Below are 144,179 nucleotides of genomic sequence, written 5' to 3' on the forward strand. Positions count from 1 at the left end.
AAAAAAAAGGTAGCTGCAACACCAGCCCATTAAAGAAGCCCAATTGATAAATGCACCAAATTGTAAACGCGACCCCAACTCAAACGCAGCCCACCCACACAAATTTTACGGAAAATTTGTCACTTCCCAACAGCCATATATTTTTTAAAATATGATTTTTTTTTTTTTTTTAAAAAAAAAAAAAAAAAAAAAAAAAAAAAAAAAAAAAAAACCTTAAATATGTAGTATAATCTTTTTAAATAAACCGTTTAGTCATTTCAAAATTAAATTTCTGAATTTAATTTCTTATCCTTGTGATTTTCTCAACCTAACAATCAAACAAAATCCATTCTCTCTCCTCTATATGATTTGGATACGTTATGTTCATAGAATGTTTTGAAATTTTACAGAAAAATCGTTACTTCCCAACCACCATATTTTTTTTAACTAGGGTGCCCTCCGCGCGAATCACTAGCTTTTGCGGAGAAGTTGTATTGGTATGTATTTACACATTTAGTTTGGGTGGTAGACCTGTTAATTTTAATACGTATTATTTGGTTTATGTGCCTATGTGGTGAATTTGTAGAAGTATAAGAAAGTCACAAAAACCCTTATTAACAATTATTTTTTAAAACCCTCAAAAGTTTAACAGTGTTATATCAAAACTATTATTAAATTATATTTAATTGATTTGCATCCCTTCATATTTTTAGCGGCAATTGTTAGTTTAAAACTCTTAATTGATGTACATGTTTCAATTATAATTAGTATAATATTTCTAGCGTGTATTTTTTCAAAGGAATTTTTTGTGAGCTTTGGTCATACGAAGTAATAATATGTAAAATGTTGTAGCTAAAAACTTTATAATGTAAAATCTTTAATGTTCTACGACGACCATTTAATATCTATATCAATACTAAAGGAGGAAATTCAAGTTACTCATTTTGAGTAACATGATTTGTTACTCAAAAGGCATGCTGGTAATTTGCACTGGTAATTAGTAAGGGCATAATTGTCTGGGCTCACTCATACAGTCATACTAAAGCTATAACCAATTAGTTATATTTTTCCTCTTAAATTCTCTCCATAACTAATACCAACTTTTTTTTCCTAACATCCATTTCCCTAAATTTTAGGATTTTTAAGTTCTTTATACCTCTTGATAATATACATCTGCTGAAATATCACTGTACTATTTAATATGAATCTCATTCAAATTCTATAACGTTATATATATGTACATTTCAAAAGCTGATAAACCTTAATAATAGTGCAATTAAAGGATGATAAGATAGTAAATAAGAAGAGCAACTATGAAAGAGTAAAAATAAATAGTCTCTTGGTAATAAACCATCTCTTCATACGTATACAATTTTTTTTAAATAATAATAATATCATATGAAGTGTAAAGCATTAGAATTTTTTTTATTTAAAAAAAAAAGCATTACATGTTTTTTGTTAAAAAAAATCGAATTAATTGATAATTTATGTTTAATGAAAAAAAAACATTAAATGTATTAATGATAGTAAACATATTATTGAGGGCAAAAAAGTAAATACACATTTTTTACACAATTTTGTACACATTTTTTAGGGTATAGTTGGTAGCACACTATTCCTAAGAGTTATTTATGAAAAAAAAGCATTAAATGTATTAATGATAGTAAACATATTATTGAGGGTAAAAAAGTAAATACATAATTTTTACAATTTTTTAGGGTATAATTGGTAGCACACTACTCCTAAGAGTTATCTTCTACTTTTTATAAGGTAGGGAAATACAAGTTTTTTTAAAAAAAATCTTTTAGCCTATATTAGTGCATGTTTATTATTTGGATAGGTTATGTTCGTAGATTGTTTTGAAATAGTCTTAATGTTCATAAAATATATTCATATTTTGAATGCTTATGTTCACTTTTTGAAATGCATATGTTCATATTTTTATGCATATGTTCATTTTTTGAAATACATATATTCACTTTCAGAGAACCACTGCATATGTTGCATATGTTCATATTTTGAATGCGTATGTTCATTTTCTACAATGCATATATTCACATTTTTAATGCATATGTTAATATCTATACTATATATTAAAAGGCGATCCTAAAGAAGTTTAGATGCCACGTGACGCTCTCCTCAAGGCGTTCCTAAAGAAGTTTAGGTGTCACACGCTCTCCTTATTTAATCCAATTTTCACTCCATGTCTAAAAATATGGTTCTTATAAGATTTGAACCCACAACCTCAAGTTTAAATTCCAACGTGTTAGCCACTAAGTTATTACCATATTACATGTCATTCAATAAAAATTAAATATTAATAAAGATTTTTTTCATGGAAATAATGCAATAACTCGGAGCATCATGATAAGTGGTTTATTTGACCACTTATTGTGTTGATTTAAACCTGATTTTGCAATATTTTCCCCTTTTTCTAACCCGTTTTGTATATAAATGTTGTGCCTCGACCTTGCCTCTGTTGAATAATTTAGAGTATTTAAGACAAATTCCATGTTGTTTGATTAATTACTTAGGATATGGTGTTGTAATTAATTAAACAAGGATTAGAGCATGAACATTACCCAAGTAGCAGCAACATAGCTCATTAAATTGAGCCATGAAAGTTCAATTGAACACAAATGCAAAGAAGAAGAAAGCCATTAACGCAACCCGATCGAGTGGTGGTAGCCCAATCGGGCGCGTGAGCGTTGCTATTTCTTGCTGTTTCACCGCCCGATCGGGCCACCACCATTCGATCGGGTGCGCAAGGATGATTGATTAAACGCTGGTGTTAGCCCGATTGAGCGGTGGCTGCCCGATCGGGCCCGTACATGATATTTTAGTGACGCTGCTTTACATTCGATCGGGCTTTCATCGCCCGATCGGGCCCGATCAGTTTTGGGAATTTAATGCCAACATTTTTTACGGTTATTTGGTGGTTCTTGATGAAGGAATTGTGTCTTCGATAAGTGCAATTACTAGATATATCAAGGATCACTGTTATGGAGATAATAAGTTCATTCTATTGGGGCGTCATCCTCTGTTGCTAGACTATGAGAGATGATCTTTGGGCTAGTCAAATAGCCCAAAGCCCTTTAGAATGGATCCTATGTTGGTCACACACAAGGGTATTGGGTTAAGCAAGTTAGAGGCCCATTTATGGGCCTCATGAGCAATCAATTAGTCATAAGCATGAGTAGGCTAAATATAGTTTGAGTAGGATTAGGAAGTGGGCTTGGATTTGGACTTGGGCTATTATTTAGAGATATGATCTATAAATAATAGCCTTGCCTAGGGTTGAAGTAAAAAAAAAGTCACAATTGACATTACAGTGAATTGTGAAACAAGCAACCACCATCCAAAAGACCCTCTTCCTCCCTCTCTCACACGCCACCTCTCTCCTCACCTCACACCCACGGCCGCCACCCCTAGTGGCCCTCGTGGTGTTGTGCGGTGTCTCTTGCCTAGTTGATCGTTCTTCCATCTCCATAGAAGGTCGAAAGAAGTGTTCTCTCACGACTAACTAGCATTAGTGGAGGCCTTAATCCGTGCCCGTGGACTGAATAGAGGAATCGCATTTGAGGTTCTTTATCTCCCATTGTTATTGCTCGATCATCGTGGAATCACGCTTCAAAGGTATAATTCTTACTTCTTTATGTGTTATGCATGAGATCCTTGGTTTGGTGCTATATGAATATGATTCATGTTAATTCCGCATTTAGTACCTATAATCTCCTACAGTGGTATCAGTTAGCCTCTTGCATCTACATATATTGAGTAATAATTCTTTGATAATCCACAATTTTAATTCAATTAGGAGGGAGAATATTTAATTATGAGTCAATTGTTATATTAAATGTGATTTAACAATATAGAATCATTAAAGGTGTTTAATTTGCTCCATATTAACCATAAATTTGATCCGAATTTGCCCTAATAAAAATCGAAATTCGAACCCCTAAAACCCTAATTTCGAAATTTTCGAAATTTAAACCCTAATTTGTGAAATTTGTGTTTAAATTTTGATTTAATTCGATGGTAATATGTTTAAGGAATTTAATCTATTTGATTACATGTTAAAATTATGATTTTTTCATGGTCAAATTATTTAATTTAAGTGTTAAATTAAATTGGGGATTAATTTCATCAAGAACCCTAATTTCAAAATTGAATATGATTTAATTTTGGAATTAAATGGACCACATTAAGTTTTAATTAATTTTTACAAGAGTTGTTTTGATTAATTAAAATATTTTATTAAAAAAAAATAAATAAATAAAAAAAAAAAGGGGAAACAGCAGCAGCACCGCGGCTGGGTGGCGCTGCCACGGTGGTGCCGCTGCTGGTGGTCCAGGAGGGAGGGGGCGGGGCTGGGTCAGGCAGCAAGGAGCAGCGCAGCAGTGCCGCAGCCTTGCGTGTGCTGCTGCTGCTGCTGTTCCTGCGTTACTGCAGGGGCAGCAGCCACCGTGGCCGGCTCCGGCTGGCCACACCACGGTGGCTGACGTGGTTCTTCATAAAAAAAAAAATTTTATTTTTTATTTTATTTTAGATAAAATCAGATTTCAAAATTTTAAAAGATAAGTTTAAATTTTGAAAAGATAATTAACAAAATTAAAGTTGTTATTTTTGTTAAGTTTGGATAATTATGGAGCAAAAGATTCTATAAGGATAATAATTGATTAAATAATGTGATTATCTCATAATTATTTATGGATAATAATTGATTTAAAATATGTGATTGGCAAGTAATTAGGATAGAATTCCTAAATTAGTTAGGATAATCATGGAAATTAAATATGATTTATATTCCATAATTTCAAATAAGATTTGATTCTATCTCATACCTAAATTAAAATATATGATATTTTATAATTGGTTATGATTAATATATAATATCATCTAATTACAGTAATTAATTAAAATATGAGATATTTATAGCCATGTTTCCTTTATTATAGACATTCGATGTTGTAGTTTAGGAAAGCATGATGAGTGATTTATTATATGGCACTTTATAATATATGATATTGTTTATTGCTATATATAGACTAGTATGGCCCATAGATTCTAAAATACGATCTGCGCATCGTGAAGTATTTTTGTAATCTAAATACGGTCTGCGTACCGTTGAGTATTTTTGTAATTTATTTTATTTTATTTAAGTAGTAGATAGAATAGAATAAATTTACAGGTTGCAGTTGATCCAAAAGCCAATGAAGTGAAGGCCCAATGGAGCAAGATGGATGAGATCCATGAAGATCCAAGTGGGAGCATTCTACTTTATTAGTTTTCTTAGGATTAAGGGGCCATACTATGTCATGTTTTATTGCATTAGTAGATCATGCATGTTTAGGTTTATTTATGTTGCTTGATGATGCGTTAGAGTTCACTATAAAATCACAACATAATAAATCTAGATCCCAGAAATATTGATGCAGCTTTTCCAATTAAAAACCCGATGAAAACCTTGATCGTTTGTGGTGGGTCAGCACTCAGCAGAGCATCATAATATATCTTGGGGAAGTGGGGGTAGAACTGCATAACTACACTTTTAATTGGTTATATTCAACAAGGTTACCTAAATCGTTTAGAACCTTGAAGCTAAGAGTAATAATTAAACATGTGATGGATTAATTATTCAACCAAGAATTACAAAGAGTTGTAATCAGTAAAGAGTTTACTCACCTTGAAAATGTAATGGTTGATGCGGAGCTTCACTCTGGTTAATTATTGCACAAATAAAGGATCTTGGAATCATTTTATTCAATAGGGGTCAATTTAAAATTGAATAAAATGCTTTAAAGTTACCAATAAATTCTAAATTACTTATGGTACTTTAAATTTATTAAACATAATTATTGAATTTTGCCTCGTTTTGTTTTTGTTTGTAGATGAATAACTTATATGACAACACAGATTTACCAATGAAACTCAATTTAAGGCTTAATCTCAGAAACTACAGGCAATGGGAGGGCGAATTGAGAAATGTTCTCACAAGCTTCAAGCTTGATGCTCGCCTATATGTACCTGTTGAGAACAAGTGTGCTCCTGGTCAGGACCCTGAAATGCATGCAAAATTAGTTTTGGATGCAATAAAGGTCAAGAACCTAATACTGGAATCTATTCCAAACTGTTGGTACAATAGGTTCAGACGGTATGAGGTGACCAACTTATATCAATGTCTTCGTGCTATCTGTAGGGGTGGCATGGGGGCATTGGGTAGTGGAGGTGTCAACGATCCAAATGTAAGAGAGATCGTTAACTCGATCCCTCAGATTTACTATTCCTGGGCTGACAGTTTAAGGTATGAGACTTACCGGATTCATGGTAAGATAATGGCAAAGAAACTCTTGCCTGGTCAGTCTGTGAGGAACCATGCTAATGAATTGGTTGATATGATCAACCAAATGGATGTCCTCGGGAAACCGATCGATGATGATTATGCACGTGACATTATTTTGTTCTCGCTCCATGCTGGTTTTGACATTGTGAGACTTTCTCATAATGATGAGGGATCATCAGCGAATTTGATCAACATCTTACTTAACCATGCTGAGGAGTACCTGGTTAGGAGAGATTGCCAGTGCTTCTATTGTGGTGGATGGCAAGTCCATACACCAGGGTGTCCCCATTATGCACCAGTGAAAACAGAAGGTAAGGTGTTACTTGATGTTTTTGTTGTAGAAATTAATCTTACTTCATCTTCCACTTGGGTATTCGATACCGGTTGTGGTGCTCATATCGTCAATGACGTGCAGGGCTTGAAAGGAAGTAGGAAGCTGGATCCAGGAGAAGTGACACTTCGAGTAGGAAATGGAGCAAAAGTTGCTGCACTTGCTATTGGGAGTTATCATTTGAGACTACCTTCTGGATTAATTTTAGTACTTAATAACTGTTATTTCGTTCCCAGCATTACTAAAAACATTATTTCAGTTCCAGTTTTAGATACTGAAGGTTTTTCATTTGAAATAAGAGACAAACGTTGTTTTATTTCGAAAGAAAACATGTTATATGCTAATGCTAAGTTAATTAATGGTCTGTATGTTTTAGAATATACAACTCATGTCTACAACATTGATCATAAAAAGCAGAAAACAGATGGTTCAAACCCAACTTACCTATGGCATTGTAGGCTTGGACATATTAACCAAAAGCGCATCCAGAAATTACATAAGGATGGACTCCTTTCTTCTTTTGATTATGAATCATTTGAAAACTGTGAGTCATGCTTGCTTGGGAAAATGACTAAGTCACCCTTTACGGGTATAGGTGAAAGAGCTAGTGACCTCTTGGGGCTCATACATACAGATGTGTGTGGACCAATGAGTTCAAAAGCTAGGGGTGGATTTAGCTACTTCATTACTTTTACTGATGATTTAAGTAGATATGGTTACATTTACTTAATGAAGCACAAGTCGGAAGCCTTTGAAAAGTTCAAAGAATTCCAGAATGAAGTACAAAACCAGCTTGGGAAGACAATTAAGGCACTACGATCTGATCGTGGTGGCGAATATTTAACCCAAGAATTTGATGAACATCTAATTAATTGTGGAATACTTTCACAATTAACTCCTCCAGGGACACCTCAATTAAATGGAGTGTCAGAAAGGAGAAATAGGACTCTACTAGATATGGTTAGGTCCATGATGAGCTTTACTGATCTTCCCATATCTTTTTGGGGATATGCATTAGGAGCAGCTTCCAGAGTACTAAACAGAAGCCCATCCAAAGCAGTTGAGAAGACACCATATGAGTTATGGAAAGGAAAAGTTCCAAATTTGTCTTATCTCAAGATTTGGGGTTGTGAAGCCTATGTAAAACGTTTACAAAGCGATAAACTACACCCTAAATCAGACAAGTGTTTCTTTGTGGGCTATCCTAAAGAAACACAAGGGTATTACTTCTACAATAGCGAAGACAACAAAGTGTTTGTTGCTCGCAATGGTGTCTTTCTAGAAAAGGAATTTCTATCTAGAAAGCCAAGTGGGAGTAAAGTGGTTCTCGAAGAAATTCGAGACGAGCAACAAATGGATGTGGATAACACCACATCAGAGGCGAGGGCGCATGAAACGATTAATCATGCGTCGGAGCAAGCTAATTCCACCAGCGAGACTCCTATCGCCCCACTTGAATCTAATTCATGCGAAAATCTTCAAGGAGTTGGAGAGAAAATTTCTACTGTTGCTCCTACCCCACGTAGGTCTGACAGAATCAGAAACAAACAGTTTGTCGATGTTCTGTTAACTGAGGATTCTGAAATCTTCTTATTGGAGAATGAGGAACCCACAACCTACAAGCAAGCTTTGGTGAGCCCCAACTCAGATAAATGGCTTGAGGCCATGAAATCCGAAATGGAGTCAATGTCTGAAAATAAAGTGTGGACCCTAGTTGACTTGCCTAATGGGGTAAAACCCATTGGTTGCAAATGGGTCTACAAGATTAAAACAGACAAGGATGGAAATGCCTACATCCATAAAGCAAGACTAGTTGCAAAAGGGTTCAGACAGATTCATGGTATTGACTATGATGAAACTTTTTCCCCAGTAGCAATGCTTAAGTCCATTCGGATTCTTCTAGCGATTGCCGCATTCTTCGATTACGAGATATGGCAGATGGATGTCAAAACCGCCTTCTTGAATGGGTTCTTGAAGGAGGAAGTGTATATGACACAACCTGAGGGTTTTGAAGATCCAGAAAATCCTAGTAAGGTATGCAAGCTTGAGAAATCCATTTATGGATTGAAGCAGGCATCCAGGAGTTGGAATCTTCGTTTTGATGAAGCGATCAAAAGGTTTGATTTTGTCAAAAGTGAAGAGGAACCTTGTGTATACAAGAAGTTTAGTGGGAGCAGCATAGTTTTCTTAGTCTTGTATGTAGATGACATACTTCTCATGGGAAATGACATACCAATGCTTGAGTCAGTCAAGGAATGGTTGAAGAGTTGTTTTTCCATGAAAGACTTAGGTGAAGCTGAGTACATTTTGGGAATCAAAATCCATAGAGACAGGTCTCGAAGGATGATTGGACTAAGTCAAGAGACTTATATTGATAAGGTTCTTGACAGGTTCGAGATGACAAACTCCAAGAGAGGTTTTCTCCCCATGTCCCATGGCATTACGCTCAGTAAATCTCAATGCCCGGTTATGCCAGATGAGATGAGACGTATGGCTATCATTCCTTATGCTTCTGCAATAGGATCGATAATGTATGCCATGATTTGTACAAGGCCGGATGTTGCATATGCTCTAAGCATGTGCAGCAGGTTTCAGGCAAATCCAGGTGAAGCACACTGGACAGCTGCCAAGAACATCCTTAAGTACTTGAGAAGGACGAAAGGAATGTTTCTAGTGTATGGTGGCGAAGATGAGTTGGTTGTCAAAGGTTATACGGATGCGAGTTTCCAAACAGACAGGGATGACTTCAGATCTCAATCTGGATACATTTTCTGTCTGAATGGAGGAGCAGTGAGCTGGAAGAGTTCGAAGCAAAGCACTGTCGCAGACTCTACAACAGAATCAGAGTATTTGGCTGCTGTTGAAGCAGCTAAGGAAGCTGTTTGGATAAAGAAGTTCCTGACTGAGCTGGATATTGTACCAAGTTCTCAAAAGGGTATCGAGATATATTGTGACAATAATGGAGCTATTGCTCAATCTAAGGAAGCTAGGTCACACTTCAAATCCAAACATGTAGAGAGGAAGTTTCACCTCATTCGAGAGATCGTTGACAGAGGAGATGTCAAGATGAGCAAAATTCACACGGATGAGAACATCTCTGATCCGCTTACTAAACCCCTTCCAATGCACAAGCATGAGAAGCATACTAGTGCAACTGGATTGAAGCGAATGGTGTAATTAGAAGTTGTTTTTGTTTTGAGAAAACAAATTACATATGTAATACATTTATTTGCAGAATTATGTTTAATTTGAAATTATTTTCTTTTCTTATTTAATTATGGTTTCAAAATTAAATGAAATGTCCAAAATAATTATGGATTGATGGGCTCATCAGGTTATCTATTCGATAGAGACCTGGTGTATGAAACCCCACAGGTGAACAAATCCACATATTATTTAAGTTCCTAGTTCGAAATCATTAAAGTGGACATAAATGATTTCAATGAATGGACTAGCATGTAAGATTGATTGGATAGCTCGGTTTCATGGGCTATAGGAGCATAGTGATGAGGCTCGGTCAATCACATGGATATGCATGAATGATGCAGGATCGAACTATAGACCAAACTTTGAAGTTAAAGTATAGAACTTCCGGATATATTAGTGGATTCCTTTGACATGAGTGGAACATTGATTTCATTCAATGGATGATATAACTGTGGTACATTCAAACGTCTACCCGTAACTGGAGATTATAAAGGGTGTTTCCTGGTTATTTCAGAAATTGAGTGGGAGCTTTGGTTGCCACAAGATTGGATAGATTCTACCTATTGAATTAGGAATGTGTCATGTTTTGGCCTCTTGAAGAGGGAGAATTCAGAAAATGCATGGCCGTGCTCAAATGTGTTACATAGTAACCATTTGTTTTGTAATTCTAACTCGGATTTCAAGAAACGATTTGTAGATTAATATAGATCGCATAAGATGCAATCATATTATCAAATCGACACAAAATGACTTAAGGAATTTGAATATTGCGCACTTGTCTCAGACAAGTGGGAGATTGAAGGAATTGTGTCTTCGATAAGTGCAATTACTAGATATATCAAGGATCACTGTTATGGAGATAATAAGTTCATTCTATTGGGGCGTCATCCTCTGTTGCTAGACTATGAGAGATGATCTTTGGGCTAGTCAAATAGCCCAAAGCCCTTTAGAATGGATCCTATGTTGGTCACACACAAGGGTATTGGGTTAAGCAAGTTAGAGGCCCATTTATGGGCCTCATGAGCAATCAATTAGTCATAAGCATGAGTGGGCTAAATATAGTTTGAGTAGGATTAGGAAGTGGGCTTGGATTTGGACTTGGGCTATTATTTAGAGATATGATCTATAAATAATAGCCTTGCCTAGGGTTGAAGTAAAAAAAAAGTCACAATTGACATTACAGTGAATTGTGAAACAAGCAACCACCATCCAAAAGACCCTCTTCCTCCCTCTCTCACACGCCACCTCTCTCCTCACCTCACACCCACGGCCGCCACCCCTAGTGGCCCTCGTGGTGTTGTGCGGTGTCTCTTGCCTAGTTGATCGTTCTTCCATCTCCATAGAAGGTCGAAAGAAGTGTTCTCTCGCGACTAACTAGCATTAGTGGAGGCCTTAATCCGTGCCCGTGGACTGAATAGAGGAATCGCATTTGAGGTTCTTTATCTCCCATTGTTATTGCTCGATCATCGTGGAATCACGCTTCAAAGGTATAATTCTTACTTCTTTATGTGTTATGCATGAGATCCTTGGTTTGGTGCTATATGAATATGATTCATGTTAATTCCGCATTTAGTACCTATAATCTCCTACACTTGATTCTATAATTCAATTGATATATATATATGTTTGAGGTTGGGAATGAAAAGTTACGAAGAGTAACTCCATTTTTCATTCTCATAATTTTGCAAAAGTATTTAATTAATTATCATCATAATTCCAAAGGCTTTTATACATTGTTTTGTAATCATCCTACTAGTGATTACAATTGTTCTTCGTTGTATCTCCTTAGTAAATTTCCGTGATACCCGGTTGTAGTATAGGGTCGGAATTATACTTTTGGGAAAGTGATGCCGTTCACGCCTCGAAGATTTTTCCGTTCTCATTTGTTTGCTATTTTTGTGACCCTTGTTCATACAATATCTTCTACAATCCAAAAGTATAATTCACAAAGATGGCAAATGTTAAGGAATTGATGACCAACATTCAAAAGTTGGACAAATTCGAGGGAGTTGATTTCCAAAGGTGGCAGAAGAAGATGCATTTCTTCTTGACTACAATTGGAGTGGCTTATGTTCTTGCTACACCGATGCCCGAGGAGAAGGAGGAGGGAACTTTGGATGAAACAAGGAAACGCAACAAGTGGGAGAATGACAATTACATTTGTTGTGGCCATATACTCAATGGTATGTCTAATGAACTCTTTGATATCTATCAGTTTAATGATTCTGCTAAGTCTTTATGGGATGAATTAGAGGCTAAATATATGGCTGAAGATGCTTCTAGCAAGAAATTTCTTGTTAATAAATTTAACAATTATAAGTTTATTGAAAGTAAGCCAATTATGGAACAATTTCATGAGATACAAAGAGTATTAGGAAGTCTTAGACAGCATAACATAGTTCTTGATGAGACCTTTGTAGTGTCATCTATTATAGACAAATTGCCTTTTTCTTGGAAAGACTTTAAAAGTGGTTTAAAGCATAGGAAGGATGATGTTAACCTTGAGAGTTTGGCTTCTCACATCCGGATTGAGGAAGAAATCCGGGTGCAAGAGGGAAATAAGGATGCAAATCCTAGTTCTACTACGGTAAATGTAGTGGAGGATGCCAAACAAAATATGAGAAAAAAGGGTAATGACTCAAACAAAAATAAGGGCAAGAAGCCTAAGTTAAGCGGTGATGGTTCAAAGTCACGTGCTTGTTGGGTTTGTGGAAAACCCGGTCACTTCAAGAAAGATTGCACAATCTGGAAGAAAAAAATGAGCAAGAAGAAGGCTCAAGATGGGAATGGCAATGCTAGCCAATCCCAAGACAAACAAGGTAAATCTTGTGCACAAATTTCATTTAATTCATTTATGAATTATATGTGTATCATTTCTGAAATCAATTGTGTACAGGCTGATTGTTCGTGGTATATCGATTCGAGAGCATCGAGGCACGTGTGCAAGGATAAATCATTGTTCAAGACCTTCTTGGAGGTTGATGATGGAGAAATTCTCTATATGGGCAATGACTCTACAGCTAAGGTGCTTGGTAAAAGACAAGTGGATCTAGTCTTTAGTTCGGGAAAGTCTCTTATTTTAAGAGATGTGTTGTATTCTCCTGAACTTAGGAGGAATCTTGTATCCGGTGCGATCTTGAATCGATTAGGTTTTAAGATGGTGTTTGAGTCAGATAAATTTATTTTGTCTAAAGGAGGTCAATTTGTAGGACTTGGTTATTTGTGTCATGGTATGTTTAAGTTAAGTATTTCAAATACTTTGAATGATGTTGTGTATGTTATTAATGATAACTCTTCTCTATGGCATTTGCGACTTGGTCATGTTAATTATAAAAAGTTATATTTTATGTCTAAGCATGATTTGATACCCATGTTTGATCAAAGAATAGAGAAGTGTAAGACATGCATGTTAACCAAAATCACAAGGAAACCATTTCCTAAAGTTGTTGAGAAAAATACTTCATTGCTTGATTTAGTGCATAGTGACTTGTGTGATTTTCACAACACACCTTCTTTAGGGAATAAAAAATATTTGGTAACTTTTATTGATGACTATTCAAGGTTTTGTTACATTTATTTGTTATTCTCTAAAGATGAAGCCCTTGACAAATTTAAAATCTACAAAAATGAAGTAGAATTGCAAATCAATGGAAAAATTAAAAAGCTAAGAACTGATAAAGGAGGTGAATACTATGACCCAAGTTATTTCCAATCTTTAGGTTTAGTACATGAAACTACCACGGCATATACACCACAACAAAATGGTGTAGCGGAAAGGAAGAATAGGACACTAGAAGAAATGGTTAATTCTATGTTGTCATATTCAGGTTTAAGTGATGGATTTTGGGGTGAAGCCGTTTTAACGGCTTGTTACGTGTTAAATCGTGTTCCCATGAAAGGGAAAGATGTAACCCCATATGAGCTATGGTATAAAAGGAAACCAAACTTGAGTCATCTCAAAGTTTGGGGTTGTAGGGCAATTGTAAAAGTGCCGGAACCTAAACGTAAAAAGTTAGGTGAAAGAGGAGTTGAATGCATTTTTATAGGATATGCTGATCATAGCAAATCCTATAGGTTCTATGTAATAGAACAAAATGGCTTTTGGTCGGTTCACACCACCATTGAGTCAAGGGATGCATTGTTTGATGAAAATCGATTTTCTTCAATTCCTAGACCAAAGGACATAACTCTAAATGCCAATGCTCAAAGTCTTGATCAAATTGTCATTGATCAAGAGGTGGATGACCAAACTCATTTAGAGGAGGCATCTACATCATCATCACAACCTAGGAGAAGTGAGAGGGCAAGGAAAGAAAAATCTTTTGGCCCGGACTTTCATGTGTACTTAGTTGAAGGATCAAGGGAATCTGTTTCAACACAATTTCCATACATTTTTAATATAGAAGATGATCCTTTGACCTATGATGAGGCTATGAGGTCTCGTGATGCTCCATTTTGGAAAGAAGCTATTAATGATGAGAGGAATCCATCATGGGAAACAATACTTGGGTTTTAGCTACTTTACCACCAAAATGTAAACCAATTGGATGCAAATGGATCTTCAAAAGGAAATTAAGGATTGATGGAACAGTTGAAAAGTTCAAAGCCCGGTTAGTGGCACAAGGTTTTACACAAAAGCCTAGTATCGATTATTTTGATACATATGCACCAGTTGCTAGAATCTCAACTATAAGGTTGTTGATAGCACTTGCGGCTATCCATAAGCTTGTGATCCATCAAATGGATGTCAAGACAACATTCTTGAAGGGAGATCTAGAGGAAGAGGTTTACATGCGACAACCGGAAGGGTTTGTTGTGGAAGGTCAGGAAGGAAAGGTTTGTAAGTTGATTAAATCTTTGTATGGGCTAAAGAAAGCACCTAAGCAATGGCATCAAAAATTTGATGAGGTTGTGTTATCTAATGGTTTTAAGTTGAACAATTCAGACAAGTGTATTAATAGAAAATTTGATGACAATGGTAAAGGTGTCATAATTTGTCTATATGTAGATGACATGTTGATCTTTGGAACTAATTTGTCACAAGTTGAAAAGACAAAGTCGTTCCTTAGTTCAAAGTTTTCCATGAAAGACATGGGAGAAGCGGATGTCATCTTGGGCATAAGGATAAAGAGGGAAAAAGGAAATTTGATCTTGTCACAATCTCATTACATTGAGAAAGTGCTCAAGAAATTCAATGTGAGTGAAGACACTACTTCTCTTTATTCAACACCTATGGATCCTAGCATAAAGTTGATATCTAACGAAGGTAATGCGGTTTCACAACTTGAATATGCTAAAGTAATAGGTTGTTTGATGTATGCCATGACAAGTACTAGACCGGATATTGCTTATGCAGTTGGTCAACTGAGTAGGTACACTAGCAAGCCTAGTATGCTACATTGGCAAGCGGTCCGACGCTTGTTGAAGTACTTGAAGAAAACCAAGGAGTTTGGTTTGTCTTATAGCGGATATCCTTCAGTTGTAGAAGGGTATTCGGATGCAAGTTGGATCTCTAACAAACATCATTCCTCCACAAGTGGATGGGTTTTCTAATATGGGGGAGGTGCCATTTCATGGGCTTCAAAGAAGCAAACTTGCATTGCGGACTCCACAATGACATCAAAGTTCATTGCTTTGCATTCGGCTGGTAAAGAAGCCAAATGGTTGAAGGATCTCATGTTTGAGATTCCTTTGTTGCCAAAACCGATATCACCAATAGTGATACATTGTGATAACAATGCTACCTTGGCAAGGGCTTATAGCCAAGTTTATAATGGTAAGTCAAGGCACATTGGAGTACAGCATAGTTACATCCAAGGGCTTATCAAGGATAGTGTGATCACTATTGATTATGTTCGAACGGATCTAAATCTCGCCGATTGTTTTATAAAGGCATTGGCTAGAGATGTTAACAATAGGATGGCAATCGGTTTAGGATTGGAGCCCTAAATAATCACAATTAGGAGAATCTCAACTTAACGCCCAATAAGACGTTGGGTCTTAAGTTCAATGAGATCAATTCTCCTATTTGATGATTGGGAACTTGTTTATTCATCCAAGGTAAAGTTCCGGTTTACTGTGATGTAAAGAGGTTGTTTTAAACTTAATAGAATTCCTGATAAAGTGCTTTGGTCACAGGAGCATGTTGGAAGTCTACCTATGTAAGTACGAGGTTTAGCCGCTTCAAGAAGCTATTAGGGACATAGCTTTGATGTACTTATGAATAGATATGGACACATGGCTTATAGTGTCAAGCTAATATGTATTTAAGTAACTAACTTGTCTATGTAATGTCTTCAAGTTTTCAATATGTGTTGCTTTTGGTACAAATGTTTTACGATACCAAATGGATACGGATTCTTGAATTGTATGTTACACTAAGTGGAAGTTCAAGTCTTTGTACACTTTCATTTATGCATAAGATTGTTTTGTGATGATAATGCTATTTGCAATGAGTCTTGTTTAATACTCTAAATGGGGGAGGATTGTTGAATAATTTAGAGTATTTAAGACAAATTCCATGTTGTTTGATTAATTACTTAGGATATGGTGTTGTAATTAATTAAACAAGGATTAGAGCATGAACATTACCCAAGTAGCAGCAACATAGCTCATTAAATTGAGCCATGGAAGTTCAATTGAACACAAATGCAAAGAAGAAGAAAGCCACTAACGCAACCCGATCGAGTGGTGGTAGCCCGATCGGGCGCGTAAGCGTTGCTATTTCTTGCTGTTTCACCGCCCGATCGGGCCACCACCATTCGATCGGGCGCGCAAGGATGATTGATTAAACGCTGGTGTTAGCTCGATTGAGCGGTGGCTGCCCGAGGGCGGGCCCGTACATGATATTTTGGTGACGCTGCTTTCCATTCGATCGGGCTTTCATCGCCCGATCGGGCCCGATCAGTTTTGGGAATTTAATGCCAACATTTTTGAAGGTTATTTGGTGGTTCTTGATTCTATAATTCAATTGATATATATATGTTGGAGGTTGGGAATGAAAAGTTACGAAGAGTAACTCCATTTTTCATTCTCATAATTTTGCAAAAGTATTTAATTAATTATCATCACAATTCCAAAGGCTTTTATACATTGTTTTGTAATCATCCTACTTGTGATTACAATTGTTCTTCGTTGTATCTCCTTAGTAAATTTCCATGATACCCGGTTGTAGTATAGGGTCGGAATTATACTTTTGGGAAAGTGATTCCGTTCACGCCTTGAAGATTTTTCCGTTCTCATTTGTTTGCTATTTTTGTGACCCTTGTTCATACAATTTCTTCTATAGCCTCCTCTTTGTATGTGTTTGTCCATGATTTGCAGGTGTTATGACTCACTTTGACAAGCAATCAAAGCTCGGAATGGAGTTTAAGGCAAGATAACAAAGAAAGGAGAGCCCGCTCCTAGTAGAGCGGGCGTGCACCTCTCTAGGAGCGGGCGCTCCATCGAAATTACAACATTCTGCCCAACTCCAAGCCTGTGAGGAGCGGGCGCTCCTAGCTGCTCCGATACATTCTGCCTTAAGGTGAAGCAGGGAGGAGCGGGCGCTCCTCCCCTTGAAGATTGAATATGACTTTATCTGAAGAATAGGGGAGCGGGCGTGCAGAGCCCTTGGAGCGTGCGCTACTCCCCGAAGTTTTGAATTCTACCTTCTTCTGTTGATGTTAGGAGCGGGCGCTCCTCACTCTGGAGCGGGCGCTCCTCGCTGGAAATCCGTCTTATTTTGACGGATTAACCTATGTAATTCGAGGAGTATAAATACTTCCCCTTTAGTTCATTTGAGAGTTAAACAGTAGTAGTATAGTTTTCAGCATTGCCTCTTAGTTTGAAACAATCCAATTTGATAATTTAGCTTAGTTTTCCTCAAATTAATCATTATAATAGTGAGTTTCAAGGATTATTCTCAAGGTTCAACACATTGTACTCAACATTTAAAGCTTTAATTAGTAACTTTCTTCTACTTTTCTATACTTAATTTCTGATTTTATTTTGTCATTTCATGTTAATTTAGTCTCTTTAGATTTTGATAATTTGTTGTTGGATGATAGTTTATTCATTAGTTAATCACTTTTCCCCAATTATTGAAGTAGTTAGAACCCTAATCTTTGTTTGCATGTCACCTAGAATGAACTGTGAGTAGTCCTCCTTGCTAAGGGTTAGGTGAAGCTCAACCAAATGGTTAGTTAAGCAATCTTGGGAGAAGTATTGATGTTTGATTTATGATTAAATTGATTGTATGAGGTTGCTTGTTAGTTCTTCATGATAGGATTAGCTACCCTTGATTTAGGAGCTTGATAGCATATTATGCTTAGTTTGACATGGAAATGTAAATTGAGTATGTCATTACTTATTGCAATTTGATTATGTATCTTCTATTGCTACACTAATGAGGGATCTAAGTTTAGTAGTGTGAGTTGTTTTCTAATTGCATGAGGTTGATCTTACATATAGTCTTTGCTATCTCTTATCTATTTTACTCCCTATTTGCCTAATTGCCATGGTTGAGTGGATCCCATTCCCTAATGTCTTTAATCACTTGAATTAGAACTATAGTTTGTTTGTCTACTTGACGAACCTCAATTCACTAAAGACTTCGAATTAGCTTAAGTGTTAAGATCCTTAGCAATCATATCCCGTTCTTTGTGGACCGAACTCTTACTTATTATTGTGCTTGGTTTGTGGGATGTTTGTTTATAAATGTGTTTGATTAAGTGTGGAATGTGCGACCGTTCTTACGCCCATCACATCGCCCGGGCCTAACACTAGTTTTTAATACTTATAATGCGTATGTTTCATAATCATTTTATTTAAATTTCTTCAATTTTCTTGTGCTCATAATTAAATACCTTATGTTCATAATATTTGTAATGTATGTTCATTCTGTAGGAGGAATTTAAAAAAAAATTTGAAGAATCCTTCAAATTCACAAAATCAAACAAAAATCATCACAAATCGACAAAATTCATTTTTTTTTACAGAAATTATCTTGATCGAATTGGCACAACTATTGTAATTATTAAAACTCTAAAAATTGAATAATTATCTAATTAATTTTGATTAATCATAAAGAAAATGATTATTGATTCATCATAGAGAAAATAATTATTAAATTGTAACATGATTGAGAATCTAAATACTACAAAAAAAACCAAAAGAGAGAGAGAGAGAGAGAGAGAGAGGAAAGAGAAAATGATTAAAAATTAAGCAATTCAATTAATATTCACATTACCAAATTATAAATTTAGAAACAATTACAAACTCAAACACAAAAACTAATTTTCATTGATGATCTCATTAGGATTAACAACCAAATCCATAATGATACAAAGAACTTAGGAGAGAGAAAATGTCAAATGAAAGAGAAGAAAGAGGAGAGAGAAAATATTAAATGAAAGAGGAGAGAGAAAATTGTGATCAAAATTATAATATGAAATTATAGTAAGAGAATCATAGAAAAGGAAAGAAAAAATTAAGAAAAAAGAAGGTTGTTGCAAGAAGAAGGTTAAGGAATTTTTAGGAAGAAGGGTGCAGTTGTGTTTCATCAAGTATGTGCTGTGTTTGAGGAGGTGATGCAGCTAGCTTAGCTGCATAAGCGTGCAACTAAAATATGCCTTTTGAACTAAAAGTGCGTTTTAATGTTTGCCCAAACCCATACTTTTTCAAGCCTTTTAAGAAAAAGTCAAACCAACACATAAAAAGTCAAAATCAAAGCAAATTTAACTTCAAAGTAAATTACAACATATATTCATACAAGTTAAACAATTAAATAGCCCTTTCAAAACTAGGGATGACAAATCAATCCAAGTTCAATTCAAATCATACTTGGACCTTCCGCCAAACCTGTTGGGTTTCGAAAAGTCCGACTTTCCGCGGAACAAAACCCGACCCTAAGACCCGCTCACAATTAATATAACTAAAAAGAATAATTAACAAGATAAAGAGAAAAGACAACATTACCCTTGATGCGCACTTCGCTCGCTTGACGAGCTCTTACTTTGAAAGCTTCAAGTCTCGTACATGCATAGACCTCCAACGGAAATCCACCCGCAACTCGACCCGTCCGATCTCTACTCGGAGTTTAGCCAAGCTAGACCAAAAATAAACTTACTCGAGTTTTAATGAACTTAAAGGTTTTCTCTCTTTGCTTATTGAGTTCAACTCAAGTGGGTTTCTCAAATCCCAATACATGAGTATTTATAGAGAATTGCCACAAACATTCCTCTCTCCCATCAATGTGGGAGAGTTGGTAAATATCATTTTTCCATTTTATTTTTAATTCAAAAACAAAAGAAAAAGGAAAGCAATAATTAATCAACAAGTGGCAAGCAAGGAAGGAGAGAGCAGGTGAGGACCACAAAGGGGGGGGGGCGACTAAAGCCTTGCCCCCCAAGGATCCCCAACCACCTCACACATGCCCCAAACCGGAGCCACTAAACGCCCGCCAGTTGGCGTTGCCAGCCTTGGGCACTAAGGCTGCCTAGCTGGCTGCCTGGCCCCTTGGCTGGGCCTGCCAGCTAGTCGCATGGGCCAGCAGCACTCGCCAACAAGCCTCCAATAATGCGGGCTGTTGGGCGCTGCTGCCAGAATCTCTCGCGCGCCATGGCTAGCTGGCCAGTGCACCAGCCCGCACATGCGCGCAGCAAGCCACGCATGCAATGTGGGCTGCTGATGCGCTTGTGTACGGCTAGTGCTGCTAGCATTGCTAGCGATGTGTGCACTAGATGCCTGCTAGCCATACGTACCCAGCACCCTTGGCTTGGTGCGGTATGCATGCTAGCTTCTGTGCTAGCACCATTGCCCCTAGCACTCGGTTTGCTCGGGGTATTCCGATTCTAGGGGTATTTTGGTTCTTTGTTGATTAATCGATTTTTACCGTCTCGTCGTCTTATTAATTTGACTCGACTTCTAACACTCGGTCTTGACGCTCCTCGCTCGATATCCGTCGTCTATGTTCATAATACTCGAGCGACTCATTAATTCCTTTCGGATTAATTTGTCGTGACGGATCGTTAGTTACTTGGGTGTGACCTGAAGGGTTCAGTCAAGATTAAGCTGTAATATTAATTATACATTAATATTACTGATCGGAAGCGGCCTCCAACTAGGCACTCCGATCACTTGACCTCTCTGAATAATTAGCTTTCTAATAATTCCGATCCCTCTATCTGAATAATGCACTTGTTCGAAGGACATCATTCCTATCAATCTCCCACTTGTCCTTCCGGACAAGTGCGCTTTTGTGTATAGCCTGTTTCCTATGTCACTTAATGTCTCTTTATGAACTATAAGTTAAGATTATTCGTCATCCTTATTACGTCCAGAAGTGTTTCTCGAAATCTGAGTTCGACTATCAATAAACAGATGATTTCTTAAAATCCATCTTAGTACAACCATGCATTTTCACAGTCTCGCTCGTCGAGAGGCCTTGTAAACAACAAATACATGTTCCCTATGGTTAATAGGGGGACATTCCCAGTCTTGTACTGTAATACCCCGTATTTTTATACGTATTTTATTTTAAATAAGTGTTTTGTGAGGTATTTAAATAATTTGAAATGAATTATTAATGGAATTTTAATTATTTATTTTAAATAAGTTTGGAAATATTTTATAAAAGGAAAGTTATATTTAATTAATTATTATATTAAGTTGGGATTTATTTTAGGAAAGTTTTATTTTAGTTAAGTTTTATTAGGAAAGGGATTAGTAAAGATTAAAAAAGGAAATTTTAGGTAAGAAGGGTTTCTAGAGAAAGGGGTATAAATATTCAACAATTGGGAAAATTAAACTTTGCTTAGAGTGGAGAATACCCAAGGTAAACTTTCTCTCCCTTCTCCTTTATTTCTTTTTCTTTTTCTTTCTTTTCCCCTTCCCTTTTGCACGCACCACCGCCGGCCACCACCACACTATCGATGGGCCGCCGGCCACCATTAGCAGCTGCCGATAGCAGCGGCGAGGCCACCAACAGCACGGCAGCAGCCGGCTGTGGTGCCGTGGCTGCTGTCCGGCCACCATTTGAAAAAAAAATTATTCCTTTTTTATTTTCTTTTGTTTAATCCTAGATCTAATTATTGATTATGAGTTTTATGATGATTTTATGATGATTGATTTTAAGTATGATGCAAATTAATTTTCAGATTTTAATTTTAATTAAAAAGCCCCAAATTTGAAACCCTAGATTTATAAATAATTGATTATTGGAAGAATATGATTTAGGGTGTTTTAAACCTTTAATTTGAGGATTTTAAAGCATAATTACAGCAAGTTTTCATGAATTAATATTGCTGGAAATTTTGTTAGAAAGCTAAAAATTATGTTTCTTGAAGGAATTTTGACTACCCATTAATTGGGATTAAAGTAAGAGGTTTTAAATTAATTTTCAGTTTGTTTTAATTAAATTATGAGTGGTTTAATAAGAGTATATATTGCTGGAAATTTGTGTGGAGTAGATTTTAATGCCATATTATGATTTTTGATTGTAGGAGACTTCCAAGTGAGTGATTTCTATTAGACGTGGCGATTTTAAGATCGTATTCAAGGTACGCTCGCGTACTTGGTATTTATTTGGTGATGTAGGAACATGCTAGGCTTCGAATAATTGATTCCAAATAGTATCCTGATAGATTTTGATTGAAATTTATTATTTGGTTGAATAATGAAGCATGGATTATTTGTGATAGATTAGTAATTGAAAATAATTATTTGGCATGTTGTATATGAACCACACTTTTATTATTGGCATGATAGAGAGCATGTTTAATTAAACTAAATGTTTAATTTGGTTTGGAATATTAAAAAGGAATTTTATTATGGTTCATATAATTTTTATTGATGCTATAAGCATGAGGAAAGAGCTATTTAAGTGTCTATGTACACGAGGAATAAATTATGTATTAGTGCCGAAGTGCACTTAAGGTGTTTTTAACACCGAGGGATAGGTGTCTTTGACACCGAGGTAGAATAAAAAGGGTTCAACATTAAATATTATGTGGTCACTAAATATTAAAGAATTAAATTGGCATGACGTAATGTTTGAATAATTATGATGATTGAATTGTGTTATGGTTTGAGAGTCATCACCAAGTCTAATAATATGTAAATAACGTAAAGTGAAAGAGATTACGCACCAAAACTCTTGGAACGTATATACCTTGAGTATGAACATATGGGGGAAGTTATGGGGTTTTATATTTAACCATAACTTCTACTAGGAGTACAAGACGCTGTATTTTCCTTTTATTATTATGCGTATGAATTCCGCCACTTATGAGTGGTTATTTTATAATGGCACGGTTAGCTCCCGTGTTAGTACCCCTTTATTGGGGCAGGTTAGGGGGGGAAAGCCGTTTGATGCGTAATCAATGCTAAATGAATCATTTAGTTATTTAATTGAGAAGTCTTATTGTATGTTGTGTGTTTGTAAACAGGTGCAACGAGGTAGGTTGTGTGTTGATAGGTGAAAGCATGTTAGTGTGTTTAATTACGCTTATGTACTCAGCTTTGCTGATTGTGTGTTTGTTGGCCTTGTCTTTACCTTGGCCCTATGATGACCCATTTTTAATGGAGAGTAGTGGAAACAACTAGAGATAAGCTTTTCAGGTGATGAAGCATATTCATGATAGGCATGTGTGAAGAGCGAATCATGCTAGTTTTCATAAGTTTATGACATGTTTATTGCTTTAATTATTTTATTATATTATGCCTGTGAGACTAACGCAAGAATTTTTAAAGTTGGTTTGGTTTGTTAAGGGCCTACAATGGTTCCAAGTTGTAGGTTGACTTTGTTTTACTTTGGTTTGACTTTACTTTCCTTGGTTGACTTTTTAAATTGAGTCGTTTTGAATGTTTTTAAAGATAGTCTTCCGCTGTGTGTCTTTGATAGTTGCCTTAGCCATTTTCACAGTGGCGGTAATGTCTTAGATTTTCCTATTTTGAGTTTTTAACAAGAGCAAAACAGGTATTTTAAAAGAAAGGAATTTCTAGGGTGTTACATGTATTGTCAGCTTCTCTTACTTAGAGGACCAGGCTGCCCAAGTGTTGCCGTTATAATCCCCATGTACGACAGACGTTTGAAGAACATCAAAATGGACTAGTACTTAAACAAGAGAACTCACAATACTCATGGTCGAGGAAAGTGGTTCTGATAGCCATAATGAGAGGTGTACTTATGACGATTTTTAAACCTCTTAAAGTATTCTCATAGGTCAATCGAGTATGGTTCCAAACCAATACCCGTGCAAATGATTTACGACAATCATATCCTTGTAGCACAAGAAACGGTGCTATAAATCAAACTACACACTAATCTCAAGTGGTCATTAATCGTCCATCTTTTAAATGACCTCGATTAGGGATAATTTTCAATTACAATATTCAATGTTCATTTAATAGGTGTTTCTCTATCCAAGACTGGTCGTGATATCCTATTTTGAATATTCTCATAATCGAATGGACTCAATATTTAATCCTAAACCACAATTAAATAGAAACACAATGATAAAATTGCATGAAATTAAATTACTCCAAAATTTGAATGGTTCATCATAGTGTTTTACATTAAAATGTTCAAAAATTAATTAAAACACCTAACAAGGAAATCAAAGCCAATCACCAACGTGCCTGATTCCCATAGCCTCAACGTGCTAGTTGTGTTTCACTTGAGGCAAAGGTTTAGTAAGTGGATCGGCTACATTGTCGTCTGTTCCAACTTTACAAATTCTGATTTCACCTTCTGACTTCCATTCCCTTATCATGTGAAATCGCCACTTGACATGTTTGACCTTCTGATGTTCCCTTGGCTCTCTGGCCTGAGCAATAGCTCCATTGTTGTCACAATAGAGGGATATTGGACCCTTGATGGAGGGTACAACATCAAGTTCAGCAACGAACTTACGAATCTAAACTCCCTCCTTAGCTGCTTTAGCAGTTGCCAAGTATTCGGCTTCAGTTGTAGAATCTGCTGTTGTGCTTTGCTTAGCACTCTTCTAACTAAACGCTCCTCTATTTAGACAAAATAAGTATCCTAACTGCGATTTAAAATCGTCTCTGTCTGTTTGGAAGCTTGCGTCGGTGTAACCTTCAACAACTAATTCATCTGAGCCACCATATACCAGAAATTTATCCTTGTTCCTTTTCAGGTACTTTAGGATATTCTTGGCTGCAATCCAATGGGCCTCTCCTGGGTCTGAATGGTATCAGCTTGTAGCAATCAAGGCATACGATACATCTGGCCCAATACATGTCATGGCATACATGATCGATCCAATAAGCGAAGCATATGGAATCTGATTCATCCTTTCTCGCTCATCAGGTGTCTTTGGACACTGCTTCTTGCTTAGGGTTATGCCATGTGACATGGGTAGGTGACCTCTCTTGGCCTCCTCCATGTTGAATCGTGCCAGTACCTTATCAATGTAAGTACTTTGGCTCAATCCAATCATCCTTTTAGATCTATCCCTGTAGATCTTGATGCCTAATATGCACTGTGCCTCTCCCAAGTCTTTCATTGAAAAACAATTTCCAAGCCAGGCCTTTACGGACTCTAGCATTGGAATGCTATTTCCAATGAGCAATATGTCATCGACATATAAGACTAGGAAGGCGATGTCACTCCCACTGACCTTCTTGTAAACACAAGATTCATCTAGATTCTTGATAAAACCAAACTTACTAATGGCTTCATCAAATCGCAGATTCCAACTTCTGCTTTCTTGCTTTAACCCATAAATGGACTTTTTAAGCTTGCATACCTTCTGAGCATTGTTTTGGTTGACAAAACCTTTAGGTTGTGTCATATACACAGTTTCTTCCAAAATTCCATTGAGGAAGCAGTTTTGACGTCCATTTGCCATATTTCATAGTTGTAATATGCAGCAATCGCTAGGATGATCCGAATGGACTTAAGCATTGTGACAGGAGAAAAGGTTTCATCATAATCAACACCGTGAATTTGCCTGTAATCTTTTGCTACCAGTTTAGCTTTGTAAATGAATACATTTCCATCTTTATCGGTTTTAATTTGAAAATCCATTTTACATCCGATAAGTGTGTAACCTTCGGGTAAATCAACCAAGTCCCGTACTTGATTTTCAAACATGGAGTCCATTTCAGATCTCATGGCTTCTTGCCATTTAGCAGATTCGGAGCTCGCCATAGCTTGATTGTAGGTTGCCAATTCGTCTCCATCCACTACTGTGATGTCTTGATTCTCGGTTAATACGACACTAAGATATCTATCAGGTTGAGACTTTGGCCTTCGTGACCTACGTAGGGTAATGGACTGAGCATTTGCATTGTCGGTTTGACTTTGCACATTTTGACCAACATCAACAGATGTTGTTTGAGCACTTTGACTGTCAATTTGACTTTGTTTCTCGTCCTCTCGAACTTCATCGAGTTTGATTTCTCTCCCATTTGTCATTTTGAAAAGGTGTTCTTTCTCCAAAAAGACAATATTGCAAGCAACAAACACTTTGTTCTCGGATTTGTTGTAGAAGTAATACCCTTTAGTTTCTTTTGGGTAGCCCACAAAGAAAACCTTGTCAGATTTAGGGTGAAGTTTGTCAGAAATTAATCTTTTGACATATGCTTCGCAACCCCAGATCTTGAGAAAAGACAACCTAAGAGGTTTCTTCATCCATAATTCATATGGAGTCTTTTCTACAGCTTTTGACGGAGCACGGTTCAATGTTAGTGCCGCGGTTAGAAGTGCGTGTCCTCAGAAAGAGATAGGAAGATCACTAAGACCCATTGTTGATCGTACCATGTCTAGCAAGGTTCGATTTCTCCTTTCGGATACTTCGTTCCATTGAGGAGTTTCCGGAGGTTTCAATTCTGAAAGTATACTATGTTCTTTCAGATGGTCATCGAATTCTTGGCTTAAGTATTCACCACCTCAATCTGATCGAAGGGATGTAATTTTCTTGCCAAGCTGATTTTCAACTTCACTCTGAAATTCTTTGAATTTCTCAAATTCTTTGAATTTCTCAAATGATTTACATATGTTTGACATAAGGTGTAACACCCCCAAATCTCCCTCTACGGAAATACTAGTATAATACGTATAATTATACCGTAGAGATAGTGTAATACCCCGTATTTTTGAAATTTATTTTCTAATTAGTATTCTCTTAAAAAGGGTATTTTAGTAATTTATTTTACTATTTGAATTTTGGAGCCAAAATGATATTTGAATTTCGGCGCCTAAAGTATTTTAAAACTTAATTATTATTTTTTGATTTTAGATAAGATTTATTATCCATTTATTTTATTTTAAAAACTGCATTATTTATATATATATTTCGGATATTTTAATTAAACAAAATTATATTTTATTATTTATTTAAAGGGCCGAAAATTCCTAAATTATTAACTATGATTTTCGGATTTTCTATGTGTAGAAAATCTGATTTTCTTAGTTATTTTATTTAGTGAATAATTGGAATTTTATTAATTAATTATTTTATACAATAAATATTATTTACACAATTATTTTTAATTCCTTAAAACTATCAAATTAATTCCCTAAATATCTAAAGCCACCATGATAGATTTTTGGGTGACTTATTTTGGTAAATTATATTTTTAATTATCTCCTCAAAATCTCTTATTTACCTTAATTCTATTTCTCCATCTTTTTAATATCTAATCATCATATTTTCTTGCCATTCATTCTTCTTAATTATTCCCCAAGTAATTCCAATGTCCTTATTATTTTTCATGACATACATACATTCCATATTCAATTATACACAATCACCTTAATATCCAAACTTTCCTTAATTCTTTTACTCACTTCTCCAAGTAATCTCTTAAACCCTACTTGCCATAATTCTTCCCACATTCTCTTGCTATAATTCTTGCATGAGTTAGCCTATAAATACCCCTTCATACCTCTCATATTCTTCACACCAAAAACCCAATTCTCTTCTTCTTCTTTTCCCTAAACCTTTTCATACTTTTCTTCTCATCTTTTCATACAAATATTATCCCGTATACCTTTGAAGCCAGTTTTCAGGCACTTCTAGTCAGTTTTTGGGGTATTTGATGTTTCACAGAAGATTGTTCCTCTCGAAAAATCCTTGAGATTAGGCTCAAGAATCACCCAATTCGGAGTTATATTGAAGGAGTTATGACCTCTGCAAGTTCTGCCTATTCTTTCCTACGAAAATTCAATTCTCTTTAATCCTATTCCTTTATCTACTTCATGGTTAGTTTTCTAAAATATAAATACCTATTTCAAAGCTATAATTTTATATTAAAGTATTATTTTAAAAGAACTTTATAGTCCATGCACATTAGATTTGAGTTTATGTTGTGATAACCTTGGTTATGTTATTTGCAAGGTGTATTCGTGATTGAACTTTGAAAGTGCGAAGTATTGATTGATATTCGGAATCAAGATTCTTGAGGTTCTTTTTGTGTGGTTTTTCTAGCAAGGATCAAGGTACGTTTAGGTGGCTAGATACCTTTGAAAGTGATTAGTTTGAATAACATGTTTTACATGATTTGATTGGTGATTGAATTAAATTGATTTGAATTATGATTTTGAAATAAATTATGTTTGAAGGTATTGATTTTAATAAAAGTATTTTGAATGATTGATTTTTAAATCATGTTTTGAATGGTTTGGATTACTTATCATGTTTAAATAAAGGAATTGATTTTAAAAGGTTTGTTGAATTAAATAAAAGGTTTTTCAAAGAAGAGTTATTGATTTTGAAAAGTTATTAATATGAGATTTTATTCTCAAGTATCTATTTAAAAGGTTTTGATTTTCAAAGTATGTGGAATTATTAAAAAGGAGTTTGAATTATATTGGAATTTACTGGATATTAAAAGGATTTTATTGAACCATTAAATTATTATTATTAATGCTTTATAAGCATGTCGGTAATCCCACTATGCGGATTTGGTTTATTGATAAGGCCTTGGACTTTGTATGACCGGGTCTTTCCTCAAGAATAGCCTTGTAATATAAGGAGACTAGCTTGGAGGGTGTCCACACTTGGGTGAGGAATTGGATTAAAAGAAATTGGTTCTTAATAAAGGAATTGGTTTTATTAACTATTATTTTGAATATTGAATCATTGGAATCGGTTTTGGAATCATGAGTTTTGAATTTATTGGATTAATTATTGGAATTGATTTTAAAAGCATGTTTGCAAATAAATTGAGTTTACATTATCTTGCACTTATCGTACTTAACATATTTTGTTAATCCGTATTTCTTATTTGTTTTGGTTCACCCTGTTTACCGTAATGGTAAGCAGTGTTGACTATTTTCAGGCGGAGTCATGAATGAGCATATGGGAGTCCTGGGGTTTGCTTCACCTAGTTTAGGAATGTTAGTCTCGTCTTTATTTTGAGTACTCATAACAATGTTACTATTTTTTATAAGTATTAATAAAAGAAAGTTGAGTTTCCGTTGCAAGTTTTGTTATTGAGTTAAGTATTTTGAGTAGCCTTGCGTAATCACGCGGCGGTAATACGCCCAAGTCTATCTCTACGGTATAATTATACGTATTATACTGGTATTTCCGTAGAGGGAGATTTGGGGGTGTTACAGATAGACTTAGGCGTATTACCGCCGCGTGATTACGCAAGGCTACTCAAACTTACTAAACAAAACCAATACTTTGCAGCGGAAAACTTCAATACTCTTCTTTTATAAATAATAGACTATAAATAGTAACCATTATCATGAGTACTCAAAATAAAACACAAGACCAACACTTCCTAATCTAGGTGAAACCATTCCCGGGACTCCATATGCTCAATTATTGACTCCACCTGAAATTAGTCAACACTGCTTGCCATTAAGGTAAACAGGGCGAACCAAAACAAAATAAGAAATACGGATTAGCAAATTATGCTAAGTACGATAAGTGCAAGATAATTAAACTCAATTTATTAGCAAACATGTTTTTGAAATCAATTCCATCCTTTCCAATGATTTGACCAATAATTCTAACTTAAAATTCCCAAACCAATTTCAATAATCAATATCAATAGTCAGTTTAATAAACCTATTCCTCTTTAAAACCAATTCCTCACCTAAGTGTGTACACCCCCCAAGCTAGTCTCCTTATATTACAAGGCTATTCTTGAGGAAAGACCCGGTCATACAAAGTCCAAGGCCTTATCAATAAACCAAATCCGCATAGTGGGATTACCAACATGCTTGCAAATCATTAATAATAATAATTCAATAAATCCTCTTTAAATCCAATAATTCCAACTTTTAATAATAATAATTCAAACTCCTTTTTATTTAATTCCACATGCTTTCAAAATCAAACCTTTTAAACATGAACAATACTTTTAATTATTTAAGACATGATATAAAATCAATACTCAAATTTAATTATTAAAATCAATTATTCAAACATACTTTTATTTCATAAATCATAATTCAATTCAATTTAATTTAATCATCATAAAATCATTCAAACATGCTTATTCAAACCAATCACTTTCAAGGTATCTAGCCACCTAATGTACCTTGATCCTTACTTAGCAAAATCACACAAAAAGAACCTCAAGAATCTTGATCGAACACACCCTATAAATAAATATAACCTTAATCAATATAAGGTTAACAAATAATCACAATAATTAAATTAAAAACCCCCAATTATATGTACATGAACCTTTTAAATTAATTTTCATAAACATCATTAAAAATCAGATTTTATATAATTAAAACTACTCATAATAATTTTTATAAATCCCCCATAATAATAATAATAATAATTGAATAAGAGAAGAGAAGAAGAAAATATAAGAAACCATGAAAAAGAGAAGAATTGGATTTGTGTTGGAAAGAATAGGCAGAACTTGCAGAAGCTATAACTCCTTTGATATGACTTCGAATTGGGTGATTCTTGAGCCTAACCTCAAGGATTTTTTGAGAGGAACAATCTTCTGTGAAACGTCAATACCCCAAAAACTGACTAGAAGTGCCCGAAAATTGGCTTCAAAGATAAACGGGACGATTTGTGTAAAAAGAGGAGAAGAAAAGAAAAGAATTGGTGTGAAAAATGTGAGAGGTATGGAGAGGTATTTATAGGCTAGCTCATACAAGAATTATAGCAAGAGAATGTGGGAAGAATTATAACAAGTAGGGTTTATGAAATTACTTGGAGAAGTGAATAAAAGAAATATGGAAAGTTTTGATATTAAGGTGATTGTGTATAATTAAATATAGAAGGTATGTTTGTCATGAAAAATAATATGGCAAGGAAGATTACTTGGGGAATAATCAAGAGGAATAAAGGTAAGAAAATATGATGATCAAATATTAAGAAGATGGAAAAATAGAATTAAGGAAAATAATATATTTTAGGGAGATAATTAAAAATACAATTTACCAAAATAATTTCCCCCAAAATAATACAAGAGGGCCGAAAATCTTGAGCTTTCCATAGCTCAGATTTTCGGATTCCCTTAGTAGTATTTAGGAAGATTTTTGGTCGGTTTAAGGAATAAAAATAATTGTTTAAATAATATAGAATAATTAATTAAATAATTAATTAATTAAATACCAATTATTCACCAATAAATAACTAAGAAAATCAGATTTTCTATACATAGAAAATCCGAATTTCCTAGCTAAATAAATGGGAATTTTCGGCCATTTAATATAATTAATAAAATATAATTTTTCTTTAATTAAAATATCCGAAATATATAAATAATTCGATTTTTAAAATAAGATAAATGGATAATAAATCTTATCCAAAATAATAATTAGATTTCAAAATACTTTTAGCGCCAAAATTCAAATATCATTTTGGCTCCAAATAATAAATTTACTAAAATACACTTTTTATAAAATAATTCCTAATTAATTAATTAGAAAATACGTATGAAAACACGGGGTATTACATAAGGTAGACATATCCATATCTACTATAGTCGTCCGTGAAGGTGATAAAATATCGATGATCGTTCCTTATGGTTGTGCTCATTGGACCACATACATCAGTGTGTATTAGGCCCAATAAGTCACCTGCCTTTTCTCCCAACTTGGAGAATGGTTGCTTTATCATCTTGCCTAATAGACATCATTCGCAATTTTCAAACGATTGTAAATCGAATGAGTCAAGAATACCTTCTTGCAGAAGTTTCTTAATGCGTTTGATGTTAATGTGGCCAAGACGACAATGCCACAAGTAAGTCTCATTTGACTCAACGGTCTTAGCCTTTTTATTGGTATTATTTACATTATAAAATTCTTTGTCTAACGAAAGTACATAAAGGCTATTTTCAGAATGTGTTGTACTATATAAAACATTATCGAGATAAAACGAACATTCATTGTCTTTTACTCGAAACTCAAATCCTTTGGCGTCCAACGCCGAAATTGAAATGATGTTTTTGGTAACATTAGGAACATGATAACAGTTTTTAAGTTCTAATACAAGCCTGGAGGACAAAGACAAACTGAGAGTTCCCACGGATATAGCTACAATTCTAGCTCCATTACCGACCTAGAGTTCAACCTCTCCCTTCTCTAGCCTTCTAGTTTTCCTTAGTCCCTGAGAATTGGAACAGAGGTGTGAGCCACATCTGGTATCTTATACCCATGATGTTGCGCTAGTGAGTTTAAGTTTATAACGTAAATACCTGATGTAGAACCAACGATGTCGTTTTTCTTATCTTCCTTGAATTTGAGGCAATCTCTCTTCCAATGTCCCTTCTTCATGCAGTAAAAACATTCGGAATCAGATTTAGAAGAGGCTACCTTCTTCTCCTTGTTATCTTTGGTAGCTTTTGACTTAGGCGGAAATGTCTTCTTACCTTTCCCCTTAAAGCCTTTCTTCTTCTTGCCTGAGCGCTTGAATGGCTTGCCCTTCTTGACCATAAGCATGTCATGCTTTCCCTCATCCTTGAGCGTTTGCTCGGCTTGCTTCAACATACCATGAAGCTCGGTGAGGGTTTTCTCCATGCTGTGCATGTTATAGTTCATCTTGAACTGGTCATAGCCTTTGTGCAGTAAATGGAGAATAATGTCAATTGCCATCTCGGTCGAATACCCCGCATCAAGCCTTTCCATGTTCTCAAATAAACCAATCATTTTGAGTACATGGGGGCTAACTGGTTCTCCTTTCTTGAGCTTGCTCTCAAGGATCTGCCTGTGGGTTTCGAACCTTTCAGTTCGGGCCTGCTCTTGGAACATGTTTTGAAATGTTCTGAAGTTCAAAAATGAACTCAAAAGCCGTCTCCTTTTCAAAGAAAGTCTTTTGAAGGTCGGGAGACATAGTGGCTAACATGATGCATTTGACATCCCGATTGGCAGTTTGCCATCGATTTAGGGTAACATGAGTCACTTCCTCATTGGGAGTCTCGGGCATTTCCTCATCAAGGACGTATTCCTTTTGCTCTTGCACGAGAACTATATGCAAGTTTCTTTGCTAATCAAGAAAATTTCTGTTTGGTTTCAATGAGTCTGACTCATCGCGGAAGAAAAACCCGAGCCAAGACCACACTCACAATAATTATAACCATAAAGCATAATTAACTTAAACAACAAGATTAAGAAAGAGAATAATACCTTTGGTGAGTGCTTCGCTCACTAAAAGAGCTCTTGCTTCGAAAGCTCTAAGCCTCGCTCACACGAGGACCTCCAACGAAGTCCACTCGCAACTCGACCCCCAAAAATGGTCCAATGCTTAGGGGTTAGCTAAGCCCGACCTAAACTCGAGTAATTATATGTGTTCAAAGGTTTTCTCAATGGAGATGCCTTTTTCAACACCTTACTCAAGTGATTTTCCCAATACCCCAACTTGGGTATTTATAAGGAAAGGCAAGAGTGAAATTTGCTCTTCCATCAATGTGGGAGAATTGATTTTTCCATTTTATTTTTAAATCAAAAAAAAAAAATAATTATCAAGCTACTAATAAATCAACAAGTGGCACATTTAGGAGAAGAATTAGGTGAGGACCACAAGGAAGGGAGGGGACCAAACTTGATCCCCAAGGAGCACACTATGGCCAGCCACCTTGCATCTCCCATACCCAACCACCGGCTGCCACGTGGCACCCCAAGAGGAGCACCAAGGCAACCGGTTTTGGGCTTGCTACCACGGCCCAACTGCTGCGGCCAAGGCGCGGCTTGCGGTTGCAGCCTCGGCTCAGCTAGTTGGCCTTGGCGCGGCTGCTGCCCCCTTGGCCGGCTGCCATGGATGGTACTTGCTAGCCGTGGTGTGCTAGCATGCACCAGCCAGCCTAGGCTCGGCTTGGTGCATTTGCTAGCCACCTCGGCTTTTACCAAATTCCCCTAGGCATCGGTTTGCTCGGGGCATTCCAATCCTAAGGGTATTTCGGTAATTGTTGATTTATTAGTAATTTTACCGTCTCGTCCTTTATTATTTCGACTCGACTTCCGACGCTCGGTTTCGACGCTCCAAGCTTGAATTTCCGACGTCTAAATATTAATTACTCGGGCGACTCAATAATTCCTTCCGAATTAATTCGTCGCGTCGGTTCGTTAGTTGCTTGGGTGTGACCCGAAGGGTTCAGTCAAGGTTAAGCTGTAATACTAATTATACGTTAATATACTGATCGGAAACGGCCTTCACCCAAGCATTCCGATCACTTGACCTCACTGAATAATTAGCTTTCTAATAATTCCGAACCCTCTATCGGAATAATACACTTGTTCGAAGGACACCATTCCTTTCAATCTCCCACTTGTCCTTCCGGACAAGTGCGCTTTCAGTGTATAGCCTTTTTCCTATGTCACTTAATGTCTTTTGATGAACTATAAGGTAAGATTTATTCGTCATCCTTATTATGTCCAGAAGTCTTTCTCGATCCCGAGTCCGACTGTCAATAAACAAATGATTTCTAAAATCCATCCGAGCACGACCATGCATTTTACAGTCTCGCTCTTCGAGAGGCCTTGTAAACAACAAAGACATCTTTCCTATTTTAGTAGGGGGACATTCCCAGTCTTGTAATGTAGCTTCTCTTACTGAGAGGACCTAGCCACCCGAGTGTTGCCGTTATAATCCCCTTTTACAGCAGACGTTTGACAACATCAAAGCGGACTAGCACTAAAACAAGAGAACTCACAATACTCATGGTCAAGGAAATAGGTTCCGATAGCCATAATGAGAAGTATACTTATGACGATTTTTAATCTCTTAAAGTATTCTCATAGGTCGATCCAGTATGGTTCTAAACCAATACCTGTGCAAATGATTTATGACAATCATGTCCTTGTAGCACAAGAAACGGTGCTATAAATCAAACTACACACTAATCTCAAGTGGTCATTAATCGTCCATTGTTTAAATGACCTTGATTAGGGATAATTCTCGATTATAATATTCAATGTTCACTTAATAGGTGTTTCCTTACCAAGACTGGTCTTGATACCCTATTTTGAATATTCTCAAAATCGAATGGACTCATTAATTAATCCTAAACCACAATTAAATAGCAAACGGAGTGATAAAATTGCATGAAATTTAAATTACTCCAAAAAACTTGAATGGTTTTTCTTAGTGTCTTACATTAAAATGTTCAATAATTAACTAAAACACTAAAAAAGGAAATCAAAGCCAGTCTCCAACGTGCCTGATTCCCATTGCCTCAACGTGCTTGTTGTGCTTCACTTGAGGCAAAGGTTTAGTAAGTAGATCGGCTACATTGTCATCCGTTCCAACTTTGTAAATTCTGATTTCACCTTCTAATTTCCATTCTCGAATCATGTGAAACCGCCGCTTAACATGTTTGACCTTCTGATGTTCCCTTGGCTCTCTGGCCTGAGAAATAGCTCCATTGTTGTCACAACAGAAGGCTATTGGATCCTTGATAGAGGGTACAACGTCAAGTTCACCAATGAACTTACGAATCCAAACAGCCTCTTTAGCCGCTTCAGCAGCTGCCAAGTATTCGGCTTTAGTTGTAGAATCTGCAGTTGTGCTCTCCTTGGCACTCTTCCAACTAAACACTCCTCCATTAAGATGGAACACATATCCAGACTGCGATTTGAAATCGTCTCTGTCTATCTGGAAGCTTGCGTCTGTATAACCTTCAACAACTAATTCCTTTAAACCACCATACACCAGGAATTTATCCTTGTTCCTTTTCAGGTACTTTAGGATATTCTTGGCCGCAGTCCAATAGGCCTCTCCTGGGTCCGATTGGTAACGGCTCGTAGCACTCAAGGCATACGATATATCAGGCCTAGTACATATCATGGCATACATGATCGATCCAATTAGCGAAGTATATGGTATCTGATTCATCCTTTCCCATTGATCATTAGGTGTCTGTGGACACTGTTTCTTGCTTAGGGTTATGCCATGTGACATGGGTAGGTGACTTCTCTTAGCCTCCTCCATGCCGAATCGAGCAAGTACCTTATCAATATAAGTACTTTGGCTCAATCCAATCATCCTTTTCAATCTATCCCTATAGATCTTGATGCCTAATATGTACTGGGCCTCTCCCAAGTCTTTCATTGAAAAACACTTTCCGAGCTAGGCCTTTACAGACTCTAACAACGGAATGATGTTTCCAATGAGGAATATGTCATCGACATATAAGACTAGGAAGGCGATGTCATTCCCACTGACCTTCTTGTAAAAATAAGATTCATCTGGATTTTTGATAAAACCAAACTTACTGATGGCTTTATCGAATCGCAGATTCCAACTCCTGCTAGCTTGCTTCAGCCCATAAATGGACTTTTTAAGCTTACAAACCTTCCCAGCATTGTTTTGGTCGACAAAACCTTCAGGTTGTGTCATATACACAGTTTCTTCCAAAATACCATTGAGAAAGGCGGTTTTGACGTCCATCTGCCATATTTCATAATTGTAATATGCAGCAATTGCTAGGAGGATCCGAACGGATTTAAGCATTGCAACTAGAGAAAAGGTTTCGTCGTAATCAATACCATGAACTTGTCTGTAACCTTTTGCTACCAATCTAGCTTTGTAAATGAATAAATTTCCATCTTTGTTGGTTTTCAACTTGAAAATCCACTTACATCCGATGGGTGTGTCACCCTCGGGTAATTTAACCAAGTCCCAAACTTGATTTTCAAACACAGAATCCATTTCAAATCTCATAGCCTCTTGCCATTTAGTAGAGTCGGTGCTTGCCATCACTTGCTTGTAGGTTGCCAGTTCATCTCCATCCATAATCAGGATTTCTTGATTCTCGGTTAATACTATACCAAGAAATCTATTAGGTTGAGATCTCGGCCTTTGAGACCTACGTAGGGTAACGGACTGAGCATTTGCATTATCGGTTCGACTTTGCACATTTTGACCAACTTCAACAGATGTTGTTTGAGCACTTTGACCGTCAATCTGATTTTGTTGCTCGTCCTCTCGAACTTCATCGAGTTCGATTTTCCTTCCACTTGTCATTTTGGAAAGGTGCTCCTCCTCCCAAAGGACACCATCGCGAGCAACAAACACTTTGTTCTCGGATTTATTGTAGAAGTAATACCCTTTGGTTTCTTTTGGGTAGCCCACAAAGTAAACCTTGACCGATATGGGATGAAGTCTGTCAGAAATCAATTCCTTGACATATGCTTCGTATCCCCATATCTTTAGAAAAGACAATCTAGGAGGTTTCTTCGTCCATAACTCGTATGGAGTCTTTTCTACAGCTTTTGATGGAGCACGGTTCAGTGTTAGTGTCGCAGTTAGAAGTGCATGTCCCCAGAAAGAGATAGGAAGATCACTAAGACCCATTGTAGATCGTACCATGTCTAACAAGGTTCGATTTCTTCGTTTAGATTCTCCGTTCCATTGTGGAGTAGCTAGAGGTGTCAATTCTGAAAGTATACCCTTTTCTTTCAGATGGTCATCGAATTCTTAGCTCAAGTATTCACCACCTCGATCCGATCAAAGGACTTTGATTTTCTTGCCAAGTTAATTTTCAACTTCACTCTGAAATTCTTTGAATTTTTTCAAATGATTCAGATTTGTGCGACATGAGGTAGACATAACCATATCTACTATAGTCGTCTGTAAAGGTGATAAAATATCAATGTCCATTCCTTGTGGAGGAGGTCATTGGTCCACATACATCTGTGTGTATTAGACCTAAAAAGTCTTCTGCCCTTTCTCCCAACTTGGAGAATGGTTGCTTAATCATCTTGCCTAATAAACATCCTTCGCAATTCTCAAACGATTCTAAATCGAAAGAGTTAGGAACACCTTCTTGTAGAAGTTTCTTGATGCGTTTGATGTTAATGTGGCCAAGACGACAATGCCACAAGTACGATTGACCCTTAGCTTTGGTATCATTATAAACATGTTTGTCTAAACACACATAAACGTGTCATTCCATAAATATAAGCAAGACATAAAATATATGTCTTGTGATCAAAGTCAAAATGACGTCCAACGCTAAGAGATCAAAATATGGTTGATAAAACTAAACAAGTTTTAATTCTAGACAAGACATGAGATTACAAGCTTTCTTTGGACAGATTATCTTCATCTTCCACTTGTGTACTTATATCCACTTAAAAAGCATCGCTCACTTTGTTCCTGAAATAGGAGTATATAGTGAGCTAATTTTCCGGTATCTAATACCTTATAAATTGCTTATATTCAAGTTTAAAGATGATACCTGAGATCGAGGCTCTTTTTCCTCTCGCCTCATCTTCCAGGTACATGCTACATTATCTCTTGTAGTGTCCTTGCTTACTACAATAGAAGCAGCGCATCTTAGCATTGTTCTTGAACTCCTTCATCTTAGGCCTCAGAGCAAATTTAGCCCCCTTGCAAGAATAGGTTTTCTGAAGCTCTTGGATAACTTCCTCTAAGGACAGTGTGTTCCGTTTGGCGATAAGTCGCATCTTTAATGCAACATAGCCCGAGTGGAGTGAGCCTAGAAGCATGTGATCCGCTTGCTCATCCTCCACCGGTTTGCCAATTAGCTCCAAGTGGGTGAATAACCTTGTCATCTTAAGCACATGGGCTTGAAGTGGCATCCCGGGTCTAAGTCTTGCACTATAGACCCTAGCCCATACTTCTTGCCTCTCTTTCATGAGACACCCATATTACGGTGGCTTGATCCTCATGTTAGAGAGTGACCTAGTCACTTCCTCCATATGACCATCATAGTTGCCTCTTATGCTCTTCCTGACCCTCAAATTGACTACATCCTCTAGAGCTTTGAGGAGCATATCCGAAAAATAGTTGGAGAATTTCCCCTTCCATTGTTCCGGAATGGAGTTTGCCATGAGTCGCGAGACTCTCTTGCAATCATAACTCCACTCCTCATGAGCCTCATCGCTCATAACCCCTTTTGAGTAAAAACTCGGGATGGGCGTATCCAGAATATGCTCTAGGTAGAAATTTCGGAGGGTCTTTCGGAGTTCTTCTTCCCATTCCTTAAAGTTCACCAAATTCAAGCAAAATGGTAACTTTTCGGGAAGTTCCGGGCATATTAGATTGTTGTTGATAGTTGAAGACATGATTCTACAATTGAAAGAATTTGAAATGAAAAAACCATTCATAATACTTAAATAAGATTGAAATCATGCATTTTAATCAAACTTATTTAAACGTCTTATTCACACATTAAAATTGTCCCCATTTTGGTGAGAATAAGTCGATTCCAAGATCCAAAGAAACAAAGAGTGGTTAAACATACTTTGGCTTGTCTTAACACTCAATCTCCTAAGGTAAGCAACGCTTTGCTAATGGCTCCAAGCCATTCTTGGTTGGATAAATCGTCGCATCTAATGCTCTCTCAACAACTTATCCACTTTGCCACGACATGTTAGGACTCCATCACTCATATCGTTGAGTACAACCAAAACCAAATTGCATACCCGGTATGCCTTATGTATCCTAGGGAGTAATAGTGATGCCTCGCTTTGGCATAGCCCATCACTACTCTCAATAGGTCGATAAGTGTTGTTTTGGAATGATAATTTCAGTCAATATTTTATGGACCTAGGGTTTCTATGTTGGTTAATTTAAGTGAACTTAATTAATCATCACAACATTCGAAATCCTAAACATGCATTTAACATGTAATTCATATACAAATATTCATAAATATATATATATATCGAAAACATAAATAAAGATGCATTTGGCAAATAGCATGACCCCTTGAGTCTTCAAGTCTCCAAGGGACGGCTTTTGCAACTTCATGGCTTCGTCTTTCAAGAACCTCCGTTTTCAAGACATGACCATAATTATGCAAATACTAGTATCTACGATTAGGACTAATCTAAATATTAAGGTACAAAAATATCCAACGGTTCGCATACCGTATTTAGATTTACAAAAATACATCACGGATCGCAGTCTGTATTTTCTATCCTAATCGGGCCCCACTAGTTGCCATTTTATAAAACTTATGAGAGAATATACATTCTATTCATCCATTCACTATTTGTGAATGGCCCATGCATTTTACAACGATAAAACAAGTAACAATGCATAATACACGTGTAAACTAGTAAATAATTTAGGTCGTTAATCCAATTAACACGCCTAATTAAAACTAGTCAAAGTTGTTTAATTGATTATGTAATTTAGTGCAATTAATAATTGAAGCTCCCACTAAATTCCGCATCCTTCTTAATTAATCAAATTAATTAAGCCGGTAAACCCAAATATTTGCCAAAATTAAATTTTGCAAATGCCGCTCAAAAACCGAGGCCTAGCCTCAAAATTTAATTCAAATTAATTAAAACCAAAATAATTAATTAAAATAATTAAAACGGCAAAATAAGAAAACATGAAGCCAACCGCATTTAAGTGGCTCATGCACTAAGTACATGCCATATGCAAGCCAAGGTCGTCTATCAACCCCGGACTATACGGCTTGGTGCATGTGCCTCCACCACCCCCACATAGCACTAGCTAGGCCGAGCCTAGTAGCGTTTGCTACGGGTTACTTGGTACTAGGCACACACACTAAGGCTGCTTGCCCCCTCGCATCAAGCACCAAGCAACGCAAACCACCCGCTCAAGCTTGCACCAGCCACACAGCAGCACGCACGGTGCGAGCGTACAGCACCATGCTGCTGCTCGTGGCTCCTTGGCGCGCCATGATGTCGGCAGCAAGCAGCAGGCACGCACATGTGGCCGCATGCAAGCTCAGGGCAGCCCACTTGGCAGCCACATGCAGGCTACTATACAGCCCGGCTAGCTAAGTGAGGCTCTTGCCTCGATTTGCGTGCCATAGCCTCGGGTTTCCAACCCGAATTTTGCATGACATATAATTAATTCTAAATTAATTTTAGAACTACTTCAATGAGTGTAGGGAATATTTCAAGCATCCCACACTTGAGCCCCACTGAGATCATACACTTAAGCATGGTGGCATCCAAAGGGAAGGAAGCTAGAGTAAAAGAGTCGCAAACAAGTTTTAGGAACTTGTAAAGCGTTCATAGGGTGAAGGTTACACCCCTTCACGATCCATGAGATCGCTAACTCCATAGTGGTCTTGAACCATGACTGGATATTCGGTGATGAAGGTACAAATCCAACCTAAAAGAGATTGAACCTGCCCTAATAATAGGCCTCTGCTTTATTCTTCTCATATTCATATGCGCTTTCTAACTAACATACAATCAATATGTTAACCCTAAACCTGTTTAATCTATGTTGGTTGAATATTAATGCACAAACAAACCTATTATTGACGATCACTTGAATTATAATCATATTATCCTAAACAAGATTATTAATTATCTTATTAAGCGTGATTACAAGTACAAATTCCCTTTAAACCTGCAAGAGAGGGCTTGACCAAGCAATAACAATAATAATATATCAAGCAACATAAAATAATCATCATCTTAATATTCTCAATAATGCATAATATTAATAGCAAGATCCTAGGCATGATACTAACAAGATTAATAACAAATCCTAGCATGTCACTAAACAAATAAAGATCAAAGCTTGATTCCTAGCATGATACTAACATGATTAATAATAACTCCTAGCATGTCACTAAACAAATAAAGATCAAAGCTTTATTCCTAGCATGATACTAACATGATATAAGAAAGAATAGGAAACATCATAGAAACATGCAAGATATTAGAAATCTTAGTTATTACCCTAAACATGATACTAGGAAGCAATAAAACATCCTAACATGACACTAATAATCAAAGCATGACTTCTATATCAAAATAATAACATGGATGCCTCGTATCTCTTTTTAATAACAAAATACACGCGTAAGTTCAAGGAAAATAATATCAATTAATTAAATCAAATAATTGAAATAGAGATTTGGGACCAAACCCTCAGAAATTATCAACCTTTCACGTCTAGGGAGAAGACAACCTCGAACTTGGCTAGGTGTGTCTAGAACTTGTGAATGTGGAATTTTGTAAGAGGGAAGGTTTAGAAAAAGAATAGAGAGAGAAAGTTTCTAGCTTTAGAGAGAGAATAGAGAGTGATGATTGGTGATTGTAGATGATCAAAAGCAGGGAGATACGACCCCTATTTATAGAAAAATAGTCCGAAAATAAATCAAGTCCTATTTGGAATAAAACTGGCATCTGTCGCGAGGTGACAGGATTAGCGCCAGGCGACAGATGTTATCGCCAAGCGACAGACTCTGTCGTTTGGCGCTAATTAAAAGATAAAACGCGTTTGCACGCGGAATCCTCGCCTTAATATGATTAAGCAGCAAATTCCGTGTTTATCAAATTAAAATCAGGTTAATCATAAAACAGTTATTTTATTCCCAATAAAACTCTTTAAAATATAATTATCAATCCTAATACTATTAGAATTTAAATGAACCTTCTAAATATTCTAGAAGATTAAAATCAATCCTAATAACTTTAGAAATAATAATTAATAGGCCCCCTCTAGATCATTGGGCCGCATGTAAAAATCATTTCGGGCCAAATCTAGTATTTAGGCCATGACTTTCTCATTATTCATCGGAATTGGACTTATAATATATCGCTGGAAAGCTCTTTTCGAGCCCAATCCAACTACACTATTATTGGACCCTTATCATGGACCAAACTAAATTGGACTGACTATTTTCATAAATAGAGCACATTTTCAAAAACAAAAAGAGAGACATTTTAATAAAAACAACCACATCACTAGACTTTTCACACTTTCACTTCGTTCGATAATCAAATGACGTGAAAGTATTCATCACTGGGTTTGGTTTTGGGGAGACACATTTGGGTGTTTACAATGAGCAAAATGAAAAATTAAACAAGTCCAACTTAAATTAAAAAATTCATTAAGGTGCATATAACCAAAATTATTTCCAAGAATCATTCTTTAATAAAATTGGTTTAACTTGGTGCAATAAAATAAATAAGGGCAATAACTCACTATTAATTTAATCAATTTAAATTAATCATGAGATTTTGACAAAAATAAAAGGGAGTTGGAAATATGAACACAAAGGTTCAAATAAAGATTTCAACTTTTACACTTGTGAATCCTTGAAAAATTATATCTTCCAATATGAAGATAAATGAAATTTCTATCACAAGATTCAAACTTTATGATTCCAATCAGCTTAATACATGATTAAATCAAAAGTTCAACCAAAAATTCATGGAATTTAGTAACTAAAAGTTTCAATCACTTAAAACAATTAAAGATTGAATCTTTAGTACTTAGAAGCAACAAAGAACAAATTTTTTACGCTTTAATGCAATGGATTTGCAATTATGTGAAAATAAAAACCAAACTTTCAAGCACCAATTACTACCAAGTAACCATGCTTAAAGAGGTTTAAAATTTCATATAAATTAAGGAAAATCCAAATACATAACCACCATAATATGCCATTAAGATTCAAGGTTAGAAAGACTTAAAATTTTTCGTCAAAACGAAAAATCCCTCGAAAAATGCATTTTTGGTCGTTTTTTTTGGCTAAAAACACAATCCTAAAAGGGCAAAACCATTCCCAGAACACCTTTTCCACCCAAAATTCACTATTTTTGGGTGAAAATCTGGGTTCTGGGCTGAAGACAGCTATAATACGAGCTTAAGATTAATTAAACTGAGCTACTAATCTAATTAGCAACATAAAACCAGAAAATTTAAGCCATAAAAACACCTTGAAAAATATGATTATAAAATTAAATGAGCAAGGCTCCGATACCGCTGTTAGGTTTGGATGAGTCCGACTCACCGCGGAAGACAACCCGAGCCAAGACCACACTCACAATAATTATAACCATAAAGCATAATTAACTTAAACAACAAGATTAAGAAAGAGATTAATACCTTTGACGCGTGCTTCGCTCACTAAAAGAGCTCTTACTTTGAAAACTCTAAGCCCCACTCACACGAGGACCTCCAACGAAGTCCACCTTCAACTCGACCCCCGAAAATGGTCCAATTCTTAGGGGTTAGCTAAGCCCAACCTAAACCCGAGTAATTATATTGGTCAAAGGTTTTCTCAGTGGAGATGCCTTTTTCAATACCTTACTCAAGTGATTTTCCCAATACCCCAACTTGGGTATTTATAAGGAAAGGCAAGAGTGAGATTTGCTCCTCCATCAATGTGGGAGAATTGATTTTTCCATTTTATTTTTAAATAAAAAAAAAATTAATTATCAAGCTACTAATAAATCAACAAGTGGCACATTTAGGAGAAGAATTAGGTGAGGACCACAAGGAAGGGAGGGGACCAAACTTGATCCCCAAGGAGCACACTATGGCCAGCCACCTTGCATCTCCCATACCCAACCACCGGCTGCCACGTGGTACCCCAAGAGGAGCACCAAGGCAACCGGTTTTGGGCTTGCTGCCACGGCCAGCTTCTGGGGCCAAGGCGCGGCTTGCGGCTGCAGCCTCGGCCCAGCTAGTTGGCCTTGGCGCGGCTGCTGCCCCCTTGGCCGACTGCCGTGGCTGGTACTTGCTAGTCGTGGTGTGCCAGCATGCACCAGCCGGCCTAAGCTCGTCTTGGTGCATTTGCTAGCCACCTCGACTTTTACCAAATTCCCCTAGGCATCGGTTTGCTTGGGGCATTCCGATCATAGGGGTATTTTGATAATTGTTGATTTATTAATAATTTTACCGTCTCGTCCTTTATTATTTCAACTCGACTTCAGACGCTCGGTTTCGATGCTCCAAGCTCGAATTTCCGACGTTTAAATATTAAGTACTCGGGCGACTCATTAATTCCTTCCGAATTAATTCGTCGCGTCGGTTCGTTAGTTGCTGGGTGTGACCCGAAGGGTTCGGTCAAGATTAAGATGTAATACTAATTATACGTTAATATTACTAATCGGAAGCGGCCTCCACCCAGGCATTCAGATCACTTGACCTCACTGAATAATTAGCTTTCTAATAATTCCGAACCCTCTATCGGAATAATACACTTATTCGAAGGACACCATTCCTTTCAATTTGGCCTACTCAGTTTCTCCTTGTCAAGAATTGAGCGTAACGAGAATTGGTTGTTTGAGTTATTCGCAAACATGGTTCTACAATTGAAAGAATTTGAAATGAAAAACCATTCATAATACTAAATAAGATTGAATTCATGCATATATATATCAAACTTATTTGAACGTCTTATTATTCACACATTAAATTTGTCCTTATTTGGTGAGAATTAGTCGATTCCAAGATCCAAATCATCAATGAGTGATTAAGCATGCTTTGGCTTGTCTTAACACTTATTACTCTAAGGTAAGCAACTCTTTGCTAATGGCTCCAAGCCACTCTTGGTTTGATAAATCGTCGCATCTAATGCTCTCGTGACAATTTATCTCTTTTGCCATGACATGTTAGGACTCCATCACTCATATTATTGAGTCTAACCAAAACCAACATGTATTATGATGTCTTGCTTTGGCAAACCCATCAACATACCTTACGTTCCTATGAAAGTAGTGATGCCTCGCTTTGGCGTAGCCCATCACTATTCTCAATAGTTCGGTAAGTGTTGTTTTGGAATGACAAGTTTTACTCGATATTTTAGGGACCTAGGGTTTCTATGTTGGTTGATTTAAGTGAACTTAATTAATCATCGCAACATTCGAAATCCTAAACATGCATCTAACATATCATTCATATATATATAAGCATAAATATATAACGAAAAGATAAGTAAATGATGCATTTGGCAACTAGCATGACCCCTTGAGTCTTCAAGTCTTCAAGGGTCTTGATTTGCAATTTCATGGCTTCGTCTTCCAAGAAACTCCGTCTTCAAGACATAACCAAAATTATGCAACTACTAGTATCTACGATTAGGACTAATCTAAATATTAAGGTACAAAAATACGCAACGGTTCGCAGACCGTATTTAGATTTACAAAAATACATGACGGAACGCAATCCGTATTTTCTATCCTAATCAGGTCCCACTAATTGCCATTTCACAAAACCTGTAAGAGAATATACATTCCATTCATCCATTCATCACTATATGTGAATTTCCCATGTATTTTACAATGATATACAAGTAACAATGCACAGATACGCGTAAACTAGTAACTAACTTAGGTGGTTAATCCGATTAACGCGCCTAATTAAAACTAGTCAAAGTTGTTTACCGATTATGTAATTAAGCGTAATTAAAATAGCTCAAATAAATAATGAAGCTCCCACTAAATTCCGCATCCAATTTTAATTAATTCGATTAATTAAGCCGGTAAACCCAAAATTTTGCCAAATTAAAATTTGCAAGTGCCGCTCAAAACCGAGGCTTAGCCTCTAAAAAATTTAATTAAATTAAATAAATATAAATAAAATAATTAAAACGGCAATAAAGTGCAAAATACATAGTCGACCGCACGCAAGTGGCACGCGCACCTAGACTAGCTAAGCACGCACCATTGCTAGCCACAGCTGCCTAGCAGCTCGGGCAATGCGGCATAGTGCGTGCGCCCGCACCACACCAATGCAGCACTGCTAGGTGCGCCCGAGGGCATCCTAGCAGCGTTTGCTGCAGGCTGCAAGGTGCGAGGCAGCATGCAGCCCGGCTGGCCGAGAGATGCTTGCGCTATTGTGCCTCGGTTTATGTGCAAGTGCCTCGGGATTCCCGATTTTTTCGTGTGACATTTTTAATCAATTCTAAATTAATTTTAGAATCAATATTTTGAGTAAAAATGAAAATTAAAACAAGTCCAACTTAATAAATTCATTCAAGTGCAATAACCAAATTAATTCCAAGAACTATTCTTTAATAGAATTTGGTTCATCTTGATGCAACAAAATGAAGGGCAACTCTCACTATTAATTTAACCATCATAAATTAATCATGAGATTTGACAAAATTAAAAGGGATTTGGAATAATGAACATAAATATTCAATGAAAAATTCCAACTTTAACTTGTGAATCTTTGAAAAATTACATCTTCTAATATGAAGATTAATTAAAATTTAATCACAAGTTTGAAACTTTATGATTCCAATCAACTTAATAAATGATTAAATCAAGAAAGTTCAATAAACAATCATGGAATTTAGTAACACAAAGTTCCAATCGACTAAAATAATTAAAGGTTAGATCTTTAGTACTTAAGAGCCTCAAAACACAAACTTTTCACACTTAAAGCAATTTGTTTGCAATTATGTGAAAATTTGAGCCAACCATTAAGCACCAATTACTACATGGTAATCATGCTCAAAAGTGGTCTAAAATTGTAGAAGCATAATGGAAAGAACCAAACACATAATCACAATTAATATGCCATTAAGATTGAAGGTTTAAAAGATTTAAAAATTTTCGTGAAAACGAAAAATCCCTCAAAACAGGCATCTCTGGGCAGAATTTGGCTTTTTCACAATCCTAAAAGTGTCAAATTGTTTCCAGAACATCGATTCCACCCAAAATTCACTAGTCTTAGGTGAAAATCTGGGGTTTGGAGCCAAAATTCTAATTAAAACGGGATTAAAATTAATAAAATCGAGCTACTAATCTAATTAGCAACAACAACCAGAAATTAAATCCATTTTAAACACCTTGAAAATATTAGTTACAAAAATAAATGAGCAAGGCTCCGATACCGCTGTTGGGTTTCGGAAAGTCCGACTTTCCGCGGAACAAAACCCGACCCCAAGACCCGCTCACAATTAATATAACTAAAAAGCATAATGAACAAGATAAAGAGATTAGACAATAGTACCCTTGATGCGCGCTTTGCTCGCTTGACGAGCTCTTACTTGGAAAGCTTCGAGTCCCACACGTACGTAGACATCCAATAGAAATCCACCCGCAACTCGACCCTTCCGGTCCCTACTCGAAGTTTAGCCGAGCTAGACCAAAAATAAACTTACTCGAGTTTTAATGAACTTAAAGGTTTTCTCTCTTTGGAGATGCCTTATTGAGTTCAACTCAAGTGGGTTTCTCAAATCCCAATACATGGGTATTTATAGAGAATTCCCACCAACATTCCTCTTTCCCATCAATGTGGGAGAGTTGGTAAAAATCATTTTTCCATTTTATTTTTAATTCAAAAACAAAAGAAAAAGGCAAAGCAATAATTAATCAACAAGTGGCAAGCAAGGAGGGGGAGAGTAGGTGAGGACCACAAGGGGGGGGGGGGACCAAAGCCTTGCCCACCAAGGATCCCCAATCGCCTCACACATGCCCCGAACCGGAGCCACTAAATGCGTGCCAGCTGGCGTTGCCAGCCTTGGGCGCCAAGGCTGCCCAGCTGCCTGCCTGGCCCCTTGGCTGGGCCTGCGAGCTGGTTGCACGGGCCAGCAGCACGCGCCAGCAAGCCTCCAATAATGCGAGCTTCTGGGCGCTACTGCCAATATCTCTCGCGCGTCATGGCTTGCTGGCCAGTGCACCAGCCCGCACATGCGCGCAGCAAGCCACGCACGCAATGCGGGCTGCTGGTGCGCTTGTGTGCGACTGGTGCTACTAGCATTGCTAGCGATGCGCGCGCCAGCTGCCTGCTAGCCATGCGCACCCAACACCCTTGGCTTGGTGCGGTATGCATGCTAGCTTCTATGCTAGCACCATTACCCTTAGCACTCGGTTTGCTCGGGCCATTCCGATGTTAGGGCTATATTGGTTATTTGTTGATTAATTGATTTTTACCGTCTTGTCGTCTTATTAATTCGACTCGACTTCCGACGCTCGGTCTCGACGCTCCTAGCTCGATATCCGCCGTCTATGTTCATAATTCTCGAACGACTCATTAATTCCTTTCGGATTAATTCTTCGTGACGGATCGTTAGTTGCTTGGGTATGACCCGAAGAATTCAATCAAGATTAAGCTGTAATATTAATTATATATTAATATTACTGATCGGAAGCGGCCTCCAACTACACATTTCGATTACTTAACCTCACTGAATAATTAGCTTTCTAATAATTCTGAACCCTCTATCGGAATAATACACTTGTTCAAAGGAAATCATTCCTATCAAAACCCATTTTTGTTTCCAAGTAAACCAGTAATATGATGTAAGAAATGAATTATAATAAAAACAACACAAGCAATTATAAGTATAGCACGCAAATAAAGCGGATTTTTCGAATTAACGGACAGGATTCAATTACTAAAAAGATGACTTGGTTTGGACTCAGTCTCAAACCAAACGAATTTGAATTCAAATGTGAGTCCAAGGTTTGATTATTAAGCAAATCGAATATGGATTTAGCCTTATCTAATCCGAATCCGATTTGTTGTCATTCCTATTTAAAATTTAAAAATTCAAATAAAAAATATTCAAAACTCCAAAACAAGTGTTACTATTATATAATCAAACAAGTGTGACAACGATCCACATAAATGAGAAGTAATGGAACAAGTTGGTTAATCATGTTCTTTTAGTTTTTAAGGCGTCTTCTACTATTTGTGAACGGATTGACTCCTTACATACGAGATTTTAATGGAAATCTGGGGAGTCATCATTTAAGGGTGTAGCTTTGTCTTCTTTGGTTGCCATTCATTTGCCCAAAGGTTTAGGGAGTCTTGGTTTACACTGTCTTTTCAACAATTTTAACCTCGCTTTATTGGCTTAGCAAATTTGACGTCTCATTCATTACCCCAACTTTTAATGTCTAGAGTTTTTAAGGCAAGATACCCTTCATTGCTTTCGATGTCTCCGGCCATTTTTGGTACTCGGCCTTCTTGGGGAAGTCGTAGATTGTTAGAAGGCAAGAAAGTTTTATCTCGAGGTTTTGTTTGGAAGGTTGGGTCAGGTGTGCGGGTTAATATTCTTTGGTGATGATTGGTTACCTAGAGTCAATGTTGCCTTTAAGGACTCGACTTTTGTGCGGGAGAAGCCATCTTTTGTTTCTGAATTATTGGATGCTAATTCTAGTAATTGGAATTCATCCCTAGTTAGAGTCTTATTTCTGGATTCTACTGCAAAGATTATTTTGGGTTTGGGAAGCAAGGCTGAAGTAGAATATTGACGATTTTGTTTATTGGAAATTCACTAGGGATGGTTCCTTTTCCACTAAGTCTACTTATTGTCGGTTGGTTTCCCAATTTTTATGGGATCCGGGCAGTCCGGGGGGGGACCACTACGGCTTGTCAAATACTACTTGATTGCTTCTTCTTCTTTAGTGCCTTCCTCGTCCTGGTGAAAGCGTCTTTAGGGTTTTTCGATTCTTCCTAAATGGAAGATTTTTGCCTGGAAACTTGTCCACAATGCGTTGGCTACAGCTGCCTTACTTGGTTTATGAGGGATCCCTGTTCATCTAGGTTGTGTATTTTGTAATCAGTCTGTGGAAACAACAGTGCATTTATTTTGGGATTGCGGATTCACGAAACTGATATGGTCCTCTAATGGGCCCTTGTGGTTGATACCTCATCTACGTTTTCGTAGGAAGTTTGGTTTGTTGACCTTATATCGCGATTTTCGAGTTATAGGGACTGGGAAGGGTTAGACTTTATCTTTAGTTTATGTTGGGTTATTTGGTCAACTCGGAATAACTTCCTCTTTTGGTCGGAGGTTTATTCTCCTTATTCTATCTTTGCCCTAGTCGAGAGTAGGTGGAACGAAGTCGGAATTGAATGCTCGTCTTTTGGTTGCTTCAATTCTTTGCTGTCGTTTGCTCCTCCAGGGTTTCCCTGTCTTTGGGGGTTCATTGTCTTCAAGGGGACTTGGATTCTGTTTGTGATATTTGCCTACTTTTTTTTATGGTGCTTGGGAACGGAATACTCATAGGGCAGGTGTAGGTTGGATGTTTAGGGACATGTGTTCCTCTTAGTGTATTGGTGGGGGTGCGCAGGCTTTTGTTGTGAACTCTGCTCTTCAGTCGAAATTGAAGGCTTGTTTATTTGGGATTCGTCATGTTCAGCAACAGGGTTTTGCTCGTGTGTTGCTAGTGATTGATTGTGCTATTATTCCTACTCTTCTGTTTGGGCAAGCTCACTAAGGTATCTCTGTTATTTGGTTGATTCAGGAGATTAGGGATACTATATCTTCTTTTCAGTTATGTCAGATCAATCTATAAGGTTCCTCGTTTGATGGTCTCCTCGACACACGCCTTTGCGGGAGCGGCTCGTGATTTACTTAGTTTTTGCTTTTAATTTGTTTGTTTGTGTCAAAAAAAAAAAAACCAACGAGTAAATAAAAATTCTTCTAATAACCACAGAAAACCCTAATATTTATAACACCCCTCGAAGTCCATAACCACAAGATCCAAATTTCTCCATCAACCTCATTTCAAATTAGGGTTTTAGATTTGTAGGGTTATATCATTTCCGCCTCTTTCTCTCTCACTCTCTCTCTTTCTCTCTCCTCGGAGATCCTGCAACCATGGCGACCCAGATGAGCAAGAAGCGAAAGTTCGTCGCTGATGGTGTCTTCTACGCTGAACTCAACGAAGTTTTCACTCGTGAGCTTGCTGAAGATGGTTACTCTGGTGTCGAAGTTAGGGTTACTCCTATGCGCACTGAGATCATCATTAGGGCTACTCGTACCCAAAATGTTCTTGGTAATTCTAATTTCCCCCCATGTTTTAGGGTTTTTCATTTCATTTGATTCATTTTTTTGCGATTTTGATTTGGGTTTTTGATTGGGTTAGGTGAGAAGGGAAGAAGGATTAGGGAGCTGACCTCGGTTGTTCAGAAGAGGTTCAAGTTTCCAGAAAATACTGTTGAATTGTATGCTGAGAAGGTTAACAACAGGGGTCTTTGCGCTATTGCTCAGTGCGAGTCTCTTCGTTACAAGCTTCTCGGTGGTCTTGCTGTCAGAAGGTATATAAAATGTTTCAACCTTTTTTTTTTTCAATTGAATTTTAGTTTTGATTCGTTTAAGTTATCGTCCAAATTCTAAAGTTATCAACTTTAGTGTTTCTTATACATTGGAGCATTGATTAATAATGTATTGTTTGATTGTTATTTAGGGAAAAATGAATAATTATGTAACTTGTTTCATGCTGAGATCCTGCAAAATGTGCTTATGAAATGGAATTTGATTTATCTTGAATTTTCCCGATTTTAAATTGTTGTATAGAAGTTTTGTAATGAATTTATTTGTTAATGGGTTGGTTAACATATTTGCTAAATATATGTAACCTTGAATGTTTTTATCAGAATTATGTAATTATTATGCTTTCTTTTTTTGTTGAGTTTCTGTTTGTTTAATGACAATGTCGCTGCCAAATCTGATTAGTTTGCATTGAGGCTCTGTTTGTTTAATGACAATATCGCTGCCAAATTTGGTTAGTTTGCCTTTGTTTGAATGTGCAGTTTTAGATGTTAATCTGGTTAATTGTTTTGCTTTGTGTGATATGTGCATTGGTTATGTTGTCTTCTTGTAGCTTGTTGTATGTTGTATTTTCCATTTTAATATCATTCATTGAACATTAATTATTGTCATCCATAAAGCAGATTGGTTCCTCTGTACCTGTTCTGTGTCGGAAGGTGACTAGATTAAAACCATCCTCCATGCTTTATCCTCGTGAAATAAGTTGATTATTCACGTAAAACCTGCTAGAGGGCACATCTATTAAGCCAGCCTTAATAACCTGTTTTTTTGCTTTAATTTTGTATGAATAATTCATAAATAGTGAGCTATTTTTTGTTTTAAATAATAGTGATTTGTTGTTAAGATGATAGATTTCTAATGTTCTGTATAAGGTCATGTTGTACAATAAGTGTTTATACCCTTCAATAAAGGAATTAAAAACCGAAATCAACAGAAAGTACTCCGTATCTTAGAAGAACGATGTTTTGGCTCAATATTTGTATTTCAATATTGTGATAGACTATCTTTGATATTGCTTGTTTATCTTGTTGCCAGTAATATGTATAGGGTTATGTGCTTAGTAACTTTTGAATGTGTGCTTAAAGGATATGTCTAACTTTCATGTTTTGTTAATTGCTTGTGTGTGGAAATGATGTTTTTTTATCTCATGTCTTCTACAAAGTTGGTCTTTCTGTACCAATCTTGTGTCGGAAGTTGACTATATTGAAGCCCTTCTCTTTCATTCTCCTACTGAGATATGTTAGTTTTCGTGTAGTATTGTTAGTGAGGGCACAAGATATGGTTATTATTTCCTTGATTTCGTTCGTTTTTTTTAACTCTAAAAAGATTTATTCTTTGGAAGTGTCGCAGTGGTGTGCTTTATTGATCATGTGATTGATGTCTAAACAATTGGCGTGAACCCATCTGATCTAGTCTTTTTTGGTTCCTAGAATTGTTTGTTGTGTACTCTCCATGAAATAAAATTTCATCTTATGAATAATTCTCTCCTTAAACATGCAACAGTTTCTGGCTCTTTGATTTTTCCTAATTCTAACTTTTCTGGTGGGTGTATGATTGTCTCTTTCAGGGCATGTTATGGTGTTTTGAGATTTGTCATGGAAAGTGGTGCCAAGGGTTGTGAGGTCTGTTAATAGTCTCCTAGATTTACCCTGTATAGTTTGCATTTGGCTGTTCCTTATAATTTACCTTTTGTGTTTGAATAGGTCATTGTTAGTGGAAAATTGAGGGCACAGCGTGCTAAGTCCATGAAGTTCAAGGATGGATATATGATTTCCTCTGGTCAACCAGTTGTTGAGTACATTGACTCAGCTATCCGACACGTGCTTCTTAGACAGGTAATCTGAACGTGCAAAATATGAATTTTGTATGGGTTATCTTTTGTAATTGTGGTGTCTTTTGTTGATATCTAATTTGGTAATGTATTGGCTCAAAACAGGGAGTGCTTGGAATTAAGGTTAAGATCATGCTTGACTGGGATCCCAAGGGAAAGATTGGACCTCAAAAGCCAATCCCTGATGTTGTTGTTATCCTCCCACCAAAGGAAGATGAGGTTTATGCTAGGGTTCCAGTTTTGGCGCCAGAAGTTGATCTTGTAGATTCCAGTGGACCAGTACCTGTTGCCGTTGCATAAGCAGATTCACTTAGTTTACATTACCTGTAGTCCTCATTTTAGGTTTTCTTTCGTTTCATGTCAGCTTAATGTTAATCTGTTGCTGAATTTCAGCAAAGATTGTACAAAGGCGTCATGGAGCTATTGCATGCTGTAATTTCAATACCCCATTTTGAAAAAAGTTCTTTGTTGGCTTTAAGTTTGGGAGGACACTTGATCTTATTAGAAGGATATTTAGCCTGATGAAGGACTCTCCCTGATTTTGTGCCTTCATCAGGTTTTTATTTTTTAAAATTCTTATTCAAGTCAAATACAGACCATGAAAAGTCTTAACAGCAGCATATATGAAAATTTTGTCATAGCAAATTAGCAACCAAGAGATACCAGAATCTAGTCATAGCACTAAAGTAGTCAATTAATGTAATCTGATTAACGTTTTTTTTTTATTTTTTTATTTTGTTGCTTCATTGTCTTAAAATTGGAGTTGTATGAAATGATGCATATGTAGTGAATAAAGTTTTATAAATTTGGCTAGGATTTGGAAAATTTGCAAATTGCAGTCATTTAAAGTTAGTATTTTGCAAATTGCAACTATTTGCTAAAAAAAATTGCAAATTTTAGCTTAAAAGTTGTTCTAAATTGTAAATTGCAAATTGCAATCCAATTTAATTTTTTCATCGGTTCGCGTGTCGAAAAATATTCGGTTAAGGTTTTAATTGAGTTTGAAATTGGCAACAAATTAACGTAAGTGCAATTTAGAATTTATAAGAACTTTTGGGATATAATTTGCAATTTTTTTTTTAAATGAATGCAATTTTGATTGAGGCTCGAACTCGAGACTTTAAGTGATATCAAGCTGCTTACCACTTGAGTCAACTCTTGATTGCGTGTTAAAATGCATATTTGTTTTGAAAATCTGGTACATATTATTTCCTGAAAGCAATTAAGTAAACTCTGACTCTAAATTCTTTTCATAGCTTTGGTTAAAGTAGAGAGTCTAAGCCGTAAATTAACATTCTAGTGAGTCTTTGGTCGGGATTCACCGGAATCAACACCCAATGATTTTCTCATAGTCACCACAGTTGATTTAGATTTCAGGAGTGCTAAAGCAGTAGAATCATTTAGGATTGTAAGTAAGAAGTGTTTGATATTTGTTTTTAGTTGGATATGATGCTGTCATTACCGTCCTCTTTTATTTGATTGATAGCATGGTGAAGCTTGCTACTATGCTGTCAAGTGTTTGAGAAGACGCGGAAATGGTGTGAGTGTGTGATCAGCATGTCTTCATTAGGATTCATACTTTCAGGGGATAATTGGACATATCCATGCCCTGGCTGCTTGTATGTACAGTATGGAGAAGCTGCAGTGAAGGTACATGTCAACTATACCCCAACAGTTTAAATAATAGTCGAGATTGTTAAGTTTTACGTGGTCTGAAAGTGTTATTATATTAATAGACATTCGTAATTCCTCGATATCTTCATTAGCAATCCCTTCGATTCATTAGGAAAAAGTTAATTGTTTATCAGTAAGCTCATTATGCAATGTTGATAGTTCCATCAGTTATCCCATATGTGCCTTTGTCTGTTCCCTCATATGAACCATTAACCTCATTGCTTATCAGCTTATTGGTCAGTAATGCAACTCTAAAAGCATATCGTAGTAACCCTATTTAAATCCATCGTATTATTAAATAATGGTGAGGCGTGCCAATCATCACATATAAGAATTTGTGATCATTTGTATTTTGGAAATTAGGAATCATTTTTCTTAATTATCATTTTTTTATCTATAGAAATCACTCTCATTGGGGGGAATTATTAGTCGAAGTTAAACAGGGGGTTCAACAGCGTTTAAAATAATGTTGTGGACAAAACAAAGTTGGGACGCTCTAAAATCCAGTAAAATTGAACAAAATTTTTAAGAAAAAGGCCATGCTTTCCTTGTGAGTTGTAACATGGAAGATTTAGTTGACTGTGGTATATTATTCTCAACAACAATCAGTAAACAATAAGATGGATCACTAGGAATATAAATCAAGGCCTAAGGCTACCCTAGCTGAATTCTAGTATTCCTTGCTAGGCTTCGTGGTTAATCCGAATCCGAATGGGAAAAGTGGGTCATAGTGAGGATCACCCACATTCATAGGGAGTTGATCAACACTCTTGAACCATGTTCTAGGGCTCTTCCCTGTGAAACCATAATCACCAAACAGAACATCAGCAACACCCTGACCCTCAGTTCCTGGTAGCCAAGCAGCTACAAGGGCATTCATCTTGGAAACATATGGCTCGATAACAACAGGCCTGCCTGAGATGACAATGACAACACACTTCACCGCCCCACATACATTTTTAATGGTGCTGTAGCCGGGGTCAGCTATCGTTAGATTCATGCTGTCTCCGAATGTCTCAGCATAAGGGGGTTCGCCCACCACGACTATAGCATAGGAGAATTTATTGGACTTGACAAAGTTGCTATCAGGGTTCTCTTGGTACACTACTTTTGTCTTGGGATCAACTGTGCTCTTAATTGCTGTAAGGATCGTGGTCCCTGATTATTTCAGTAAAGTTGCGATTAGTCGCATGTCAAAAAAAGCTCATCAAACTACAAAGAAACAAGGAGTAATACAGTACACTCAAATGCACAAAAACGCGCAAGTGAAAGCATAAGTTAACTACTATACCGTCCAAGATACTGTAATCGACTGCCTGATCAATTTTTACCCTATAGAGTGCACTGATTGATCAATGATAAATTTAAAACTTGGTGTGATTAATACTTCTTCAATGCTGAAACAGCTTAGATTTGTTTTAGCTCAAAAAAATTATATCTATTTATAAATATTTTTATACTTTATTAATTAAAAAAAAAAATTAAATATAAGCAAGGGATCTTTCTATGGAGTGAAGGTCAAAGTCTCCCATCAAAGTCATCACCTCAAAATATTAAGTCAAAAGCATAGGGTACCTGAATCTGGCTAAATTTAGTAAAAATATACCGAAAATAAGGAACATGGAGAAAATTATTACATCCACATGGTTGAACTATTATAAAACTTGGTCTAAAATCGAAGCACATGTTATGGCTGTAGAGTTGCAGGAATGTGATTAAAGAAATCGGCAGTGAAGTGCAGAAGATATTACCTTCAGTGAGGTTGTTTCCACTGAGTCCTTGCCACTCAATAGTCCATCCACCACATTGGTTACCCAGATTGTCAGCATGGCTTCCAGCAACAAGTATCTTCTGCGCTTTCTTAGGAAGAGGTAGCATTGGCTTATCACCTTCCTGCCCGTTCTTCAATAGCACCAGTGATTTCCTCACAGCTTCCCTTGCTATTTCTCGGTGTGCCTGTTTTATTCAGTAATGAGCATATAAATTGATGTTTCATTGTACAGAGGACTAAACAAATGAATGAAAACTTATTAGAACACAAACCTGACTTCCCAGCTGGTGGACTTGGCTGTTATCAGCCAATGGGTACTCGAATAAACCCATCTGAAACTTGACTCTTAGAATTCTATGTACTGCATCATCAATTCTGCTCATTGGGATTTGATTATCCTTTACTAGGGAGGTTAGGTTACTAATGAATTCTGTGTAATTGTAAGGAACCATGATCTGCAATGTTTACGTACGAAATGTTGTCTTAGAGTATGGTAAATGAAGATAACAGACAGGTTTTATGCCGTAAAATGCCAGAGTATATAGCAGAATTGATTTGAAAGCTGGAGTTATAATAACCATATCAATGCCGGCGTGAATGCCCTCTAGTACAGACTTTGGATAGTCAGCATGTGGTGGTGAAGTAATCCTGTCGAGGCCTTGCCAGTCGGATATAACAAATCCCTGCCATTGTTTGTGTTTAAGAATCAAGAGTAAGTAACTAGTTAAAATCTGAACAGAAATATGCATGGAAGAAGTTTTTGTTTGATTGGTTAGCTAGAGAAAAGAAAACATACCCTGAATTTCAGTGTGTTTTTAAGGAAACCAGTAATGAGATTATAATTAGAATGCATCTTAACACCATTCCAGCTGGAGTAAGAAACCATGACTGTAGATACACCACTGATAATTGCGTTGTAGTAGCCTGGCATGTGAGTGCTGAGCAACCCATGAAAGTCTATAACCGTGTTGTTTTCGTTGATCCCATCTGTAGTGCCACCATCACCCACATAGTGCTTAGCACAAGCAGCAACCTTGTTCCTGAATATAAACAGATCATCAAGCCATGTATTATAGCATGACAAACTCAAAATACATAATCCAAACTCAAGCTATTTTCTTAAAATTTGAGTGATTAAATTATGTCTGATTGATTTCTTTGCTTGGTCTTCGTAATTGGAGGTAACAATACATATGATGTTATCCATCCATCACAATGCCTATACAAAGGCAATATCATAACCTGAAACTGTGGTATGTATCATTCATACTCTGATCAAATTATTTAGCTCTTATGTTATTTATAGGATCAACGAATCACAGATACAGTCATAAGAGATACACAGTCTAGGAAAAAGATTATGCCGCGGTTGTTTCAGATTATCTATGTCCCTTCAGCCCTTCCAATTCAGTCACTACCTCACTGGCATAGCCCAGAATTCAACCATGACTTTTTTTAAGCCATATGACATTTAGTGAGTTGATTGTGTTAATTATTCAAATAAACACTCTGTCAACCATGTTTCAGGATTTTGGTTCCCCGGACTTTAATCAACTTGAGAAATTATATATTTGCAAATTGAGCTCATATATATCAAGTGGTTTTATTCAACACATATAATCAAGTCATTAATGGAATTGTGGTCCAGATCACTCCTGTCATGCCATCAATATAGGCTTCATCATTTGACCAATAAACCATAGTTTATTGTATCTGACATACTTGTTCAATCCACGTTTTCTAAACAATCAGAAAAGAATGCTAGCGGATCCAATCTAGATTAGCCATCATACTAGACTATGAGTACATTCCAAAATTTTGTTTCAACAAAGTGCTATTGTCTTCGTCCTATTTTATTTGCCTCATTTTCTTTTTAGAGCGTCCCAATTTACTTGCTCCATTTCGTTTATAAATGTACTTAATTTTTTCTCTCTTAACTTTTTCACTTAAATAAAATCATGTGCAATTGGTTATTGAGCAAATAAATTGAGACAGACAAAGTAAACGTCTCATTTACTAATTGCAAGAATCTAGAAAATTATTACTACTTTTTCTTTAAAAAAAAAAAAATTCAGCCATAATTTAAATATACACTATCAAGAAGAAATGTAATTAAAGGCACAACTTAAGATAAGGTTGTTACTTGTTAGTAATAGATAAGGCATTTGGGAAAAGAGTAATGTTGCAGATAAGTCAAGATAGTAGAGAAAATTCATCTTCTAAAGTCAGTGAACCAAAAATTCAGTAACAGAAATATGAAAAGGACAAAGTTGCAGAAAAGAACTTACTGTCCACCAACAAAGGGTACACCCTTTCTTGAGTTGTGTGGGATTTCACCCTGTAAACCTGGTATAATCTCAGTCATTTTTTGGACTATTTTTGGATCTTCACTATAACTCTCATAACATCTACCCCATCTTGGATCTCTGCATACCTGTTAAAAAATGTATAATGTATAGTTATATAACTGAATATCTGAAAATTATTGCTAATTTGAATTTGCCTATTACTCTGAAATTATCAGTTTATTACTGTATTAGCTGTTAATGATCAAACATACTGCGATACAAGGTGCAAAAACATAAGGAATTCCGGTAGCTCTAACTTCCAATGCAGTTGCAGCACCAATTCTCTTAACAAGTTCAGGGTCCCTGATTCATACATACATAGAGAGTTCATCGCAGTGTATTAGAATATTTTATATCTCACAAATAACACCCAAAACTTGCACATAATATGTAACAGAGGTATTTTAGATGTTCCAAACTTCCAGGCATAAGTGAACTATTTCTTTTTTAATAAAAATAATGATCATTCTCTATTGCTTTCCTTAAAGCTGAGCCCCAATAACCACCAATCCACTTTTCAATCACATGAATTTTGTGCAAAAAGTAAAAGTTAACTATGGAACGGAGGGAGTAAACATTAAGGCTAGCTAATAAGTACTCCATAACAATTTAAATTACCTAGTAGCACCCAATCCAACATTGTGAGGGAAAACAGTGGCCTTGTAGACATTGTTGTGACCATGAACTGCATCAATCCCATAAATCATAGGAATACCGAGGCGAGTAGAGAGAGATCCTTGTTGGAACTCATTCACCATTTTGATCCAAGTCTCAGCAGAGGCCTGTGGAGCAGGAACACTCCCTCCTCCACTTAGTACACTCCCTGCAATATCGAACCACACCAAAATTCAACGTTCTTTAGACATCGAAAAAATAACAAACATTCTAAAACACAATAGAAATTAGCTACTTCATGTCAAATGTTATGTAATTTACCAATGAAGTACTTGCTCATGACATCGCCGGAGGCAACACTCCTTTCAATCTGAGTCATTTGGCCAATCTTTTCCTCAAGTGTCATACGACCCATAAGATCACGAATTCGAGCATTGATTGGTTGCTTTGGATCTTTGTATTTCACATACTCTGCATTTGCCAAAGTTGTGCAGCAACATATAGACAGCAAAATTGCCACCCAATAAATGGGATGCATTGCCATTTTGCTAATTTAAAGAAGCCTTCTTTTTCTAGTTCCCTTCAAATAAACAATGTAACAAACATTTGAGCTAAAATCATATGTAAAATGACGCTTAAAAATACATGAACTTGGATTTCTATATGATATTTATTTTCAAGATCTCATTTGATAATTTAATGTTCCCACGATTTCCCATCCCACATTGTCTGCATAAACCAACAAAATATCTTGAAAAATACCTTACAATAATGATATGGGACCATACACTATAATGATTATGTTACGCGGCTTATGCCCACAAAAAATCATGCATTAAATCAAAGCAACTAAGGAAATAAAAATTATGAGAGAAATTAGGTACCACCTTTCCATTATGGAACCTCGAACGCTATTATAACTCTGTTTTGGAGTATATAGGTCTATAAAAAAAAAATTAAAAACTCGTGTTATAGACATAATTCCATCTCAGGTCTTAAGTACCACCTCACTAATCCAACTAATGGGATATCATGGACACTAAACTATTATACTCCGTAAAACTAGTAAATCATCCTAACATACTATATCATATATATGCAATAAATTCAGCAGCTAGCAATGCAAATTAGTACTTGTATGAGACAAAAGAACCAAGTATAATAATTAGCATTAAAAACATGTACGATACTGTACATTCTACTTAAAACTTTGAGTAATGCTTGATTGAAAATTGAAGTTATCAAGAACTTACAAAAGAGAGAACTTTCAGGCTTACAACATACAAAGGAAGTAGATGAGAGAAAGAGAGAGGAGTTGAATGAGAAGTGAATAATAGTGAGTTGGAATGACATATATGTATTTATAGAAAGTCAGATTTTCTTACGTGCTTCCTCGTCTGATTTGATTACTGTTGAAAGGTCCAAAATGAGGAATTATATTATCTTTAGTGACACCTACATAAATGTGACTTAGATTAATTATATCCAAATTATTTTATCATAAATATGTTCTACAATTCTAATATTTTATTGTCGTCAACATTTTCTAATAATTGGTCATTCTTATCCTTATATAAATTATTTTGCTTGCTCGTTAATTATGGATCTTGATCGCCTTTTATGGTGAGTATAATAAATACGAAGTGTCATACTTCATTTTTTATAATGCTAGCAGTCTAGCACTATATATGATTTTTGCTTTACACGGAGTACTAATTTTTATCATATATGACGGTCGACCTCTTTATGTCAAATTACTTGCAATATTTTATCTATTTGCATTATCCACACAACTCTTTTTTTATTGGATAATATTTGAAAGCAAATTTTTGTATGTAAGTTGATAAATTTTTTTTATTTTTATCTTTATTTTTATTTTATTTTATTTTATTTTTGACAGAATGTAAGATGATAATTTTACAATCAGTGAATTCAACATAGCAATCCCATAATCAATCAAATCACAATTTTCCCAATTATCATAAGATTTTATTCTTCATTATCAATCTTCCCATCAGCAAATCAACAATAAGGAGTACCTAATTAATTTATAAAAATATTCCCTTTTTTACAAGATTTATAAAAATATTCCTTTGAATTTCATTGTTCACTCATGTATTGTATACAAATATTCAAGAGATTGTTAATTTTGTTATATACACCCGGGTATACGATACAACTAAAGATATTTGTGTTGCTCATTTGATGATGATTAAAAAAAGCAATAATCATCGAAATGAGCAAATAAGACCTTTGGGTGCACCGTACACCCGGGTACATATAACAATTTCTACAATATTCACCTTCTCTTCTTTTTACATCTCACGATTTTTTTTATCCTTTCCTTTTTTTTTATTTTTTATTTTTTTATAAGCATAAGTCATTTTATTTAATAACGAATTGATCGAAAATTAACGTAGGTTGTATTAATTGAATAGATACTAAAACTACATATTATGTGTGATATACTTTTATCCATTGATTTAGATTTAAATTTTCGACATATTGGACATCTTTATTCTTAACTCATAAGATTTAAATATTTAATGATGTAAATTATTTTAATTAATGCATAACTCACGCATCATGTGATAGAAAAAATTTATACTCTATACTTATGACTTGTTCATATTTACTGAATTGAGCTGAACTGAACTGAAGTGAACTGATTGGAGCTGAATTGAACTGAACTGAACTGAACTGAACTGAACTGAACTGATTGGAGCTGAAATGAACTGAACTGAGTTGAAATGAATATTTTATGAGAGAGGGAAATTAAGAGTTGAACTGAACTGAACTGATTGGAGCTGAACTGAACTGAACTGAACTGATTGGAGCTGAACTGAACTGAATTGAAATTAAGTAAATGTGAACAGGCCCTTAGTATTTAAAAACAAAAACCAAAGTTGTCAGATGTCCTTCTCCCCCTTTACTTTTCTCTAGAATCCCTCTATTTTCTTAGGTTTACATAAAACTTTTCCATCTCCCCCACTTTATTTCTAATTTTCTCAATAGCTCTTTATATTCTATAACCTCTACTTGTTCAACAATTGATTTTATTAACCTTCTCCTCTTCTCCCTCTATCTTTCAATTCCATTTAATCACATTAGTCATTTAATTCATTAACCTTTTATGTTCCCCAATATCTAATATAAATACAAAATTTCAATGAAATTTTTTTTCCCATCACAACCTAAGTTCCAAAATTTAAAAAAAAAAAAGCAAAGTATAAATCTCTCTAAATTCTATGTAGAATATTACTATAGCGAGCTGAGGAATGTAGGATAATACATTTTAGTGGTAGCCAATTAAATATGAGATTATTAGTTTCTTTTAGAGTTAAATAATTTAAATGACACGCAAGCAAAATTGGCGAATGAGATTTCCTTGTTTAAATTAATTAAATATAAAAATACTATCTTTTGATATCAGGAATTTTATTTAAATATATAACAAATTTTAGCACATAAATATATATATATAAAAATTATTTTAAAATATTCAAACAAACCTATGCATCGCATGGGCTTCATCTAGTCAATATTAATTTTGTAGACATAAATATACATAATTTTTTTTTTGTTGAACTACTTGATTTATAGAAATTATAATATTACAAATTGATCTTTTGGGATATTCTTGCCGTAAAACAATTTATATCATTCTTATTTAGTTAACTAATTGAATGGATTTATCTTAGTGTAATCATAATGATAGCAATATCAATTATTAGCAGATACAATATTTGATTCTAGAATATATAAGATGCATATAGTACGTATTTTTTGATAAAAGATGCATATATTTTTATTATATAAACTATGCATATAATTTTATTCTCAAATAATAGGATGTATCTCAATATTAAACCACGTTTGGCAGCAACATTATTGTAATTTTTAGGGAAATTCTTTTTGGTAACACTATAGTTTTCATTTTTCTCAATGGTAAATTGCAAAAAAAACTTATTATCTCCGATAAACTTTAATTAGTTATAATTTTTCAGTGGTAAAGTTAATGAAATAATTTAGTTAATTCTTAACCATGGTTAAGATTTTTTTTAAATTAAAATATTGAAATTCCTAAAATATCCCTACTTTACACTAAAATGCCTAAAATGCCCCCACTTAAACCCAACCTATCATCATCTTCATCCTCTCTTTTTTCATCCTTACCTTTCGTTTTCTGAACAAGTTCCAGTGTTCCACCCAATCACCACCGACCAACCACCTTTCCCCTTCCTCCACCCATGTCGGCACCCGCACCTAGCCATTCCCCCGCCGGTGTGCCAACCACCCCTACCCCTGCCGCATCTCTTCTTCCCCTTGAACCACCACCACCCTCTCCCCAAATTTTTGTAATTGATCTTCAAATTGCAGAAATCAAATTGTTAGTCTACCCCACTGATCTTCTTGTTGTTGCTATTGTTGTTGTATTTAGGGTTGAATTTAGGGTAAACTACTGAAGAATTGTCCTACAAAATAATCAGAAAATCAAACCTTGCAATTAAATTTGGGGAAATTAGGTTGATAATCAATTGAATTGGGGATTTCTATGCTCAAATTGACGGGTTGCTGCTATCTTAATTGAAGTGGGCTAGTGACGATTTGTGTATGGTGCTGTCGTGAGGAGCTTTTGTTGGTGGCGAATGGTGGCAAGTACGACTTTGATTTTTGTTGGCTGCCACCAATTGCTATCGCTGTAGTGGGTGTTTGCGATTGTGGAGCGGCTGATATGTGGGTAAAATCGGAGCAACACCACTGATTGCGGTGGGTTATGGACTGAGGTTGGTGGTTGAATGGCGAGGTAGAATTGGTGAAGGTGGATGTTGACTGTAGATTGGTGGAGCAGGGGATATGTGGTGAGTTGGTTGTTATTGTGATGCGTGGACTAGAGGGATGAGATTGGTGATGTGGGGTGAAACAGGGGGTGACGGTAGGTTGTGGTCAGGTGGGTAGCAAGGTTGAGTGGAGGTTGGAGATGGTGGGTGACAGTGGTTGTGGTCAGTTGGTGCGGCAATAGTTGAGACTGTGTAATGGTGGAATGGGCTGGTTTGAAGGGGAAGGTTCTGGGCGATGGCGGTGGCAGTGGCAGCTAGGTGGTAGCTATGGTTGTTGGGTGGTGGTTCTGGTTGCTGGGTAGTAGTTTTTGGGTTGAATGATTTTGGATGAAAAGCTGGAATAAGATTAGGGTTAAATTAGTCATTAAGACTTTAGTTAACTAAGGTTAAGCTTATAATTTCATTAAGTTTACCATTGAAAAATTATAACTAGTTAAAGTTTACCAAGGAAAATAAATTTTTTTGCAATTTACCACTGAGAAAAATAAAAACTATAGTGTTACCAAAGAGAATTTCCCTAATTTTTAAGAAACTTGATTGATTATCAAAAATAATCTCGGAATGTATGTAGTTTACCTTTGGAATAATAATAATATAATATATATATATATATATATATATATATATATTTTTTTTTTTTTTTGACAAGAAGTAAATAATATTAATAAAAACTCTAATATGATCAAAAGTTATCCAAAACAAATAAAAAGTTACCCTGCTATGAAAAAAAAGTTACCCCAATGTAATGAACGTGATCTATGTTTAATGATAAAGTTAATTTTTTAAAAATGTGTAAAAATCAAATGTTGGTGAGTGAAAGTAACTACATTACCTTTATAAAACATATATCAATGTTTATTTAAATTAAAATCATATCATCATTAGAGTTACCATACAAAAGTTAAAAGTTATTAATTACCCTAAAAATGTGGTTCGATGTACACTAACAATATTAATGTAAATCGGGTGTACATAAAAGTTTTTGTACTTTGTTGTGATTTTTTTTGTCTCTACACGGTCCATGCTAGACATTTGGGGAATACAACGCGCTTTGTGTACGATTGACCACACCATCTGGCCGCTTGTACATCGAACAAAGTAACCCTATAACACTGACTGAGTAAATCCTATTGTAATACTGACTAAATAACCCCTATAACACTAACGAAGTAACCCCTGCAATCACATATGAAAGTTGGTGTGGTCTCTATGTATTAAATAGACAATTTTATTTACACTAGGTTAATTTTTGTTTATGTTCATGTAGCTTTTGATTATTTTAAAGTAAATTTACAGCTGATAGTAAACATTTATTGTAAACCTAATATTTTAAAAAGTTTGTGTCTACATTATGAGATGAAGAGAGTATGATTCATTGTGTTGATCAAGATAATAGTACACATGAAGGGTAATGTACTTAGTATTAGTCTATTGGATATGTGAATCGGCTTGATTCATTCTGATCCAAAAGGGAAAATATAATCAAGATATTAGAGGTGATCATTTACGGGCTTGGGCGGGAAACGGACCGGGCTTATAGTTCATACTTTGTCCAACGGGCTTAAGCTAGCAAACTCAATCCCTTTTATGCCGGCTTGACAATTTGTCCATACCCGCCCTATTAACCGGGACGGGCTTGTCCGCTGGCTAACGGGCTTAAAATCATAGTTCTTATTTTATTGTTTTTAGGACTTTGTTTTAATTATTATAAACACTTAGTAAAATTTTTATTATTTATTTATGTTACGATTGCTTTGATTAAGTTGTCTGATATGTCTACTTTATATAGTGGTTTACCCCCATCCCTTGGTCATAATTAGTAGTGGCTCTTTAAGAGCCACTTTTATTACTAATTTGTGTTTTCTAGTGTTTTCGTAGTTTTGATTGAGTTTTGTAGGAAATTATTGGAGCATTTTTCCGAGATTATTTGGAGCAACTACGAGCATTGGAAGAGCGCAGCCATCTTTCGTAGCCCAAGATCGGTTGGATTCATCAAACCGGTGATTAAGGGCTCGACATATGAGAAGCCGAGGCATTGGACACCAAGTATTCAAGCCCCTTAGAGGAAATTCGGATTGGGTTGAGTATCAAGGCCCAATCGAAGTCCAAAGAAGTGCCCAAGTGGCCTTGCCCGGTCAGGCATCCTCGCCTTGAGGCGCGCCCGACCGGGCGGGGCGGAAGAAGGAACAACCAGTCCTTCGCCCGAGCTCGCGCCCGACCGGGCGCGAGAAAAGTGTCCTTGATGAAAAAGGCGGGCCCGATCGGGCGGTGCTTCGCCCGACCGAGCACGTGTCTTGAAGTTAATTCCGGCGATTTTTACTTAGATTTTAATTAGGATTTTGATGTTTTGTATAAATACGTTTTAGTTGCTTTTGATACAATTACCTCTCTTTCATTAGTTGAATCTTCTCTTAAGCTTAAACTTCTCTCTCGTTTCTCTCTCCACAACTTTGTTCTTTAATTCATAATTTCCGTTAACTTTGATAATGCTTTCTTCTCTATTATTTTCAGTAATTTAATTTCTTTAATTCATCATGTCTTGTTTATTTGCTTTGATTAGTTTAGATTTAATTATGTGTGAGTAGTTTCCTTTCTAGGGTTTGTGGGGATCCATAAATAATATGAAGGGGTAATTTATTATTGTTAATTGTCAATGCTTGATTAATTTCTTATTGATTGATTTAATGCTATGCAATTAGATTAGGCCTGGTTTAATTGTATGAGTTTTGCAATATTGATTCGAGATTCGAGAGATGAGAATTGATGTTTAGGCTTAGTTTCAATAGGCGGATTAATTTATAAATGGTTAAGTCAAGATTCGAGAGATGTGATTTAATACCGGTAGATTAATTCTGTGATTGTAATACGTAGCGAAAGCCCTTTATGATCTGGTTAATTGATGCATTGATGATTGATTTTTATGTTTTACCCTGGAATATTATTTATCGGTGAACTTATACCCTAGGTCTTTATTAATTGATTTCTCCTTACTTTAATCTTCTTAGTTTAATTCTTTTTACAACAACAATTTGGTTACTTAATAATTTAGATTATTTTATTTAATTAGGAATAAATTGACTTGTTTCCCTGTGGTTCGACCCTACTTCCCTATCTACTTTAGTTAGAGGACTCGGGTAATTTTTTTTTAATTAGGAGATACAACTTTATCCTGTTAAAATTTGGCGCCGTTGCCGGGGAAACGGTTTTATTTTTATTTCTGATTGTTTTTGTAGTCTGAATAATTTTCTCCCGTCTCAGAGAACGCAAGTTCTTTGAGAAAAAATTCTCATATTTGTTTGTTCAGTTCTGTGTTTATGCCCAGGAGTTCTAGATTAGGTTACGTACCATTCGATCCTGAAATCGAACGATCTTTTCATAGACAGAAGAATCTTTTCAGATTAGTACGAGACACTTCTGAAGGTATTCCACCTTTGGAACCCCCATCTGATTCTAGCGATTCGGAAGTTTCTTTAGAACCTGAATCAGAGATGAGGGCACCACCACCTGCTCCATCTCGCAAGCTTAGCGATTATTCGCAGCCGTCACTTACGGATTTTCCGCACCTAACTCCTACTCCGGCTCTTGATGGAGTGCAATTCGAGATCAAGCCCTAATTTATCATGATGATTGAAAGAAAGCAATTCAGTGGAGCTAAGGGTGAAGATCCTAATCTTCACATTGCAGATTTCTGTCAGTATTGCAATACCATCAGGCAAGCTAGGGTAACGCAAGACTAAATCAGGGAAATTCTTTTTCCCTTTTCTTTATGTGGAAAAGCTAAACTGTGGTTTAATGGTTTGAATAGAACTGCACTTGGTATTATTGACTGGGAAACTCTTGATTTAAATTCTTATAATAAATATTACCCTGTAGAAAGAACAACTTTACTAAGGAGTGCAATTCAAAACTTTGCCCAAGAGCCAGATGAAACTCTATATGAGGCTTGGGAAAGGTTCAAGGATCTGTAGAGAGGATGTCCCCACCATAATTTAACATAATGACAGTTAATTCAAGCTTTTTACAATGGGCTTGGAAATACATCTAGAACAATTCTAGATTCTGCAGCTAGTGGGAGGTTTATGAATCTCAATGTTGATAATGCAGGTTAAGTTATCGAAGATACGTCAATTCATAATTCCCAATATGGGAATCCTAGAGGGTTTGATAACAAATGAAAACATAATGTTGATTCCGTATCCTTTTTGTAGGCTCAGTTATGATCTATTTGCCAAAAACTAGATAATCTTACTACTATTCCTAATTCTGTAGCTAATATTTCTGCTGTCAATAATACTAATGAAGCTTTTTATGAAAATTGTGGAATTGTAGGACATTGGGAGCAAGATTGTAGGAGTTCCATGGAGCAAGTTAATGCCTTCCAGACCTATAGGCAAAATAACCCATACTGCAACACTTATAATCCTGGCCTCCGAAATCATCCATATCTTTCCTACTGGAGTACCAATGTACAAAATCCTCCACCTCCACAACAACCACAACAACAACCACCAACACAGCAAAAATATTACAACCCTAACTCTGGCCAGAAAACCCAACCACAACCCTCCTCATCTTCTGACCCTGCTTTGTCAGAAATTAGAGCGATGCTATCAAGTATGCAAAAGCACATGGAGAGTAAGGATGCACAAATCGATTCGATTATAGCTCATAATAAAATTATGGACAATCGAATTGCGCAGATTTCATCTACCCTACAAACCCGTCAGTAGGGAGCCCTACCATCGCAACCAATCCACCCTACGGATCATGCTAATGCAATTACTCTTAGGAGTGGTTCACACTATGATGGGCCTCCTATGCCCAAGGATGATGAACCTATTGCTAATCCTGATTCCCTTGTACCAAGTACTAATGTTACTAACCCTGCAGGGCTACAAGAGAAAACTAATCCTTCTAATGTTTCTTTGCAGGGTAAATCTCAAGATAAAGGTGGAGATGTGCAGAGTCCAGTTATCAAACTTCCATTCCCAAATAGACATTTGAAGAGTAAGTTTGATAAGCAATTTGGTAAGTTCTTGGAGGTTGTGAAAAATTTATAGCTGACAGTTCCTTTCACTGATTTAATCACTCAGGTTCCTGCATATTCTAAATTTATGAAAGATATCTTGACTAGGAAAAGGGCCTTTGATGAGGTAGAAATTGTAGCTTTTACAGAGGAATGTAGTGCTTTATTGCAAAATAAATCCCCTCCTAAATTAAAGGATCCTGGTAGTTTTTCTATCCCTTGTCATATTAGTAATGTCTTCATAGATAAAGCATTATGTGATTTGGGTGCTAGTGTTAGTGTTATGCCATCGTCTGTGTGTTCTAAACTTAATATGGGTGATTTGAAAGTTACTAATATTACTTTACAGATGGCAGATCGTTCTATTAAATACCCCTTAGGTATTCTAGAGGATGTTCCTGTTATAATTGGTAAATTTTTTATCCTTGTAGATTTTGTTGTTTTAGACATGGCTGAGGATACACAAATTCCAATTATATTAGGTAGGCCTTTTCTCCACACTGCAGGAGCCATAATTGATGTAAAAAAATGGAAAACTAACCCTTTCTGTTGGAGATGATAATATCACTTTTAATTTAGGGAAGGTTTTGAAAGGACCTATGCTAGAAGAAAATTGTTGTTTGATTGATGTTATTGATATAATGGATGATATTTGTGAAGAAAGCTTACCACAGGTTCTTGCAAGGGATCCCTTGGAGGAAGTTATTTGTGGAGATTTGACTGCAGGTGATGCAAGTATTTGGAGCAACAAGGTGGATGCTATAGAAAAAGCTCTTGCCATAGAAGAACTTTATCCTGTCAAAATTTGGCACCGCTGCCGGGGAAAACTAGTTCAGGAATCAAAACCTGCAAAGGTTAAAAAACCTGAACTAAAACCTCTCCCTTCTCATTTAAAATATGTTTTTCTTGATGAGCAGGAACTATACCCTGTGATCATTAGTACTGCACTTGATGACCCCACAAACTTCCCAACTCCTAGAGGTTCTTCGAACCCATAAAAGGGCAATAGGGTACAGTATTGATGATCTCAGGGGTATTAGCCCTAATTTTTGTATGCACATGATACATCTAGAGGAAAATTACAAGCCATGTATTCAACCCTAGAGGAGGTTGAATCCTAATATGCAGGAAGTAGTTAAGAAAGAGGTTATGAAATTACTTGATGCAGGTATTATCTATCCTATTTCTGACACAAAGTGGGTAAGTCCTGTTCAGGTGGTTCCTAAAAAGGGTGGGATGACTGTGATTAAAAATGATAAAAATGAATAGATTCCCACTAGAACTGTTACAGGGTGGCGTATGTGCATTGACTATCGTAGATTAAATATCGCCACTAAAAAGGACCATTTCCCCCTCCTTTTTATTGATCAAATGCTTGAGACGTTAGCTAATCATAAGTTCTTTTGTTATTTAGATGGGTATTTGGGATTTTCCCAAATTCCAATTCACCCTGAAGATCAAGAAAAGACTACATTTACATATCCTTATGGTACTTTTGCATATCATAGAATGCCCTTTGGTTTATGTAACTAACAGGGGCGCGCTTCTTTATTAAAAAAAAATGTGATATGTCCATTTTATATAGTGTTTTACCCCCATCCCTTGGTCTTAATTAGTAGTGCTTTTGGCTCTTTAGAGCCACTTTTATTACTAATATGTGTTTTCTAGTGTTTTCGTAGTTTTGGTTGAGTTTTATAGGGAATTGCACTCTTGGAGCATTTTCCCGGGATTTTATGAACCGACTACGAGCATTGGAGGAGCACGACCATCTTTCGTAGCCCAAGATCGGTTAGAGTCATCGAATCGGTGATTAAGGGCTCGACTTATGAGAAGATGAGGCATTGGACCGAATGATTAAAGCCCCAAGGAGGATATTTGGTTTGGGCCGAGTTACAAGCCTAAACAAGGACTCCATGTAGCTCGAAGTATCACCGCCCGGTTCAAGGGTCTCCGCCCGAAGGCGCGACCGATCTGGCGGTGCCTCGCTCGATCGGGCGCGAGAAGAGAAGCTCACGAAGGAAAAAAAGGCGGGCCCGATCTGGCGGTGCCTCGCCCGATCGGGCGCGTGTTTCTGAGGAGAAGTTTAAGCGTCGTTTAAGTTGTTTTAACTTAGGATTTTCGAGCTTAGTATTTATACGCTTTTGTTAAGCGAGTTTAGTATTCTTTTCTCCCTTTTCCTTACTCTCTCTGTCTTTCTCTCTCTAACTTTTCTCTCTCTCTCTCCTATTAAACTCTAGTACTATTTTCTCTCTCTACAACTCTTTATTTAATTCCATCTCTTGTTTCCTTCAACTTTGGTAACAATTTCTTCTCCTTTAATCTTAGTTATTTATTCTCTCTCTTTCATCATGACTTGTTTAATTTCTTTGTTTAGTTTATATTTAATTATGTGTGAGTAGTTTTCTTTCTAAGGTTATGGGGATCCATAAATGATATGAAGGGGTAATTTATTATTGTTAATTGTCAATGCTTGATTAATTTCCTATTGATTGATTTAATGATATGCGATTAGATTTGGCCAGATTGAATTCGTATGAGTTTAGCAATATTGATTTGAGATTCGAGAGATGAGAATTGATGTTTAGGCTTAGTTTCAATAGGCAGACTAATTTATAAATGGTTAGGTCGAGATTCGAGAGATGAGATTTAATACCGGTAAATTAACTCTGTGATTGTAATACGTAGCGAAAGCCCTTTATGATCTGATTAATTTATGTATTGATGATTGATTGTTATGTTTTACCCTGGAATATTATTTATTGGTGAACCTATGCCCTAGGTCTTTTATCATTTGATTTCTCCCTACTCATATTCTTCGTAGTATAGTTTCTTTAAATAACAACTTTTGGTTACTTAATAATTTAGATTATAATAATTAATTAGGAATAGAAAGACTCGTTTCCCTGTGGATTCGACCCTACTTCCCTATCTATTATTAGTTAGTGGTTTTAGGAATTACTTTTGATTAGGTGATACGACTTTAGCCTGTCATAATGCCCCCGCCACCTTTCAACGTTGCATGATGAGTATTTTTTTTTCTGATTTCATAAAATCTATCATGGAAGTCTTTATAGATGATTTTAGTGTGTATGGGTCTTCATTTGATGCATGCCTTGTAAATCTCGCTAAAATTTTGAAAAGATGTGAAAAATGCAACTTGGTTTTAAATTGGGAGAAGTGTTACTTTATGGTGACAGAGGGAGTAGTTCTTGGTCATATTATATCTGATAAGGGTGTACAGGTAGATAAGGCTAAAATTTCCGTGATTGAGCAATTGCCTCCTCCAGTTAATGTTAAAGGGGTTAGAAGTTTCTTAGGTCATGCGGGGTTTTATCGTCGCTTTATCAAAGATTTTTCTAAAATTGCTAAACCACTAACTCAGCTTTTACTCAAGAATGCCCCTTTTATTTTTACTGACGAGTGTCTTGAGGCTTTTAATAGGATTAAACAGTCTTTGATATTGACACCCATCATATGTGCACCCGATTGAATTCTTCCTTTCGAGATTATGTGTGATGCAAGTGATTTTGCATTAGGAGCCGTGCTAGGACAAAGAAAGAACAAATTTTTGCATGCTATTTATTATGCAAGTAAAACTTTGGATGAAGCCCAAGTCAACTATGCCACTACGGAGAAGGAGTTTCTTGCTGTGATTTATGCTTTAGAAAAATTTAGATCATATCTAGTTGGTTCTAAAGTTATTGTTTTTACTGACCATGCAGCTTTGAAGTACTTGATAACCAAGGAAAAATCAAAGCCTAGGCTCCTCCGTTGGGTTCTCTTGCTCCAAGACTTTGATGTGGAGATTAAGGACAAGAAAGGTGAAGAGAACGTTATGGCAGACCACTTGTCACATATCAGGTATGATGAGGGTAAAGATTCTCTTCCTATAGATGATTCTTTCCCTGGTGACCACTTGTATGCAGTTGTAGAGCAACACCATTGGTATACTGTTTATGCTAATTATTTGGTGGGTGGTACTCTACCTCCTGATTTATCCTACCAACAGAAAAAAAGTTCCTTTATGATGTTAAACATTATATTTGGGATGATCCTTTTTTGTTTCATGAGTGTGCAGATGGATTATTTCCCAGGTGTGTTCCTGAATGGGAAGTTCACGGCATTCTCACTAGTTGCCACAACTCACCTTATTGAGGACATCATGGTCCCACCAAAACGGTGGCCAAGATTAATGAGTCGGGTTTTTATTGGCCCATTATGTTTAAGGATACTAACACTTTTGTGCAGGCTTGTGACTCTTGCCAGAGGACTGGCAACATCTCACGGTGGCATGAGATGCCTCAAACTGGAATATTGGAAGTTGAAATTTTTGATGTTTGGGGTGTTGATTACATGGGATCGTTCCCTTCTTCAAGAGGGAATTGTTATATACTTGTTGCCGTTGATTATGTATCTAAGTGGGTTGAAGCCATTGCCAAGGTGGTTCATAGGCTTTTTAAGAAAACCATCTTTCCAAGATTTGGAAAGCCTAGAACTATAATAAGTGATGGAGGATCTCACTTTCATGAGCGGAAGTTAGACACCCTCCTCAAAAAGTATGGTGTATACCATAGGACAGGTTTAGCCTACCATCCCCAAACGAGTGGCCAAGTTGAAGTTTCCAACCGTGAGATCAAGGCCATTCTAGAGAAGGTGGTGGCAAAATCAAGGAAAGATTGGAGTTATAAGTTGGATGACACCCTTTGGGCGTACAGAACTGCATTTAAGACCCCGATTGATACTACACCCTATAGACTTGTGTATGGTAAAGCATGTCACCTCCCGATGGAATTGGAGTACAAGGCATATTGGGTTATCAAAGAGCTCAATTTGGATGCTAAGCTAGCGGGAGAAAAGAGGCTACTTCAACTTAATCAACTAGATGAGTTTAGATTGACGGCCTATGATAGTGCACGTGTCTACAAGGAGAAGACCAAGAGATGACACGACAAGATGATCCTTCTAAGAGAGTTCTAAGAGGGTGAGAGGGTTTTATTGTTCAAATTTAGACTCAAACTTTTCCCAGGAAAGTTAAAGTCAAGGTGGTCGGGTCCTTTCACTGTTAAAAGGGCAAATAAGTTTGGTTATGTGGAATTGATCGATGAACATGGTAATGAGTTCAAGGTAAATGGCCAAAGACTTAAGCTATACCATGAAGGGGCTACGATTGGTGCGGTTGAATTAATTCACCTAATCGACTCCAGTTCATCTTGAGTGACATGTGGTAAGAGGGTCGTGTGGGACCTAGATAAACCAGCGCTTTGTGGGAGGCAACCCGTATTTTCTTGCTTTTTAGTTTAGTTTTCTTTCTTTCTTTTTTCTTGTGAAAGGAGAGAGGAGGGAATTTAATGAGTTTTATGAGTTTTTATATAGGTTTGGAGGAAAAGAGTTAGCCAAATTTGGAGAAAAGAAAAGAAAAAAAATCGGACTCTTAGTGCTGTAGCACGCTCGACTGGGAGATGCTTCGTCCGACCGGGCGCAAGAAGAAGTTTGAAAAAGTGAAGAATTCGCCCGACCGGGCGAAGTGGCGCCTGACCGAGGGCAAGAGATGGAAACTTTTAAAGGGTTGGCTCGCCCGATCGGGCGAGTTGGCGCCCAACCGGGCGCGAGAACGACAAAAATCAAACATTTAGATCGCCCGACCGGGCGCGACCTACCGTCCCTCTTTTCTCCTTCTTCTTTCTTCTTTCTTTCCTCCTTATTTCTCTTTCCTCCATTCTTTCTCTCTCTAAAACCTTAAAAACCTCTACCTTCTCTCTAAGATCTCCTCTCCAACTCTCACCCAAATCTAAAAAATATTTACATATTCCTTCTCCTCTCTTCATCCTCTACATTTCTACACCAATTTTTTTCAATTTCAAACAAACTTTTTCCAAACCCATATTAAAAAATGGCGTCAAAGAGGTTAAGAACACAAGGGAGGCGTGGTTCAAGCTCAAGCCAAGGTTATGACCCGGATTTGCAACTCCCTCAATGGCCGAGCATCCGAATCACAACGGAAACCCAATGGGAACGGCTCATCAAGCTCTATGAGCGCGAGGTAATCCCTTTTCGGTGGTTACACTGCCCTACTCTTGAGTCTTTGGGATTGTATGATCATGTTAGAAGATTCATGAATGACATAGGAATGAGAAAATTTGTTGACATGCATTACCCTACTTTTCGTGAATTAACATGTGAATTCCTGTTCTCTTTGAATGTTGTTAATAGTAAAAATGGTCCTAATTTGTATTTTAGGTTGAACAATAGAAATATTAGTTTAACTTATATCAAATTTTGTAAATTGTTTGACTTGGAATCCAAACACCCCCACCATTGGCATGAAGAGTACAAAATGGAAGATATTTACCGTGTTTTAACTAGTCTACCGGCCCCAAACTCCCAACATGCTAGTGCCCGACCTATTCACCATCCCGTCCCTAAAATTTGGCAAAGAATTTCGGACTCTTGTAATCTAGGAAGGTATGACTGTAGGAATTTCACAAATCATATTCGTTTGCACCTAAACAGGATCTACAAGCATAACACATAAAGAATCACATAATACATACCTTTGACGCGTGATTTCCATAAGCGATTAACTGTCAAATAGGGAGATAATAGAGCCCAAGCGTTGCTCCTCTACTTAGTCCACGAGATTCGAATGAGCCGTCCACCAATACTAGATTGGTCGAGTGTAGGAGGAAAACCACGATCACCACCTATGCGGACAACTGTCCACCACCACGAACCATCACCACCGTGCACACACCACCGGCGCACACCAAGAAGGACGGACGAGAGTGAGAGAGAGTTTGTGAGGGGTTGGCTTGTGTTTGTTAATTAGGGTTTGATCTATGATCCCTGAATGTTACGTTCAACCCTAGGCACCTAGTCTATTTATAATCACATTATAACTAGACTAGGAAGCAAGCCCAATCCACCTAAACTCTTCCATATGGCCGGCCACCTAGAGGGAGAAGGCCCATCATGGGCCTCTTCCTCTAATGCTCAATCTAGGCCCTTTGTGTGACCTTATAGGATCCGTTTAATTGGATTTTAGGCTATTTTACTAGCCCAAAGATCGTAAGTACCTCTAGATATGATAATACGACGACCCAAAAGAACGAACTTAATTATCTCCATAATTTATTCCATTATATATCTAGTAATTGCACTTGACGAAGACATAAATACTTCAAACTCCCACTTGTTTGAGACAAGTGTGTAATATTCAAATTCCTTAAGTCAATGTGTGTCGATTTGATAATATGAATGCATCACATGTCGATATCATATTAATCTACAAATCTTTTCTTGAAATCTGAGTTAGAATTACTAAACAAATGATTACTGAGTAATACATTTGAGCGCGGCCATGCATTCACTGAATTCTCCCTCTTCAAGATGCGATGACACATTCCTAATTAAATAGGTAGACTCAATCCAATCTCATGGCAACCAAAGCTCCCACTCAATTCTTGAAGTAACCAAGAAACATCCTTTATAATCTCCAGTTACAAGTAGACGTTTAACTCATGTCAATCAATGTTCCACTCATGTCAAAGGAATCCACTAATATATCCGGAAGCTCTATACTTGAACTTCAAAGTAGGTCAATAGTTCGATCATGCATCATTCATGCATATCCATGTGATTGACCGAGCATCACTATGCCCATATAGCCCATGAAACTGCTCTTTCCAATCAATCTTACATGCCAGTCCATTTATTGAAATCATTTATGTCCAATTCAATGATTTCAAACTAGGAACTTAAATAATGTATGAATTTTGTTCACCTATGGGGTTTCATTCATCAGGTCATCAACCTGATGAGCCCATCAATTCATAATTATTTTAGACATTTTATTTAATTTCAAAAACCATAGTTAAATAAGATTGAAACTTTGTTTCAATTGATAAACATAATTCTGCAAGTTGATGTATTATTTATGTGATATGCTTTCTCAAAACATATACAACTTAAACTACATAACTTGATTCAATCCAAGAACCTTAGTATGACTCTCATACCTTGGTTAAGGAAAGGGTTTAGTAAGTACAATTCAGGAGACATTCTCATAAAAATGAATTTTGCAACTTCTAAATTTTAATAATAATATTCATCTCCATACACTAAGAACTTTCCTTCATCCTTTTACTAGGAATCATAAATTTCTAATTGCATTCCAATGTTACATTGGATTTAGATTGAAATCTATCATCACTTGTTCTTAAAACATGTGAATCAAATAGACGAGTACAGTCCATGATATGTATGATGCTTCTTTTGCAAAATGCACAAGGAGTATCACTCAAAACCTTAATTTCATCAACCTTTCTCAAAGCATTGAATCTTTAAGCAATGTAATGTTGAACATCATAAAAATCTTATCAATATAAGCTTCTTAACCAAACTCAAACATCCTTCGAGACCTATCTCAATAGATCTTGACTCCCAAATGCACTCATCTTCCTCTTCAAGGGTTTTCATACAAAATGCATTAGCCATTACTTGACCCTTCAAGCAATGAATAATTGTTCTTTGAACTAGACCAAGAAGACTTCATAGCTCCCACTAAACATCTTGTATACATAACATTTTCATTTTATGAGAGCATCAAATGATTTGATTAACTCACAAAATTAAGAATACTAACTCCATGATGCTTTCTTTGATCCATAAATGAACCTCCTATACATCCTTAGGATTATTGGATTTTCAAAACTATTCTGATTGTATCATATACAAGTCTTCTTTCATGAACCATTTCAAGAAAGTGTTTTTGAAATCCATCTACCAAGTCTCATAAGGTAGAAATCACTAAAATATCTTTAATAGATCTTGGCAACATGACTAATGTAAAGGTTTCATCGTAGTCATAGTCATACTATGAATTAGTTGAATCATTTAACAAGTCTTTGCTAAATTAGAAAACACTTTTCTTTCTTGTCTGTTTTGCTTATAATGGGTCTCACCCAATTAGGCAAATTAATCATGTGTCATACACTTGGTTACAGACTTAGAATCTATTTAAGATTTCCATGGTTGTTAAACCACTTGGAGTTCTAACTTGTCAAATCATCTTTATTACTTGCATAATCATAATGTTCCAAAATCAATATTTTAAAACTCTTAGTCAATATGAAATCATATTTCTTTGGCTAAGTTTCACATATGCTAGTCATCATTGTGGGTTTTTATACAACAATTGAAACTTATACAACAACTTTGTTTAGTCTTCAATGAGAAACGACAATAGAGGATGTGCACTTGGAATGTACTACCTTTGACACATGGTTATTATTCCCATTACACTTAATGAGACCACGCGTTGTCATTTGTAACATGAGGTGAATCATGCTCATATTGTTGCTTTTATTCGATTATTTCTCGAATTTCTTCAAGATTTTCAAACATACTTTTCTTGAAATCTTTCAAGACTTTCGAACTCTTTCAAGATTCATATACTCCCATTTGCCTTTTGAAGAGGCACATTTAGCATAGGGTGAACCAACCATGGTTTGAACCATGTTTGTTTGTTTCTTTACTCGAACTCTTTTGAGACTTACACTACTCCCACTTGACCTTTTGGAATTGACATGTTTTCCATAAGGGCACCTACTTAAGCAACAAACATTTTGTGCTAAGTATGACTTATGTAGTAGTACCCCGTGCTCTATATAGGAATTGAACGTGCATTAAACGATTTAATACAACTTTCATTTCTTGATTGTAGAAAGACTTTATAAGAACTTTTCTTATCCATATCACATATTAAGCCTTTGCTACATTTTGATTTGACATATGTAGTTTTGTTTAGTTTTGTAGCTTATCTTAAAAGTATATCCCTTGAATAATGGTTGGAAAATAGGTAATTTTCATCCATTATCAAAATATATCTTATATACATTGGTAGTTCCTTTATAAACACTTCATAAGGTTTTCAATCGTAATTTGCTGTAAAACGATTTCACAACTCTTGGATGTTTATCAAGGTTTTGGCTCAAATTCTCATTATTACGACCATATCGCAATAAATTGAATATATGTTGCCAAGTAAATGTCTTGACTCAAACTTTCACAATTACAATCATATTGTAATGTAATCATTATCTTGTCAAGTTAATATTGAACTTCATACTGAACCTTTTGAACTTTTCAAAATTTTCACACTGTAGCTTTAACTAAGCACAAGTGATCACATTACAAATGAAGTTTCATTGTTCGTCTCTAGCCTTTGAACCTTTGGTTTTCTTACATCGGTATGTATTCGACCTTGAGTTCATATCATCATTTCTCTAAATGGTGACTTTGTCAAAATTTTCAAATTAAAATGAAGTTCACATATATCAATAGATTCATAATCTTATGATACTGAAAGTCCATCCCTTTGGATCTTCCGCATGCAATGTTCATTTTTCATTCGAATTTATTAACATTTTAGAGACAAATTATATATATATATATATATATATATATATATATATATATATATATATATATATATATATATATATAGAACTGGTTCATCTATATCTACCATATAGAATTTTTAAACCTATTTAGCTTTTCAAAACACATAGTGACTCAATAAAGCATAGAATAACATTTACTCCATGTTTTTTGAATCTTTAATGCTTAGTCATTACTAACATTGAATGGTATTTCGATAATGGCAAGAATAAATAACATTTACTTAATTTTAACTAATAACTAGGTAAGGTGAAAGTAAGCTTCTACTTGTAAAGTTGCAACCTTTGCTTCTAGACTTGTAGATTCTACTTGTGAAATAGCAACATTTGCTTCTAAACTTGTAGATTTATTTCTCCCTTAGCCATACTTCTTCATTTAGTTCAACCACATTCTTAATGAGAGTGAACTAAATATGACATCATATGTCCAAGAAGTAGTAATTTGCTAAATCAATTTCTATAATATACTTCTTTAATTGGAACATTTCCATCCTTTTACCTTCCAACTGTATGAGGTAGTTTCTAATCAATTGGAATTGGTCCATTTAATTGGAAACATTTGTTGTTCATAGCAACTTTTAGCATGTAAGTAGTTCTAGGTTTGAGAAGTAGCAACTTGTTTGCATTTCTTGGCCTATAACTTCTTAATACAATCCTCATATATTCTTAAAACCTTTCCATTTGAGCCACTTAGAACATTTCTCTTAGGTTTAAAATGATGCTTTGCTTAACTTTTAAGCACTTTTCATGATTTTGCTAAGTCTATTCAATCATTATTCATATTAGAGTTTAATCAACTATTTAACTCTGTATGAAGTGGATGAAGAATAATGTCATTTGATCAAATTTTGATCATAGAGATTTCCAATCACTTTCTTATTTTCAATCATTTTGAAGACAAGAGATTTTACTGGACTTCTATACTTGTCTTTTAGAGGATTTGCACCTCTCATCTCATTTTAACCTTTGAAACACTTTTCAAAATGAAGATGTGTTGGCATTTTACTCAAACATTTTGAATAAAACCAACTTAGACATGTGACATGGGTTTCTAAAACTTGTCTTTTAGAACCATCTTAGCAAAATTGGAATATAGGTTTATGGATTATCTTTTAACCTTTTGAGAACGTTTCTCAACTTTATTTTCAATCGAGGAGATTATATATAATTATAAAATTAGAAAGAAATATTACTCACTTAATAAATGCAAAATTCAATTATGTTTAATAAAATTTAAAGTACCATAAACGATTTAAATATGTTACTTTAAAACACTTTATTCAATATTATGTGATCCCAATTGAATTTTAAGTGATTCCATGACCCTTTATTCGTGCAATAATTGACCGAACTTTGGCCCTACCATCAACCATTACATTTTCAAGGTGAGTAAACTCTTTACTGATTACAACTTTTGTAACTCTTGGTTGAATAATTAACCATCACATGTTTAATTATTAACCTTCGTTTCAAGGTTCTAAACGCTTTAGGTTACCTTGTTGAGTATAACCAATTAAAATTGTAAAACTTGATTTACCCCAACTCTCTCAAGATATAAAATGACACCCAGCTTTGGCATGACCTATCATAAATATCAAAGGTTTATTGGGTTTTTAATCGGAAAAGCAACCTCAATATTACCGGGACCTAGATTCATTATGTTGTGATTAATTTAGTGAACTATAACGCATCATCACAAACATCAATAAAATCTAACATGCATAATATACTGAATGCATAAGCAAGACATAGCATGGCCCCTAATCCTAAGAAAACTAATAAAGTAAATGCTCCCATTTGAGCCTTCATGGATCTCATCCACCTCGCTCCTTTGGGCCTTCACTTCATGGGCTTCTTGGATTAACTGGAACATGTAATATACCTATTCTATTTACTACTTAAAAAAAATAAATGAAATTACAAAAATACTTTATCGGTTCGTAGACCGTACTTAGATTACAAAAATACATCACGATTCGCAGATCGTATTTAGCAATCTACTGGGCCATACTAGTCATTATATAGCAACATAATATCATATATTATAAAATTGCCACATAATAAATCACTCATCACACTTTCCTAAACTACAACATCGAACGTTCATAATTAAGAAAACACGGCACCTAAATATCTCATATTTTAATTACTGCAATTAGATAATATCATATATTTTTCATGACCATCAATAAAATATCATATATTTTAAATTAAGCATGAGATAGAATCAAATCTTATTTTAATCTTAAAAGATAAATCATATTTATCCTCAAAAATTATCCTAACAAAATTAGGAAATTCTATCCTAATTACTAGCCAATCAAAAAAATTAAATCAATTATATCCTAAAATAATTATGGGATAATCACATTATTTAAATCAATCTTTATCCTTTTGGAATATGCTTAAAATATCCTAACAAATCCTATCCAATATTAACCACTTTAATTATGGATAATCATCAAAATTAACAAATTTAAATAGGGATAATATCAAATTTAAAAACTTTTGAAAGATTTGATTTTATCCCAAATAAAAGATTTTATTTCAAAATTATTCTATTTTATCCCAAAATAAATCATATTTATCTTGAAATATTTTTAAATAAAAATAATAATTAAATTTTTTTTTTTTTGAAAAAATGGGGCTGAACCGTGGCTGAGCTAGCTGCCCAGCCAGGTGACTGTCACTGCTGCAGCCAGGCTCACAGCCCAGCCGAAACATCAACCCTGCCACCAAGACCAGGCCGAAGCCCAGCCTCAACAGCACCAGCTGTCGCAGCAAGGCCGGAGCCCAGCCGCGCAACCAGGCAAAATGTCCAGCCATGCCACCAACCACCGCCCTCACTACCCCTCTTTTCGACCACCTGGACAACCGCTGTGGCCCACCTAACGGTGGTTCGACAACCCAGCCACGGTTGCCCCCTCTCAAAATGATCCCTTTTTTTAGATTTAATTTAATTAAACAAATTTTGTAAAATTAAATTAATTAGGTCTTTTGAATTAAAACACAACATTTATGCCTAATTCAATTTTGAAATTAAATTCATAATTCAATTTCAAATTTAGGGTTCTTCACAAAATTAATTCAAAATTTAATCCAACACTTAAATCAAATTATTGACTATACAAAAAAATCATATTTTATGTATCAAATCAATCCAATTAAATTTATAAAGCATAAAACTTCAAAAATTATCAAAATTAAGCACAAAAATCAAAATTTAGGGCTTTATTTCAATCAAAATTTTCAAAAAACTAGGGCTTAATTCGGATTTTGCTAAGAAAAATTGAGTTATTTAAATCACATTTAAACAATTCCAAACCTATAAATCTCCATTTAAAATAAATATTGAACCATAATTAAATTACTCTCCCTCTTAATTGAATTAAAATTTGTGGACATCAAAGATTTATGATCAATATGCGTAAATGCAAGAGGCTAACTGATACCACTGTAGGGTTTTAGGTACTTAAATGCAAAATTTCACGAATCATATTCGTTTGCACCTAAACAGGATCTACAAGCATAACACATAAAGAATCACATAATACATACCTTTGACGCGTGATTTCCACAAGTGATTGACTGTTAAATAGGGAGATAATAGAGCCCCAAGCGTTGCTCCTCTACTTAGTCCATGGGATTCGGATGAGCCGTCCACCAATACTAGATTGGTCGAGTGAAGGAGGAAAACCACGATCACCACCTTTGCGGACAACCGGCCACCACCACTAACCATCACCACCGTGCACACACCACCGGCGCACACCAAGGAGGACGGACGAGAGTGAGAGAGAGTTTGTGAGGGGTTGGCTTGTGTTTGCTAATTAGGGTTTGATCTATGATCCCTGAATGTTATGTTCAACCCTAGGCACCTAGTCTATTTATAATCACATTATAACTAGACTAGGAAGCAAGCCCAATCCACCTAAACTCTTCCATATGGCCAGCCACCTAAAGGGAAAAGACCCATCATGGGCCTCTTCCTCTAATGCTCAATCTAGGCCCTTTGTGTGACCTTATAAGATCCGTTCAATTGGGCTTTAGGCTATTTTACTAGCCCAAAGATCGTAAGTACCTCTAGCTATGATAATACAACGACCCAAAGGAACAAACTTAATTATCTTTATAATTTGATCCATTATATATCTAGTAATTGCACTTGACGAAGACATAAATCCTTCAATGAGCCCCATAACGCACAAACTAATGAACTAGCAATCATAGGACACTATATCTTTGGATACGATAAATTGAATATAGGTAGATATATTATCCACCACTTGAGTAGACATGCCACTGCTAGTACCACCACTAGGGCCCCTATCCGATTAGGAGGCCTTATTACTAGAATAGCGGTTAAGAAAGCCGGGTTTAGTGAGGCTAGGCCTCAGGGTATCACTAACTGTGGGGGGGATACCTATATGACCAGTAGGTACCTTCAGAGTTTGGATTGGGTAGAGTTAGATAGCCAAAAAATTCCCCATTGGTGTGTTAGGGTAGGAACGTAGCCTCCTTTGCATGTCTTTCTCCTCCCTAACCCCCAGTTAACCGTCTTTCCCCCTGGGCAAGAGTCTTACACCTATTATGTCTTAGTTGCCCATGCCTAGGGGCGAGCACCACCACCACCACCCCATATGCCTACACCTCCCCCTAGGGAAGATCCCGAGACCGTTTGGGATTTACAGAGTGTAGGACAGGCCATAGGCCGTATTGAGGGGTCTTATGGGGAGCTTAGGCAGATGGTTGGTTCTATAGACCTACGGTTAGGGTACATTAAGAGAAACCAGGGTAGAGCTTTATACCCTATGTTTGATGAATATGCTCGTCGGGGTGCTATTCCCGACGATGCTCTCTACCCCGACTGGTTTCAGGCACCACCTCAGGGATACATCGATCCCACCTCCCATGGCATTTATACGGACTATTCGGCCTTTCATGGATATGGCCAAGACATTCCTTTTGGGGGGCCTCCGGGGGGGACTTATAACCCTAACTATTTTGGTGGTAGTTCTTCTGGTGGTGCAGGTGATAGCGGCGGAGGATTTGGCTCCATGGATGCGGATGATGAGGATTAGCCGTGTTGGGCTAGTTCCCGAGCCAATGAGGACATTGTCTGATCTTGGCTTGGGGGAGATTTTTGGATGTTGGTATCTTTCTTCTTCTTTTTATTTTATTTTTGGTATTTTTTTTGGTGTGTTTAGTATAGATTTATTTCTTTCTAGTATAGTTTTTATTGCTTTGAAAAAATACAAAAAAATTGAAAAATAAAAAAAATACAAAAATACGTTCCAATGAATTATAAATCATGCTTCCTTGTGCCCCATACTTAAAAATTGTTTTGATTCTTGGTATATGATAATGAACATTGTGGATAGGTTAGCCATGATTTGATATTTGATTGCTTGGATGCCCTAACATGCATCAATTTTGTCCAACTGCTTGTGAATATAGTGCTTGACTAGTTGATTTGGTAAGGAATGTGTTTTAGAGCCTGGTATGTTAATGAATTTGAGTATTGGTTTGCAACGTTCAGTAATGTTTGTATGACTCATTATTATACACATTGAGGAGGACGAAGGCATTTGTTCTTTTAGGTATCCTTTAGATGAATTTAGATACATTTGTTCCTTTCTTGCTACCCATGTTGTTGCCTTGACTATTTATTGTTTATTAGTCACATTATAGGCCGATTTTTCCCCATTGGTTACTAGTCCCAAGCTTGGCTTGGGGGAGCTATTAGTGAGTGAGGTGAGGGAGTTTGTAGTGTGCTTGTTATTTGCACAATTTGGGTGGTAATGAGAAGTTGTTTTGTTCTTGATTGTGTTTTGTTTTTGATGGTTTTGAAAGTTAAAATTCTTGAGAAAACATAAAGCATGATAGTGAAAATAAAAAGAAGTTCAAGAAAAAAGAAAAGAAAAAGAATAAGTGAACTTCAAAAGAAAAAAAAGAGCAAAAAGAAAAAATTGTTGAATGTTTAATGTTCTAAGAGAAGGTTGATCGAAAGGAAAAAAAAATGAGTTTCAATGAAAAAAAATCAAGTTTGAAATTTAAAGTTTATTTATTCACTCAAGTTCTACATTGTTATATTTTTATGAGTGAAATTGTAAGTGTTGGGAATTATTGTTATGATTGGAGTCGTATTTGGTGAATTTTTGGTGGAGTTGAGTATGTTGGAGTTGTTTGGTCATTATTTGGCTCCCTTAAGCATGGCTTTACTCTCACATTTTCCCAAATTTATCCTACCTTTTACCCTAGCCTTACATTACAAGCTTTAAAGACCTTCCGACCTTTGTGCATAGAGTTGTGTGAATGTGAAATTAGTTGTCTATCAATGCAAGGAATGATTTGACATATTCCGAGTCGACTATTAGGTTGAGTGTATGTCTTTTTAGACACACAAGAGTGTGAGTTGGGAGGGCATTGTTCATATATAAAGGGGTTAGAATGGAGAGCGATCGAGTACATCTTTTACTCGCCACATAAATGAGAGTTGAGTGTGTGAGTACTAGTCTTGAATTCTATATGCTCTTGTGGTTTGCTCTACTTGACAATTGTTAGGGAGGATGAGGGATTGGAAGGATGAGATTGGTTGATGTTGAAGCATGTTTGTTAGATTTGCCTTGAATTGGTTGTTCTTGATTTTGATTATTTGGGGTGAGGCATGTTTTATTTATTCATTAATGAGCTCTTTAATTAGGGACAAGCAAAGGTTTGGCTTAGGGGAGTTTGATATATCTATTTTATATAGTGGTTTACCCCCGTCCCTTGGTCATAATTAGTAGTGTTTTTGGCTCTTTAAGAGCCACTTTTATTACTAATTTGTATTTTCTAGTGTTTTCGTAGTTTTGGTTGAGTTTTGTAGGAAATTGCACACTTGGAGCATTTTTTCGGGATTATTTGGAGCAACTACGAGCATTGGAAGAGCATGACCATCTTTCGTAGCCCAAGGCCGGTTGGAGTCATCAAACCGGTGATTAAGGGCTCGACATATGAGAAGCCGAGGCATTGGACACCGAGTATTCAAGCCCCTTAGATAAAATTCGGATTGGGTTGAGTATCAAGGCCCAATCAAAGTCCAAAGAAGTGCCCAAGTGGCCTTGCCCGGTCAGGCATCCTCGCCCTGAGGCGCGCTCAACCGGGCGGGGCGGAAGAAGGAACAAGCAACCCTTCACCTTAGCTCGCGCCCGACCGGACGCGAGAGAAGCGTCCCTGATGAAAAAGGTGGGCTTGGTCGGGCGATGCTTCGCCCGACCAGGCGCGTGTCTTGAAGTTAATTCCGGCGATTTTTACTTAGATTTTAATTAGGATTTTGATGTTTTGTATAAATAAGTTTTAGTTGCTTTTGATACATTTACCTCTCTTTCATTAGTTTAATCTTCTCTTAAGCTTAAACTTCTCTCTTGTTTCTCTCTCCACAACTTTGTTCCTTAATTCATAATTTCCGTTAACTTTGGTAATGATTTCTTCTCTATTATTTTCAGTAGTTTAATTTCTTTAATTCATCATGTCTTGTTTATTTGCTTTGATTAGTTTAGATTTAATTATGTGTGAGTAGTTTCCTTTCTAGGGTTTGTGGGGATCCATAAATAATATGAAGGGGTAATTTATTATTGTTGATTGTCAATGCTTGATTAATTTCCTATTGATTGATTTAATGCTATGCAATTAGATTAGGCCTAGTTTAATTGTATGAGTTTTGCAATATTGATTCGAGTTTCGAGAGATGAGAATTGATGTTTAGGCTTAGTTTCAATAGGCGGATTAATTTATAAATGGTTAAGTCAAGATTCAAGAGATGCGATTTAATACCGGTAGATTAATTCTGTGATTGCAATACGTAGCGAAAGCCCTTTATGATCTGGTTAATTGATGCATTGATGATTGATTTTTATGTTTTACCCTGGAATATTATTTATCGGTGAACCTATACCCTAGGTCTTTATTAATTGATTTCTCCTTACTTTAATCTCCTTAGTTTAATTCTTTTTACAACAACAATTTGGTTACTTAATAATTTAGATTATTTTAGTTAATTAGGAATAAATATACTTGTTTCGCTGTGGTTCGACCCTACTTCCCTATCTACTTTAGTTAGAGGACTTAGGTAATTCTTTTGATTAGGAGATACGATTTTATCCTGTCATTGTCTTAAAAATTTCTTGATAAAAAATGATAAAGAAATTTTTTTAAAAAAAAATTGAAATTGTGACATATGTTAGTGAAAATTATGAAAGAACTTATATGATAAGTCTCCGATGATAAAATATATATATAAAAAAAATAGTTATTGTAGCTAATAAAAACTTAGAGTCCAATACACTTTCTTTGTATTTTTTTTTCTATAAATATGTATATAATTTAACAAACTAAAAAAATTTATCAAATTATTTTTATCAAAAGGGCCGAATGGGCTAGCGAGCGGTACAAATTGCCTTGTCCATGTCCGCCCATTTATATTAGCGGGCCGGCCTTAGCCCATCCAAATATTCAAATTTTCCCAAAATTGTTGTCCAAACCCGCCCATTTTATAGGCCATGTAGGGCGGGTTTAACGGGTTGCCCGTCCATGAACAATTCTATGAGATATATAGTGAAAAAATCGGCTTTTTTTATATCTTTTTTTCAATTTTTTATATTCAACAATGAATTGAAAAGATTATACGTAGTATTAAGTAATGTGATAAATGGGTACACATTATTGTGATTAACATCGTCATGATGAAACTATAAATAATCAATTTTTGTAAAGGATTTAACTATTAGGCATTAATCTAATTATAGTTTAATTATTGTGAAATTTAATAGTTGAACTTTGTAAACCGTGCAATTGCACGGGTACTATACTAGTTTCATACTATAACGCTGCTTCTTGTTTGTATGTCGTTAAGTAATTTTTTATAGGATGGAGGAGGTGGGTCATTATTTTCAGCATATTAAGTGCACTCTAAGAGAAATTGATTTGGTAAAGAGCTTTTTATTTGATTTAAAAATATAAAATTATGACAAGTTTTGATAATTAGTTTTTTTATACGAATTAAATGATAACTTATACACAATCCGTGCGTAGAACGGGTCCAAAAGCTAGTTACTTTAAAAAAGTAGGGGTTAATGAGAAGAAAGAAACCCACAATTGCTCCCCTCTCAGAGTGAAAATTTCATCATACACCCGGTCAAAATACATGAGTTATAAAAAAGCGGAAAGAACATTGTATACAAATACAAAGTATACGAGCAAAAAAAAAAAAAAAAAAAAAAAAAAAAAAGAAAAAAAAAGTCACAACGATTCTCCACTTGATTTAAAAGATTGATTTGTTATTTTTGTTCCTTGATTCATTAATTATATTCCATATTACTTTTGATAAACAAAATTTCATTTTTTTGTTAAGATAAATAAATTGGGTTTATAGATTAATGTTATTTCAAAGTTGATTTTATCGTTTTGATGAATCATTTAATTAAAAGATCGATATAATTGACAAATTCGTTGTTGAGAGAAAAGGTATTTTCAAATATTTTTTGTTATCAATTTTTATGTTTTGGTGTCATTTTCTAAGGTTGAAGATGATGTTCTTCCTATTTTGATGAATGTACTTTTATCATTTTTTTAATTGCAATAAAATATGTTTTTTTAAAATCTGATTAATATGTTCTTTTAGTATAAACTATATGTTCTTTACAATACGAACAATGTTCTTTAAGGTAATATATATTAATCATGTTCTTTGGTTATAATAACACAAAATATGTTCTTTGGGTATAATAATACAAATTATGTTTTTTTACTTATATAATATGTTCTTATATTTTGAATTTCGATTTTTTAAATTTAAGAATGAAATTTTGAATTATATTTGTGTAAAATTAATTTTAGATAGAGAAATTTTTGATATCTGAATATTTTCTGATTCAAATGTGATATTTTGAAATGATTTGACATTAAATTATTGGTAAAACTCAATTCATAATTATGTTTTACCTTTTTGATAATAAGTATTTCATAATATACTGTATTCTTTATATTTCAGTGATGTGTTCTTTTATAAATTCATGATGTACTTTATAATTATTTTCTATGTTCTTTCCGGTTTAATTTGGATGTACCATGCGCATGGTACACCCGGGTGTACAAACCACCAACTGCTCTTGGAGTGCCACATCATATCAGCAGCCGCGTGATACCTCATTAAAGACCATTTTATTATTACACTTTTGGTAATATCCCAATTGAAGCGATATTATGTACTAATTGAAAATATTTAATTTACATAAGTAAAAAATAATATTCTCCCAAATATTCATACATGTCAAAGATAATAACACGATATTATGTACAAAAGTAAATGACCATTATAGATGATAACATGATCTTATACACGTATGTTATATCTTATATGCGATCATATTTTATAGTGTTTTTTTCATTCTCATTCTCTTACTCTATTAGAGCTATTATTTTTCATATTTTGATATTGTTCTCCTTGATATGTTTGTTTTTGTTTTTGTAGGAATAGGGCTCGATTTGCTCGATTATCGGTTTGGTCGCGAGTTAATTCTTCAAGGGAGATATTTAGCATGCAAGAAAAGGCATGGTAGCCTATTCTACAACCTGTCTGTGGCAGATTACGTACTCCCCGCCACAACTCACTTGTGGCCATCCTGAGCTTTTTGATGTGCTATTTTGATTCCTAATTCCCAATTTTATTAATTCATAATTCTTCTTAATTTGGTATAGTTGGTTTTATTTTCAATAATCAACTAGAAATTGTTTTGCAATAAAAGTTGATTTTTAATTAATTTTAGAGCCCTAATTAAAATTAAGAGTTTTTATGCATGAAAATAGTTAATTGTTCTTGTTAGGATTTATATGACGTTGTATTATTGTTATCAATGTCTTTAATAGTATGATTCCCGAAAATAGGTATGATTGCATAGGGAAGACACTTTTTGATCGAAAGAAACTCTTGGTATTATTATATAGAGAGCATCCGGCATATTTATTGATTTAATTATAAGAAAAGGATTGTTTTAGTGTGTTGATTCGTTTTAGCGGGGACACTTATTCCTATATGTTTTTAGTTATTGATTTATTCCGGATTAATTTGTTGCCAGACTTTAGATTTTTATAATTTCATATATTTGTTTGAGTACTTGCTAAGCTTAAATTCAAGTCAATTTAATTACTTTGAATCAGTTAATGTCTTGGGATTCGAACCGGACCCTTGCTTGCCTGACTACATGGTAGTTGGTCTTATACTCTTATTAAGTAATATTTTTATTAGGTGTGCAACACGTCTATTAATAGAATAATACAAAATATATTGAATCTTATTAAAATAGATATCAAACCTTATTAGAAATTATTTGAACTTATTGGACTTGTTATGAGTAGTATTTAATGGTGTGGATTTAAGAGTTAGAAAATTCTCTTCTAGAAAAAAAGAAAAGGAAAACTCTCTTACATGGAAAGAAAATAATGACTTTGATGTGTTTATTAACTTGTGTAGTTGTGTGTGCTTAATCGGTGAGCCCTACACCCTAGTGTAGGTAGGAGTACCTACACGCCCTTGTAAACGACGTGTTTAGCATGCTACCCACATCCCATAACCCACTAACCTACAGTAACTACCCACCAAATCATTTTCTCTCTAAAACTTTCTTCTTCATTTCTCTAGACTTTCTCTCTCATCAAAACCAAAAAATCGGAACCAAAACTGCTTCAAAATACTACGAAATTGCTTCAAAATACTGCTAAATTGCTTCAAATGTCTGCCATTTGCGAAGAACGAAATTCAATAATCGCAACAACATTCACAGAAAGAGTAAGTAATTTGTTCATTTTACTGCACTTTTTTGTACGAATTCTAGTTTTTCTATTTTATTTTGAAATCACATGTTTAGATACATAATCTAACTTGATTAGAACTATTTTTATGCAAAAATCATTAAAATCTACTATGTTTGTGTTGTTTTTGTAGAACCGAAAAATATGTTTCGGAGTAGAGAGATAAAGAGAATGATAATTCAAAGAATAATCCTGTTCGTTGAACACAACAAGGCAGATTCTGAAGAAACGTAAGTAATATTTCAAATCAAAGTAAAATTGTTACTTAAATAAAGTTTTTATTTCAAAAACTTTAACAATTTATTTAAAAATAGAGCCGATGATGACAAACCTATTTAAACAAGAGTAGAAAAACTAAAAAAAAAATTGCGAACAAAAGTCTCAAGTTGTAGATCTAGAACTTTTAAAAGATATTAAAAAGTCTAATGGTATATGTAGACACCCAATTGTGTCTCCCCAAAACCAAACCCAGTGATGAATACCTTTCATGTCAATTGATTATCAAACAAAGCAAAGTGTGAAAGGTCAAGTGTTGCGGTTGGTTTTTATTAAAATTCTTTCTTTCTATTTTCGAAAAATAACTCTATTTTATGAAAACAGCTAATCCAGTTTAGTTTGGTCCACGACAAGGGTCCAATAATAGTGTAGTTGGATGGGGCTTGCAAAGAGCTTTCCAACGATATATTATAAGCCCAATTCCGATGAATAATGAGGAACTTATGGCCAAAATACTAAACTGGGCCCGGTTTGATCTTTACATGCGGCCCAATGATCTAGGGGAGGGCCCAATGTTAATTATCATTCCTAAAGTTGTTATAATTAATTATAGTCTTCTAGAATTCTCTAGAAGGTTCTTTTAAGTCCTAATAAAGGATTAATAATTATGTTTTGATAAAGTTTTATTTGGAATAAAATATTATTTTATGAAAAATACGATTTCGGTTTTCATACGGACTTTATAAATCGATTTTGATTCATATGAGGACTCCGTGTTTGAAAGCGCGTAGGAATCCAGGCTGTCGCCACGCGACAGACCCTGTCGCCTGGCGACAAAGTCGGTTTTGCGGCGACAGCGTGGAGTTTTATTCCTTATCAAATTCTACCTATTTCCGGACTGTTTTCTTATAAATAGGGTCCTGAATTTCCGTTTTTCAACAACGATTCACAATCATCATCATCAATCATCTATTCTCTCTAAGTTCTCATCTCTCTAGCTTTTCACAAACAAAATTCCGCATTCACGAGATCTAGAAACGCCTAGCCAAGTTCGAAGTTGCCTTCGCCCTAGACGTGAAAGGTTATAATTTCTGAGGGTTTGTTCCCTAATCTCGATTTCAATTATTTAATTTGATTGTTTTGATTTATATTTTCCTTGAAGTTACTAACGCGTGTATTTTGTTATTAGAAAGAAATACGAGGCATCCAAGTAAGTGCTTTAATTGTTTATTGATATATAGAAATCATGTTTAGGTTCCTATTTTGATTCCTAATATCATGTTTAGGGAAAAGGTTATAATATCAAATATGCTTATTATGATTCCTGCGATGCTTCCTATTCTCTTTTCTAATATCATGTTAGTATCATGTTAGGGCTAAAGCTTTGATCTTTAATGCTTAGTGACATGCTAGGATTTGTTATTAATCTTGTTAGTATCATGCCTAGGATCTTGCTATTATTATGCTTTATTTTTAACATGATTATCATGATTATTTTTATGATTATGATGTTTATTGTTATTTCTTGATCACGCCTTTTATGCATGCCTAAAGGGAATTTGTACTTGTAATCACGCTTAATAAGATAATTAATAATCTTGTTTAGGGCTAATATGATTATAATTCAAGTGATCACCAATAATAATTTTATTTGTGCATTAAATTCAACCAACATAGATAAACAGGTTTAGGGTTAACCTATTGTTTGCATGTTAGTCAGAAAGCGCACATGAATACGAGAAGAATGAAGTAGAGGCCTATTATTAGGGCAGGTTCAATCTCTTTTAGGTTGGATTTGTACCTTCATCCCCGAACCCTATTTGGTTCAAGACCTTTTGGAGTTGACGATCTCCTGGATCGTTAAGGGGTGTAATCTTCACCTTGTGAACGGTTTACAAGTTCCTAAAACTTGTTGGCGACTCTTTTGCTCTAGCTTCCTTCCCTTTGGACGCCACCATACTTAAGTGTATGATCACAGTGGGGTTCAAGCTTGGGGTTAATGGCTTGAAATATTCCCTACAGTATACATGTTAACATTTCTACAATTTTGAGGTAATATATGAACATATACTGAATTATAAATGTTCATTTGTATATTTGAATTTATTTGAGTATATATTTGACTTTATATGCCTAAATAAAAAATGTTCATTTTTATGATATGTTATGCACATTTATGAAATGCATAAATATTCATTCATTTGAGTTGAGAAACCGACTTATTCATTCTATGAAATCTTTTGATCATTTATGAAATTCATAATGTTCATTTACATATATATGTTAATATTGGTTCATTTTAGTTTACATATATATTTATATGCCTAAATAACGAATGTTCATTTCTTTTATACATTATGCACATGTATAATATTGATAATATTCATTTCAATTGTATGCATTAAAACTAATATCTTACAACCAATCTATATTGTAGTGATGTCCAAAGTGACACATTTGATATAAGATGCACATGAAATTGAAGACTATGCAGTTGTTTTGGAGAAGATAAAATGGCTTAGCAACGCTGATTATACAAACTGCGGAGTATACATTATTAAGCATATAGAAACCTTCATTGCTAAGCTTAATGAGAGTTGGATTTGTGATTTGAAACCAAACAGTGTAAGAGTGATAAATGTTCAATAATGTAAGATATATTGTTCATTTATAAAACAGTGTATATAATTAACATTTATTAATTCATTTTGTTCAACAGGTGGACCAAATTAGGAAGCTAAGGATGCAAAACTAATGCTATTTGAAGAAAAACACTAAATCTAGGTTAAAGTTAACTAGAAGATAAGTAAGAAAGTTTGCAAAGGTGTAGTACGTGTTATATGCTCATTTATGAATGTGTATATGTTCATTTATGAATGTGTATATGTTCATATCTTATGTATAGTTTTATAGATGTTTTTTTTTAGAGGAAAATAGACTTATAGATTTTATTTGTTAAAAAAATTATTATAATTGATATTTCATTTTAATCTTTAATTTGTATGAAAATAATATTTTTTAGGTTTTATAAATTGGTTGTTGGTTCTTTACTTTTGTTCATTTTCAAATTGATAAATAATCATTTACATATGTTGAATTTAAAAAAAAAAAACAATATACTAAAAAAGGTACTATATAGAAACAAATTCTTATGTCTTTAACATAATAAAAAGAAATTCAACATTAAAAAATTAGTAGTTATACCAACATTTTTAAAGTTCTAATATACTAACTTATTCATCTTTATTAGCCAAATGTTTAGCTACATTTGTATCAAAAAGGCTAACAACCTGTCATACTTAGAAGAAATTTTTTAGATCAAGAAGAAATTTTTTAGATCAAATTGAACATTTCTTTAAACACTTGAACAATTTTGAACAAGAGCACCTTGATCATTTATTGGAACTGTGGGAGGAATGATGAAAACACAATTTCGCAATCACGATCAAAATCGGCAAAGGAAGAATTAGACATTGATGATCAACAACGATTATCAAAATCGTAAAAATTAAACTGGAAAATTAGTATAAAAATCAAATGAAGAAGCTGAATTGAGCAGAGAGAATGAAGGTATTACAATCAACTGAGGAGAGAGAAAATATAGGGTTTTAAATCATACATATACATAGCTTGAATGATAAGAAAGGAAGGAATTAAAAATGGTAAAATTTTCAGTGTATGCCATGTGTGATTAAAATGTTTTGGACCTAAAATATATGGACTTGGTCATGGGCTGGTGGCTATGATAGTAATTAGTTGGACTTAGCACTTAGGCAAGTGACACACACGCACATATGTTATTTTCAAATTAATAACTATCATGTCAATCTGTATATGTTCGTTTAATTGGCAAGATTTCCTTTTTTTAGTTTTTCCATTTTCTCACTCAATGTTTCACACAAAAATATGTCCATAGAGAATATGGAGTAGATAATTAATGTTAACACTAAAAATAGCCCGGTGTAATTTTGTTAAATTGACCCTAAAATTTTAAAGAAAAATATTTTACTAAATTATAACTTTTATGATAAAATTGAAGAATAGATTATTGACTAACAAGTTTTCTCATTACTTTGTATAAGTAAATTTAATAAATTGGGGTCCTTTTATAGTAGTTTCACTTGGAAACCCTGTGCAATCGACCACCGTCATATTTTAATTTGTAATTCTTCTTTGTATTTAGTTTAATTTGTATTATAAAAGGATTAACATGACTTACACTAATGTTATTTTAGGTAAATCACACGCACCGCCCTAACCTTAGCAGTCACTCATATCACTAAGGGTCTGTTCACATTTACTGAACTGAACTGAACTGATTGGAGCTGAACTGAACTGAACAAGATAGGGAAATTAGGAGCTGAACTGAGCTGAACTGATTGGAGTTGAACTGAACTGAACTGAAATGAAATTAAGTAAATATGAACAGGCCCTAAATTATTCATGATGTAGCATTTTGTGGACTTGTAAAATGTGGTGTAACCTTCCATCTCACAAACAGTGCGACACAGGCTTATTTAAAAAAGTTTATGAAAATTAATGTAGGATATTAAGATAAAAGTTGATGATAATATAGCTATTTCATTGTACTCCGTATTAAGCAATCCGCATTTGTTTTTTTCAAGTAAAAAATTTAGAGATATACTGTTAATTGAATACACAAACAATTGAATGGTTTGAAAGACAAAAACAAATCGTATGAATTTGAAGCACTAATTTTATGACTATATGCCTTGTTTTGTTGAAAGAAACAAATATGGAGTAGATTTAGAGAATTTAATTATTTGTAGTTGCAATTATTATCAAAAAACTGAAATCACAAGGTCAATAAGTTAAAACATGCACATATAAAGTAAATCACACTTATACAACATAGAATACAAATTTTAGTTTATGTATTCACTAGTAAACTACAATAATCGATCAGTTTTTGAGGGCAATCTCCTAATGAAATTGATGGCTGGCGAAGGAGCGCGATCTCTAAACATTGGATGGCGTAGGTAGTAGAATCCTGAAGCCATTGCTACCATCTTTGATGGAACCAAGTACAATATAATTGCCACCACAAAACATAGCCCAACAAATATCCCCGTGGCCCGAGGGTCGCGCCATGTCACGAGTGCTTGTATACGTTCCCCTTGTGTGGCTAAATCACCCAACACGGTTTGTACTCGTGCACCTAGTGTACGGAGCTTATCGTATCGTGCACGAACAACCTCCGATGGTCTATTGCTTGGCATTATGTCGAATTCCTCGTCGAGCTCATCACGATCAATGTTTTCGGCTAATGAGATCTTAGGATCGAAATGGGGGAGAGGGTCACGGGACCGGAACCTATAGTTCCATGCACCAATTACAAAGACATAGAATGCCAATGTAGGAATAATGAGGTCAGGAAACCAAACTAGCATTACTAGTAACGCGTGCACAAGTATAGTAGATGTTGGGTTTTTCCATGTTCTTGTATCTTCAATCCATTTGACAATATCAATTACTCCAGCAACCAAGTTTATAATTCTAAACCAATTGGCTCGAACTTTTCTCATGCTAAAAGTGTGGGAGTCTGCATCTAGCATATACCGAACCACTTCTTGTCTAAGGGGTGGCTCGGATCGTGATAGATGCACGGCTAAGATCTTAACAGCCGCGATTCTTAACATCTCTTGTTGTCCCGGGGCAAGAGGCTTGATGTGGTGCATCAGAGGTAATAATGGTTGAGAGTAGACTTGTAACACGTCTAGATTAGGCGTGCTTCTTACAAATCTTACAGCCAACTCTATGTCACCCATTTTTTTTAACCCCATTGGAGTTAATGTAAGTAAGGGGTATGAATTTCGGTACACTTTTCCGGTATGTAGGGTAGAGATACGTATACGAACCTTCCCAACTCGTGAATCTAGACGTGAAACATCTAAATGTTCATCACTTTCAAAACCACCTGAACTATCGAACACTCCAATTGTCAGTACCGTACAAGGGTCATATACTTTCCATGTGTACTGCTCATTCCACTTTGGATCCAAACAATCAGACACGGTACGAGTACGAACCCACTTAGGACCGTACTTAGCTATAGCATATGCATCGATAGACCCTTTACCATTCACCGCCTTTGCCGGGAGAAGATTGGTACACCCAATGATCCCAAGCTCTACCATCCCTACGGCAGGCTTCCACAATTGCCTCGCCGTAGGGCGGTAATCGCTACACGTATGAGCAGCCTCCTCCATCACATGGTACCCACCATCAAAACACAACCTCAATTGAACTCTTGCTTTATACACCTTCTCATCGCTGTTGGGATCATCAAATGTGAACCACTTACCCACCACATTTCGATCATCCACCCGCCTCTCAATTGTTGTCAAAGCCACTCGAACAACCCCAACAACGATCGACCCCTTTGGTCCACGATACTCCAATGTAAACACCAACTGATCCCCAAATGGCTCGGCCGCAACAAACATCAAGTCCTCATTCCAAGCTGGCGAGCCATTACGGCTAACTGCCGGTTTCGTTTTCAAAACTTGGATCCCAAGTTGAGCCTTAACTTGAAACATGGACTCTTTAGGTGCAAACAAGATATCTTGAGCATCCAATATAGTTGCTCTTAAGTACCACAACTTAGGAGACAAGTACACCTTAGCCCTTGAATTCACATTCCCAGCCGTATCAGTCTTCCAAGCCTCAGGAAACGATTCATCCGCCTGAGTACCTACCCACGTGGCAAGCATCAAGTCACCCATATTGGCCCCATCTCCCTCGAGACGGTACCACTGCGGGGCCAACGGACTATCCGGTGGGTCCCGCAGTGGAATCTCAGTCGTATCAAAACATATCCCCCCTAAGAACTCTCTCATTGACAACCCCTCGGTAGGATCTGCCGCACCCGGATTCAGCGGGTCCCACACCGAGACCTCTAAAATGGCAGAAGACTCCGGCGAGTCTCGCCCGAAAGCGAATGTCTGGTCCCACTCGAAGAAGTTAGTTTTCCTAGCTGGCTTGGAAACTACACGGTTGTTAGAAACCACAATCTTCACTACTGGACACCCATTAGTAGGAAGTGACCTTGCCTTGACAACACGTACAAAAAGATAATGCATCTTCTCCACTAGATCAAACGTCGATCGTTCGATTGGAATACTCTCGAAAGAAGCCGTCGACACCGTTCTTGAGATCGCCGGCGTCGGTGGCATCGACGGCGGCGGTCTCATCCCGATGTCGTCGGCAACTTTAACTTCTGATATTGTACCGGAAACCGTCGACGCCATTACTTCAATCTCCGGTGGTGGGTCCATCATCGGCGATGAAGATGGTTCTACTGGAAGTAATGGTGGTAGTTCTTCATCGTCTTTTTTATCATCACTTTTTATTTTCTCCTCTTCAGGAGGTAACGGTGGTCCATCATTAGGTTGCTTAGCTGACACGTCACCACCCGATTCCGGAGCTGCTGACATGTCAGCAGGCGGCTCCTCTTCTTTCTTCTCCTCTACAGGAGAAGCTTCCACCGGTGCCGGACTCTCTGACACCGGTGGAGGTGTTGGTGATGGTGGTGGAGGTGAGGACGCTTCGTCCGAGTAATAAATCTTCAAACCAATCTCACCTTGTATCCAACTCAAAAGATACTTCTTCTCTAGGGTAAAATACATCAATGCCTCCTCACCTTTCCTAACGAACTGAGTCGAGCTCGAGCTGAATCGAACCCGACCCAAGTGGTTATGCCTACGAGTAGGACCATAATTCTTATCATGGTAAACATCGATCTCAAGGGTGTCACCAAATACGGTGGAAGGTCCACCCATGTTGAATTCAAGGGCCTCATTCCAACTCGGGTTGAGGTCCTTGATGATTGTTTTCGTGCGCTTTCGTTGGCCGTAGAAGTCGATGACGACGTAGGGACTAGACGTCCCATGACCGTCTTTTGGTAGAAGGTTTCTTGCGTCTACTACTTCTACTATTAGTTTTCTCACTGTTGCCATAATTTTTTTGGTAGGGTGTAATTTTATTGCATGGTAAGGAAGAAAATATTATGTAATATGGACTTATGCATTGATATAATAGATTGGAAATTAAACAAAAATTTATAATATTTGGGAAAGTAATAATGGAGGGGAATAAAAGCAAGTAATATGAATCTTAGAGAAACGGGAGAACAAAGTAATAAAAAGGAGAAAATAAAAGAAAGGGATGTATGAAAATGAAACAAGTACTGATAATTTTAGGTTGAAATTGTGAAAATAATGTGGTTAATTAGCAAGCTGATTAAGGTGGAATTGAAGAAGAAGAAGAAGAAGAAGAAAAGAGGAAAGGTGGTATTGTGAGGAAGTGAGTTTTATAGAGGAGAAATAATTACAAAAGCTAAGCAAAAGAAACGAGTAGAAAATTAAAAGAGAAGAATGACATGCAATTTTATTTTTTATTTTTTGTGTGTAAAGAAAGGACAATATAATTAGATTAAGTTAACTTCATGTGCAAGTACCTGAACCAAAGAGAGTCCATCTTTTTTTGGCCTCTTTTTAACTTTTACTTTCGTCACATATATTTATATGTAGCATTAAGATAACTTTGTTTGTTGCTTGTGTAATTTCAGTTTAATTATATTAATTGCTAATGAAGACTTTTTTTTTTTTTTTTTTTTTTGAAACCAATTGCTGATGAAGACTGATTATACTCAATTTGCCTCAAATCATCTTTTTGTTTGCCTTGGATATATATATTAAGAAACTTAGTAGGATAGATGAACACAAATTTTTTTGGTACATAGTGGGAAAATATAAATAAATAAATATGCGTAGTACATAGATCAATAGATGAAAAAGTACTTCAATAATGAGTAAAATGTGTTAAATTGAATACAAGAAGATTATTTGAGAGAAATTATATATTTTTGTGTTGAAGATTTAAATGGTATGTAAAAATTTATATTTACTTTCGCATACACACATTTTTCAGACATTATTGCTGTATAATGAGACAAATAATCATGAATTCATTACTATTTTAAAAATTATACATTGGAACTTCTTATTTTCAGATGAAGGGAGTTTATCTTCTTATTTACATTGGTACATATGGTAACTTATAATTTATAAACCTCTGATCAAATAGATAACCCTCCCCAAAAAAAGTACTTGTAAGTAACGAATGAAGATCAATATTAAGTAGTGCAAAAAGTTCATATACATTTAAAATAGGAAATAATAAAATGCAACTTTATTGAAATTAAGAATCTCTTTTGAAAACTTTATGGTTGGCTTGGCCAGCTTTAAGATGCAAAAATAAGTGTCTATTGAATAATGATAAATAAAAGAGAGGTAGAGATTGGTATAATATTGGTAAATACCAAAGCTTTTTCCAAAGATATGACTAACTTTAGTGTCACCGACTGCTGTTATTTTGTCCCCTCCTATCTCTTTCAATGTTCTTGTGTTGGGAGGATTTATTTTTAGTTTTCAATAAAGCTGAATTGTTGGATCCAATTCTTCAACACTCTTTTTCAATTCACACTTAGCTTAGCTTCTATGGACGTGAAAATCATCTCTAGTGATACTATCTTGTGATGTGCAGTGGATTAAATAATGATTCGATTGCATGTCGATGTTTAAGTTTGATCATGAAATTATGTAAAAGACGTGTTAGTATCACTAGCAAAGTATAAGAAAAAAAGAGTTCACATAGTTAGCTTTGTCTTTGCTTAAAGAAATTATTTGTTAACTAACACCAAATATCACTTGCAATAAAACAATTTTATATTTTTTTATGAGATCGTTTCAATATAGAGTTTAAGTGAGGAATTTTCTCGACCCCACAAATATGAGCACATATAGTCGTATAAACCTCCATTGCAATCAAGCTTCAAACATGAGCATCCATCACAAGGCTTTTAAATTGATGAGGGGCCAAAAATGTAGTAAACTTTTATTCAATGATTCAAAGGGCCGTATATTTCCTTGAATTATGCAAAGGGTATGAAGATGGTACGCTTTTTGAAATGACCAAATGATTAACCAAGCATTCACAACACGGTTTTGGCTACGAGTCAAAAAAACACAAGCAATGAAAATAGGAAAATGATGTTTCTTGCAACACATCTTTTGATGAATAATATTATTATTATGCAATTAACGAAATTTAGATTATTGGTTTTCTTGTAGAGTATTGACGAATCATCATGAATGATTGAATGGTTAAGAAGTCTTCCCTTTTCAAGTATTGCTCTGCAAACACAAATTTGCGGAGTTTAAAAGTTATAAGTAACAACAGAATTTTTTGCATCTTTTTTTTAGTTAAGTAATTGCATAACTAATTGAGTCCGTTTTAAATACTTGCTCCATTTTTTCATACGCGGAGTTTTAAAAGAAATTGAAGAAAGTAATAAAATATAGACATAGTGGGGTTAGTGGAAAGTAAATTGGAGGAGAGAGAATCTAAAAGTAATAAAATTGAGTCCCACTAGTTGAGAAAAATGAATTTAATATTATAAAAGCTTTCCAAATAAAGAAATGAAGCTAGTATTTAAAAACGACCGCAAAAAGAAAGTGAATCAAGTATTTAAAAACGGAGGGAGTATATAACTAATTGATGGTCTGACACTCTACAGTCATATTAACTTTCCTAAGAATCTGTAATGTTAATACTCAATACTATGACTATCTTAACCAAAAATTTATATGGAAGTTACTTTTAAATGGCATTAAGAAGTTATCCATTCACATCTAAGCGTTTTTATATGCAATGAATGATGATCTATTTATCATGTTGTACTACATATTCTATCTTCCTCCCTAAAGATCATGCCATAATGATGATTTAAATGATTTAAACTATGCACTCTTTTTATAAGGTATCAAAAGTTGTACTGGCCTTGTGGTGTGGACGAGGACTAGACAACGCGTTTATAGGAACAACCAAACAAGGGCATCGTTGGTGGTTATGTCGAGCATGATTATGCTGCTTTTGTTGGACTAATGGTTACATATATTGATGATTGTGGAGGTCCAACTGCTGATCAATATATATATATATATATATATATATATATATATATATATATATATATATATATATATATATATATATATATATATATATATATATATATATATATTGATGATTGTAGACTAATGCTTTTGTTGGACTAATTCAATCTAGAAAGAGATTAATATGCAACGATGCAACAAGTTCAAAAAGCTGTAATTATAAGATTAGTCTACTGGATATGAAAAGAGGATCTGGAAACAGTTATTTGTAGGATTGTAGACAAAATTGAAGATGAACGTGCTTTTTGAAACAAAATCGTATATATAAGCCGAGTAACTGTCGTAAAGTTTTGGCTACTCAATGAAGAATTGCCGAATAAGATTAGAGAAATTATGGTTTTGTTCTTGACAAAACATAAACTAAGTTCGACACCTGAACAAATAAACCAGCTTCGGATGGTTATAGACTACACCTATACAAATATATTTAGATTTTTAACAATAAATAACACTTCATACAACAATAAATCTGAACCCGTTCATACAAGTTATTATGCATATTTGGTACTGTATGTATTATACATAACTAATCACCTTCAAGCACCAAAATATAAAATAGATAAAATTACTAACTGCTTTAATAATCGCCTCCAAGACAAACAAGCAGTTAGTCTGCATCAGCAGAAAAGTCAGGCTCTGGAGGTTTAGGTGGTTTTACCAGAACACTAGAAGCCCGGGAGAGTCGATTACGATGAACCCCACGAAGGGCATTTGCAGCAAACCTTGATACAAGTAAGGTGGCTCCAAGGCTATAAGAGCCACCACCGCTGCCACTCTTCATTGAAGCTTCAGCTTCTTCCTCTTCCTTGAGGCGCTGCTGCTCCATCAATTTTCTCTTCAAATATCGACGCCAAGCAGCTTGAATAAAGCGAGCAGCCCATGTTCTCCACTGCTCTGAGTAGAACCTGAATGTATGTTGAACTTGTCTACTATGAAGACGCCTAAATTGACTCGCTACAAATTTGAGCTCCTCTGCTTCAAGGGCAAAGGCTTCAACTTCTGTGATGGCTCTCACAGTTCGAGTAGATGATGGAAGGTTAGACCCAGATCTGGGATCCAAAGCCCAAGTTAAAAGCTCATCTCCACAAAAGTCGCCCTCTTTTAATGAACTGCGGTTCAAAAATCCACTTCGACCGCCATCGGTTGTCTCACTCTCAAGGCGACCACGAATAATGAAGAGCATTTCATCAACTGGATCACCTTCCCGAAGAATGTATGTTTTCTCAGTGTATAAACTTGGCTTCAAACGTTCACAGATTGCATCCAGCAACCTCTCGTCCATATTTTCAAACAGAGGGACCTATAGAAATGTCGGAGGCTTTATAAGTATATTGCATGAAAGAGTAATGGGTGGATATCGTTCAATTGAAAAAAAAAAAACTAAACTTCAACAAACCATTTTGGTTTTTATAATGAGAAAAGCATTAGTTGTCGAGTTTAAAGATAGACAACCTACAGAACAAATAAATTTGTGAAGTTCACCACCAAAGAAGACAATAGAACCATGACTGTAATCTAAAACTATTCTAAAGCAAAAAAAACTACTCCCTCCGTCCCATAATGTAGTTCCTGCTTTCCTATTTTAGAGAACCAAAATGTTGTTCCTGTTTTTATTTTTGGATAGTATGTAAAGACCATTATACCCTCACTTTTTTTAACTTTATTCATTGTACATCCTAATTTACCCTTGAATTTTGCACATGCCTTATACTTTTTTCCACTTTCACTCTCTAAACTTTTGTCTATGATTGTACTTTTCACTTTTATTTATGTACTTTATCCACTTTTTCCTCCTATTTCTTAAATACCGTGAAAAAACACAAACAAGAACTATATTATAGGACGGAGGGAGTATTAATTTTTTTCTCTCCTACTACCTACGATTTCCCTCAATTATAGGAAGGTTTTAAGTTGGTTCTCCTTAATTATTTTCTTTTAGCTGCTACTTTTTTCTTTATCTAAAAACAAAACATTTATCTCATCTGTTTTACACTTGTTTGTTAAAAAAAATTGTAAAGTTGATATTTTTTAATCAACACTCTCTTAACAAACTTCGAAAATTATTGTAAATACATGCGTTAATTAATTAAATTGATAGATAAGAAAGATAAGGTTAGTTTTGATTTTGCTTGGAAAAAAAATAGTTTTTATTATTAAGCCCGCACGATGCACAGGTTAATTTTGTTGGTTAAATACAAAGTACATGTTTTTCAATTAATGAATTTTACTATTATGTATTTAAATTGTTCTTATATATAAATATATATAAACAAATTTGGAGTCTACCTTATGAGCAACCGAACATTTTGAACATTAAAAAGAGACAAAAGACTCAAAGTTAATTAAAGATGTGTCAACTTAATTTGTGCTTGATTACAATTGGATCATAAATCATTTACTACCAGATGTGTACTTTAAACTCTCCTACTTTAAACAAGCATTATTAGTGGCATGCCAAGAAGACTGATAGCATAGAGAAATTTTAATAGACATTAGGCCTCAATCATACCCCTTTTTTCAAATACATCTAATCTAAAGCATAAAAAAACTCAAGGACCTTGGAAATATTTAGCTAGACTAAAAGTTGCTGAAATCTAATACAGGAAAATACATAAACCCAAACTATTTTAGAAAGAACATCATATAAGACAATATTTTGCATGGTATAGGTTCTATTCATCAAATTGCAATAATAAAACACTTCAGTACTAGTTGAAACTCCAGTGACAGACACTATGTTTCAAGAGATTTTATTAGATTCACATGAGAAAGAAGCACCAATGAAATGAGCTACTCAGAAACTTAATATTTTGCTAATATGAACTTTATATGTCCAAGGGCATCTCATCCTTCATAGTTTAAACTGATGAATTAAAAAAGCATTCTCTGTTGATGTCTAAAAAAGGTTTCTAACCCCAACCATTCAGATGTTCTCATAGATCAAGGATACCAATAATTTAATCATGTATCAAGGTAACAATGTAAAAAATCAATAAGCAAGAATGGAAGCCAAAAAAGGGAAGGAAATTACCCTTCTCACTAGCTTAAGACACAAATGACGCTTAATGTCCCTCCTGAGATCCTTAGGTAGACTAGTGACCAAGCTCTCTTCATCAACACCACGTGTTTCCAACCATTTGTATTGGTCATATCGTCTAACACGTTCCCTGAGTTCCTGAGGCAGCAAACGATGATGCATCCACTGCTCTGAATCACGCCTTTTGACCCTCATCTCTTCAAGTCGAATGGTAAGAGATTGAAGATAAGTCTGCAAGAAGAGCACAAAATCAAATGACTTTAATCAACCCTATTTTCTACCAGTTTATTGGGTTTAGGTTGAGTCACTTTAGGCTAGAAAACATTTAAATCAAAAATAATACCAGTGTAATTAGTTATATCTCAGGTCAATATCAGATTATATAAATACTCACTCAAGTCACAGTTTAGTTCAGGTCTATATTGAAAATTGATTCAATAATTTTGGTTTAAGCCCATTTATCAACATTTTTGCGTTCTCTTTGCACAAAAAATTGGTTCGAGTTAATTGTCTTAGAATCAGGTGCTCCAAAAGCCTCAAAAATAGATTTTATACAGCAAAGGGCCAGTTCAAAGTTAGTCTAAAAGCTCAGAAAATTCAACTGGATTATTAGAATACGAATTTGCAGATCAGGTTAGAATTTGATCCAGTATCCCCTGTTCCAAGATTGGGTTATCAGTATGTATACAACTTTCAGGGTGACTAAGATCTGCAAAGACACTCCGAATATTGGAGACAAATAACTTTTCCTTTCTTTAATAAAGATACTATAATTATAGATAACAACATTTAATTCCAGATTATTGTTACCATAGCTAGCTGATAATTTTAAAGAAGTCTACAGAACTTCTGCTCTAATAAACTTGGTAACTAAGACAGATAGCTAGTGAAGCATTATACAACAGGGGTTGAACAAACGCGATGTTGAATGAACCAAAGCTCAAACAACTTTTTGAACTAGGCACCACTCTAACTAGGGTCAGGCTGGACATCTTATACAAGCTTATAAATAATTGGTAATCAATTGTATATGAATATTCTAGTTAAAGCTATAAAATCTTACAACTAAGGCAATCATCTTTCAATGAAGAACATTGTTACATACAGAGTAATAATATAAGCATGGGAAACCAGGCCACAAGAGCTTCCTAACAAGATTAAATTATATTTAGTATTAGTTATTTATCTGAATATTACCAATCAACAGTGCAAAGAGGAACGTTGTTAGTTAATAATATAAGCATGTCAGACAAGGCTACAAGAGCTTCCTAACAAGCTTTAATTGTATATTATTAATATTAGTTATTTACCTGCATATTACCAATCAACAGTGCAAAGAGGATAAGCCCAAAAATGGCAAGTGCAATGGAAAATATGACCTCTCCCGGATAGGTGCTGGTTTGAAGTCCCTGTCCTAGTGTACTGAAACATATACAGATAAAAATAAATCACCATGAAATGTTAAGCCATCAAGTATTAAAAAATGTTGTCAATTATTCTTACTTCCGCCGTTTTTTAATACTTGCAACACACTTTTTTCACGATAATTAAGAAAAGCGGGCCTCATTAAAACACTTAAAATGAGGTAGAGAGATTGTTAGGAGTATAATAAAATGGGCCATGAGCTTTAAATAAGGGTAATAGTACAGCTTTCAACGAATAAAAACTTTCCAATTATAGCGTGTTGCAAGTATTGTGGCAATTCCATTGTAGAGACATGTTGCAAGTATTAAAAAACTGAGAGTATATGAAAAGCCAAAAAAAAGTAGGAAAAAGAAAAAGAAACTTGAATCACATCAGACAAAGAACAAAATGCAAAACAATTTTTGGTACCAATTAACTACAAAGGTCCATCAATGAGCACTAAGTACGCTGTGAGATCTGTGCACAGAACTTGACAATTTACAAACACAAATATAGTGTTAACCACACACAGTGAGCAGGTGAAGCAATGATTGCTGAAGCATTAATTAAGCCTAGTTGATAATTTAGCCAATAACCTATCCTAGTATATTACTTTCTGCACTCACAAAAATATTACTTACTGCAGTCAGCTAACAACTCAAATTATGTTTGTCTGTTGATTTAAGATACCACTATAAAAAAACCTTCTTCCCAGTTCAATTCTGTAACCATTATTGAAAGACATTCTCACTCTTATGTCTCATCAATCACCACCAACAAAAAATTACCAACCACCACCCACCTATTCTCTCTCCATCAACACTATATCAAACTGCCACCATGCATAAAAGCTCATGAACAAGCCTGGAATCTTGACTCACACCTATGGACATGTCAGCAATATCTCTAACAGAACCCTTAGTTGTCCACCAGCTAGCTGTGAAGCACAAAAACTCTCATGAGGTCACAGTACCTAGTTGCAAAACTTAAATTCTTGGAAGCATAAGGAAAATCAAGGGGCAACATTTTCTCTGAATGTCGATTAAGTTTATTCCCCTCAACAATATTTTACAAGTCACTAGAAGGTCACCTTTCCAAAATATCTATGAATAAACCAAACTAACTTTAATACACTCATTTTTCATACTCTCTTAATAAGCAAAATTATCCATATGTTGCTTTAGGTTTTGTATTTCCACATTTACTGGTTATACTGCATGAATATTGCTAATCCAAAATTCAAAATTTCTGTTTCTCGTTGCCGTGCAACATAGGAGACTAGCAAGCCGCTGTGACATAAACATACTCTACATTATTTTATTGCTAACATAAATTGATTTGAAGTACTGCAAATTGAAATCCTCCCTTCAGAAATCCTATTGGCAAGGGAGTTTCTGACATAAAAGTGGCTATAGCACCAACTATATAATACTTCACGATTTGGGTTGTATTACACTTTAAATAAATAGAACAGAATAGAATATAATATAATAGAGATCATTGAATAGATCATAATATATTAAGTTTAATTCTTAACAAAGAAAGATGATGGGAAAAGTTAAACACTAGTGACTTTGAAAACAAAACACATTGATAGACTTTTCCTTATAAATATACTATAAAATTTGTAATAAAAAATTAAAAAAAAAATTAAAAAAAAAAAAAAGAGAAGAAGAAGAATATTGGGTTGATGAAGGAATTTAAAATGTATAATTATTGAAAATTTTGATGGAAAAACATTAATTGATAGTTTGAGAATGGTGTGAGGTGATGTAATGACAATATCTGAGCATGAAATCAGTTACAAAGTTCAAGAAAGGACAAATGTAGCAACACCATATAAACTAAGGTCATCTTACACCGTATTTACCTCAAATTTTGTAGGCCCCACCATAAGCAGTAACAGTATTTAGATATAAAGCTACTTGATGAGAAAATGCCAGATGTCAAAGCCTGTGCAAAAATTCCAAAGTCAAATCCGTCATCATCATCTTTCCCAGAGCAAGTGGCAGAAAGAACTTTTTCACTCATATTGCTCCATGTCTGATAGCCTTGTGATTGCTGATCGTCACAATACAGGAAATTATAGCTGCAGTTTTTGTTATTACCATAACAAACTTTCTGCCAGCAAGAATCATTACGCTCCATACCTAGAAGATACCATAAAGCCCCAACTATCTGTAATAATTCCATTCAAAAAAGTCACAGTTAATCTCAGAGTTTAATAAAAACAAATCGTTAGAGTTATAGTGAAAAGTATTTCATATGTTTTTTGTCATTATGTACAAGATGTTTCAGTTTATTCAACATGCACCAAAGATCATAGAGCATTTACAAAATTATTGATTAAAAAAAATAACAAGCCACATACACACTACATATACATTATTCCTTAAGAGAATTTTAGTAGCTTACGACTTCCCAAACCCTAGTATTCAGAGGAACCAAACAATTGGTTGCAGTCAGTCATTGTTATTTCCATCACATGCAAAAAAACGATAAAGATAGAACAATACCAAAAACTCAAAAGTGAAAGCACAGTAGTCCACATCCATGATAACATGTTATAAACTTATTAAAAACAACCATCAAATGACATTAATTGCCACAAAGATGTCACACATTCATAATAAAACAAGAAGAATATTTTTGGCCAAGCCTTTTGGTTGATAAATTTAGGACTGAAAAGCGAGACAGAGTTTGCTTGTTCTTGCTGAAACATAGGCATAAGTAGATAATTATAGTGTTTCATTTTTAAACCTAAATGCGTCCAGCGCATGCGGTCAGAATATTGTAATAACTCATCTAGACCTCAATACCTCATATCTTACCATCTTTATGCTAGGGCATAAGCTTGTGATAAATCTCCACTTTAATTTTATTAGATTAGTTTGTGTCATTATGTGTAGCACAGCAGAAGTTTGTATGAAAAGGGGAAGATTAAGGCCACATTTGGTTGAATATGGGCATTCAGCCATAGGAAAAAACCATGCATGGAAAGTTATATTTCCTAGGAAATACTATAATCGTTTTTGGTTGACATAAAGGAAATAGTTTCCAATGAATTAACTTCCTACATTTTGTTCGGTTAACTTTATGTAATTCCTATGTATTATAACAACGTTAACTAATTTCTCAAATTTTTGGGAGCAATAATGTAATTTCATCCAAAAATAAATGTGGGAAGTTTGAGTGGCCAAGGTAGGGGTGAATACTTGAATTCCTATGTTTTTTAGGACTTCCAATTTCTCAAGAGATTTCAACTTCCTAACTTGTTACTTTGTTATGCTAACCAAACAAATACCCATTTATAAATTTCCCATGCATTTGTATTTCCCCCATAATTTAGTGTAACCAAACAAGGCCCAAGAACGGTAGAGACATTTAAAAAAAAGGTCGGTCACAGTGCCATGGAAACGGATTGTAATAGATGGATAGAGCGGATCGCAACTAATGCAGTGTGAATTTCTTCAGAAGATTCACATTAATCTTTTCAAGTCTTAAGTAAATCTTTGAAGTTTAAACAGTATTTTTTCAAAAATAAAATATAAACTTATCATAATATGAGTGAGTAGTATACTTGGTGAACAAATAATTCCTTGAATATCATGTTTTAACTAAAACACTTTTGGGCAATTTATTAGACAAAAGAATGGATTTGACAGGATAAAAAACATACTAACATGGCAAGTCACCGTCACATAATGACATAATGTGCGAAGCGAGGAATTATATGTGACTTGTCGCGGGGGGCATAAAGGGGTTTTGTGGAATGGATAATCCAAAATCTATAAATGACTGACAATTCTGTAACAGAAGGACCAAGTTATAAATCCATGGTAGAGAGAGAGAGAAAGAGAGAAAGGAGTAATTCAAAAGTTACATCTCATAACTTATCTTAAAGAAGCAATCTAAGCCCCCAAATGCTTTAGAGCAATTCTATCAAAACATCAAATCCATCTTCTAATTTAAACTTTTAAGTAGCAAATGTACAACTAAACACTTCGGGGGCGTTTGGTTGGTGTATTTTTTGGATTGGAAACGGATTCGATTAAACAGATACCATAATCGTGTGTTTGGTTAGAAGGCATTGTAACAATTACCATTAGTTAAGGGTAATGGTTACCCCTCATTTGTTACCTCTCAAAAACTTAGGGTAACAAATACCCTTACCCTCCTCAATCACAAAATTCCTATTTCTCTCCTTCATTCCCAACATTTCATTTTCTCTCTCCTCTTCTCTCTACTAGCTATCTACACTGCTAGCTGCTCTCTTCTGGTGAGGCATGAGATTGAGGCTTTGGATCTTCATCATTCTTGCAATTGTTTGTAATTTTTTTAGCTTTTAACTATTTTTTTCATTTATATACGTTGATTTTATTTGCTTTTGGTTGAAAATTTGTCATCAAAAACTATTTTGTGAGTAAATTATACTATTGTTGGAACTTTTGTGTAAATATTTGTTCAACATTATTGATAATTGTTGATTATATTGGGGTTTTGGTTAGCTGATACATTATTTTTGTTCAATTTTGTATATTGCATTAATGCCTACCAGGTGTTTGATGAAATGCTCAATAAAGTTTGAGTGCTCTTTTCAGTTTTTATCCCGTCTCTCTCCCTTTTCATTCTATCTCGCATATACTTTGCTTAATTTATTGATTCAATAATTGTGAGTCAGGGTAAAATTTTTAATACCTTTTGCATGATTAGTTATTAGCTACCAGGTGTTTGATGAAATGCTCAATAAAGTTTGAGTGCTCTTTTCAGTTTTTATCCCGTCTCTCTCCCTTTTCATTCTATCTCGCATATACTTTGCTTAATTTATTGATTCAATAATTGTGATTCAGTGCAAAAATTTTAATACCTTTTGCATGATTAGTTATTAGCTAATAGTGATCATCAATTTAGTATTATAGCTCACTTGTTTTTATGGTATTATAATGATCGTATGTAACTCAATCAAGTAAAATTGCTTATATATTAATAGCAAAAACTTCCTCTCATATAAGTAGTTGCATTTTCAAGATTTCTTTCTATCAGGTAAACCAAACAAAAACAAAGGGAGTAAAGTTTAACTGATTCCTTTTCATGGTTAAACCAAACAAATGAAAAGGTAATTATTTAAATGATTCATTTCCCCCCTCTTGTTTGTTTCCTTTCCACTCCGTTTCCATTATCCGAACCAAACGCCCCCTTAAAGTAACCTACATGGTGGCCACGGGCCAACTTAAGTCTTTGCCTCTAGGTTATTGTATTATTTGCCAATAAGGTACAGAACTCAGTCCTCCCTGTGAGGTGGCTGGGGCTAACTTTTTGGTTATACTAATGGAGCCTTGATTGTGCTATGCTTCTTCAATTTTCATAAAGTTTAAGACTTTTGTGTAGCAACAGTAAAACTAAACACTTTTAGTTATCTACTGCTGGCCAACTTGAGCACTTGTCTCTAGATTATTTTATTATCTGCCAGAAAGGTACAAAACTTAACCCTAATCTATTTCTTCACAGTGAGGTGGCAGGCACTATTTATTAAGTAAGCTTATTGGGTAAAAATAAAGCCTTAATTGTGCTACGCTTCTTTGTGAGGCTAACACAAGTATGACAGACTGGTTTTAGGATGAGCAAAACCAAAGAGTACAATTGGACATCTGCATATCTGGTGGTGATTTAAATGTTGTAGTAAAAGAGTAGAAGAAACAATCAACCCATTTTCTATAATGGGATGTTCTGGGTCATTTACAGCTTGTTTGGGTACAATTACAGGAAGGGGAGGGAAGAAAAATTCAACTCCAGAGTCAAGAATAAGAATTTCAACACGGAGTCAACTTGGACAAACTCATCTCGTCTCTTCATAAGAGCTATCATCAAAATCAGAAATTATTTTCACTCCCAAAAATTTTTTCTGTGTTTTTTCTTTCTATAATATTCTTGCAAAAAACACAATAAATTAGGTTTGACAAAGAAAAAACCAATCACAATCGAAAGGAAATTGATGAAGATGGAAATGTTGACAGTTAATTTTCTGGTATTGATGATCATGTTTTGAGTTAAATGGAAATTTCGGCTTTGAGGAGCTTCATCTGGATTGGACTTTAAGAACTTCAATTGATGTCCAATAAACTTTCTATAATTTTCTTGCCAAAAAAATCAATAAATTAGGTTTGACAAAGAAAAAACCAGTCACATCGAAAGGAAATTGATGAAGATGAAATGTTGAGGGTTAATTTTCTGGAATTGATGATCATGTTTTGAGTTAACTGGAAATTTTGGCTTTGAGGAGCTTCATCTGGATTGGACTTTGAGAACTTCAATTGCTATCCGATGATTTCAGCCTCCATAGTTGGCTAGCTTCTGTGAGCCGAGGACGAGGACGAGGACAAAGAAAGAGGAGAGAGTGGTTTGTTTGGTTTTGAGAGAAAATAAAAGGGTAAAATTATAATTTCGTGATAATCAATTTGTATAATTAATTTTCCTTCCAAATCTTTCTAAATTTGAAAGACTGTATTCTTAAACAATTAATAAGAAATTCTCCTTCCATATCCCTCCCCTCCATTTCCTTTTCTCTTACAAGGGCCAGGAACAGCCCCCCCCCCCCCCCCCCCTACCCAAACCACTGTAACATATCACATTGCTATGACAACAAATCCCCTAGCCCCATATGTGGGTAAAACAAATAAAAGGCCACATGCCTCTTAGGTGGACATCATCTTGCATTAAAACCCAATTACTTTTTCCCTCATCAGACAATCTACTTAACCAACAAAGAAAAATTGAGAACAATAAGAGAACATAGACCTACAGCCAAAACAAAAGTCTTAGGTTAAAGCATTTACTTACATGGCTACAGAGCATGTAGAGAAGCAGATAATATGCTGCACCAGCCCACGCAGTTTCAGCAAAAACACCTGATGTCCTTTTCAATTCTGAAAAGAGGGGAATGATTCTAACAAATCTAGGGATATATTGAATCAGGACTATAAAAAGCAACGCCTGTTTGGTAGCATATACATCAGAACCTTTCAGCCTCCGTAGATACCTCCATATAACAATCTGCCAAAGGAGCCCAAAAGAAAAGGAAATCAAAAGGGAGAAACAACACAGAATTTGTCAGAACATGCTTACTTCTTACTTCTGGCCCAGATTTCACAAATACTACCTCCGTTTCATATTATTTGAAACGATTAGACATTTTTCCTCTCTACTTTATGTCAAATCATAGCAAATAATATGAAACGGAGGTAGTATTTATTTTCACATCATCACAGTAAGACGGTGAAAAAGTACCAAATTACCAATGAAAGATACTTTTCAAAGATTTATCTTTCAGTTTTTCCACTAACTTTTTGGCTACAATCCAAAATGAATACAAATTAAAAAAAAAAAAGAATATATATATATATATATATATATATATATATATATATATATATATATATATATATATATATTAAAAAAAAAAAAAGCACAATATAAAAGACATTATCCTAATGAAAAAACTGGATGCAAATCCTTAATCAAATTTGACGAAAAAGAGAGAAAATCACCAGCAGCATTCAACCCCATAAAAGTATGAAAGACTCAGGTCAATATCATTTAAGAAATCTGATGTATAGAATCTGGTCTCTCTCAGATCATTTGCAGTGCATATACTTGTAAAAGATCTATTGTCTTAATTCATTTCTAGTCACACTTTTCATTTGAAAGCCTAAAGCAATAAAGTGAGAAAGACTATGCTTTAGTAACAATTCTAGATAACCTGGTACCCAAAAAAGATTGCAAACCCATCACCAAAAACAGTAATGGAAGAAAGGGAGGTATTCAACTGCTCTCCACCTCCAGCAATGCTGCCAAGTTGAAATCAAGCATGGTCACATGAACTTCACTAGCTGCCCTCTCAGACAACTTCATTAGCTGCCCTCTCGGACAACTTCAGTACAGGAGCATTATATTCTTTTTAGTACAATATATTAGATATAAAAACATAATAAAGTGTAACACGGCTTCTACATGCTTCAGTAATTGAAGGTGTTAAGCAATGTTAGACAGTATGTGCTTTGATTTAATTTGTGGTTGAGGAATCTCTCTCTCTCTCTCTCTCTACACATGCATCAGATAATACCAGTTTATAAATTATTCATAATTTGCTATTATTATATCTTAATCCCCTTCCCAAAAATGAAAAGGGAAAAAGAAAAAAAAAAAAAAAAGTATCACATTTTTGGCCCCCTTAAAGCTAATTTATAGTTTTATACACACACTAAGGCATGATACTTATGGCACAAAAATCAATGCAGAGCGTACAATTAATACAAAAGAAAAAGTGATAAAAAGAAATCCAAACCTGTGGTAAGGGCAGCACGGAGAGGAAATCAATGATGAAATAGCCCAGCAGATACCGCTTTGCAATCTGAGCAGGATTGATGACAAGTTCACCCCGCCCAAAAACTCTAGATGATGGAGCAATATATGCAGTTCGGAATTGAAGAGCCATACGAATGAGGTAAAAAACATCTATCACTGTACGCACTGTAGTGGCTGCAACAGCCAACTTTCGGTCTATGCCCAGACAGTTCAGCTTTGGATTGACAATTGGAAGAAAGAAGAAAAAGGGATCCACAGAAACCGAAAAAATACATGATGCCACAAATAGTTTATTCCAAAGTAGCAGAAATTTATCTTGTGGGTCAAAAATCTTTTTCTCGGAGACTTTTAAATCCTCAGGAAATACTGCTCGAGAAACCCCAAATCTAAGCGATCTACCAATAGAACGGAGTCCTTCCGAACCTCTCATCACACCTTTCTTAAAAGAATTAGATGATCTGTTGATTGCATAATTGTTATTATTATTATTGTTAGCACAATTAAGCCCCTCAATACCAAATCGACATTTATTCACTCCAGCGGCAGCAGGAGACAGTGAAGCTGTTGAATCCAAATCATCCAACCTACACGAAACAGAAAAATATAAATAAATGAAAATAAGAGCAGCCAAAAGCATCATACTCGTATCCACATTAAGTGCACTCAATCTATCCAGGCCATTCAACAACTTGTGTGCTAATGATCTTTATGTTCGCCTGATTAGCTAATTAGTCTAATTGACAAAACAAAAAAGGGCATCAAGTATTATATACAAGAATCTGGAATAAGTCACTAAACTTCAAATCTCTTTCAAAGTGCAGTCAAAGCAGCTTACATCAGTACTCATGATCAGGTGTTAGCCAAAATGTCATATTGCTATCCAGTCTAGCAAAAAGCTTTTAATAAAGCGCTAATAACCAATTACTTCATAATATGTTCCTCAATAAAAAAAAGATCAAGATCATTCCATGATGCTCAACATTTTAATTTGCTATCTGACATACACATAGGTGAAACAGTGATGAGTTAGAGTACAACAACATGTTTACTACTAAACCTCTTAGGACCACATAATGACAGCATAACACGTATCCCCAGTCTCCTGGTCACATTATACCGTATTATGCATTTACTTCAATTTTGTGGAGTGGAGTAACGATAACAACAGTCAGAATAAATCTTCTAAATCAAAAAACATACAAAAACAAAACCATCCAAGGTGCAATATAGGCAAATTCAAAGATTTAAAACCATTGCTGCAAAATTAAGACATTTCAAAGAGAAGAATCATAAAATGGGAAATAAACATATCATGTCTGCACTTCTTTTTATACTGTTTCTCTTATACTTGGATTATCACAAACAAATCACCGGATTCGCTAACTCGCCCAACCAACCCGGAAAAAGGGTCACAATAATTTTATTTTATTTTTTTTTTTTTTTTTAAAGGGTAAGGTCTATCAATATGAAAATAACAAAGCCACAAATTCATCACAATACAGTAAAGAGCAAAAGATAAAATTACAGATAATTGCTACCTGACAAACTTATCCTTCTGACCATAACCACAATCGAACATCATTGGCAGTCATATACATGAATAATCATTGGAAATCATATACATGTATTTCAACCCTACAACCAAAAAAACAGCAACAAATTAGTGAAATGATGAACCCCCAAACAACAATCATGATCATACAACCTTATTTTTCATTGTCAACCAAAACAACCCTGTCAAATCATGCTAAAACAACTTATAATTACAAGGATCCATCAAAAAAAACCCAAAATTATCCGATCTACATCAGAAAATGGGGTTGTTACCCAGAAAATTAATTTTAAAAACTGACCATAAATAAATTAACTAGTCAAAAAAATCCAGAGAAAAAAAGGGAGTTGAAGAAACATACATGGGTTAGAAAAAAAGATTGAATTTTTGAAAAGGGGTTTTAATTAAATTTTGTGGGTAGTTGAAATCTCGTGAAGTTTGGGACTTTAAATGAGTTCAATTAAGAGTTTGAGCAAAGTTGACTAGAAATATTGATGAGTCAAGAAATTGACAGGAAAAAAGGTTTAGGATTTGATAATATGAGGTGGACAAATTGAAGCAGCAATTGAGGAAGAAGAAGAAAGTAAAGGTCAACCCAGAAAAAAGGGGGTGAAATGAAGAAGATAGGCAATGAGAGAGATGATATTTTGCGGAGGAATGAAGGTGGTGACTGCCGGCCGCCGGTGTAACGACTGGGTATGCACAAGTTTTACTGATGTCTTTTTTTTTTTTTTTTTTTTTTTTAATAATCTAAAAGACAATTGAAAGACCAATTATCCAAATAGACAACGTCTTGTATTTGGATAGTTTGACAATTTAGACATTTTTTTCTTTTTTTGAAAATTCAAAAGAAAACTTGAGCGATTTTGCTGAATAATGCTAAAATTCAGATTAATTCTCCATGTTAGTCAGTTTAAAAACTATTTTTTACAATACCGTCCATAAAGGATCGGTTCCTAGATTTGGAATTTGGCAGTATTAAAACTGTTGACAATGTTGGCGGTTCTATATATAGAACCTCTAATACTATTAGCGATTATAAGTTGAAGCTACCTAGTTTATTTTAGCTTTCACTTATGCTAGATTATATAATATCACTAACGATAAAACCTAATTATATAGAATCGCTAATGGTATTAGAGGTTTTACATAAAGAATGTTAATACCATTGAAGGTTCTATTCATAGAACCTCTAGTACAATTAGGTTGTATATTAGTTAAAACCGCCAACAATGTTACAAATACCGAACCTTGAAACCAAGCATGCGTGGACGATATTGTGGGAAATAGTTTTTAAACCAATGTATATAAGGATTTAGTTTATGTTATTACATTAATTTGGGTAATCACTCAAAAAATTTGAACACCACTTTTTTTTTTTTTTTTTTTGTAGGAGGACCCTGCCAGATACCAACTCTCACAATTTTTTCTAGTGTTGTATATGTGGATAGACACTTAGAAGTGATGATAGGGTAACGAATTCCACCCCTACCTACCACGGGAGGATTCAACCTACTGACCTCTAAGGTTTAAAGAGAGAATCTCTTAACAACTACGTACACCAGACCTTTCTTGGTAATTGAATATCACATACATAAAAGAAAGTACAAATGCAGAATTGTTATGTTATACTGTACATAACATGACATTTGCATGAATATTTTAAAAGTTTACATTGGTACCATAGAGCTTTGATATACCATGATAGTGAAATGATACTATAAATAGTTATAAAATGATTTTAAAGATGACTACAATGACTTACTTTTAAAGCTAATATATGTAATAATGATTGTGAAATTATATTATTAATAGTGTCATGGTATTATAAATAGTTACAATGGTACTAAAATGACTATTATGGGTGAGCTAAAATATTGGGTACCCAGTTTCTTCTAATATTCGTTTCGGGACCAATATTTGTAATACCCTATATTTTTATATATTTTATAAATTATTTAATTAATTGTAAAATATATTTTTAGGTCAAATTATTTTAATTAGAGGATTAAGTAATACAAGGTTTAATTTTTGAGTCAACAATTAATCAATCCGAATGTAGCACATCTTCATTGTGAACCCAATCATCTTATTTTTACATATGGGCCAACTATTTTATCCATTAAGTCTATTATTATTATGAAGCCCATACCTACCCTAACTTACTCTACACTATAAATACTTCATCAATCAATAATCAGTAATAATAACTTAAAACTAAAACAGACACCAGGAGTGACATGTGTCACATCATGGTGCTGTTTTTTCCCTTCAAAACTCCCCTTCTCTTTTTAACCTTTTTTTTTTTTTTTTTTGTTTTGTTTTTTTTTTTTTTAATATTTGATTCTATAATAATATCATTCCAAATCTTTTATATTATCTTTATGACAAATATATATTCCTTTTTATTTGGTGTTTATAATTATTCTATATACAAATAATTATTTCAACTCCTTTTTAACTATCTTTTAAATGGAGTATTATTAGATTTTGTCAAAAAAGTTATAATAAAGTAATTCATATAATAGATGTTAAAGAAATTACTTTAAGCATAACTTAATTTTTTTTTTTAAATACCTCTAACTAATATTTTATTTCAATTTCAATTCAGTATAACTGTATATGCAAGTTTTTTTTTTTTTTTTTTTTGGTTGGTGTTTAGAGAGCCATAAGGGCGGGGTGAGAATCGATCCCAAGATCTCCCTAGATTCGGGAAGGAAGCTCTAACCACTTGAGATATCGCTCACTCTCATGTATTTAAGTTAATTACAGTATTGTTTATGAATTTTACTACTATACGTACATATTATCACAAATTAAGATTTATAGGGTATGGTATAACTATAAAATAAATGTTGTAGTGTTTGACATATGATTTTTTAAATATAAAGCTGATATATTACTACCTCCATTAATTGTTATGTGCAACTTTGGGGTATTATTGGTGAGATATAAAATATTCCAAAGTTGCACATAATATTTAACGAATGTAGTATTTGTAATTTTGTGTATGTCTGCACTTTTGCTAATAGTTTTAGTGGAGATATTAGTTTGTTGTTTGATTGATTTTTGATGTTTGTTAAAAATACATTTATAAATAAGTATTCACTAATGTGGCCACTAGACCCGATCAAACTAAAGCCCTACTTGAAAAATTCTCGAGTTTGGACAGCCTAAAAAATCCATTTTTTAGATAATTTATTGCTTTGCTTATTAATATAGATTATGACATTATAATTTCTATATATTTGATTTGTATGTTGTATCAAATTTTTTTTTATTGGATATAATTAATTTTCTTACTAAAATTAGACTTGCCGTGTATGGCATGGCCTTAAGCTAGTTTATCCCCAAAATTTTCCCACACAAAGTCAATAAGTCAAAAGGTTAGTTTTCTTCTTATTTTTCCTTTTTCTTTTCCCTTTTTCTTTTTCTTTTTTTTTTTCCTTACTTCTTCTCTTGTTTTCCTCCTTGTACGTGAGAATTGGATCAAGTGAATCCAATTCCACTTAGCGCTGCCACGTCACCAATAAGGTCGGCCCACTACCCGGAGTTCGGCCGCCCAACCTGCCGTCGGCGACCAGCTAACCACCACCACCACCGTGTCACCTTTTTCCTCCCTTCTCTCTCCTCTTTTCATTCTAGATATTTTGATGATTTTATTTATGGGATTTGGTTTTAATTATTCAAAGTATGTTTGATTAGTATCATAATTATGTTTTGTTGGTTTAAAAGTATAATTTTAGATTATTATTATTATTGTATTATTTTTCAATTTTATGATTTTATAAAGTTAGAATATTTGATTATTAAAGACTTGATTTTAGGGTTTTTATACAAATTAATTTGGGGCTTTTATATACCCAATGATTTTATGGATAATTTAAGTATAAAGATGTATTCTTGATGGTGTTTTAATGGGTTTTGATTATTTTAAAAGTGCTGAAAATTGATTTAAAGTACTAGTTTTGATGATTTTATTAAAAGGGTTAAATTACCCATTAAAAAGGGGATAAATTAGGGGTTTTAAATAATTTTCAGATTATTATAAGTTGTTTAAAGTGAGTTTAAGTTGCTGAAAATTGTGTATACAAGGGCAATTAATATAGTATTATTGTCCCTTTATGTAGGAGACTTGGTTCTAGAATTGTTGTAATGTACTCGGCTATTTTAAGAGCTTATTTGAGGTACGTACACGTACTCGGAAATTTTTTAAACGTGTAGAAACATGCTAGGATTTATTTGAGTGATTTCAAGTTAGTGTCATGCTAGGAATTGGTTGGAATGGTTGAATTGAAATGAGATTGGTGATTTGAATTGGGTTGATTGAATTGAGAATTGTTTTGGTGAATTATTTGTAAAGCATGTTTGGTTGAAATAAATTATTTATTAGATTGGTGATTGAAAATAGTTAATTTGGCATGTTGTATATGAACCACACTTTAATTATTAGCATGATAATGAACATGTTTAATTAAACTAAATGTTTAATTTGGTTTGGAATATTGAAAAGGAATTTTATTTTGGTTCATATAATTTTTATTGATGCTATAAGCACGAGGAAGGAGCTACTTAAGTGTCTTTGTACACGAGGAATAAATTATATTTTGGTGCCTTAGTGCACTTAAGGTGTTTCTAACACCGAGGGATAGGAATTGTGGCGCATTATGCGTTTAAGGCATCTTTGACACCGAGGTAGATTAAAAAGGGTTCAACATCTAGTATTATGTGGTCACTAATTACTCAAGAATTAAATTGGTATGTTGAATTTTTGAATAAATATAATGATTGAATTGTGTTATGGTTTGAGAGTCATCACCAAGTCTAATAATAATATGTAAATAACGTAAACTGAAAGAGATTACGCACCAAAACTCTTGGAACGTATATACTTTGAGTATAAACATATGGGGGGAGTTTTGGGGTTTTATATTTAACCATAACTTCTATTGGGAGTACATGACACTGTATATTCCTTTTTACAATTATGCGCAGGAATTTCGCCACTTACAAGTGGTTCTTTTATACTGGCACGGTTAGCTCCCGTGTTAGTACCCCTTTATTGGGGCAGGTTAGGGGGAAAACCCGTTCGATGCGTAATCAAGCTAAATAAATAAATCAGTTATTGAGGGTCATGTTGAATGTTGTATGCTTGTAAACAGGTGCAACAAGGTAAGTTGTGTTATGATAGGGTGAAAGCATGTTAGTGTGTTTTATTTACGCTTATGTACTCAGCATTGCTGATTGCGTTTTTGTGTGTTTTGTTGGCCTTGTCTTTATCTTGGCCCTATGACGACCCATTTCTAATGGCGAGTAGTAGGGACAAGTAGAGAGGAGTTTTTCAAGTGATGAAGCATATTCATGATGGGTATGAGTAAAGAGCGAATCATGCCTATTTTCTATAAGATTATGATGTGGTTTATTGCTTTAAATCTTTAATTAATATATTATTTTATGCTTGTGAGACTAACACAAAGGTTTTTAAGTATTTGTTCGGTTTTAAGAACGGCCTACAATGGTTCTAAGTTGTAGGTTGATTTCGTTTGACTTTGGTTTGACTTTACTTTCGTTTGGTTTGACTTTTATGTTGACTAGTTTTTGAATGGTTTTAAATAGAGTCTCCCGCGGTGTCTTTGATAAATGCCTTAGCCGTTATCACGGTTGCGGTAATGCCTTAGAATTTCCTGTCTCGTGCTATAAAAAGGGTAAAACAAGTATTTTAAAAGAAAGAAATTTCTAGGGAGTTACAAAGTGGTATCAGAGCCTAGTTGAGATTTTTATTACCACTAAAGCCAAAAACGTGTTTTAAAGTGTTTTGTTTAAACTTAGCCAAGTGTTTATTTAATCAAGTAGTTTTAAAAGAGAGTTTATTTAATTTATTTTAATTCTAAGAGGATCGAAAATTTATTTTTATAAAGGTCTGAATTTTTTTTAGTTGGGGACATTCGAAATTTTTTTAAGGTGTCCGAAAATTATTTTTTGTAGTGGCTGAATATATTAGCTCTTTTTTGGAACTTATTTTCGAAAATGATTTTAAAAAGAGGAGTCAAAAATACTTTTAGTTTGCTCATTTTGCAGGAAAGTGAGGATTGAGGTAAGAATTAGGTGTTAAAAGCTTTTAAAAGCATGTTGGTGAGCTTGGATAGGAAAGAATTTGGGCATATTAGTTAGAAATAATCATGTTCTTGTATGCATTAATATTTAGGTTGTGATACTTGCTCATGTGAATTGATTTCTTGTAAGCATGTGATTATGTGATTAGAAATAAGTGAAATTGTTTGATCGAACATTGAACCCAATTCATGCAAGAACTGTATTATTTACATTCTTTGGGAAGGGAATTCTTTTCTAAGTCTTCTCCTTTACAAAATTCCGATCTTTCCAAGCAAACATTCTCAAATTGGTACTCTAGTTAAGAAAGCCAATGAACATCCATTTGACTATGTCAGGAAAATTCGTTTCTATTGTTCACACATGAGCGATGTCTTAGGAGACAAGCACTATGACCTTCCTAATCGTGTTTCAGCTATATAATTCACTGTCTTCCAGACGAACCCCATATCTTGATGTCAAAGCAAAGTTTTTAGATTATTACTTACCTGGGGACATCCCAAATTACTCTAAATACCAGATTATTATGGACAGTGGTACCCTGATTACAGATACTTGATTTCTCATTTCCATATATAATAATTCAATCCGGAATGATTCCCTTTTCACTAGTCATCAATCAGGAAATTCTTATCCACCATAGAGTAATCAAGAAGGAATAGATAGAGGGTAAGAGAAAGGAGAGCTAATAGATGAGAGTAACCATATTGTTAATAGTTTTATTATGGAGATCTCAAATCCAAATCCACCCTTAACTCCAATTATAGTTGACATTTCATCTGACGATGAACAACAAAAAAATGAAGAGTTTATTCAAGTAGAGAAAATTCTAGAGAAGCCTGAACCAATAGAGGAGGAAGATGACCCTGAATTCGATCCTGGAAGCTACAAACAATTGAAGGACAAGAAAGACAATCTCCGAAAGGACTAGATTTTTGTAGTTTCTTTTCTCCTAGGATTTTTAGTTACATTTTCGCAATTTAATTATTCCCTTTTTCATTAAAGTCATAAGTGGCATGGCCACAGTGAGTCAATAAATCTTTTGAGTTGTGTACTGACAGGGTAAAGTCGTATCACCTAATCAAAAGTATTACCTAAATCCTCTAACTAAAGTAGATAGGGAAGTAGGGTCGAATCCACAGGGAAACTGGTCTTTCTATTCCTAATTAATTAAAATAATCTAAATTATTAAAGTAACCAAATTGTTGTTTTTAATATGAAATTATACTACGGAGATTGAGTTTAGAGAGAAAGTCAATAATAAGAAGGCCTAAGGTCATAGGTTCACCAATAATTAATATTCCGGGATAAAACATAACAATCAATAATTAACATTGCACAAATAACATGATTAACAGGCTCTCGCAATTTATTAACCAACATAGACCTAACAGGCTCTCGCAATTTACTAGAACTAAGTTCCTATTGAAAATAGCCTTTAATATCAAATTAACATATGCTCGATTCATCAATTCAAGATTGCTAAACATTCACAATCAAATTACATCTGCTCGATTCATAATCCAATTGCAAAGAATTAAAACAATTCAATAAGAAATTATCATGCAATATCAATAATCAACAATAACAAATTATCCCTTCATATTAATTATGGATCCCCATAAACCCTAGAATTAAACTACTCGGACATAATTAAATCAAAGTAATAAAAATAATTCATAAGGAATTGAAAGGAAGAAATTACTGAAATTAATTGAAATAGAAATCGTACCAAGACGGCGGAATTACAAAGTAGTCAAGAACAAGAGTAAGGTAGAGAGAAAAGTCTAGAGAGAGAAAATATTAAGTAGAGAGAGAAAGTAAAAGGGAAAGAGTAAGTAAAAATAATTATCCTAAAACGTACTTAAACAACTTCTAATCAAAACTCCTAAATAGAAACTAAGTGCTCGTCTAACAAGCTCCTCCAGAAACACGCGCCCGATCGGGCGGCCCGATCGGGGGCGCCTTTTGCTCGTAGCCCTTTGCTGCGCACCTCGCCCGATCGTGCTAGGCCTCGCACGATCAGGCGCGCCTAGCACGATGGCTCTTGATGCCTTTGCTTTGCCCGATCGGGGCTATGCTTGCCCGATCGGGCCCTTGTGGCTCCTCGAGGCTTTGGACTTCCGATTGGGCTCGACTCCTCGGCCCAATCCGGATCTCCTCTTCGGGTCTTGAGTAATCGGTCCAAACCTCGGTATTTCAAATACCGAGCCCTTAATCACCGGCTCGATGGCTCTAGCCGGCCTTGGGCTTCAACGACGGTCATGCTCCTCCAATGCTCGTAGTTGCTTCATAAAATCCCGGGAAAATGCTCCAAAGGTGCAATTCCCTACAAAACTCAACCAAAACTACGAAAACACTAGAAAACACATATTAGTAATAAAAGTGGCTCTAAAGAGCCAAAAACACTACTAATTATGACCAATGGACGGGGGTAAACTACTATATAAAATGGACATATCAAACTCCCCCAAGCCATGGCTTGTGAAAGTATAGCAATATTGAATTGATGAATCGAGCAGATGTTAATTTAATATTATAGGCTAATTTCATTGAGACTTAGATCTAATAAATTGCGAGAGCCTGTTAGATCCATGTTATCTATGCAATGTTAATGGTTGATTATTATGCTTTACCCCGGAGTATTATTTATTGGTGAACCTATACCTTAGTCTTCTTTATTATTGATCTTCCCCTTACACTTATTCTTCGTAGTTTAATACCTTTCCATAACAACAATTTGGTACTTAATAATTTAGATTATATTAATTAATTAGGAGTAAAAATATTAGTTTCCCTGTGGATTCGACCCTACTTCCTTTAGCTACTTAATTAGAGGATTTAGGTAATACTTTTGATTAGGTGATACGACTTTAGCCTGTCAAAATTTGGCGTCGTTGCCGGGGAAACGGTTATATTTTTATTTCTGACTGTTTTTGTAGTCTATATTATTTTCCTTCGTCCCGGAGAACATAAGTTCTTTGGGACAGTTCTCATATTTGCTGTCTAGTTCTTTGTTTATGCCCAGGTGTTCCAGATCAGGCTACATTCCATTCGATCCTAAGATCGAGCGCTCTTTCCATAGGCAAAAGAATTTATACAAGCAAATACTGGCGAGTTCTGGTGGTGAAGTCCCTAGAGACCCTTCATCTGATTCCAGCGATCTAGACACCTCTTCAGAATCAGAGTCAGAGATGGGAGAAATTCCACCTAAAAAGCTCAGCGACTATTCTCAGCCATCTTTGGCGCATTTTCCCCACCTTTCTCCTATGCCAGATCTCGAGGGAGTTCAATTCGAGATCAAGCCCCAGTTCATTACGATGATAGAAAGGAAGCAATTTAGTGGAGCTAAGGGTGAAGACCCAAATCTACACATTGCCGACTACTGTCAATATTGTAACACTATAAGGCAAGCTAGGGTCACGCAAGACCAAATAAGGGAGATTCTCTTCCTTTTCTCTTTATGTGGAAAAGCTAAACTGTGGTTTAATGGTTTAAATAGAACTGCACTTGGCATTACTAATTAGGAGACTCTTGTTTTGAATTTTTATAACAAGTATTACCCTGCAGAGAAGACAGCTCTATTGAGAAGCGCAATACAGAATTTCGCCCAAGAGCCAGATGAAGCACTATATGAGGCTTGAGGGAGATTTAAGGACCGCAGAGAGAGTGCCCCCATCATAACTTAGCACAGTGGCAGTTGATACAAGCTTTCTACAATGGGATCGGAAATTCTTCTAGAGCAATTTTAGATTCTGCAGCTAATGGGAGGTTCATGAACCTCAATGTTGATGATGCAGGTCAGGTTATCGAAGACATGGCGATCCATAATTCCCAATATGGGAATCCTAGAGGTTTTGTAAACAAAGGAAAACACCACGTCGACTCTGTATCCTTTATGCAATCTCAACTAACCTCTATTTGTCAGAAATTGGATAATCTTACTACTGCTAATTCTAAAATAGCTAATGTTTTTGCAATTGATAATAATACTAATGATGCTTTCTGTGAAAATTGTGGAATTGTAGGTCATTGGGAACATGAGTGTAGGAGTTCCATGGAGCAGGTTAATGCTTTTCAGTCCATCAATTTGAATAATACCCCTAAAAGCCCCATGTTAGAGGAGAAGTGTTTTAAAATTGATGTGGTTGAAAATTGCTCTAATGAGCCCCAAGCTCTTGTTAAAGATCCCTTGGAGGCGGTATCGCGTGTTGCATCTTCTACAGGTACAACTAACCGATGGAAAGAGGAGGTGGACGCAATAGAGAGAGCCTTATACTGTGAAGGCCTTGGTTTTGAAGATAAGAAGGTGGAGATAGGTGCTCAAGTGGCAGAAACCGAGCTTATGTTGAGAGTCCCGCCAGACCACGTTGTGATAGCTCAACCAAGTGACAAATTGAGACAACCAACGGTCAAAAAGGGGTCTCAACCGAACAATAGCAAAGTACCGTCAGTCCAAGCCAATGAGAACCCACCCGATAGGGTGAATTGGCTCCTTACCGGGCGTGTTAGAAAGTTAAGCCGCGGATTAAAGATCGCTCAATCGGGTGAGGAACCACCCGACCAGGCAAGAGGCCAAGGGGCTTAACTTCTTAACTAGAACATGGTAAGAGGGTCGTGCAGGACCTAGATAAACCAGCTCTTTGCGGAAGGCAACCCGTATTTCTTGCTTCCTAGACTAGTTTCCCCTTTTTCTTATTTTTATTTTTTCTAGAGAGGTGAGAAGAGTGATATTTTACCATTTATAAGTGTTGTTGTACAGGTATGAATTTGACAGGTAAAAAGACTTAGAAAAATTTGAAGAAGAAAAGAAATCGGAGAAAACATGAAATTCCAGGGCTTGGTACGGGCCTGATCGGGCGCGCAAGTGAAGCAAAAATCGCAGAAAAATTCGCCCGATCGGGCGCGCAAGCAAGGCTGATTTCTGAGCTATTTTCGCCCGATCGGGCGAAGCTTGCCCGATCAGGCGCATTTTTGTGGAAAATCGAGTGAAGGAAAAGATATGTAGGGCGAAGCTCGCCCGATCGGGCGAGCAATTTGGCGAAATTGAGCTTCGTGTTCGCGCCCGATCGGGTGAAGCTTGCCCGATCGGGCGCGCATATGGATATCTGGAAATTTAAGGTTTCGCCTGATCTGGCGAAGCTTGCCCGATCGAGCGCGCCATCAGCCACGACCCCCTTTAACTTCTTTTCTTTTCTTTCTTTCCTCACTTTCTCCTTATTTCATCTTCTTCATCTTACTTCCTCTCTCTAAAACCTCCATTTTCAAACCTTCAACTCACACTTCAATCCTAGATCTCCTCCAATTCTTCCATCCAAACTCAAAAATTCTTACATTTTCCAACTCCTCTCATTTTCCTCTACAATCTACACTAAATTTTCATCACTTTCTCTCAATTTTCACTCAAACCCTAAGAGAGAGAGAGAAAGCTTCAATTCCTACTATTCTACAAAGAAAATGGCATAAAAAAGGTCTAGAATGAAAAGGGGTGAAGGATAGAGGCCACAAGCACCTAGCATTGACCCGGAGTTGCAAATTCCGGGGTGGGAGAGGGTGGTCATCACCACCCAGGAGCAAAGGCAAAGGATGCTCAACCTCATCTCACGGCAAGTAATTCCTACCCGTTTTATTCATCATCCTACGCTTTCTAGACTAGGAATTGATAAACATGTTGAAAAATTATTCAAAGGAATTGGCACGAGTGGTTTGTTCAAATTACATTATGATACTTATGATTATTTAACCTTAGAATTCATTTCTAGTTTTAATGTCATAAAATCAAATGCTTTAATTTCTCATGTTCAATTTCGATTGTTTAATAATGATATTAGATTGTCTTTGAAAGATTTTGGAAAATTGTTTGATTTGAAAGCCGATAGACCAATTGAACCACCCCAAGACAACTTTACTTTTGTCTACCACGCCCTAACGGGGAATCCTAACTTGAACCTCCAACATGCCAAGGGCACTTGGATTCAACATCCCGTGCCAAAGCTTTGGCAACGGTTTGTTGGCCTTACCATCTTTGGGAGGCATGAACCGGCGAATGTGAGGAGGGATGAACTAGAACTATTAGGGTCATACATAATTCCTAGGAGTGACAAGCTTAACATAGTTCATAGGATGGCCCAACACTTCCAAAGGGTGGCCAATGCGGCCGAATCGGGTAGGTCTAGGGTCCCAATTTACTTTGGTAGGTTAATAACCCACATAGCGGTCAAATACCTTAGTTGGACCCCTAGCGGTGATGGTAAGGTAGCCGGACCAACCCTAATGGACGCACCCTACTTAGGAGGCCTTAATTGGATTAATGTGATAGGGGGTGAGACTTGGTGGGTGATTCATAGGGAGTCGGGTAGAAGAGACAACGCTTTCACCTTGCCTAACCCGGCCTTGACCAAATTTGAGAAGAGTCTTCCCTCTTATACCTTTGAATTAGGAGACCAAGGGGAGGCCTAAGCACACCACCAAGCACCTCCCTCACCACCACAACATTTCCACCAACCATCACCCCAACACTACACACATAACATTCCTACTTCCTCAACCAACTACAACATCGACCCTAACGCCCCATATGACTTTTCGGCTTTTAGAAGCCAATTGGATCGGATAGAGAGTGGGCAAGGGCGGATGGAGGGTATGGTTAGGAATTTGGACACTAGGGTAGGAGCCCTAGATGCTAGGGTTGGGGTTGTGGAGAGGAACTTAGGGCGGGGTTTATACCCCATGTACGATGATTATGCCCGTCGGGGGGCTATTCCCCCCGAATCTCTTGTCCCTGATTGGTTCCAATATCCCCAAGGGGGATACACGGACCCAAGTGCCTACGGTACCTATGTGGACTATTCATCGGTCCATGGATATGGGACCGATGCTCCTTTTGGTGGGCTTGGGGGGAATGTGGACCCTAACTATTTTGCAGGTGGTTCGGGTTATGGAGGTGGTGGTTCGAGCCATGGAGGGGCCGGTCCTAGCCATGGTGGTGGCGGCTATTCGAGGATGGATGAGGATGAGGAGTAGGTTACACTCCCAAGTCAATGAATGCATTGCTTGATTTGGCTTGGGGGGGTAATCTTTCGCTTGGTAACTCTCTTTCCTTTCTCTCTATTTCCTTGCTTTCTAGTGTAGTTTTTATGCTTTCTAGTTTAGTTTTATTGCTTTCCTTATTTGAAAAACACAAAAAAATCAAAAAAAATTAAAAAAATCAAAAAAATACGTTCCAATGAATTGTAAATCACGCTTCCCTGTGCCCCTTACTTGAGAAAAATTGTTTTGATTCTTTGTATTTGATGATGAGCATTGTGGATTTGTTGATCATGATTTGAAGTTTGATTGCTTGGATTCCTAAACTTGCGTCAATTTTGTCCAACTACATGTGAATATAGTGCTTGACTAGTTGATTTGGTTAGGAATGTGTGATTAGTTCCTGGTATGTCAATGAATTTGAGTATTGGTTTGCAACTATGAGTAGTGTTTCATAACTCATTATTATGCACATGTGGAGGACGAAGGCATTTGTTCTTTAGGCAGCCTTCAGATTTATTTAGATACATTTGTTCCCTTCTTGCTACCCACGTTGTTGCCTTGAATTTTTATTGTTTATTAGCCACATTACAAGCCTTATTTTCCCCATTGGTTACTAGTCCCAAGCTTGGCTTGGGGGAGCTATTAGTGAGTGAGGTGAGGGAGTTTGTAGTGTGCACATTATTTGCACAATTTGGGTGGGTTTTGAGAAGTTATTTGTTCTTGATCATATTTTTGTTTTGATGAGTTTAAAATTGTATATTTCTTGAAAAAAATAAAAGTGTGATGGAAAAGAAAAAAAAGAAGTTCAAAGAAAAGAAAGTGAGAAATTTGAAAAAAAGTGAACTTCTAGAAAAAAAATGAAAAAAAGAGCAAAAAGAAAAAAAAAATGTTTGATGTTCAAATTATCTAAGTGAAGGTTGATCAAAAGAAAAGAAAAAAAAAAAGTTGAGTTTCAATGTAAATATTTCAAGTTATGAGTTCAAAGTTTGTTATTCACTCTAGTCTATTATTATCATATTTTTATGAGTGAAATTGTAAGTGTTGGGATTGTTTATGTTGTTTGGAGTAGTATTTGGTGGATTCTTGTTGGAGTTGGTTATGTTGGAGTTGGTTATGTTGGAGTTGTGTATGATCATTATTTTTGGTCATGGGTTTATTAGGATATGGCTCCCTTTTAGCATAGCTTTTCTCTCACATATTCCCAAATTTATCCTACCCTTCACCCTAGCCTTACATTACAAGCTTTTAAAGACCTTCCGACCTTGTGCATAGAGTTGTGTAAATGTGAAAGTGTTGCTTATCAATGCAAGTTGTGACTTGACATATTCCGAGTCGACTATTAGGTTGAGTGTATGTCTTTTTAAACACACGAGTGTGTGATTTTGGGAGGGCATTGTTCACATAAAAGGGTTGGGACGGAGAGCGATCGAGTACATCTTTTACTCGCCACATAAATGAGAGTTGAGTGTGTGAGCACTAGTCTTGAATTCTATATGCTCTTGTGGTTTGCTCTATTTGACAATTGTTGGGGAGGAAGAGTAATTGGATGAATGAGATTGATTGATGTTGAAGCATGTTTGTTTGATTTACCTTGAATCGTTTGAGCTTGATTTTTATATTGGGGTGAGGCATGTTTTATATGTTCATTGATGAGCTCTTTGCTTAGGGACAAGCAAAGGTTTGGCTTGGGGGAGTTTGATATGTCTATTTTATATAGTATTTTACCCCCGTCCCTTGATCATAATTAGTAGTGTTTTTGGCTCTTTAGAGCCACTTTTATTACTAATATGTGTTTTCTAGTGTTTTCGTAGTTTTGGTTGAGTTTTGTAGGGAATTGCACCTTTGGAGCATTTTCCCGGGATTTTATGAAGCAACTACGAGCATTGGAGGAGCATGACCGTCGTTGAAGCCCAAGGCCGGCTAGAGCCATCGAGCCGGTGATTAAGGGCTCGGCATTTGGAATACCGAGGTTTGGACCGAGTATTCAAGACCTGAAGAGGAGATCCGGGATTGGGCCGAGGAATCGAGCCCAGTCGGAAGTCCAAGCCTCGAGGAGCCACAAGGGCCCGATCGGGCAAGGCAAGGCATCAAAGGGCCATCGTGCTAGGCGCGCCCGATCGTGCAAGGCTTAGCACGATCGGGCGAGGTGTGCAGCAAAGGAACTACGAGCAAAAGGCGCGCCCGATCGGGCGGCCTCTAGCCCGATCGGGCGCGTGTTTCTGGAGGAGCTGAATTTGTCGAGGCACTTAGTTTCTAATTAGGATTGTTAACTATTTCGTTTAAGTACGTTTGAGGATTGTAATTTACGACTTACTCTTTCCCTTTTACTTTCTCTCTCTACTTAGTATTTTCTCTCTCTAGACTTTTCTCTCAACTTTTCCCTTGTTCCTTGATTACTTTGTAATTCCGCCGTCTTGGTACGATTTCTATCTTAATTAATTTCAGTAACTTCTTCCTTTCAATTCTTCATGTCTTGTTTAATTGCTTTGCTTAGTTTAGATTTAATTATGTCTGAGTAGTTTACTTTCTAGGGTTTGTGGGGATCCATGAATAATATGAAGGGGTAATTTATTGTTGTTAATTATCAATGTTAGATTAGTTTCCTATTGATTTATTTAATGCTCTGTGACTAGATTTGCGCAGATCTTTTATGCATGAGTTTGACAATATTAATTCAAGATTCGAGAGATGAGAATTGATGTTTAGGTCTAGTGTCAATAGGCAGATTAATTTATAAATGGTTAAGTCGAGATTCGAGAGATGAGATTTAATACCGGTAGATTAATCCTGTGATCGTAATACGTAGCGAGAGCCCTTTATGATCTGGTTAATTGTTGTATTGATGATTGACGATTATTGATTATTGGTATTGCATGATATTATCTTACTGAATCGTTTTAACGCTTCACAATCATGGCTTGTGAAAGTATAGCAATATTGAATTGATGAATCGAGCAGATGTTAATTTAATATTATAGGCTAATTTCATTGAGACTTAGATCTAATAAATTGCGAGAGCCTGTTAGATCCATGTTATCTATGCAATGTTAATGGTTGATTATTATGCTTTACCCCGGAGTATTATTTATTGGTGAACCTATACCTTAGTCTTCTTTATTATTGATCTTCCCTTTACACTTATTCTTCGTAGTTTAATACCTTTCCATAACAACAATTTGGTACTTAATAATTTAGATTATATTAATTAATTAGGAGTAAAAATATTAGTTTCCCTGTGGATTCGACCCTACTTCCCTATCTACTTAGTTAGAGGATTTAGGTAGTACTTTTGATTAGGTGATACGACTTTAGCCTGTCAAAATTCCCAAGCCAAATCAAGCAATGCCCTCATTGACTTGGGAGTGTAACCTACTCCTCATCCTCATCCATCCTCGAATAGTCGCCACAGCCATGGCTGGGACCGGCTCCTCCATGGCTCGAACCACCACCTCCATAACCCGAACCACCTGCAAAATAGTTAGGGTCCACATTCCCCCCAAGCCCACCAAAAGGTGCATCGGTCCCATATCCATGGACCGATGAATAGTCCACATAGGTACCGTAGGCACTTGGGTCCGTGTATCCCCCTTGGGGATATTGGAACCAATCGGGAACAAGTGATTCGGGGGGAATAGCCCCCCGACGGGCATAATCATCGTACATGGGGTATAGACCCCGCCCTAGGTTCCTCTCCACCACCCCAACCCTAGCATCTAGGGCTCCTACACTAGTGTCCAAATTCCTAACCATACCATCCATCCTCCCTTGCCCACTCTCTATTCGGTCCAATTGGCTTCTAAAAGCCGAAAAGTCATATGGGGCGTTAGGGTCGATGTTGTAGTTGGTTGAGGAAGTGGGAATGTTATGTGTGTAGTGTTGGGGTGATGGTTGGTGGAAATGTTGTGGTGGTGAGGGAGGTGCTTGGTGGTGTGGTTGGGCTTCTCCTTGGTCTCCTAATTCAAAGGTATAGGAGGGAAGACCCTTCTCAAATTTGGTCAAGGCCGGGTTAGGCAAGGTGAAAGCATTGTCTCTTTTACCCGACTCCCTATGAATCACCCACTAAGTCTCACCCCCTATCACATTTATCCAATTAAGGCCTCCTAAGTAGGGTGCGTCCATTAAGGTTGGGCCGGCTACCTTACCATCACCGCTAGGGGTCCAACTAAGGTGTTTGACCGCTATGTGGGTTACTAACCCACCAAAATAAATTGGGACCCTAGACCTACCCGATTCGGCCGCATTGGCCACCTTTTGGAAGTGTTGGGCCATCCTATGAACTATGTTTAGCTTGTCACTCCTAGGGATCATGTAAGACCCTGATAGTTCTAGTTCATCCCTCCTCACATTTGCGGGTTTATGCCTCCCAAAGATGGTGAGGCCAACAAACCGTTGCTAAAGTTTTGGCACGGGATGTTGAATCCAAGTGCCCTTGGCATGTTGGAGGTTCAAGTTAGGATTCCCCGTTAGAGCATGGTAGACAAAGGTAATGTTGTCTTGGGGTGGTTCAATTGGTCTATCGGCTTTCAAATCAAACAATTTTCCAAAATCTTTCAAAGACAATCTAATATCATTATTAAACAATCGAAATTGAACATGAGAAATTAAAGCATTTGATTTTATGACATTAAAACTAGAAATGAATTCTAAGGTTAAATAATCATAAGTATCATAATGTAATTTGAACAAACCACTCGTGCCAATTCCTTTGAATAATTTTTCAACATGTTTATCAATTCCTAGTCTAGAAAGCGTAGGATGATGAATAAAACGGGTAGGAATTACTTGCCGTGAGATGAGGTTGAGCATCCTTTGCCTTTGCTCCTGGGTGGTGATGACCACCCTCTCCGACCCCGGAATTTGCAACTCCGGGTCAATGCTAGGTGCTTGTTGCCTCGATCCTTCACCCCTTTGCATTCTAGACCTCTTTGATGCCATATTTTTTGTGAATTTGTAGAAATTGAAGCTTTCTCTCTCTTAGGGTTTGAGTGAAAATTGAGAGAAAGTGTTGAAAATTTAGTGTAGATTGTAGAGGAAGATGAGAATTGGAAAATGTAAGAATTTTTTGAGTTTGGATGGAAGAATTGGAGAAGATCTAGGATTGAAGTGTGAGTTGAAGGTTTGAAAATGGAGGTTTTAGAGAGAGAAAGTGAGATGAAGAAGATGAAATAAGGAGAAAGTGAGGAAAGAAAGAAGAGGAAAGAAAATAAAGAGGGCCGTGGCTGATGGCGCGCCCGATCGGGCAAGCTTCGCCCGATCGGGCGAGTTTCCAGAAATCTGGACCCTTAGTTGCACGCCCGATCGGGCGCGAACACGAAGCTTGATTTCGCCTAATTGCTCGCCCGATATTTCTTTTCCTTCACTCGATTTTCCACAAAAATGCGCCCGATCGGGCGAAATTAGCCCAGAAATCTGCTTTGCTTGCGCGCCCGATCGGGCAGATTCGCCCGATTGGGCGAATTTTCTCCGATTTTTTTGCTTCACTTTCGCGCCCGATCGGGCGAGCCTCGCCTGATCGGGCCCGTACCAAGCCCTGGAGTTTTCTCCGATTTCTCTTCTTCTTCAAATTTTCTAAGTCTTTTTACCTGTCAAATTCTTACATGTACAACAACACTTATAGATGGTAAAATTTCGCTCTCCTCACCTCTCTAAAATAAAAATAAAAAATAAGAAAAAAGGAAAACTAGTCTAGAAAGCAAGAAATACGGGTTGCCTCCCGCAAAGCGCTGGTTTATCTAGGTCCCGCACGACCTTCTTACCACCTTTGAGCTCATTTTGGAAGTGGAGTTAGGAGAGTCTCCTCCACATCTCTAATGGTAGCACCTTCATGATACACCTTCAACCTTTGGCCGTTAACCTTGAACTCTTCGCCTTTGTCATTCACCAACTCCACCGAACCAAACTTGTTCACCTTTGTGACAGTGAAGGGACCGGACCACCTAGACTTCAACTTTCCTGGAAAGATCTTTAATCTAGAGTTAAAGAGAAGAACCTTATCACCTGGTGCAAACTCTTTTGGTAGGATCCTCTTGTCATGCCACTTCTTGGTCTTCTCCTTGTAGATTCGTGCACTATCATATGCCGCCAATCTAAACTCATCCAACTTATTGAGTTGGAGAAGTCTCTTCTTACCCGCGGCCTTAGAATCCATATTAAGCTCTTTGATCGCCCAAAAAGCTTTGTACTCCAACTCTACGGGAACATGACATGCCTTACCATAAACTAGTCTATAGGGTGAAGTACCAATCGGTGTCTTGAATGCTGTTCGGTATGCCCAAAGTGTGTCATCAAGCTTCATACTCCAATCCTTCCTAGACTTGGCTACTACCTTTTCTAAGATCGCCTTGATTTCTCTATTAGAGACCTCAACTTGACCACTAGTTTGGGGATGGTAACTAAGCCCGGTTCTATGATACACACCATACTTCCTAAGTAGGTTATCCAATTGTCTCTCATGGAAGTGGGTACCCCCATCACTAATAATAGCCCGTGGAACACCAAACCTGGGAAATATGATCTTTTTAAATAGCTTGATGACTACCTTAGAATCGTTTGTTGGTGAAGCTATGGCTTCTACCCACTTGGACACATAATCTACGGCTACAAGTATGTAACAATTCCCATTGGAAGATAGGAACGGCCCCATATAATCGATACCCCAAACATAAAAAATTTCAACTTCGAGAATCCCAGTTTGGGGCATCTCATGCCTCCGCGAAATGTTGCCAGTCCTCTGGCAAGAGTCACAAGCCTGCACAAAAGTGTTAGCATCTTTAAACATGGTAGGCCAAAAGAAGCCTGACTCATTAATTTTAGCCACCGTTTTAGTGGGTCCATGATGTCCACCATAGGGTGAAGTGTGACAACTGGTCAGGACGCCGTGAATCTCCCATTCGGGAACACACTTGCGAAATAATCCATCTGCACACTCACGAAACAAAAAAGGATCATCCCTAAAATAATGTTTAACATCAGAAAGGAATTTCTTTTTCTGTTGGTAGGACAAGTCAGGAGGTAGAGTACCAACCACTAAATAATTAGCAAAGTCCGCATACCAAGGGTGATGCTCTACAACTGCATACAGGTTGTCATCAGGGAATGAATCATCTATAGGAAGAGAATCCTTACCCTCATCATACCTGATTCGTGACAAGTGGTCTGCCACTACGTTCTCTGCTCTCTTTTTATCCTTTATCTCAATATTGAAATCTTGGAGCAAAAGAACCCACCGGAGTAGCCTTGGCTTGGATTCCGCCTTAGCTATTAGGTATTTCAAAGCTGCATGGTCAGTAAAAACAATGACTTTAGAACCAACAAGATATGATCTAACTTTTTCTAAAGCATATATAACAGCAAGAAACTCCTTTTCCGTGGTGGCATAGTTGACTTGGGCCTCATCCAAAGTTTTGCTTGCATAATAAATAGCATGCAAAACTTTGTCCTTCCTTTGTCCGAGTACGGCTCCTAGAGCAAAGTCACTTGCATCACACATGATTTCGAATGGAAGACTCCAATCGGGTGCACATATGATGGGTGCCGATATCAAAGCCTGCTTAATCCTGTCAAAAGCCTCAAGACACTCGTCAGCAAAAATAAAAGGGGCATCCTTAAGCAAAAGCTGAGTTAGTGGTTTAGCAATTTTAGAAAAATCTTTGATAAAACGGCGATAAAACCCCGCATGACCCAAGAAACTCCTAACTCCCTTAACATTAACTAGGGGAGGTAATTGCTCAATCACTGAAATCTTAGCTTTGTCTACCTGTATGCCCTTATCAGATACAATGTGACCAAGGACTACTCCCTCTGTCACCATAAAGTGACACTTCTCCTAATTTAAAACCAAGTTACATTCTTCACATCTTTTCAAGATTTTAGCAAGGTCAATTAAGCATGCATCAAATGAAGAACCATAAACACTAAAATCATCCATAAAGACTTCCATGATAGACTCTATGAACTCAGAAAATATGCTCATCATGCAACGTTGAAAAGTAGCAGGTGCATTACATAAACCAAAAGGCATTCTACGATATGCAAAAGTGCCATAAGGGCATGTAAATGTAGTCTTTTCCTGATCGTCAGGGTGGATCGGGATTTGGAAAAAACCCGAATACCCATCCAAATAGCAAAAGAACTTATGATTTGCTAACCTCTCAAGCATTTGATCAATAAAGGGGATAGGGAAGTGGTCCTTTTTAGTGGCGATATTTAATCTACGATAATCAATGCACATACGCCACCCTGTAACAGTTCTAGTGGGAATTAATTCGTTTTTATCATTTTTAACAACAGTCATCCCACCCTTTTAGGAACCACCTATACAGGACTTACCCATTTGGAGTCAGAAATAGGATATATAATACCTGCATCAAGTAATTTCATAACCTCTTTCTTAACTACCTCTTGCATATTAGGATTCAACCTCCTCTGGGGTTGAATACAGGGTTTGTAGTTGTCCTCTAAGTGTATCCTGTGCATACAAAAATCAGGGCTTATACCCTTGAGATCATCAATACTGTACCCTATTGCCCTTTTGTGGGTTCTTAGAACCTCTAGAAGTTGGGAAGTTTGTGGGTCTTCAAGTGCAGTACTAATGATCACAGGGTACAATTCCTGCTCATCAAGAAAAACATATTTTAAATGAGAAGGGAGAGGTTTTAGTTCAGGTTTCTTCACCTCTGCAGGTTTTGATTCCTGAACCAAATTTACTACCTTCATACAGTCATTAGCATCAAATTCCTTGGTGGCAAGAGCTCTTTCTATGTCATCCACTTCCTTGCTCCATATGCTCATGTCATCTGCAGACAAATTTCCACAAAGAATTTCCTCCAAGGGGTCCCTTGCAAGAACCTGTGGTAAGCTTTCCTCACAAATATCATCCATTATATCAAGCACATCAATTGAATAACAATTTTCTTCAAGCATAGGACCTTTTAAAACTTTCCCTAAGTTAAATGTGATATTATCATCGCCAACAGAAAGGGTTAGTTTACCATTTTTTACATCAATAATAGCTCCTGCAGTATGGAGAAAAGGCCTACCTAATATAATGGGAATTTGCGTATCCTCAACCATGTCTAAAACAACAAAATCAACAGGGATAAAAAATTTACCAACTCTAACAGGTACATCCTCTAAAATACCTAAGGGGTATTTAACAGAACGATCTGCCATTTGCAAAGTTATATTAGTAACTTTTAAATCACCCATATTTAATTTAGAACATACAGACGATGGCATCACACTAACAGAAGCACCTAGATCACATAATGCTTTATCAATGAAGACATTTCCAATATGACAAGGGATAAAAAAACTACCGGGATCCTTTAATTTAGGAGGTGATTTATTCTGTAAAAGTGCACTACATTCCTCAGTGAATGCTACAGTGTCTACTTCATTAAAGGCCCTTTTCCTAGTCAAAATATCTTTCATGAATTTAGCTTATGCAGGAACCTGAGTAATAAGTTCTGTGAAAGGAACTGTTACCTGTAAATTTTTCACTACCTCCAAAAACTTACCAAACTGCTTATCCAACTTAGTCTTCAAGTGACGGTTGGGGAATGGTAGCTTGATAACTGGTGGTGCTTCCCTACTCTTCTCCTGGGGTGCATCCTTCCCTGAGGTTGTACCCTGCAATGAATCATCAGAAATATTAGTATTAGCAATTTTACCCTGGAGCCCTGTAGGGGCATTTGGTACAACGGAATCAGGATTAGCAATATTAATTAAATCAAGTTCATCCTCTTTGGGCATTGGGGGCCCATCGTAGTGTGAACCACTCCTTAGGGTAATTGCATTCGCATGTTCCGTAGGTTGAATTCCCTGCGCTGGTAGGGCTCCCTGCTGGCGAGCTTGTAGGGTAGAGGACAATTGGGCAATTTGGGTGTCCATGACTTTATTATGGGCTATAATAGAGTCAATTTTTTGGTCTCTACTCTCCATATGCTTTTGCATACTGGTCAGCATTGCTCTAATTTCTGATAAAGCAGGGTCAGAAGATGTAGTAGGGGTTTGTGCTGGGGCTTTCTGGTTAGCATGAGGGTGGTAATATTTCTGTTGTGGAGGGGGTGCTTGTTGTGGTTGTTGTGGAGGTGGAGGGTTTTGAACATTGGTGCTGCGGTAAGATAAATAGGGATGGTTCCGGTAGCCAGGATTGTAGGTGTTGGAGTATGGGTTATTTTGCTTGTAGGTTTGGAAAGCATTAACTTGCTCCATTGAACTCCTGCAATCTTGTTCATAATGACCTACACTTCCACAATTTTCACAGAAAGCATCGTTAGCATTGTTAGTAACAGCAGAAACATTAGCAACATAATTAGGAATAGTAGTACTAAGATTATCTAATTTCTGGCAAATAGATGTAAGCTGGGCTTGCATAAGGGTTACTGAATCAACATGGTGCTTGCCCTTATTTGCATAACCTCTAGTATTCCCATATTGGGAATTATGTATTGCCATATCTTCGATAACTTGACCTGCATCATCAACATTAAGATTCATAAATCTACCGCTAGCTGCGGAGTCTAAAATTGTCCTTGATGCATTCCCTAATCCATTGTAGAAAGCTTGAATTAACTGCCACTTTGCCAAGTTATGGTGGGGACACTCCCTCTGCAGATCCTTGAATCTTTCCCAAGCCTCATATAATGCTTCATCTGGCTCCTGGGCAAAGTTTTGAATGGCGCTTCTCAGTAAAGCTGTTTTCTCTGCAGGGTAATATTTATTATAAAAATTCAAAGCAAGTGTCTCCCAGTTAGTAATACCAAGTGCAGTTCTATTCAAACCATTAAACCACAATTTAGCTTTTCCACATAAAGAAAAGGGAAAAAGAATCTCCCTGATTTGGTCCTGCGTTACCCCATTCTGCCTAATAGTGTTGCAGTATTGACAGAAATCCGCAATGTGAAGATTAGGATCTTCACCCTTAGCTCCACTGAACTGCTTTCTTTATATCATCGTTATAAACTGGGGCTTGATCTCAAACTGGACTCCCTCGAGATCAGGTGTAGAAGAAAGATGTGGAAAATCCGTCAAGGACGGCTGCGAATAATCGCTAAGCTTGCGAGGTGGAGGTGGTGGTGGTGTACCCATCTCTAGTTCTAAATCAGAAGAGTGCTCCGAATCACTAGAATTAGGTAATGGATTTCTAGGAATATCGTTACTCCCAAAACCTGCCAGGATCTGCCTATAAAAATTCTTTAGTCTATGGAAAGAGCGCTCGATATCAGGATCGAATGGAATGTAACCTGATCTGGAACACCTGGGCATAAACAAAGAACTAAAAAACAGATATTAGAACTACCTCAAAGAACTAATGTCCTTTGAGGCAAAAGGAAAATAATCTAGACTACAAAAACAATTAGAAATAAAAATAAAACCGTTTCCCCGGCAACGGCGCTAAATTTTGACAGGGTAAAGTCGTATCACCTAATCAAAAGTATTACCTAAATCCTCTAACTAAAGTAGATAGGGAAGTAGGGTCGAATCCACAGGGAAACTGGTCTTTCTATTCCTAATTAATTAAAATAATCTAAATTATTAAAGTAACCAAATTGTTGTTTTTAATATGAAATTATACTACGGAGATTGAGTTTAGAGAGAAAGTCAATAATAAGAAGGCCTAAGGTCATAGGTTCACCAATAATTAATATTCCGGGATAAAACATAACAATCAATAATTAACATTGCACAAATAACATGATTAACAGGCTCTCGCAATTTATTAACCAACATAGATCTAACAGGCTCTCGCAATTTACTAGATCTAAGTTCCTATTGAAAATAGCCTTTAATATCAAATTAACATATGCTCGATTCATCAATTCAAGATTTCTAAACATTCACAATCAAATTACATCTGCTCGATTCATAATCCAATTGCAAAGAATTAAAACAATTCAATAAGAAATTATCATGCAATATCAATAATCAACAATAACAAATTATCCCTTCATATTAATTATGGATCCCCATAAACCCTAGAATTAAACTACTCGGACATAATTAAATCAAAGTAATAAAAATAAGTCATAAGGAATTGAAAGGAAGAAATTACTGAAATTAATTGAAATAGAAATCGTACCAAGACGGCGGAATTACAAAGTAGTCAAGAACAAGAGTAAGGTAGAGAGAAAAGTCTAGAGAGAGAAAATATTAAGTAGAGAGAGAAAGTAAAAGGGAAAGAGTAAGTAAAAATAATTATCCTAAAACGTACTTAAACAACTTCTAATCAAAACTCCTAAATAGAAACTAAGTGCTCGTCTAACAAGCTCCTCTAGAAACACGCGCCCGATCGGGGGCGCCTTTTGCTCGTAGCCCTTTGCTGCGCACCTCGCCTGATCGTGCTAGGCCTCGCACGATCGGGCGCGCCTAGCACGATGGCTCTTGATGCCTTTGCTTTGCCCGATCGGGGCTATGCTTGCCCGATCGGGACCTTGTAGCTCCTCGAGGCTTTGGACTTTCGATTGGGCTTGACTCCTCGGCCCAATCCGGATCTCCTCTTCGGGTCTTGAGTACTCGGTCCAAACCTCGGTATTCCAAATACCGAGCCCTTAATCACCGGCTCGATGGCTCTAGCCGGCCTTGGGCTTCAACGACGGTCATGCTCCTCCAATGCTCGTAGTTGCTTCATAAAATCCCGGGAAAATGCTCCAAAGGTGCAATTCCCTACAAAACTCAACCAAAACTACGAAAACACTAGAAAACACATTTTAGTAATAAAAGTGGTTCTAAAGAGCCAAAAACACTACTAATTATGACCAAGGGACGGGGGTAAAATACTATATAAAATGGACATATCATGTACGTTATTCGAACTTATTTCATTTGATTTTCCTATCAATTTCTTCCTCAGCAACAAAATTTTATTCATTTCCTTGCCGATTAATTCATTTTACTGCCAAATAATTCATTTCATTTCCAAATTATTCATTTCATATTGCTGCTCCAATGAGTCATTTCTTACTCAAACATTCCAATAATTCATTTCTAAACTTTGGGAAACCATGGGAATTTTTTTT

The 144,179-nt window shown here is 35.8% G+C and overlaps 3 protein-coding genes, 2 non-coding genes and 1 pseudogene across 6 annotated transcripts; 2 read left to right on the plus strand and 4 right to left on the minus strand.

Annotated features, from left to right (window-relative positions):
• The first annotated feature begins 51,474 nt into the window (after nucleotides 1–51,474).
• Nucleotides 51,475–54,310, plus strand: LOC145567542 (small ribosomal subunit protein uS3z-like). The gene is made up of 5 exons (XM_081626843.1): nucleotides 51,475–51,726; nucleotides 51,817–51,988; nucleotides 53,569–53,623; nucleotides 53,705–53,836; nucleotides 53,938–54,310. Exons 1-5 carry the CDS (start codon nucleotides 51,549–51,551, stop codon nucleotides 54,130–54,132), a joined length of 732 nt encoding a protein of 243 aa, XP_081482969.1. The 5' UTR covers nucleotides 51,475–51,548; the 3' UTR covers nucleotides 54,133–54,310.
• Nucleotides 54,311–56,021: 1,711 nt separating this feature from the next.
• Nucleotides 56,022–61,595, minus strand: LOC145568841 (uncharacterized). Of its 2 annotated transcripts, XM_081628231.1 has the most exons (10): nucleotides 61,494–61,595; nucleotides 60,562–60,820; nucleotides 60,244–60,448; nucleotides 59,838–59,928; nucleotides 59,566–59,711; nucleotides 58,074–58,317; nucleotides 57,856–57,960; nucleotides 57,550–57,732; nucleotides 57,258–57,462; nucleotides 56,022–56,664 (listed from the first exon to the last, which is right to left on the minus strand). In XM_081628231.1, the coding sequence occupies exons 2-10, from the start codon at nucleotides 60,782–60,784 to the stop codon at nucleotides 56,177–56,179; spliced, it is 1,890 nt and encodes a 629-aa protein (XP_081484357.1). In that variant the 5' UTR covers nucleotides 60,785–60,820; nucleotides 61,494–61,595; the 3' UTR covers nucleotides 56,022–56,176. The 2 variants fall into 2 exon arrangements, with proteins under 2 accessions (XP_081484357.1, XP_081484358.1); XM_081628232.1 differs by lacking the exon at nucleotides 61,494–61,595 and having other exon boundaries at nucleotides 60,562–60,857.
• Nucleotides 61,596–68,965: 7,370 nt separating this feature from the next.
• LOC145569729 (small nucleolar RNA R71) lies at nucleotides 68,966–69,072 on the minus strand. Its single transcript, XR_014096271.1, has one exon. It is a non-coding gene; the product is annotated as a small nucleolar RNA R71 (small nucleolar RNA).
• A 28,343-nt stretch (nucleotides 69,073–97,415) lies between these two features.
• On the minus strand, nucleotides 97,416–100,886 carry LOC145568842 (multiple C2 domain and transmembrane region protein 16 pseudogene; annotated as a pseudogene).
• A 3,054-nt stretch (nucleotides 100,887–103,940) lies between these two features.
• LOC145567543 (putative cyclic nucleotide-gated ion channel 5) lies at nucleotides 103,941–118,779 on the minus strand. The gene is made up of 8 exons (XM_081626844.1): nucleotides 118,382–118,779; nucleotides 118,007–118,103; nucleotides 116,449–117,052; nucleotides 114,945–115,157; nucleotides 109,978–110,285; nucleotides 108,014–108,125; nucleotides 106,698–106,934; nucleotides 103,941–104,966 (listed from the first exon to the last, which is right to left on the minus strand). The coding sequence occupies exons 2-8, from the start codon at nucleotides 118,048–118,050 to the stop codon at nucleotides 104,274–104,276; spliced, it is 2,211 nt and encodes a 736-aa protein (XP_081482970.1). The 5' UTR covers nucleotides 118,051–118,103; nucleotides 118,382–118,779; the 3' UTR covers nucleotides 103,941–104,273.
• A 22,969-nt stretch (nucleotides 118,780–141,748) lies between these two features.
• Nucleotides 141,749–141,855, plus strand: LOC145569761 (small nucleolar RNA R71). Its single transcript, XR_014096294.1, has one exon. It is a non-coding gene; the product is annotated as a small nucleolar RNA R71 (small nucleolar RNA).
• The last annotated feature ends 2,324 nt before the right edge of the window (nucleotides 141,856–144,179 follow it).

The sequence above is a fragment of the Chenopodium album genome, chromosome 11 (assembly GCF_948465745.1).
Source record: "Chenopodium album chromosome 11, dcCheAlbu1.1, whole genome shotgun sequence".
NCBI classification, from domain to species: domain Eukaryota; kingdom Viridiplantae; phylum Streptophyta; class Magnoliopsida; order Caryophyllales; family Amaranthaceae; genus Chenopodium; species Chenopodium album.

Bases quoted from the DNA above. Each gene is read 5' to 3' on its own strand.
- LOC145567542 (XM_081626843.1), top strand. From the start codon at position 51,549: ATGGCGACCCAGATGAGCAAGAAGCGAAAGTTCGTCGCTGATGGTGTC. The intron at 51,727-51,816 runs GTAATTCTAATT...TGATTGGGTTAG, and splicing joins TCGTACCCAAAATGTTCTTG to GTGAGAAGGGAAGAAGGATT. The intron at 51,989-53,568 runs GTATATAAAATG...TGTCTCTTTCAG, and splicing joins GGTGGTCTTGCTGTCAGAAG to GGCATGTTATGGTGTTTTGA.
- LOC145568841 (XM_081628231.1), bottom strand. From the start codon at position 60,784: ATGGCAATGCATCCCATTTATTGGGTGGCAATTTTGCTGTCTATATGT. The intron at 59,712-59,837 runs GTATGTTTGATC...ATTTTTTAACAG, and splicing joins TTTTTGCACCTTGTATCGCA to GTATGCAGAGATCCAAGATG. The intron at 58,318-59,565 runs GTAAGTTCTTTT...GTTTATATTCAG, and splicing joins GTACCCTTTGTTGGTGGACA to GAACAAGGTTGCTGCTTGTG.
- LOC145567543 (XM_081626844.1), bottom strand. From the start codon at position 118,050: ATGATGTTCGATTGTGGTTATGGTCAGAAGGATAAGTTTGTCAG. The intron at 108,126-109,977 runs GTAAATACGGTG...TATATGTTTCAG, and splicing joins TGGGGCCTACAAAATTTGAG to TACACTAGGACAGGGACTTC. The intron at 106,935-108,013 runs GTAAATAACTAA...CTCTTCTTGCAG, and splicing joins TGTTGATTGGTAATATGCAG to ACTTATCTTCAATCTCTTAC.